The sequence below is a fragment of the Rhamphochromis sp. 'chilingali' genome (genome assembly GCF_963969265.1).
Source record: "Rhamphochromis sp. 'chilingali' genome assembly, chromosome: 16".
Taxonomy (NCBI): domain Eukaryota; kingdom Metazoa; phylum Chordata; class Actinopteri; order Cichliformes; family Cichlidae; genus Rhamphochromis; species Rhamphochromis sp. 'chilingali'.
This window is the reverse complement of record NC_137943.1, coordinates 22,902,166-23,025,878: the sequence shown is the minus strand read 5'-3', so window position 1 is coordinate 23,025,878 and position 123,713 is coordinate 22,902,166. Positions and strand designations below refer to the sequence as shown.

Genomic DNA, 123,713 nt, shown 5'->3' with positions numbered 1-123,713 from the left:
TGTTTAAAGGTAAGTAACAGTGTTTGGCCCATTTGTCACCATGGCTTGCGACCTGGACAGCTGGACAGGGGACATGAGCAGATGGGCGTGTGATCCCAAAATCTCCAGGGAGAGCTTATAAGGAGAAGAGGGACAAAGATGGGAGTGTTACATAAAACTGAGAATAGAAAAGAAAATGCAGACCTGTAGTCAGCTGATCCAGGTTGTGACTCTATGGAGAGATGATAATAAATCCTGGGTCAGATGTACATCTGGGCTCTATACACACATAAACACACACAGCTCTTGTCCTTGTCAATATCTATGCTGCTGATCAGAGGTCAGACAGCTGCAGTCACCTGAGCTCTAACAGACTTTGGCCTTTACTAAACTCTGATCTGTGACACCTTAAATCTCCTCAAGCAAGAGGAGGTTCCCCTGCAGAGCCAATGAAACACTCCAACAAAGTGAAAATTTTGGCTGAAATCATCATCAGTACAGAGGGGGTCAGGAAAGCGATATGACAGTGAGTGTCGACAGACATCTGCAAAACACTTTGGAGGCTCCATCCTGGTTTGGTGCTGCATTTAAGCCAGTAGTTTGGGGGATCTTGCCAAAATAGATGGAATTTTAAATTCAGAAAACAACAGATGGATTTTGAGCCACCATGCAATAACATCTCGAAAGCGTCCGAATGGCAACAGTTTCAATTTTCAGCATCACAATGATTCAAATGCGCTGTTAATGCAATAAATTAGATAGAAAAAGACAATGTGCAGCACTTTTAGACATGGATTTGCCTCCCCAAAGTCCAGACTGTACACTAGTAAAGCAGAGTGGGAACAAAAGGCAGCCAACATCCCCAAAAAAGTTTTGAATGTCCTTCAAGAAGCATGGAGAACGATTCCTGCAGACTACTTCAAGAAATGACAAGAAAGTTGCCTAAGAGACTTCAAGCTGTGATGAAGAATAAAGCTAGTCACACCAAACATTGCCGTTCAATCTGCACCGATTTCCCATTTTCCTAGTAAAATATAAAGAAATGAGCTCAAGACTTGTGTACCATACTGTAGCTCTATATAAACACTACTTTCTGTCTGCACATTAATCGGGACCATAATTTACAAAATGAAAATCATGTTGTATTAAGTAAGAACTGAAAATAGAAACTGAACCCACAGCGGTCAAAGATCAAGTGACACGAGCTATTTTTCCCAGAACTTTTTATACAACCAGATTTCTTCAAAAGAATTGGCCAGAATTTTGGCCATTAGACAGATAACAGTCTCTACAGCATACACTGGTTTCACTTATCAGACACAAAAGCTACGTGCAACATGTCTATACTCTCTATAATACCGCAATATTTTTTGGACTTACAGACAAGGATAACGTTAACCTTTTCTTGTTTTTTCCCTGAACTATCAAAGCCTTTAGAATAATGTTTGGCAGATTAAAAGAGATAAAAACTAGTTTATTCTGCTGCTGCCATATACCCAGTAAAAACATATGTAAAAACATATATTCAAACAAATGTACTTATCAAAATATTCACTATAGAAAAAGTAGTTGACAGAACTCACTACTCTAACTTAATCTGAGACATTGGACAGAAACAATTTTGTAGACTTCTTCACTCAGTTATCTCTCTCTCTCTCTCTCTCTCTCTCTCTCTCTCTCTCTCTCTCTCCATATATATATATATATATATATATATATATATATATATATATATATATATATATATATATATATATATATATATATATATATATATAGTCACAGATTTTTTTTTTTTAGTGTTAAAATGCAGAAATATAAAGCACACATCTTTCATCTCACTTGTCATCCACTCCTCCACACATAAGTTCATGTGCACATGTGCTTTTACACATACATAAACAGAGACCTGTCCATAAGCTTCTTTTAACCTTTGTGTGTGTGTGTTCTGTCAATCTGGGGCCGGTACTGTGGGACTGCTGAGCCAGAGATGGACAGCATGCATAATTTTCAGGCAAGACTAGACACTCCACCCTCCCCAATGTCCACAAACCCACACACCTCCCCTGAACTAAAATAATAAATAAATAGATAAGAAAAGACTGAAAATTTTATTTTTGGTAACAAGTGAACACAACCAAAATTTTTAATCATCAATACTGGAAGCCTGGTGAACACAAGTTAGCCCAGAGTGAACTTTACAGTTATTTCCATTCATCGATTTCAGCCCAGTCAGTGTCTTTTCATACGTTTTTGTCAGTTGATGCTCTGACGGTGTACGACTGACACGGCAGGATGGTGCAAAGCAAGCTGAAGAAGAGCTGAGCCTTTTATCACCACACAGCTGTTGCACAAACCAAAGCAGATGTGCAGAAGAAGCATCACCGACAGTGAGTTTGTCTTTTGAATATACAAACCAAACTCTGATATACTGAAACTTCTACACGCATCATTCCTTAGAAAATGCAACCGTAGACGACAAATTTCAAAGCAGATAAGCCTGACAGAATTGAGAAGCATTAAACATTGAGCTGAAATAATCTGCCTCCCCCCATCAGCCTACCAGACAGGCAGTACTCACCCAGGACACATTTTTGTTCTTGAGCAATTTTGACATGACTTGCAGGTGAAAAGGTCAAGAACCCGGCTCGTGATAAGCTTAGCATCCACAAAGACCCAGATCTCAGTCCACCTTCAAGTGCGATAGCCCGTTTGGAGATGGAGACAGGATTTTCATTTGACATCCTCTGTTTCCCCCTGTGCCAACAACCCTCACCAGATTTACATCTGCCTGGAGCGTTGCCCTCCAATCACACCCGGCAGAACATGCTCCAAAACTCAGTCAAGAAGGAGGAGGAGGCGTGGGAGTGAGACAGAAACAAAGATAGGATGACTCCAAAAGTGCCCTTCAGAGGCAGAAATAGCACATGGAGAACGTTCTTTCATTCGTCCACCTGAGTCTCACTGCTCCTTCTCTTTATCAGTGGCTTCATCTTCATGAAACCTGTATGAATAACTTAGGAGGGACTGATGCCCCCATCCTTGCGATGCTGGTGGTTGGATGCTGATGCCAATCCCACCCTTCTTACAACTGGGAAAGAAGAGACTGACAATGGAATACGAGGGATAGGGCAGTGAGTGTTTTAAGATGGAGGGAGAGTGAGTTAGGAAGGAGAAGGTTATGAAGTGGAGGAAGTAGTACAAAGAACTGCAAAGACACAGATGTGAGAGTCAGTTACTGATCCCTCGTGTGAGATTAAAGAGGAAACATTAAATTGGCTGCTGTGAAATATCTCATTTTTCTTCATAACCTGCTAAAGCAGGCAGCAGTGAGAGTACTATAAGAAAGTAAAGTTCATCGGGAGTCTTGAAATCTTGAGATGAAAATTCCACTGCTCACACTGCACTGAACACCTAATGCAGAGAGAGGACTACAGGCAGCGCGCACCGATGCTCACTGTCAGACCATTAACCTGCTGACTGCTGCTTATTTTGAGACTCTGCAGTTCATTCACACTGCTGTATTGAATCATGCATTGTGTGAATAATCTGGCTACATTTATTGGATACACACAGCACAATATGATCCACAGCACATGCTGAACTCAGTCAAGTGCATTAAAAATACATGTAATACATGTGCAGGTAAGCACTCAACTGTAGTCTAAGTAAAAGTCAGCAAACCTATTTGTTTAAGGCGAGCAGTTTGGATTTTAAACATTTGTTTTTCTGCTCCCTGGAATTACAACAACTTAAGAATGTTGAAAACATTCGTAATTCCGGGATACTATGGGGATAGTAGTGGATACTACTAAACATTCACAGGATTTTTAGTAGTATCCACAATTATTAGTGATAACAGTGATATGCAGCCTCCCCTTGTGTTTGCTTCTTCTGTCCTTCTTTCTTCTCTTCTGTTTCCCTCGCTCCTCCCTCGCTCATCTCCTCTGTCTTTCTTAGGGTGGTGGTGTAACCCCACATTTAAAGGAGGCTATCTCCAGCAACCTCAGATCCCTGCTCTTTCCCTTTTGGAATGCTGATCCTGGTGTTTTTGTTGCTTTATTTGTTAGTTCATCTTTGCCAGACCTCCAGACCTTTCATTTATTTTACTTTATATTTTAAAAAGAACTCTTTCTGGTCAACTGAAACTCAGTTTAAACTCTCTTTGTATGCTGGGGAATCTGTGATAAGTAGAAAACATTGTTTTTTTCTGACTGTGGCTGAAAAGATCATTTAAAAATCTCGCATACAAGGATACCGCGACCCAGTGACCCTCAGAGTACAGCTCAGATAATAGGCATGAAGAGGTTTAACAGGTAGTATCACTGAAAGCAATACAGCTGCTGCAGACAAAGCAGCAGTGTGAGTATGCATGTGAAAGGAAAAGCACTACACAGTAGTTTAATATTAAAAGTGGGCCCTTTAAGTGCTTCAGTCAGTAGAGCTGGAAAAGAGTTACTATATTAGTAAAGTTTATCCTATTTGAAGCCAGGGAAGAAAGAGGACAAATATGCTGACAGTGTAAGTTAATAGATTTATCAATATCACAGCTCTGTCAATTAAGACACAGGAGAACCTGATGGATAATATTTGAGTATTTCATTAAGTTAATGTGTAAAAAACAGTTGTAGTTTTTATGCTTTCAGCTGCAGACTTGTTTGAGAGAAAAGAAAGAAAGAATATAAAAGCTGAGGTCAAACTTCGGCCACTATGTGCAAATCTGAAACGAGATCAGCAAGTACAAATAGATGCCCAGAATTTGGGTCATATATTAATAGCTGAAAATACAACTGTGGTCAAATTTTAAAAAGAATTATATTTCTCATTGATAGTCCAACAATTGATGGTATTAAAAAGCTTAAGAACCTCCTACTCTAACCTGCTCTGGAGCAGGTCATGTTCACAGTATGGGTCCGTGTGTGACGCACCATCATGCTTGGCCACATTATGTGATTTAATTTTGTATATTGTGTAAGTTTTCATACGCAATTTTGTTAAAGAAAGGCTGTAATTTTATGATTTTTGTTGAAGAGCCAACATATAGCGCGATCCTACCACACTACCTGTCGTCACTATCATTTAACTGGTCTGTTCAGGACCAAATATAATCTGTCAGTCGACCTGCCACTAGGGGGCGTGTTACATAAATTACTGTGGTGATATTCCCTGTAACAACTGAACTAACTTCATGCTGCAGACAACTTCAGCGTTAAATCTGAAATTACCCAGGTAGCAGGAAGTCATAGTGGTATCCAAGGGCCTTTACTGAGGACACCACCTAACAACATCAAATAGCATTTTTTGCATTCTAGCCTGTGTACATCAGAGATGCATGTTTGGGAGAAAACTGCTTCCTTCTGTCTTTAGTAATTTATGGTCCACTAAGCTATTAGACTCTTGTGTAAGACTCTGTGTGTAACACCCATTCTTAAAAAAACAAACAATCGTCAAAAATAATTTCATATTTTTATTAAAAAAAATATTGTATTGATTTGACCAAATGACCTCGAATAATTTATTCATTATAACTCTCCTTCAGTGAACAGTGCATCTATGTTTAAATACATAAAAAAAAGAACTATATTTGAGCTGAAGGGTTTTTTTGGCCTGAAGAGATACTCGAGTATGAATCACAATGCCATCGCCTCCAGTGAAGGAGGATATAGCAGCATGAGTGAAGAAACAAGTCAATACCAACCACGGCTTGCAGCGTGTTCACCAAATCCAAAAGGTTTTGATTGAACGTTATAATCAATGCCCACCCTAGCACAGTATAGATCTGTGGTCCTTATAGAGTCACTTCTGCAATATAAAAAAGAAGCCAAGAGTTCATGTTTAATGTTGGATTCTGTGCAGAAAATAAACCTAAAGGTAAAAATATAATTTGAAATGTTCAGAAATGCTGTTGGACTAAAAAAGGGGAAACATGCTGTAACAAAACCATATCTTGGCATGTGTGAGAGCCGGTAAATATGCACTGTTATTGTGATCTGTTTTGATTATATTAGCATGAGGAAGAGTCCCACTTAAGAAGAAATAAAAACAGAAACTTCTGTGTCACAGATAAAAAAGTGACTTTATCTGTTTGTTCAAACAGATCTCATAAAGTGAAAAAAGCGAGCCCCAAACATGTGAGTGTTCAAGTTTACAGCAGGAGTATCCAGGCAAAAAGCACGGCTGCTACATCTATCATTTAAAGCTTTGATTCTCTGCCAGAGCTGGTTTTAAATTCCCCTTGTTTTGAATATCAAAACCCACACGAGTCAGCTCAAATGTAAAAATGACTTTAACATGCATTCGTTTTGCCTGTTCCACAACCCTCAGTTTAAAATTTCACCAATGTGATAATGAATGAATGATGATGTGTCCTTGCATTAAACAAGCCCTAGTGGAATTATTATTTAAATGTGTTTTTATTTACATTTACTTTCAAGGTTTCATTTGTTAATGGGTTCCTTTTTTTGGTAAATGACATTTGGTTGGTTAAAGCAGCCAAACAACAAAATATTATGCTCATGTCGTGCTAACATTCAGATAATGTACAGTAATGAAAAAAGTAATGTCAATGTAAGTGAATGGGCACGATACTGGGCTGTGAGCACAGGTCTCATTAAAGGACATCGGGAGTTGGTTTCTAACAGTTTGGGCAGGAACATGCATGAGTACCCTCCTGCAAGTAATTCTCTAGGTCTAGCAGTGTGCCTCCTGTGTAACAGCCAATTTCCTGGTATCTCCCCCACAGTTGCAGTGCTTTACTGATAGAAAGTGTGGTTGGTTTGTCTGAAAGAACTAACTGTGGAAACTGTTGTACCAAGTGTGAAATAAATAAATAAATGAAATGAAAGTTATAAGACTCTGCTGGGAGACACAGAAATCCTTGGAAATGGACGTGTGGTTCTGCCAACCTGGAGTAGCTACCATATCTGTGCAACCTGAATGGGATACAGCTACCGTCTCATGCTACCAGTGTTGACAAGAACCCGAGCAAAACACAAAACTAGAGAAAAATCAGTCAGGAGGGATGAGGAAATAAGGGAAAAAAACAGAAACCATTCCTTTGTGGGGGATTGTCTTTTTGTTGCCTCTTCTGTGCACCTGTTGTCACTTCCATTTGCACCAAAGCAGCTGTGGATTGAAGTGGTTCCTAGACAGAAATACCTGAAGTTTAACTGACGTTATGTTACACTGATGATCAAATGTTCCCTTCATTTCTTTGTATGTATCGTTGTTTTGATTATATATACTTTTAAATTAATGCTTTTATTTCTAAAAAAAACCAACTTTAAGTGGAGAGGGAAGAATAGGGAATTTTAGGTAACATACAAACCGATTCCTGAAATTTATTTTGTGTTTTTAAGGTTTTATCACATTTGCGTAATGGGGATAAGCATGCCTTGCCCTTCACCTATTGGCTAAGCTGTTGTGACTCTCAGTGTAAAAAATGGCAGCCACTACAGAGAGAATTGTTTGATATCTAAAGATGCCCATAACCTCCTTCTTAGAGCCAGATGAGCACTTAAAACAATCCAGCTTTATTCTACAACACAGTGAAAATAAGAATTTAAATTGACTAATGATTCAGTTTCTTTGCTATATATATTTATTTAAAACGGTGACTGCAAAGACAAAATATAAAAAATCGACCACTTAATATTTCCAAAGCCTTGTTAGTAGAATTTGGATGTTTCATCTTAACTTAGCTTTTAAAACAGTTTACAACAGTTCAAATTTCTTAAAAATAATGCAAGATATTGCATTATCTTGCTAAAATAAGTAAGGCCTTCCCTGAAACATGCATTTGGGGATAGCAACATATAACGCTCAGAATCCTTTGGGTCAGAATGTATATTCTGTGTTAAATCAGAAATCTATGCTACCGTATGTATACTATGACAAATGTAATAACAAAGAACATTCGATTATGGAAATTGTATATTAGAACATGTTTATTTGGTTATTTATCGATCTGATTATTGAGGTGGTGACTTCTGTGATTTATTCTCCAACCTTTATTGGCCCAGCAGCCTCCGGCCTGTTTATTTATTATAAAAGTATTTATATCTCACTCACTCAAGTGTAATTAGCACCCTGACACATAATGTATCATAGCAACATGAGTAAAGATAATGCATGAGTAATGTAGTTTCTGCACAGAAATTAGAAAGAGTGAGTGCATCTACAGACGAGATTTTGTAGAACTGTGTCTTAGTTCGTTATATTTGCACGCACTTATTTAACACTAGGTGCTAAACTAAGCCTGCAAACACACACACATGTCAATGAAACTACGCTGAATGTCGGGAGGATGTGTCACTGCTTTTACCCAGCCATGCCTTTCGAGTCTGTAAGCTCCTTTCCTGGCTCGTTGCTGAGGTGGGCACACATTACATGCAGCACTACAGTACGTGGTAATCTGCGCGGCTCTGCGCTGACAGCCTATTGAGTGCTGAGGGCTGACAGTAAGCCTGTTTCATGTAGGAATGTGGTTAGGGTGCTCTGCAGTCAGCGCCATCGCACAATGCACAACTCTCACTCCATCGACTACAACACAACTAAACAGAGGATACACAGAGACTGGATAGAAGGAGATAGGAGGGCAAGTGAAGAGAGAGTTAGATGACAGGCAAAAGCACGAGAAAGAAAAACAGGTGGATTAGAGCGCTGTAGAGGCTGGAAACTGTCCTCCCTTCTCATCTCTGTCATTGAGAGGACAGTAAAATTGACTTGCAATTAGATAACAGCACCTCTCTGTCCTCCTCCGCTTCTCAGCCAGGACATACGATGTGAGGAAGACGGGAACTGTCATGTTGTATCACTTAATCATCTTAATTTTGAAGACAATTTTCACACATTGTTTACTTTACTTGCTCAGTGACCAAACTGTTGCCTGGGTGGGAAAAAAAGGAAACTCTCCATTACCTGATATTCCATCTTTTGGTACGGTGCTATTAAGTCCTGTACTGGAGTCAATACGCTGAGCTGTTTGACATTTTCACCATCTGGTAAAATGCAGCCCAGGTGAAAACTTATTGTTACTGAGAAATGAACAGCTTAGCAAATAAAAGGTTGCAAGACTCATGCTCACAGCTGCTTGCAGGCAGTAATTCTGTCATGCTTATTCGTTGCATATGAATGACAACCCTGGATATAAATATGAATGCATCATCGGCATTTCTTTTTGCAAAAGTATACGATAAATCCACACACCACCAAACAACTCCAATGTTGCTATGAGATCAAAAAGATGGGATGGATGCTGTAATGGTCACTTACATAGGTGGACTGCACTCTCCGCCAGTGTCCCAGCCCACAGCAATACATCAAGACATCTAGTTGGGGGGAGAAAAGGGGACAGGCTGATGAAGCCTCCGGGATGGGTCGTTTCAGGACAGGATCTTCATGAGACAGGTGATCCACCTAATTGCAAGCTCATCAGGGAGTTTTTTTGTTTTGCTTCTTTTTTTTTTCTTAGGGGGAGGGATCCCACAAAAGAAAAAAAAAAGCCGAGCTTCTGTGTCCACAGGTTGTCGCAGGAGAGAGTCACCTGGGAGTTTAGTGGCTGGTTCTATTCACAAGTTCAGTCCTCAGATCAATCCAGGGGATCCCGACGGCAGACGTCTTAAAGCATTTTCAAAGTCACGCACTTTGCGAGGAGCAAGGATCCAATCTATCGTGAATCCTGCGAAACTGTCCTGAAGACTCGGTGTGATGTGCAGAGTGTGTGCGAGGTTTCTGTGTGTGCTTCTGTTAATGTGCGCTCACCTCATCTTAAGAAGGACAGGTGGTTCTTTTCCCATCCTGTGTGTGTTTACCAAACCTGACCCATTTTTTTGTCCCAGCTCACCCTGTCCAAAAAAATTAAAAACCTCCCATTCAGCCTCCCCCCGGCTTAAGCCCTCCGAATGGTCTTGCTATAAAAACTAAATATCATTTTCTGCTGTGTCCCTTAGTGCTTTGCAGCCTCACAAAATTGTCCAATAAGAGCACTTGCATCGCTCCACATCCATCTTTCTTTTTTTTCCTGTCTATCCTTCAATGTAAGCCCACCCTGGGAGTGCAGATTCAGAGATTTTTAGCTTCAGCGTGATTCCTCTTTTCTCCCTCCTCAAAGAAATGCCAGCTCTATGGCTCCTCCTTCAGTATCTCTCCCTCTCACTGCACACGCTGCTTTGCTCTCTCGAGGGTCGTCTTCCATCAGGGGCGTTCCTGCTTACCTGAGTCACTCTTCGCACTCCTGTTGTTGCTGTGCATGCACGTGTGTGTGTGTGTGTGTGTGTGTGCGTGTGTTTGTGTGTGTGCGTGTGTGTGTGGAGGCTGCAGCTGAAGCTCACCACTCTCCCTCTCTCTGTTGCCATGCTAGAGCAGGTAACATTCGGCTAGCGCAGGAGACACACAGCCTGAATTCAAATGCGCTTCCAGCCTCTCCGATTTACAAAACCTCACCCCTCCCTAAACACCACCCCCCAACTTTCCTCCTCCCCGCCATCTCTCTCTGTTATCTGTTTTTTTCCTCTCACTCTATCGTATTATCCTCTTTTCTTTCCACAATATCCTCTCTCTGTCTCTCTTTCTTTGCCATTGCTTCCTTTTGTGTCATTTTCCCTCCGATGTCAGGGTTTTTCCATGTTATCTTGAGACTGGGCTTAGAAGGTACAGGAAATTACTCTGTTTCCATTTGTGACAAAATATGAAGACTTTACAATTAAGTTTAAAAAAAACTCACTGAAATCAAGAGAGGAAAATCTGTGTATTTATCCGTACTATTACCATCCATTTCCACTTTAGACAAGATTTTAGCAAGTGTCAAGTGCTCAAGTGACATCAGCATGCAAAAACAAGTGTGGAAGATCCTTGATGGGAACTGCAACATTTGCATAAACTCATAAATAAAACTTACTGCTGATGGTACAGTCCAAATATAGACAAACCCCCCCCCAAACTTAAAAGATTTAAATCTTTTATGATTTACTAATGAATGTGAGTTAAGCCAGTAAAAATGCAAAACAGTGTACCATGCTAATATAAATACATCTTTATACAGGTATTTATCCATGTTTTCTAACAACCCATTGCATTGTGGGAGCAAAAAACCCAAAAGGCAGAAAAAAACACTGCACACTGACATGTTTCATTTTGATCTTGGACTCTACCTGATGAAATATCAAGACTTATATTTTTAATTAAAATCACAACGACAAAAAACAAAAACAGAATAATCATATTTAGAACATTTTGTTTTGAAAGAGTCGGTTTAGTCAGAAGTATTTTTGAGTCTGAGCTTTATATTTAACATGTGAACAGTCAGGCACAGTTTGATCAGTTTGTTCCTGCCAGTTTTTAACCTCAGGCAGTCTAACAGTGGGTGATATGACTAAATACTAAGGTTAGCTGCTTGCGTCTCTCAAGACTGTTGGTTTGTTGGTTGGTTATATACTGCAAATAATTTTGACTGCTTACAGATATAAGCAGGAATAGTTTGGGGTACTATCACAAGTTTTGTAATGTGTTAATTAAACTACAGCTAAGAATCACAAGATAACCCAGCCCTCATGACTGGGAATTACTCCATATGAGTAAGCAAGTGCAATTTTATTTGTATAGTACATTTCAAGAAAAAAATCACAAAGTGCTTCACAGAAGCTAAAACATTAAACAATAAAAACAAAAAAATAACCAAAAGCAAGTTTAAAAGGATGAGACCAGTCCAGAGATCTCAAACTCAAAGGGGAGTCTGGGGGCCTCTGTCACCTTTCGTTTTCAGCCTCATATGATGGACAGCCAGCAAGCCCTGATCACATGACCTCAGGGACCTGTTGGGGATTAACGGATGTAAAAGATCTCTGATGTATGGTGGTGCTTTACCATGCAGAGCACTGAATGTCAAAGTCATGATCTTAAAGTGGACTCTGAATTTAATAGGGAGCCAGTGCAGCTTGATCAGCAGAGGTGTGATATGCGAGTACTTGGAAGACTTGGTCAGAAGCCCAGCACCAGCATTCTGGACAACCTGCAGACATTCCAAGGAGGCCTTACATAAACAAGAAAACAAAGAATTACAATAGTCCAAATGAGATGAAACAAATGCATGTAACAATTTCCAGTTCAAAGCGTGACACAATGGGACTCAGCAATATTTCTCAATGAGCAAACCAGAGATTTAACGTGAGTGTCCAAAGTCAGAGCTTATTAGACATTTACCAGGCTTCACGCAAAAGCCAGGCTAAAGTCCAAAGTTTTCATTCATTCTTTGAGATTAAAATGCAAAGAGCAGATTCATCGCTCTTAGTTTACAGTCTTAATTGTTAACTTGAAAATGACAAACTGTGTTGATCCATTCTTTGAATTATTTTGGTTTAGCAGCAGTGGAAATTGATAAATAATCAACCTGACATTGTACGATACATGGGAGATACACCAAGATACACCAATTCAGGGCTGGTCTTACCTAAATTCAGGGCAGATGGGGGACACAAAACTAATCCATTTATTCCATATTTTGTAGAATTTGTCTTTCCGAATTTTTAAAAAGAATGTCAATTTTTCCATTTTAAATATTTCGAAAACCACATTAAACCAATCCTCAAGTGTTGGCGGAGTTGGATTTAACCACTTTATATGTACCTAATGTAGTTTTTGTAAATAAGTTAAACATGCTGCATTATGTAACACATTGTCAAGCCAATGAGTTAATTTTATTTTTTTGCTATCAGAATGTAAAACAAAAGGACTAAGAAAAAGGGTTTTGTTTTTTTTTTGTTTTTTTTTTTATTTTCCTTTTCTCTTTTTTTGACTAAATAATGTCAATGCACTCTATTGTAACAAGTCCCTTTTTTTTCTTCAATAAAAATATAATTTAAAAAAAAAAGGAAATTGATAAATACTCACTCATAGCACATTTAACAATGGTAAAATTAATGCAGTTTAACACAATCCACACAGTGTAATCGCCACGGGCTAAAGATGGAAAAGTGGTCAGCATCAGAAAGGGAGGAAATATAACTGGCTATGCAGCTAGCTTACGCCCTTGTTGTGTAGCTGCGCTGAGCAGGATTTTTCTTTCCACAGCTTCAACAAAGATTTAGGGTAAAATAGGAACTTCTTTATTTGCAGTTTGTGCATCAGAAACTAGTCAATAAAGGAAAGTCTTTGGATATAGTTTTGAGAGACATTTGCAGATAGTAAAGTAAGATATGAATGGAACTATTTGAAATTCCAGTTTTTCTTGATTGCTTCATTGCTTGGCTGTTTTGGCACAGCGAGGATTCTCTGAATCTTTGTGTCCATTTTCTTAGCGACTTATTCAGTTCAGGGTTTCAGAGGGATGGCACCTATACTAGCTGGAGCCTATATTACTGGGTAAGAGGCAGGGTACAAACTGGACACGTCACCAGTCTATCACACCCTCACATTAACATCTTTTGATACTTTAGGCTCACCAGTTAACCTGATATGTATGTTTCTGGACACTGGATTAAGAACCCACAGGCACAGAGAAACTGTATAGACCTGTGGCGTCAAAGTAACTGTGATTCATCCTCTAAATGCATCTATAAAATTAAATTAAACATAATTAAAAATCATAAATGAATATGTCTTTACATTGTACAACCAAAAAAATCACCATTTTAGAGGCAGTATGAAAAAAAACTTTCCATGTATACTATCTGGACCACATATTTCTTCGAGCAGAAGATTATTTCCTCCTGTTATAAGGAAATTGGACTTTCAAGCCAGACAAAACTACTTAACAAAAACTATTTTCACTGTGCTGAATATGAATTTTAAAATGCCAGAATTATTGCAAAGCCTCTCTCTCAGCAGACTTGATGGGTTAATTTGATGGCAGATAAATAAATAAATGAAAGCCTGCCTCAGAGAACTCTCCATCCATGAATGTGGATCTTAGGGCCTGTTCTTCGTACCTCGCTAAGTAAGTTAGCTGGATTAGATTGTTGACGATTTCGCGTGATCCTGGATCGTTCGGTTCCCCGAAGCTCATCCGGGACTTGCTGTCATAGCAACAGAGCCGTAAGCGTAAACCTGCTGGGGAGCAGGTTTACTTTATGTAAACAGGATTAGATCGCGGCCACGCAGGTATGTCCGCTTCATTTATACGAAAGCAACAGCGATATTCCACCACTGTTTCACCATAAATAAATAACATCAATGTAACTAAAGATAATGCAGCACTTGATCCTTTTATTGATGTCACACAGATACATACAGGTCATTTCCTAAAAAAGGGAAATGTACTATTAACATTCTATTACATGTATGTGATTATTACAGATGTAATTCATATTTCAGAGTAGTAATTGCAAATTACTTCGTGTAATCAAGATGAGAGACCACGGCTATAAAAGCGAAGGTGGATTTGGGAAGCCTGTCGCAGCCATGTCCTGTCCGTTTACGCGAGCCACCCATTGAGGAAGGTGCAAGATTGATAAGGAGAGTCCTCAGAATTCAGCGCATATTGCGGGACAGACAGGATCCTTTAGCTCAGCGCGACAGTGTGCTCATAGAGAGATATCGATATTCCCGTGAGGGTATTATTCACTTAACCAACTTGTTGACGAGGGGGTGCAGGACCACCACCTGTCTTTTTTTGCTCTGCCCTTTTCTTGGTTGCTGTTATGAACAAACAAACAGATTATTTCAGGGTCTCTTTCCAAGAGACGAAAAGCAATATAAGTGATAAATATTACCATTCTGTAGAATATTCTTATATTCCACTTTTACTTGTTCCCATGTTCTAGTGGGTCCTGTTGTGGCTCTAATGTGAAAGAGGATATAATATAACAATATAATATAATGTAATATAATATTGGATAATATAGTGTAATATAATAAATCTACCCTACCGCCTACTGGTGTTGGCCAGAGGGGCCGATGGCGCGATATGGCAGCCTGGCTTCTGTCAGTCTGCCCCAGGGCAGCTGTGGCTACAACCGTAGCTGCCTCCACCAGTGTGTGAATGTGAGAGTGACTGAATAGTGGCATTGTAAAGCGCTTTGGGTGCCTTGAAAAGCGCTATATCAATCCACTCCATTATTATTGTTATTATTAAATTACTTACGAGTTTGATTTGTCAGCAACTTTCTGCCAGCCCTCTCTCCTTGCTTTTGCAGCCTTTGCAGTGTTCCCTTGCGTTCTGATTTAACTCTGAAACTCCTGAAATCCCTCACTCAGGAGTTCTTGCTCTGCTGCCGAAAAATACCGAGCCGAGCGCGCTCCTTCGACATTTTCGCCGACCAATCAGAGGGTTGCCGATCACTGTTTCTGCTATCGATGCGTATCCCCTTTTACGGCACCCAGTGATCGCACATTACTTCATCCAGCTGTACTAATCGTCAACAGCAGGTGTGTTCGGGGAACCGGATTAGCGCGCTCACGGTTAGCGCGATGGTTTGGTCTTGGATGTTTCATTTGATCTTGGATGTAGTAAGCGACGTACGAAGCACAGGGCCTTAGTCTCTTATTGCAAGGCTGTTGTGTTTTTGCTTTGATCATTTCGAGCATTTAACCAATGTCACAAGGGAAAGAAAAAGTGCTCTCCATCCTGCCAACATGACGTATTGCAACATGGTCATAATCACTCGAGCTGCACTAATGCCTTCTTGCAGATTATAATATGAATCATTAAAGAGTAGGCTGATGGTGGCTATGGGGAAATTAAGGGAAGATAATTTTAGTTTCCATACCGGTAAATGAAAGCAGGCCAGCTATGGTCCCTCACTGTGAATCCAAGCTGCTTGTCTATTGCCCTGTCATTTGTACATCATTAATAACACCTTCAACAAATCTTCTCTCTTAGTGTGGCAACAGATTTACAGCTCAGATTTATCAGCAGCAATTCAGCTAAATCCATTCATTTCTTCCTTTCTTCACTCGAGAATAGTTGCTGGTTTGAAAATTCCCTTAAACAATTAGTCCTGCAGCCCCGGCTCATGCATCAGAGGAACAAAGACCAAATGCACCATGGGTATAATTCTGTCAGGTTTGTCCGGTTGGAGGACTGCCGATTACAGTAAACACCAACAACAGCTCTCTGTTGTGTCACAACAACAGATACACACAGAAACATGCACACATGCATATCAAGGTTCCAGTCCACTGAGTTATACAGCCATAGAACCATATAAACTACCGCTATGCCTTCATGCTATAAACAAAAGAAGAGGGGAAATGCTAATTTGTGACATCCAAGGACAGAAGAGGCAGCACATAAAATCCAAGACTTTTCGACTTCTTAGTTTTTTTGCATTTTTTTCCACACTTAATTGTTTCAGATCATCAAATACATTTATGTTATCCAAAGATAACTTGAGTAAATACAAAATGCATTTTTTAAAATCAGAATTTTATTTATTAATGGAAAAAGCTATCCCCACCTCCACTGTTAAATGTACTAGCCACACCCAGGCCTGATAGCTGCCAGATCACTTAAATAGGCCCAGAAGGACGGCCTTGCCTGCCTTGCCTCAGTTAAGGTCAGAGTTCATGATTCAATATATAAAAAGGCTGAACAAAAATGGGATCCATAGACAGAGGTGGGAAGTAACAAAGTGCAAATACTTCCTTACCGTACTTAAGCATAATTTCCAGGTATCTGTACTCAACTTGAGTACTTTTTTACTTTTACTTCCTACATTTTTAAACAAATATCTGTATTTTTAAAACAGGCTTGTTTCTTTTGCTTTAACGCATTTGGGTCGAGCCTCCAAACATCAAACCAAGCCTAAACAGAAACACATGAAAGGCAATCCTGTTCATTTCTTTATCACCAGAGGATGGTGCATAGTCGGAGGCTAAAAGAGGAATGGGGGGGGGGTTGTTGTTTTTGCCACAACACCCGAATTATTGCAGGTGTCTGTACGTTGCGGTAATTCAGCATCTAGCTAGTCCTGACTTTTTTAAAGGGAGTGACTTTTTTAAGTGGCCGGTAATTTCAAATGTAACGTTTCTATCAGCTCAACAACCATCAGCAAACACACAAACTGTTTGTGTGTATGTGTGTAGCTTGTTACACAGTGTGTTGCTAGCTAAAGGTCCAGCTGCTGTATTTCACAGGGAGAGAAAAGAAAGAGCTTCACTCAGAGATGGAGAAAGATAAGAAAGAGGACAGAAGAGGAAGAAGAAAGGCTAGATTTAAAGGTAAGGATGCTCAGTGAGATTTGATAAACTTGGAAATTTAAAGCTTATGTGTAAGTCCTCATGCTTTTAAATGTTTAAATGTCATTTTTTCATATTGTGAAACATGCTGCAAATCAAACTGAAGTAGACTAACTGCTACTTAAAGGTTGCATTAAAATCCTCTGTAGGTTAGTGCAGGATAAACACATTAGTTTGCTCAGCTGTGATAAATTTAAAGTAAAGAATAGTGTGTGAGTTGTGCACAGTGGCTGTGGTTTCATTGTCAGAGTTAGGTAAGTGTAGCAGAGATTCATTTGAATTTTAGCCCATGATGCTAAGATCCACTCCAATACAATTAGTATGGATGCTGATTAAACATCCACAGTATTGTTCTTCTACTTCTCATCTTCAGTACATTTCTTGTACGCTATCTCCTTTAACACTGTTCAACTTAGAAAAAACATTCAACCACCATTAGATTCCTCTTCTTTTAGACATGTGTGCTTGTATTTTTCTCATTTTTTACTTTTATATATTTTTTAAATTATTCAACTTTATTCAACAAAAATTTACAGTGTATTTTCAATGGGAGAATTCAAATTCTCATTCAACTTACTCCTCTTTCAACTCTAACTACTTCCACATACATTGACCGACAGACACCATTCAAACTGTAAAATGAAGCCACGACATTGAACTATTCAGGTTGTATTTATCTTTTTAATATCTTTTATACTTTTTCTTCAGTTCCAGTCACCGTTTCTGAGTTTATAATGGGTGTGTATGGGACGCAATGTTGGAGGTTAGAGTGAGACAGCTCAACTGCTTGAGTGGGAGCAGGGGAAAAATTGATCTTAAAAGTTTAAACTGCTGCTGCTGTGTCCACAGTGTTTGGTGTACAGCCATCATTTTACTCTCAAAAGGTAGCCATCGTTGTTCCCTTTCATCCAATGTTATTGTTATTGTAATGGATGTTATGGTTCTTTCATAAATGCCACCAATGCACAGCCTCCTCCATGGAACTCTTCCACAGAGTCCAGTGATATTATTTTCTCATTATGCTAATATAGCAACTAGGTTCACAGTTAGCTTTGCACAAAAATAGAAACATCCTCGAAAGAGCTCATTTTTACTTTCTTACTCTGAGTACATTTTAGTACTTTTTTACTTGAGTAAATAAGTTGAATCAGTACTTTAACTTTTACTGGAGTGTTTTTTAACAGCAGTATTTATACTTCTATTTAAGTACTTTGCCAACTCTCCAATAGGAGAGTTCCAAGGAGAAAACTGTTGCTGACTAAAAAGAACACAAAGGCTTGTGTAACATTTGCCAAGAACCATATTGATGATTCCCAAAACTTATGGTAAAATATTCTTTGGCCCTTTTTGAATTCAAAGCTGTTTTAGATAACGCTTCAAATAAGTGTGCAAATAATTACCCACAGGCATATTGAAATGGCTGCCAAGTGGCAAGACGTTCTTCAGGAGGAAGTTAATCTGTGTGGTCTGTGTGGATATTTCTGCCAGATGAGGATAATAGCTGTAGCCTAGAAGGACTCATCAAAGATTTTGTGGACCATGAAAATGATTATCACATGCTGTGATCTCCACGATTATTAAATCCCAACAAAATCAAACGCTCAAACAATGTTTAGAAGCACAGCATATCTTTTGGAAGAATGGTGTTTATCTTTTTGGAAGCTCTTGATAGCCCAGATACTTGTTAAGATGTTTTACTTTTTGCCTTTAACAAACTAACCATCTGTTTATGAGAATTCTTGATTGGATGCCCTGTGGCACTAATTATCTGACCATTACTGCCACACAATTTCTTGAGACAAATTCCCAAAGATTGAGCAGTAAGCCACTCCATCTGAACAAAGAAGATATTTTATAAAGGATGTCCAGGTGAGTATGCTGTATAATAAAACTGTACTTATCGAGCAAAGACAAAGCATCAGCTCTTAAATCACAAGTTTAATTACCTTGTCTGAAATCATCATGCTTATCACCTACTTGACACACCCAGAAAGTTTACCGAACAGTTATTTATTTCTAAGTTAACTTACCTTCATTTGTTTATTTGTTGCATTTTTGAGTGGGTTGTCCATCCATGTTCTTGCACTAATCTAATTCTGGGTTGTGAGGGAGGCTGAAGAATATCTCACTTGTAGCAGGGCCAAATACACCTGGACAAGTCACCAATCTGTCGCAGGGCTAACACCATACAGACAGTCAGTCATGCCCATGTTCACACCAGTAGTCACTTTAGGATCACCAATTAAGCAGCTATAAAACCAGCTCCTAGTTTAAATTTGGGAGATAAACACTCTCTTAAGCTTATGCTTAAAAATGTCATTATAGTTAGAGCTGGACTGAACCAATAGGCTTGGGCAGCTTGGGGGCTTCCCATGATGAACTTCTTTACTTGTCTATTTTAACTCTATTTTCACTTTTATATACCACTACTGTATTTAATGATTAGCAGTTATTACACTCTGGTGCTCTCTCCATAGTTTGCTTTTTGTCCTGTTTCACTTTGCTCTCTTCTCTTTCTCCTCACCTCCAACCAGGCAGATGGCCGCCCCGCCCTGAGCCTGGTTCTGCTGGAGGTTTCTTCCTGTTAAAAGGGAGTTTTATCTTCCCACTGTCGCCAAGTCCTTGTTCATAAGGGGTCATATATTTGTTGGGGTTTTTTCTATAATATTGGTCTTTACTTTACAATATAAAGTACCTTGGGTTGACTGTTTTGGGAATTGGGACTATATAAGTAAATTTGAATTGAAATGAATCTCTTTGGGCCTCACAATGAAAATTACACTTTGAATTCACTTCAGAATCATGTGTTCTTCATCTGATATAGCGCATCAAACCACTGTCAATCCACCTAACTTTGTCTCCTTTAACAAATAAATAAAATCAGATTAGCTTTGAAGTATTTACAGAATATACACCAGTGTCAACATAAAGGATTGTTTTTCAAGGTTTTATTCAAAAGAAATGTAAACAAATTTAGAGTTAAAATACAAAACTAAGCAGATAAACATTTGCACCAATAAATATATTTTAATCAAGATGAGAGTTGGCTTACTTTATACTTCCATCTGTACACCTGTTTTTTAAACAAAATTCGGAATGATTTTTGCACTTTGGTTTGAATGTCCTTTTAATGCATTAGAAGCCAGAAAAATTCAAACATGCTGCTCGCCATCATCAGCACCAGCATCTTGTTGATTTGATGCTGCTCTCCACACATGAAGACCAACTGTCGAAATACTCACAGTCCAAGTGGCTTTTTCATCAACAACAGAATGTGCCACTCCTCCTCAAAACAGGCTGTGATGTCTAAAAATTTTCAGCCTGGTCAGAAATGTGAAATAGATAAAAGCTAGGCTTACCAGGACATTTTTCAATGGGTATAAGAAGGGTGTTACAAAGCCAAACACAGCAATCAGAGCAACCCGCAAAACAAAGAAAGGGAAGTCCTGAAGAGCAAATCCAGCAGAAGACAACAAGGGGTTGTGAGGTGTGATAATCATACGAAGAGTAGAGAGGAAGGCGAGGATGTAGACTGGGAACACCCAGCCTGAGTAGAACACTGAGGGCAGTCCTGCCACTCTCACCATCTCCACAGTGTCAAACCAGAAAAGGAAACTATCCACAAATATTTCTGACCTTCCGTCCCTTTTCCACAGGATGCTCGGGCGACCCGAGTACGACAGAGGGCGTGAGGTTGAGGAGTACAAGTAGGCAGTGCTGGTGATTCGTGTTCTTGGTGGTGAGTTGGAAACATCGTGGAATCTGTTAGAGGGACTGCCATTTTTGGCCTCTGGTTGGCCTTGGGTCACACCGTTCTGGCCTTCTTCAGGATTCATCTGGCTTGATACGGTGGTCACTGGTTCCATGTGGGTGAGGACAGGGCCGGATATGTCAAAGTCTGAATCTAAGCTGTCTGCTATAAATGACAAAACCAAATTTTTCTGTATAAGTTAGGTTATCCGAAAGACTAGCTAATAACAAGAGAACTTGTCTTTTTTTTAAATCATTTTTTAAAAATAAGAGAAGAAAAATCATCTTTAGCATAGGTAACGACAATCATGTGACGGGGTAAGGTGGTTAGTGTTAGGGTTTACTGTAGACTGTAAGGTCCAGCTTCCATGAATCAGGCTTCTTACTGTACATTTAGCAGATACATGATTTGAATTTGGAGAATTTGTCATCTTGGTCAATGTTTTGTGCTCTTGTGTTCTCCAGCTGTTTAGGTGGGTTGTATTCACTGGTTAGAAAATGCACAGGAAGTCTATGACCAAAGTCCCAAAAACTTGACTCTGTTCATCTGGATGTAGAGTTTTCAGTGGTAGAAACATTTTCAAGTATCACTCATTCAAGTGTTTCTTCTGTCTCAGCTGACTGCAGGTTTCCCCAACCTTATAAATCGAGTCAAGTCACTTGGTGACGAAACATTTCTCCCACTGAAAATGCTATGTCTAGATAAACAGAATCAGGCACTGACGCAATGTAGCAGTGGTACAGGGATGTATTAGGGAGAGCTGGAAAATTTTGCAGCTGACTAAACAGCTAAATTAGGAAGGGTGTGTTTATTATCATCCTCTTTGGCTCTTGGCCAAGGCGGTTGGACTTTTTCTCCTCTCCTCTCCCCCTTATCTTCCCTGCTTAGCCTCTTGTATCCTTGTCTAGTCTTGTGTATTTTTGTATTACTTTTCCCTGGAACACTCTCTCACAGTCTGTTCTCAAAAACCTAAAGAGGAATTATGGATTTGATCATCTGGTCCCTGAATGCAATTGACACCCTTCTCTCAACGAGAAGTCTGGGCTCGGGTGAGCCTGAGTGCTGAAGATATCTACCTATTCGGAACCATGATAACAGGGTTCTTGCTGATCGGAGCTGGCTTGGCCCTGACTTATCGAAGATTAAAGAAAGTGGAATCGGCTGTTCAAAACCCCACAAGGCTGCCCGCTGGGATTGAATCAATGGGACTAATGGTGAGTTCTCAAAATTGGCTCATTGAGCGCAGCACGGATAAGATCTTGGAGAAGCTTACGGCTGCCGTGAACACTCAGAATAGACATCTGAGCGAAAATTGGATTACATCTTGGAGAAGTTCTCAGAATCTGCTCTTTGAGCACAAGAATGACAACATCACGGAGCGCAAGTTTGATAACATCATGGAGAAGCTCACGGCTCTCCAACAGGAGATTGAGAGACCAGTGTCGGACTGTTAGAACTGCTTTGAAATTCACATGAGTTGTTCGCACTAAAGTAAAAACCACCATCACTTCATGCGGCTACCACTTCGGCGCCAGCTGTGATCTCAAGGCTGGAGCTGAACAAAAACACCCTGATAACAGACTGTGCTTAGACTGTTCTTCCTATCCTACACAAGGCCACCTGGGTTGGCTGGAAGACTGTTTACTTAGCCTAGCAGGGCGAAGGACACTGTCTCAGCTGAACTCTGGACACACACACACACACACACCCATACACACTGATACACACTCATTCCCCCTCCCTTTCCAAACGCCTTCGATGCTTGTCCCCTCCCGGGGAAGATGGCGGTCGACTGGACCAGCGCAGACATGCTGCAGGACCGGATGCGCTGTCTACACTGGCTCTCTCTTACCCTTTACCCGCCCCTGTTGCTTGTCTTGTGTTTCTATGGTGTATTGATAGTCATGTGCTTTTGTGCTGAGGTGTTTTTTTCTGTTATCAAACTGTTCTCCCACTAGGAGCTCAGTCTGAGTGGAGTTTTTTTTCTCCTCCTCTCACCTCATGTTATGTATTTTTGTTGTTTTTTTTCCTATCAGCCTACCTCTCTGACATGTCTTCCCAATGTGATGTTTGTGTAAAGTTTGGTCAGAAGGTTCCTTTGTAAGTGCGCATGCGCCATTAGCGTGCTGCCTGCTGTAACCCTAATTTCCTTCGGGATTAATAAAGTATTCTGATTCTGATTCTGATTTGAAATCTGATGTGAGTGAAGTGACTGATATTTCTCTGAACTAGCTTGCAGTCTGTGCTGCTTTAATGAAATAACAAACCAATAAAATAAAGTGTTACAAATAAGCGCAAAAGGTCTATGGATTCAGTTAAATAACCACTCCCGCAGAAGATGAAATGTGACGCAAAAATATTCAATAATCATAAAAGATTTGGAAGAATTCAAGCCTTACATTTTCCCATGAGTTTGCAGGGTCGAATCCTCTCAATGATATCCACCCAGATGAGGAAGAAAAGCACCAGGGAAACTGGCAACTCAGAGAAACTGTCCAGTGTCTGTCCTCTGTCCACCTGCACCTGTGTTTTCACAATAATAGAAAATACTCATAAGTGGAACAATGAATGTATTCATTCATTGTTCCACTGGTAAAGGATGGTAAAGGATAAAGTGAGGGAAAAAAATGAAACTGAGAGTCTTTGTAACATTTGTCTCCAATGAGAAAGAAGCGCCTACATTCCAAGTTTTATGAACCCATTAGGATTTACTTCCCTATCCTTGCAGATTTACATCTTTACGCCCGTAAAATAAGAAACACTGGGTGAATAAATATGAGAAACATCTTTGTGTTTATTTATGTTCTTGTTGGAACAGCAATAAAATACTAAGTGACACAGTGTAATGTAGGAATAAAAATTCTTTTCTTTTTAGGGTCGGGGATAGCATCAAACCTTAAGTTAATGGACAACCTGTTGTTTTCACTATAGGTTACTGAATAGCTCAGAGGGAGGGCAGTCTTGTGACTGGGGACCTATTTTCCCTGCCAAAGTCCTTCTCACAAATTCTTTGACAATATGGCAAAAACAATAGGTGTACAAACATGTAGTATTTACTTCATTACTATATTATTACCTAATAAAGAATACAATACAACTGTACAAGAGTACAACTTCTTGCTACCTGTAGATTGACATTGAATAAGTAAACCTCAAGAGATCATGGTGAGTCCGTGAGAAGGGATGCTTTTCTTTCTCTGTGGTGCAGTGTAGCATGTCGCTGTTCACTCAGTGAATAATTATAGTGTCTTAATACTGTGGCCTCTAATGGACTGTTTACAACAAATTCTGTATGCCTCTTCAAGGACCCTGTCAGAGCATGACTGAACAAAACATCAACAAGTGCTCCTCAGTGACAAGATCAATCAGTCTTGGTGACATTACCTTGGAGCTGGCTATTAGGATAGCAAAGCACGGTAATGTGCACAGGATGAGATATGCCATTGCTGTTGGTCTCCTGAAAAAAACACAGCTTACATTTACATAATGATCATCCCATAATGAAGAGTAACTGTTCTTTTTTTAACAAGTGCATGAGTTTATATTTAGATTTTTAATTTGTGTTTGAAAAGACTTTGAAGCAGTCTTTCAGTTTTATGCAGCTTAATAATTCTAATCTATAACACAGCAGCTACACTCAATTACAGTTGTTATCTATGCTCACTTGGTTTATATTCCCTTTTGAGAGTAAGGGAAGACTTCATTTCTAAGGCATAAATATACTTACATGATCTAAAAGGTTGTATTATTAGGGGTAGCACTTAGTAGAGAAGAGTCATTAAACTAATAATTAATAGTTAAAATAGTTGATCTGTAATTTCAGTTGCAATAAATACTACCAAATGATGAGCTGTAATACCAGACAATTTAAGACTGTAGCAGCAAATCACAGAACTGAACTAAAGTTTACTCAGTAAACTCGACTTTTCACATTTAAGATGTGATTTATTCTTTTTTTTTTAAGGTTACACAGACTCGGTTTATGTTTATACACACAAAACGATAAGCTTGTCACTTATCACGTTCCAAAAGCCTCAACTCACCACTGCGTGACCTCTCTGATGAATCCCCGCTGCTTAATAGTCATATATCTGACAGGAGCCCACACCAGCAAGGTCACAGAGGTCACATAGGCGATAGAAGCCGCCACAACGAGCCAGTATGCTGTCTGATCCCGTCCTTTCACGTTGTATATGAGGCTGGCAAATCTCTCCATGATTACAAAGATGGGTACAATCAGTGCTGCAAACTGCAGCATCTCATACAGGATGAGCTTGACTTTCTTCCCCGAGGGCATGGTGCTGGATTACCAGTCGCTGATCTGAACTCAGAGCTTAAGACTTTAACAATCATCTCCTAAAAACGAGCCAGTGGAGACGCTGGACTCTGCACACTGACATTGCTTACACTGCACTGGAGGCTGTATTATTTTATTGCTGAGGTAATGAGGTGATCATGCTTGTCTTATTTTTTTTATGGGGGGTGACAAAGAAGAGATCTCCCATCCTATAATATCACAGGGGCAGATTACACCGAGCTATAATTGTACACACCTTCCAAAAAGGAATAGTGACATTTGTTTTTAAATGCCCATCGCAGGTGAATATGGAGGATTTTTAGGAATGTGTCATCCTGGATACTTGTGTAGTTTTGGAGAACCTCACTGCATTCCCTTATGCGAAGAGGAGATGTAGGTGGGATCCTAAAAGTGTTATCTTAAGATATTTGGTTGTTTGACCCATGTGTTGTTGTTTTTTTACAGTAATACACACATTGTTTGCAGATATAATTTTACAGTGAGTTGATGTTAAAATTTCAACCAGATAAACCTTTATAGTGAGCATAAACTATTCTTAATAGTTTCCTACTGCAGTTACAATCACAGTGACATGCTGAAAGGCTACATGCAGCAAGGCTACATGCAGCTTTGCTCAGACATGCTCAGATCTCCACCTGGTGGCAAGAAGAAGGATTTTCTAGGTTCTTGCTTTTCTCTAAAGAAAAATTACTTAGTTATGAAATACATTCTTGATATATAAAGCATTAACATTTGGAAAACCATGGATGGATTTGTGTGTGTGTGTGTGTGTGTGTGTGTGTGTGTGTGTGTGTGTGTGTGTGTAGCTGAAACGGAGGTATACCTTTCCATCGCTAAATTCCCAACCAGATAAAACTTAATTACTTCCTACTGCATTTAAAGAAGCCAGTTGTTGTGATTTGGCGCTGTATAAATAAAACTGAATTCAATTTAAAATCACAGTGACACGCTTACAGCCTTGCTTACACATACACCAAACTCCACCTAGTGGCAGGGAAGAGGACAATTTTCTAGTTTCTTACTGAAAGGAAATCAAACTATATAATCATTTAGTTTTTCCAAGTTTCTCAATCATGTAGGGATGATTGTAGGAGGGGTTTGGGGGGAGCTTAAGGAGTTTAAGTTTGGCTGGCCTGTCTTTGACTGGTGAGTATGATATGAATATAATATCCTGGGTGCTTGTGTAATTTTGGGAGAACTTCCTTGCATTGTGTTATGTTAAAGGCAGAGGGCATGTAGGACAGAGACTGTAAAATATTGTCTTACCTGTTGTAACAGATATGTCCATTATGTCTAATTTATATCAACCAAATAGGTATTTCTGCATGAGGAAAACTTAAGTCTCACAAACAGTAAACAATTAAACAAAATTGCTCAAAAACTTAACCATTAAAGCATCAATCATCACAGTATAAAAGTTAAACGTCAGTGACATCTTCTGTCCAGTTAGAAAGCATAACGTGTTGTTTCTTTTTCAGATCTGGCACATCTGCTTAGCATGAACCTGCTCTCATCTGTGAAGAGAACAGGGTGTCAGTGGTAAACACCAGTCAAGCTGCATGATGCTGAGCTGTGAGCATTGACCTATATGACACCCTGATGGAGTCTCTTTCATAAACCTGTTTGAGGTCATTTTCTAGAACTCTGGCAGCGCTCTTTTTCACACAAACAAATACCGGTCCTGCTGCTGGGTTTACACCCCCTCTCCTTCCCTGTTAAGCTCTCTTTGCAGTTGCAGGCCCATTTCCTGGTTTGTCCTCCACACTCTGGGAATTGCGCTGGGAGACACAGCAGTGCGCTGGGAGACTACCTGTGCAACCTGAACCAGCTGCAGCAAAACCAGAGAAAAATCAGTCAGCAGGGAGAGAGCAACAGTCTGCATCGACCACCTGCACAGTCTTTGCTGTTTTGGAGGGGTTATTTGGTCGTTGCCTAATCACTGCACCTGTTGTCACACTGAGTCACACCAAAGCAGGTGAAACTGATTCATGGTGGTTTATACTTCTTAACATGACGGACGGATCATCCTATAAATAACGCAGACTGTGTGTGTCATACTGTGATAATCAGGACTACTCTTACTTGCATAAATATATGAACACAATATCAAGCCAAGTGAAGTCATTAGTATTCTGTACATTTGGCCTGGTTTTATTGTGAATACCAATTAATAAGTATGGTTAAAAGAATACATACAAACAGCAGGGTACACCTTTAGACGGAACCTTTACAATAATGTTGCTTTAAAACTAAAAAAAAAAAAATGGCAGCATCTCAGTCCTGTACAAAACAAAAAAAAACACATCAGGTTACAGTCCAACTCTGGGGGTGCAACAAGATGTGACATTTGGATGATACGTGACAATAAACTGGCTCCTATGGTCCCAGAACAGCTGCTACTTTGATATTTTTAACCCTCTTTGAACAAACAGATTAATTTTCCATTTCGCTCCTGATTTTAGTTGAAGGCAACAAAACAAAGAAACAAAAAATATTCCTCATCTTTCTAGCGCTCAATTAAGGAACTGGAGGTACAGAGCTTAAAACAAGTCGGTTTGTAATCTCACAGTGGTGTCGAGAAGTAGGAAGTTTGAAACATAGTACCTCCTGAAAAACTTAAACGACACCAATTTGTTAGATCAACACACTAATTTCACCAGAAATTGAACAATTCTTAATAATTCCTTCATGTAACATCATTTGATGTCAAATACAACAGATAAATTAGTTTCCTTTTTTATAGTCCAGTCAGTTTTTGTAAACATGAACTCTTTCCCAAAGGCTTTGTCCGAGTAGAAGCAATATAAATTACATAAATATGAAGAATAAGGTGAATACGGTAGGATATGAGGAGCAGACCTGTACATTTGATCTTGAATGACTTACATAGCGCTAACTGTTTAGCTTAGGGAGACTTTGGTAAAGAGCCGTTTACAAATCCTGACTCTGAATATTCAGAATCAGAGACACCTTCAGGTAGAATCTGTATTAGTGTTAACGGACAGGTTTGAAAAGCATGGAGGGGTTCAGTCAGCTTTTACATTATCATTTGAGCCTACAGTACATCAAGCATGTATCAAACACAGAGAGAAATGTCCATGTTCTTGTGTAAGCAATTAAATATACAACTAAGTTAGACAGAATATTACATATCCTGATCTATTCTCTGAATACATACATCCTTCACTGCTTCTCCATTTAAAATATCTTAACAATAATCAAAACATGAATTAAAACGTACTACAAAAAGAAAAAAAATAAGCATTTATTTTTCCAACACTAACTAAAGAAATGCTTTAAAGACACTGGGGAGACACTGGGGCTCTCCCACTTAGTAGCCAAGTCTGTGGTGCGGGTTTGCTAACACAGCCCCTGATGGGTACAAAGCAAAGCCATCAAAAAAGATGCGTAACCGCCCGATTTAAAAGGAAAACTCTGCAGTATGAATTAAGCAGTCAGTCTTGTTTCTTTGAGAGGAAAAAAAACAATGCAAAAAGAATAGAAATAAAGAAATATACCATTTTGTTTTCAGACACTTTTTCCCTGCAACCACTTTGTGCTCTTTGGCTCGACACCTTTCAACACATCTGGAAAATCCCGACTGCAGAGTTCGCCTTTAAGGCTGAGAGAAACAGCCGGAGCTGTGCTAGCATACAGCTCCACCCATGAGGTCATCATGTGGCTTCACTACTAGTTCAGTACAGTATATACAAGAGTTATGTGCATGCTTCAGTTCCTCTACTTTCTTTTCTCTCCAAAAACAAAGTGGCTTCAGTTTTCAGTACTTCTAAAATTTGACAACATATACAGAATGTAAGAGTATCCTGATGTTTTCAGCAGACCAAAAGTCCTTTAATTAAAAAAAAAGAAGAAGAAGAAGAAAAAAAGTTGACACCCCTTTCTGAGACATGATTAGAACTATAGTTTGTTTAAGTGGGTGAGAAAGCTGTGGGACACTGTCATTTTATTTCTATGTCAGTGTGTGAATGAAGGAAAATGATCACACACTACTACAGGATACGTGAACCAAGTAGTGCAGCTGTGTCTGTATGTGCATTCGCTGCTGTATGACAGCCTGTAGTGTGCATCGTGTGTGTGCAGTCTCAGTGTGTGTACTGAGGGTGGTGTGAAGCTGTGTGTTTGTGTGTGTGTGCATATATTTCACACTTGATCAAATAGTAATTGCATTTTTTTAAATAGCTAGCTAGAAGTGGGAAACTGACATTTCTTCTTCTTATTTTTAAGTTGTTGTGTAAGAACTATTAAATTTAATAATACAGGAAAAAAAACAAAACTAATGGCATATTCTGAAGTCAAGCTTCAGCATTAAATATTGGAAGAGAGAATCTAATATTTAAAGAGTATTTGTTTTGCTGAAAAACAACCCTTTTATGCATGCAAATTTAACTCCATATGTACTAAAAAACAACTTCTTAGCACCAAAGTTTTAGTTTTTCTTCTAGGAACTAATTGGAAAAAAATGTTTTGTAACTCAGTGTTGCCATAATTGTTCAATAGTCTGAAATAAATACAAAGCAATTAATGCCATAATGGTTTTGCATGTGACAAGAAAAAATTTGAATGCATGTATTGCTATCAAATCTAGATTTGAAGTGATCGGGCTTGAGAGATGGAAACTGAAAGCCGCTCCATACTTTTATATCTGTGACTCAGTGTAGTGTGAGCTCTTTAAATAAATCCCCATGATCACTTCTTTACTGGTAAGAGAAGCAGAACTGTGTATTTAAAGCTGGAGTGTGGGACCTTTGCATAAAAATGAATGTCTGCTATAGTCAAGGCTATTAGCACCTGATAAAACTCTCTAAACTTTGCAGTTTATTGAAGTTTGAAATGTGAGATGTGTGGCGAAATAGCCAGAGCTAAACTTTGGGAGCTATGCAGTTGGAGTTGGGCTAGACGTATGGCAGATAGAAACTGAATCCTTAGTAGATTTACGCTTCTAATTTCTTTGAATACTCTGGATGAAAAAAAGAAAAGAGTTCACCAGTCAGATGAGAGACTAAGATCTAAAAAAGAAAGATGCGATCTTTCTGGCTATCTGAATAGTTGTTTAAAAAGAAAAGAAAGTTTATCCAACTATTTCTTTTCCTAAAATACATTGTTCCCTTATTTTACTAGCACCTGGTAGGATGTAGTGTCTACTACCACCAGAAGATGATGGGACTGCACCTAGAAACTGTTTGCAAGCCAAAAATCACATAACCAACAAAATCAAACAAAAACAGAAGAATAAAGACTCGCATCTAGTTGGCATCAGGCTTGTAGAGTGTTTCGTATTGTGAGATTTGATGCTTGTATAAACAAGAGAAACACGGAAAGCCAACAACAATGAACACTCTCCAACTCCTTCAAAAAATAAATGGAAGTCCAGTGTAAACTCCGCCATATAAAAGTAGCATGTCAAACGTCTGCTAGACATATGCGCAGTCATTTGACAGCAGCATGAATCTTCAAATAACAGGTTAATGCTTTCCAGTGAAAATCAAATAATATTTTTGTTTAATTACTCTGACTGCCAGAGGAAGGAAATTAAAGTTCTGCACTGCAGCTTTGACTGTATATCGGCTGAATACAACAGAAAACATGCCAATGTTAGTTTACTCTGTTTAAATTGTGTTTTAATTGATCTGGTGTCAACTTATGCAATAAAAACACATTTTCAACTATAACTATTTGATCAGGTCTGTTTTTTTGTGAGTGTGTGGTTGTGTCTGTATGTAAGAGTGCATATGTGCCTGTGAGGATATCAGTGAGCTCCGGTGGCCCTATAACAATGCTTTCTCTGAGAAGGGGGCCTGTGGGACATCTGTGGAGGGTGCTATGCTCACGCCAGAGGCAGCGCTGTAGTTTGCAGTCTGCGTCATGCCTGCGGGAGTTGTGCATGGTGCTGGGCCAGGGTTGCTGGCTGGATTCTGGTAGGACTGAACATCTGCTGGTGCCATGCCGCCTGGAGCTGCAGTGTACACAGGCGGCTGGCCCATGTACATATGAACGTCACTGTGAAAAGAATGATGGGGAAAAAGTGAATATTATACTACATCAAGTTATTTTAACACTAGTAAACCTCTGTCTGTTTAAGAGTAGAACTGTTGTGGTGTGTAAGGAATTGCTCAATGGTGAGAAATTACTGCTTTCAATTTCAAGTACAGCAAATACTTTGATTTAAAATGTGGAAACCAAGATTCAATTTCAATGAGGAAAAACCAGAAGTTGTTCAGGTATTTAAGAAGGCTTCGTCTATAACGCTGGAACAAGTGAAAGCCTGGTTCTGCAGCTGAGTAACAGCCTCTGATACCAGCGGAAAATTTACCATATGTAAAAATAACTTAAAGAATAAGTGAAACGTGAATTTAATTAAGCATTTAAATGTATTTGCCATTTTTCATCTCACATAAAAGAGAGGAGATAAACAGCGGAAACTGATAATCTTAGTATTTGTACTGTGTGCTGTAGCAGGACCGTGGGTAACCTCAAACTCACCTGGGAACTGGTTGACCAGGAATGGGAGTTCCAGGAGGAAGTTGCTCCATAGGAACGGTATAGCCTTGCACCCCAGCACTGCTCATGGCATATGAACCTGATGCAGGCTGACCAGGGTAGACCTGTGGTGACAAATATAAACATAAAGTAAATATTAATATTCAATCAGCTTTAAAGTCCTTGAAAAAATGACAACACCTAATGTTGTCTGTGTAGATTCTCAATCATTCAGGTTCATGGTAATCTATCTTTTCTTTCCAAGCGTCTTAGACTTCCCAGTGTTGGTATTTCCCTTTCAGAATGTAGCTGCTTCTCAAATTTAAAAAAAAAAAAAAAAAAAAGAAGTTTGTATTGACTTCACCTGTTGTGCGGCGCTGGCAGGCTGCTGCATGTAATACTGTTGGCTCTGCAGCTTGGCATACATGGCATAGACGGGATCTTCATTCATCAGCTTGGCATATAAAGACAGCGCTTCCATCACCTTCACGTTCAGCTCTGACAGTTCCGAGTGCTTCCTGGTGATACAAACAATCAGCAGTCCATATCTTGTCAAACACCTTCTGCATGTTATTCGCTTCTGCTGAGCTTACAATGTTCTGAATTTCTATGAATAAAGCACGCCACATCAACACAATGTACCTGTCAATATCCTCCAACTTCTGATCAATGAGGGGCCCCATTTGATTGCAGGCACCTGATGAAAAAATTGTTTAAATCTCTTTCTTTGGCTGACAGAAATCCACCTTTTCCAAAATGCAGCATGTGTACAATGTTATTAAATAGTTTTCTTTCACTTCCATATACTCATATTTTGCATAAGAAATTAATAAATAAGTGAATGAAAATTACCTTCAAGCTGTAATAATTCAACACTGTCAGACTGGTTGTCTGTTGGATCCGCACTTTGAATCATTTGCAGTAACTGGTCCATTTTGTCCTGAGAAGATGTGATAAGTATCGGATAGATGTGAGATCATTTCACAACTTAATCCAGAAGTAATAAAGTTTTTTATCTTATACTGGAAGAGATTTTTTTATTTACTGTAGAAACTTGTGACCTTAATAAATCTGAATGATCTGAGTAAGAAAGCGCACACAGCAAAGCACTCACCTCGTCTATGTACACTGGCTCCTGTTCGGGCTCTATGGTCTCTACCTGAATGTCCTCACTGAACTGTACTGTCTTTTTCTCCGTCTTCACTGTGGGTTTTCAAGTAGCCGTAGATGCAGCAGGAGAAAAACAACACAACAGTGGCAGTGGTCAGCAACGCAAACGTAAGAGATAAGAACAAACTAACTTGATCGCCTGTAATGCTCTGATAGAAGCATGCAGCACAGGAACAGATATCAGATAAAAATAGAAGTTACGAGCTGATAAAAGTTTTTCTTTAACTCGAATTACAAGAAACGGTGGCACACAGCATGAAGGCAGTAGAAGTGCAACAGCATGATGTACATACCCAGTATGCAAACCCACAGAATCAACAATATGACAAAGCCATACAATTAGCAAGCAATAACAACAAAGGTTATCTTAACCAACAAAAAGTGGATGTGATGAAAAAGCCAGAAAACTCCCAAGAATAAATTTTTAAGACTACACATTTCTGTGGAAACAATGAATTAGATAGAACAGAGCATCAAGATACCAACATATGAATATGAATGTTGCATTTCAGAGGGCTCTGTAATTATACCAGAAAAAGATTTGGTACATAAGAAAAGATTATCAGCAGGAGAAAGTGCTGATCACACACTGCTTGAACTCCTTCCCAGAAATTTAGGCAGTGTTATTTTTTCAGTACCTATTTTGTGTCTCTTACTGCACTCTGCTCTCTGGATATCACACTCCCAGATCTATAAAGCAATGCTGCTAATGGACTAAATGGGCTCCCAAAGAAACAGCAATGATTCAAGTGTGTGTACTCACTCATCTCAGGCTCTGCAGTGAGATCAGCAGTGACAAAGTTGGAGGGAAACAGCCCCACCCCCTGATATGTTTCCCCTTTCCACCAGTTTGGGTCACTGGGAGAAAGAAAACAAAAAGCCCATTCAATTATGAGAAAAATGTTGCCTTTAGTAATTGAATTTAATCAAGCACCAAATCCACACTTTAAGCTTAAATTTCAAAACTTACATTTAACTACTGATTTTATCTACTGTTCTGATTTTATCTGTTTTGATTTTATATACTGTTTTGTTTGTTTGTTTGTTTGTTTGTTTGTTTGTTTGTTTGTTAATTAGTTAGTTTATTTGCTTGTTTTAATCAATTTTAAATCATGCTTTTTATTTGTTCTTGTTTCTAATGTCTCTGTAAAGCACTTTGAATCACCTTGTTGTTGAATTGTGCTATACAAATAAACTTGCCTTGCCTTGCCTTAATAATTTCATTGGCATTTTACAAAGTCATTTCCAGACCTCTTTAAAGCATGAATACATAGATGTGATGTTTAAAACGTATTTTTCTTTTGAGTTCATGGATTCTGTGCTTTTCTAAAGAGCATTTCAAAAAGGCTTCAAAGAGAACAGCCATCCAAATTAGAACGCAACATAGGCCTGGGAAATCTGCTCACTATTATATACTGAAAGTCCTGGTTTGTTGTGTGCTCTTGATTATATTTGTGTAAATGTTCACCTATCGTCCAGGATAGTGATGATTTCTCCCGACTTAAAGGTGAGCTCATTGTCCTCTGCAGCCTCAAAATCGTAGATGGCACGGACTTTTCTGCCGTCAGACTTGTGTGAGGAGAGCAGGGTGGAGGTGTTTGGGTAAAGACTCGACATTGAGGTCTGCGGTTGCTGACGCTGCTCCTTCAGAGACAACTCGATAGCTGCACACAAGAGAGATAATAAGATAATCACAAGAGTGTGATTGTGTGTTTGCCCTTGAAAACCTTGTGGAACATCTGCAATTCATTAATCCACAATAACAGGGGGAGTTTTTCAAAGCCAATAAACAACAGTTAAAATGTGTTTAATGAACATGCTTCTAATGCACTTCTATGTGTGTCTGAATACTAAAAAGAGTCTTTATACAAGAGTCCTTTACAAAAACTGTGCACTGCTCTGATTATCTGATAGAGTCCTCTTTACCTTTGGCCAAATCCTCCTCTTCTTTTTTGTTTGTTGATGTGGAGGGATCCTTTGCCACTAAAGCTGGGCTTGCTTTTGCTTGCTCAGCAGCCTGTGAAGACAATAATCATGTGCTTCACATAAATAATGACTCAAAAGAATAAAAGAACGGGGATGGATTTTGAGCAAACCAAGAGAGATACTAGCATTACAAATAGAATGAGCCAGAACTTAAAATTCTGATCTTAACCACTAGCGCTGCAACGATTCGTCGGCATAATTGATGACATAGACTATAAAAACACGTCGACGTGGAATTTTAAAGGATTTCCCAGAAAACAAAGTTGAATGCAGACTGTCAAAGCAGAGCTTTTCCTTCCACAGCAGCACGACTGCAGTGCACCAGAATGTAAAACGTCAGCAATCTGGAGCTGTGACGTCAACTCTGAGTGGGTCAGTTTTAGAGAGTTAAGTTAGTGTGTCGCTTTGATACCTTGTTTATATTAATGTTTTTACAGGAATGTTTATGTTAGCTTACCTGTCGTAAGGTAAAGATGATGCTTGCTGAGCGAACATCATTTCAGTTTTGTTAGCTAATGAGTGAAATGCGATAGTAAAGCATTAAACAGGAGTCGCTACACTGTTTCCTAGTTTTTGTTTTTCTCACATTAATATTAGCGTTTATTCTGAACAGTAAACATTTTCCAACTTACGTCAGGTATGTATCCACTGCAATTGTGGGGGTGGGGTATAAACCACCATACTCATATACCAACCTGGGAGCCCACAGCAGGGAACGTGACACCCTGTTCCCGTAAATTCTTGATCATTGCTGAGATCAGGCTGAGCTGCGGATCATTGCGGAAGTCTTCCGCCCACTCCACCATCAGGGCCTTCAGCTTCTCGCAGACTTTGGGGTGGCCCTGGAGAACACGCATTAAAGCATTTTATGCCAACACGGATCAAAAGTGAACCTTTTTGAAGAAATCCCACATAGTTAATGTGGCTTATTTGGACAACACACAAGAAAGTGAAATTTACCACACACCTTGTTTAAGACATTACTGACTTCACTGGCAAACTCTCTGGAGCACACCTCCAAGTGGAAAATTTTCCCACAGTTTGAGACACAGGCACCGAGAAGCTGCGAAGACAAAGTGTACATCCTCTTCATGAACCTCATGAAGTAAGTAAACACCTGAAATACTTTTGACATACGTAATTTATCACTTATAAAAGAGTAAATGTGGTTACTTTATTAGCTTATAGCTTAGTGTCATTTAAGAAATAAGTTATCAAACATAAACAAAACATGGCTGTTTGTTAAGAGTCTGCTTACAGTCAGTGCCTGCATGGCTACGTGAGGGTCCTTGTGGTTCACTCTTCTCATTATAGAGCGGAGGCATTCTTTGGGCCTGGAACAGAACAGCACAACTCAAAGGTTTGAGAAGGTTAAGCTATATTAAGCTCTTCTTTTAAACTTCTTTAGACTTCCTTGAATATATATTCTAATGATCCAAAACTCAAAAATATAAAAGAAATGTGTTGGTATGCCTCAGAATGAGGAAAGTTAACTGACCCAGTGCGTGACTGCCCTATCTTGTCACATATGTCCAGAATGAGGCCCCAGTCCTCAGCAGTGTTCATCTCACTGGTTGCTTTCTCTGCAGGAAAGAAGAACACCAACCGGCGTGAGAAGAAGTCTTTACAGCAAAAGCATATTTTTTCTGCATGACTGTATTTAGAGATGGGAAAGAAGAGACATGGGAATTCTGTAGAGGAGTAATAAAGCTACTGTAATCCTACAAAAAAAAAAAAAAGAATCACTGTTGTAAACGGTCCGTGAGAATCCTCTTTTCATGATCATGTTTGGTATTGAGAAATCAAAACAACAAGATTACTATGTTCCTCTACACATAAGCATAAACATGATGAGATACAAAGGGCTGACAATATATGAGAAGTGCCCCATCAACACTACCGCACTACAGTGAACACAATCTAACAGCTCATGATCTGCGAAGACTTCACCTGAAGTTTATCTAAGGATCAGTGCATTTCAATCAGCAGTGGGTTCTATTTGCCACTTAAGAATTGTGTTTTTGGGGTTTTCCTTCCAAATGAAATGGTTAGTCTTGCATCTACTCTGTGTGTTTGACTCCTCTGGTCTTGGAAGCAGCTTCATGTTTTACCAAGTACCACTTGTGCAATTTTGAGCAGATAAGGTGTTTAACAAGAACATTTTAGATTTAGATTAAACAGATGTTAAAATGCTTTGTCTGACAACATTTTAACATCTTCTTGAATGTTGTGCCAATAATATTTAGCCAATAATAAACATCAGTCAGTGGCATCACATAGCAATCAACAGCGCTGATTTTTCAGGGTTGCAGTTGGGCTGGAGTCTATCCCAGCTGTCATAGAGCAAGAGTCTAAGTTAGCCCTGGACAGGGTCCCAGTCTATTACAGAGCTAAGTGTATTCCAAGTATAAACATAGGAATGGAAATAAGATGTGTAAATAGCTGACATTGCTTTCTAACATGAGTCATCAGTTGCTGTTACTGGGAAGTAGAAGAAATAATTGGGAAGTAATAAGTACATTAAAAAGTGTTTTGTTTTGTTTTTGCTTCTTTTGCTCTTGACAAAAGAAGCATTAGAAAAATATACCCTAAATATACCCTAAACAAGATTGGAAGTATTAGAGATGGACAGAAAGCCAAAATTCATTATCCTTGTTATGTGGCACCCAGTTTTATCTACCTGCCACACCTGACTGTGTTCAAACCATAAAGAACCTCTTTGAATGTTTGGAAGATCTGGAATCACAGATGTAAAAAACAAAAACAAACCCTTAAACTAAAGAAAGAAACTAAGAAAAACTGAAGTTATTTTATTCAGACCCCCAAGCTACACAACCATCCTCAGTGAGGCAGATAGTCCTTTAACCAGACAATCTTTGTGTTTTTATGAGACATTCCGTGAATTTTAGCAATCAAAGGAATGTTGTGAAGGAGAGCTTTTACCAAGTGAAAACCACTGCTAGAGCCAGTTCTGTTATCCAAGCCTTTACCAAATCTCACCTGGTCTAATGCAATTCTCTGTATATAGGATTGCCCAATTCCACGCTTTCCAGTTGGTTCAAAACGCAGCTGATTGACTCTTGTACAAAGAAAAGATAGCTCATCGCTCCTGTTTTAGTTGAACTGCATTGGCTGTCTGTGAAGTTTCCAATAAATGAGTTTCACAACAGATATTTTTTTTGTCTGTAGGTCACCAACTCATTATCCCAACAACTTCTCTCAGTGCCCCTTACTTGACTGAAAGCTAAAGGCAACCAGGCAAATGTGGTTACTGCCACTGGCTCTGGAATAATCTGCTTCCCCAAATAAGAATCTGATCAACAGCTGATGATTTAAATCAGCTCTAAAGATTTATTTACACTTGCTTTAATTAAGTCTGAGGTCCCTCATGGTTTGATCACACTCACTGCAAATGTCTTTTTTCCACCCGTTTTAGTTGACTAGTAATGTTTTTTATTCTTATTTCTGACGTTTTTTTCCACTTATTATTTTTCATTATGTTGACTGACTATGTGAGCCTGTAAAGCACTTTGGCTGCTGTCATGTCATACAAAACAGTATAGTGAAGTAACAGATGCTCACAACAGTAGTAAAAGCCAGGAACAGAAGAGCACGATCAGTTAAAGGCTGGTTTGTTTTATAAAAACAGCATTTACTGCTGGGTTTGGGCTTGAGGCTGTGTATGGGGCTGTGCAAGTGAACGGTGTTGTGTATTTTTCATCTATATGAAAACTACACGCTCTACATGAAAATTAGGTGGCTAACCACTCGACAAAGATCAAAGAGACGACAGGAAATACAGCGATACTCTGTGGTTTCCCATAGCTCCGCATCCTCTTTCACTTCCACTCACTGTGAGAGGTCAAGCACATAATTGTGGTTAGTTAACAGAAGATGGGATACATAAAGGTAGCCAGTGATATGGCTTGCTAACTCAATTCAGTGATCCGATGACAAGCCTGTGTCTCCGCCTTCATTAAGAGTTGGCCTGACTTAAATAATACACGTAATACATCTCGAGAATAACATCACCAGTTTAGGATGCTTTCGCCAAACGGTCACTTGCTGTTTGCTAGCTAAATATACACATAGGATAGGGGAGCAAGCTAGCCATCTATGCTCCTCAAAAACAAGCAAAACAGACATCAAAATTAATATCATGGGCTTCAGGTTGTCAGTTTACACAACCTACAGTATGTACCAAACGTTACCCATATACCAATAATATATATCCAGTGGCTAAGTGAAATGTTGCCCACAGCTGGAGAACACAAACAAAGCTGTTTGGTCACAGCTACTTAGCTAGCCTGCTAATAACAGCCTCCAGTTGTGATTACTCACCAACATCTTGGTCAAAGGGGTTAGTCGTGAAGAGAGGCATCGCTTGGTGTATAGACGACAACAGATTTCGCCTTTCCCAGATATTTTCTTTCCCTCTTTTTTCTTATTTCATACAATACAAATGCATAGTAACGACAACCTAATGGGTATCAAAGGCAGCTAACTGATTCTTTTCACACAGTCACTCCTTCGCCAGACGGCAACAAGCAGGGCATTCTGGGTAATCGAAGGAGCCCTCACTGTATTTAATAAACGGTTATAAGCTTCTACAGTTTAACACTCCCTGTCGGACTACTGTTCATCCCTGTGTGCTGTCTGCAAACTAGAGAGAATGAATCATAAGTCACCAATTGTCCTTGGCATAGAAAAAAATAACATGTCATCGTCAGGTGATGTCGATCACGTGACAAAATGTGACTGTGAGGCTGCAGCGCGTGAAAATGAGTAACACATAAAGACTTTAATCTTGTAGTTAAGAGGATTTGTGTGGCGTAAGTGAAGCAATAAATGAGTAATTACTAATTTAAGTAATTAACAGTGGTCTAAACTAAACTACATTAACCAATATGTAATTCTAGCACAGATGACATTAACTGCTTGATGTCTACAAACCTTTTAAAATTGAACAGAGACAAGAAAGAAATATTTGAGATATTTATCCAGTTATATTACTGGATATATTATCAGTTTAAAGCAGCGGCATCCAGAATCCCTACACAGAAACAGAAACTTTATCAAATTACCCCAATATTGAAGTCTTCACTGGGTCCTGGTTCCTCCCAGGATTACGTTTAAAATCTCTGTTAGTTCATAGAACTCTCAGTGGTTTGCTCTTCAAGTACATCTCTGACTTGCTCAGTAAGACCAAGTGGACCTCTCTAGAGAGGTGCAAATCTTTTAACTATTCCCTGAGTTGGACCTAAATGCGCTGAGGGTGCTTTGCATCACTGTTGTCTTGTCCTTTGGACCAAGATGCCTAAAGTCAAGACACAACTGTGTCTATGTTAAAGTTCTGTTTAGTTGATAATTAGTTGTTAATTGCTTTAGGACATTACCGAGATACAGTTTAAAAATGTTTTTATAATGTATGGAAAGCACACTGAGTTTAATTAAAAGTGTATATATGTGTATATATATATGTATATATATATAAATAAAACTGGCACCAATATTAGCATATATATAATTCAAGTATATTTTTGAAAAAATTATACATTTTAAGAATTTTGTTAGTGCTTAGAACAAGTATATAATCTTAAAAAAGGTATTATTGTCAGTATTTATTATTTTATGCATTTTTCACTTTTTAGACAAAGCATACATATCAAAAAACAAACAAACAAACAAACCCCAAAACATACAAATCTACTTTAGTACATCTGAAATTTTCTATCTGAATATAGACTGAATATTACATTATATAAATCCATTATTTAGTCAATGTGTTGTAATTGTCAATTTATAATATTAGCATGTTATTATTATATTATTAATACAATAGTATGTAGGTTTAGGCAGCATCAGTGATGTTCACACACTCTGTCTAGAGTGTGTGAAATATGTAAGTTTAGCTGTAGTTTAGATTTTTTGTAATATTTTGCTACTTTTTCTCAAAGTACTGATGCTATACTGTTATACACTCGTTTTATTGAAGACAAAATAAAAATGCAAATAAGACATAAATAGCAGATTAGCAGTAATATTTGAAATTTAAAGTCTCTATTTTCCTTCAGTTTTTATGTGTAAACACTTGGCATTTCATGCTAACCAGTCTGCACACATTTACTGAAATATTTTATGGACAACAGTCAGTGATTCCACACAAATTTTTTCCCAATTTTATTGTGTTAAGCATTCTGACCCGATCCATCGGAATGTGGTGATTGAATGAACTCACAGATGAACCTTAAACTGGATTAAACATTGCTATTCAGTCCATAAGATCAACAAAAAAAATTGATTATACAAATTATAATGTTTCGCATATTGCATTTGGCATAATGAAGAAATCATCTGATAATGGATACATTACAAACCATGTGCATATGGATCATGTATATATCAGATTAAGATAATACTGGCAGGTCAAAGTCCAAGAAATACAGTCCTTTGTAAGGCAGCAACACTGCTCACATCAGCAATCAATTCTCCCCCAACCTCCAAAAAAGCACTGAAAAAATTTACTCTACTTTTCTTTCTTTTTGTTAGGTTACAGGTATTTATTGGGCAATGATGACAAGTGGTTGCTCACCATGTTTGTGGGAACTTGCTTGTAAACAAATGATAATTCTATGATTCTGTGGAGTATTTTATCGGATACAAAGATTTGAAGTATACTCTGACAGTTTAAATGTGTAAAGACTGAGTAACTGAACAAATCAAACAATATCAAATTCAGTTCCAACCAACTAATTGTCATTTGTAAAATATTATTTACAGATACACATGTACAACTGTGGCTGCATCAGCCTAAATAAATGAAGATACTCATGTTTTTTCAGTACAAAATCGAAATGAATACAACAGTGGAATGGCTCTGTGTTTGCTCTGCCTTTTGCATGGTACTATGTTGTAAAGTGCCTTTAAAGACAAATAAAAGTCCAAGTGTCAGTGATGCTCCACTGGGCTGGCTTTATCAGAGTCTTCTAGTCACGTAGTGCTTCTCCGCATGGCCCTTGTTATAGTGACGTCTTCAACCTCTTCACCTTTCTCCTGAAAGGAGACTGATCACTACTTCTTAGATGGATGCTATAAAACTGGAACTTTCACTGTGAAGAGAACAAAAAAATACAACACATTTTGTATCTGTATCTCTGTGTGTGCGCCCAAGATGTTGCATTTACAGTTATAGCTCTCCCAGCGACATTTTGAGGTGTTATTGTATGAAAAAACAGCTATTAATGATGACTAAGCTCCACTTAGCAGGGGATGTTCACTGTTACAGTGCATCCAGAGAGTATTCACAGTGCTTTACTTGCTCCACATTTTGTTACAGCCTTATTACGGGGCGACCGTGGTTCAGGGGGTTGGGGAGCGTATCTGTAACCGGAAGGTCGCCGGTTCGATCCCCAGGCTCTCTGTCCTGGTTGTTGGTCCTTGGGCAAGACACTTTACCCTACTGGTGTTGGCCAGAGGGGCCGATGGCGCAATATGGCAGCCTCGCTTCTGTCAGTCTGCCCCAGGGCAGCTGTGGCTACAACCGTAGCTTGCCTCCACCAGTGTATGAATGCGAGAGTGAATGAATAGTGGCATTGTAAAGCGCTTTGGGTGCCTTGAAAAGCGCTATATAAATCCAATCCATTATTATTATTCTAAAATAGATTAAATTCTTTCTTTGTGTGTGTATATGTCTCTGTGTGTATATCTATATAACTATAAAATAAACTAGACTGTTTATTTTTCTTTTGAAAAACTTAATAAAATATATTAAGGTGATCTTGAATCAGTCCAATTTGAACAGGGGATCATAATTACTGGATCTGTTTAGATAAACAAAACTGCATCAGTCTACAAAAGAACAGCGTAAATGAATGTAGTATAATTTTTTAAGACATTACACATTTGTGACACATTTTAAAAATATACATTTGGAGTTGAATAAACAAACTTGGTCGTCATATGGGCTTTGTTTCCAAAAACACAAATTAAGCAACTATGGAAATACACACAAATAGGAAATTTAAAAGTCCAATATGAAGACGGTACTAACTGTCAAAGGCATGTTCACAGATGAAACCAATGCGGTCAGTGCAGTAAAAGTCATTCCAGTTGGCCTCATGGATAAGGCCAGCACAGTCCTCGCCGTCTTCGTGACCATGCTTCCAGTTATCAGGTTGGCCAGGCTTCCACTTCCTAAAAACAACCACAAAGACACTTGGTTACACTTTGTTAAAATTGTCCTGTACAGTTAAAATACATACACAAATTTGCAACTCACGTGAAAACTGGTATGGTTCCATCTACCCACTTCCAGACATTTTCCTCCTCTCTGTCACTCAGTCCAAGCCAGAAATATCCTTTTCCTGTGATGGCTTTTTTTACAAATTGCTAGAGGTAGAATAGAAAAGAAGATGTAACAAGAAAAAATGTTTATAATAATGTTTTATGTCAATTTGTGCAATTGTTTAAAATTAGCAATAGCTTTATATGGAATATATGGATGTAATTTAATTTACCTGTTCTTCACTGTTATTGATAATGAGCATATGAGCTGAACGATTAGTACAAAACCGGTTGGCCTCATCAAAGTTGAGCCTCTGTGAACCAGAAGAAAAGTAATAGCAGCTGTCTCCAAAGTTTCTGAATTCACGTGGACAACCTGGAAGAATGAATTACCACATACATGTTATCCAAGAAAACAAAATCACTAGAGATGCTGTTTAGATGGTACAAGGTATCAACATTTACAAAAATGTCCTGGTCTAATTTATCTAATCACTTGATTCTATCCATCCATCCATTCGCTTCCGCTTGTCCTTTTCAGGGTCGCGGGGGGTGCTGGAGCCTATCCCAGCTACCATAGGGTGAGAGGCGGGGTACACCCTGGACAGGTCGCCAGTCTGTCGCAGGGCCAACACACAGGGACAGACAACCATTCGCGCTCACATTCACACCAAAAAATCTAAATTGCCCTGAAGCAATTTAGATTTTTCAGTTAACCTATCCCCACAAAGTGCGTGTCTTTGGACTGGGGGAGGAAGCCGGAGTACCCGGGAGAACATGCAAACTCCACACAGAAAGGCTGGAGTGATGCTCAGGCTGGAGTGAACTCAGGACCTTCTTGCTGTGAGGCAACAGTGCTAACCACTGTGCCACCGTGCAAGATTCTATTTTATTTTATTTATTTAGCACCAAATCACAACAACAGTCACCTTAAGGCACTTTATATTGTAAGATAAAGGCCCTACAATACCCTAATACAGAGAAAACCACAACAAATAGACAACCTCCATCAATAAGCACTTGGTGACAGAGGGAAGGAAATACACCCTTCTAATAGGAAGAAACCTCAGAGCGCAGGCTCAGAGAGGGGCAGCCAACTGCCGTGAACGGTTGGGTTTGATGAGAGTGGGACAGGACAAAACTCACCAGGCTTTGGACTTGTGGCAACAGGAGGCTGGACCGACACAGAGCCCTGTGGTTCCTGTACTTGTTTAGAAGGTTGAGATGGTTTGGGAGGTTGAGTGACCGGACGGGGCTGAGTGGGCTGAGGTGGCTTTACAAATATGGGAGTTCCAGGAAGTCCTGGGAGACCGGGAGGACCTGGAGGGCCCATGGGTCCAACAGGCCCACGGGGTCCTTCCATACCTGAAGGTCCTGCTGCTCCTCTGGGCCCTTGTGGCCCGGGCGGTCCTGGCATTCCGGAAGGTCCATCCCTCCCAGGAGGCCCTGGAACCCCAGGGTCACCTTTCTCACCAGGGTTTCCAGGTCGACCACTAGGCCCTCTTGGTCCTTTAGGTCCTACAAGACCTTGAGCCCCAACTGAACCTTTTGGACCTGCTGCGCCTGGTGGTCCGGCTGCACCTTGCTGTCCTTTAAGTCCGACGAATCCTGGCATTCCTTTGTCTCCTTTATCACCCTTTTGTCCCGTTTGGCCCATTGGCCCCTGAGGACCCCTATCACCTCTGGGCCCTCTTGGACCTGGTGGGCCTGAAATACGAGCAGATAAGTGAACTATAACTGATAGAACAATGTGTAACAATTAATGTTTACATGCACTGTCACACAAAACATCACACAAATGATTTCTTGTAATCTTATATTTCTTTTCTGGTACAAATGCATACTACAAATCAGAAGAGGTACAATCCTAGTCACTGTCAGAAGTCACAAATAATTCATAAATATGATTCTTCTTAAGACCAGAAGGTTGTAGACGATGTAACTTACCCCAAGAAACTGAAAACTGTTGTACTTATTTATTTAACAAAATGGAAGTGGAAGAAATCTATCTATATATTCTTATACTTTTCTATATTAATTAAAAATGTACGAGTTCCATACCTAGAATAATTAAATATACTTGTCATAATTTTCACAAATAATTGGAAAAGGTGCTTTATTTACATATGATGATGAAAAGCTCTAAATCAGGCACGCCAGGTATTCCTCACCTTGTAGGATGGTAAAGTTGGTGATAAGCTGTGTGTGCTTGCTGTCCACTAGCTTCATCTCCTCCATCACCATGGACAAGTTGTTGACTTCTCTGTCCAACCGGGCTGTTAGTTCATCCTGCTGGGCGCGCAGCTCTCTGTTGTCTGCGTTGGCCTGTGTCACACTTCCATTCAGTCCCACTAACAGGTCAGAGTGCTGCATTACTGTCTCAGCACAGGACCTCAGGCCATTCAGCTCGGAACTGATGACACCAAGAATCTGTGCGGCAAAGCTAATGTTTCCAGTCACGCGGTTCATGTCATTCTCGTGTCTGTCTAATCGTGCTTCCATTTTGTCAAACTTAAGCGAGGTGGCATTATCATGGTCTCTCTGGTGGTCCATCATCTCATGCAAGCTCTGGTCATGTCCCTCTGTGAGAGCTGAGGTATTCTGGATTTGGCTGGCTAAAGTGCTGAGCTGAGCTCCCAAGTCATTTAGAGCTTCTTCATTGTTTCTGGCCAAGGCGGAGTTGTTGGCTGCCAAAACCTGAAGGTTCTGAACTTTTTCCTTCAGCCACTCTGTGTCAGCCCGTGTTTGTCTGGCTGTTTGCTGCAGAATCTGATAGTCATTTTTCAGTTTCTGAACTTCCTGTCCTGCATTTTCAATTGTCTTCTGTAGTGTGCTGAGGAGATTGCGCTGCTGGGCCTGCGTGATGTTCAGCGCACTGACATCAATCTGAGTCTGGCTCTGTACTTTGACCTGGCTCTGTATCTCAGACTGGAGCCGTGCAGTGTCCGCCTCAAGGCTGTCAATCATTCCACTGTAAGAGGTCAAGGTCTGCTTGATGCCACGCAGTGAAGCATCATTGTTTTCCATAAAACTCTGCAGTGAGACATGTGCACTTTCCGTATCACCTCCTGTTATCCTAAGTTCATCCAGCCTGTCGCTGTTACTTGTTGCCCTGTTTGCAATGCGCTGTAGTTGATTCTGTAACGCTTCCAGATCTGACTTGAAAGTCTTCATCTCACTAGTGGCATTAACTGACATCACTCCAGCCTGATCATCTGAAAAACAGTCACACACTGTTAATAGGACATACAAATATAGTATAGTGTCAAAGCCAAAACCTACTTTCTTGTACACGTCACTGAAATCTCTGCAGCTTTCGGCATCTATGATATAATCTTGTGTTACTGGAACTTACCTAGTTTCTTTAAGTCTGTCTCCACAGCAATGATCTTGCCTCCATAATTCTGCATGCCCTCTGTCATGTTGTCCATTTTCTCAACCACTAAGAAAAAATGAAAGCGACTGTCTTAAAGTTGAAGATAGATATAGTATATTCTGCAGAAGGGCTTCTTAACAGCAGAGGGCATTGTTACACTCATACTGCTGCAATGAAAAACTGGAAAAGTTAAACGCCACTGATGGGAACATGGGATTGAATGGAGTGAAAAACTTTCCTAACATTTTTCCTCACAAATTCCACTTCATCAGTGTAAATAATGTCAAACACATAATCAATACCACGCCAGCGCTTTACGACTCTGGTTCCACTTTCTCTCTCCTTACATCTGCAGGAAGAGTCTCCTCTCTTCCATGCTTTGTTTTTCTCTCAGCATGTGGGCGTCTAAATACTGAACTGGAAAACACCCTAAGCGTTCACTGTTATCATTCCAGGAGTGACAAAAACATGAAACAATAACATGCACTTGGGACAAACAAAAAGAGCTTCAAAGAGCTGTTGGGTAACTGCTGAGAACTGAAGTTTGAAGGTAATCTCCTTTAAATCTGTCTTAGTTTCTCTGAAATGGTCACATGCTTTTCTTTTGGGTGAATCAGAAACACTCTATAAATTTATTCCATTGATAACAGTGAGAAAAATCTAGAATAAACTAGAAACACCTGCAAAACTCCCCACTAATCTTGAACATACCTTCTCATTCACCCCTGTTAATCTTTCCATCCTTTTCACATCCTTATATTGGAAAGGCACTGCGAGTTATATAAGGCTGCTAATTTAAGTAAGTCTTTTAGTAAGTCTGGCTGTCTATTGGGACATGTTATGAGCAAAAGCTAGGCAGTTACCCAAACTGAGATTAACACTGATGAAAGCTGCTGGAGCAAACATTTAAATAAACAATTCTTTAACAGGAATTAAAGCATTAACTTGAAAAATAGCAGCATATCTATAACAAAGTGCATAGAAAAAAAAATCATAGAATGCAGAGCTCAGATTGGTTTCTTGCACACTCAAAGTATTTTGGACACTCGCAGCAATTTGTGAGTTAGTCTGTAGTTCACGAGATAACAAATTGCAACCAAGCCATAAAATCTGCTTTGGGCTGTTAAGCCTGGGTAGTCGCTGCACAGTCATCTGGTAGACATTAGAGCCAAGACATCAAACTCACTTGGGCTTGACGCTAACACAGATGCAAAGCTGGAAGCCTAAAACAAACCTGACAGCACCTAATTCTGATTTAAATCTAAACTTGTGCAGTAGTTTGGATTAAGTCTTTCCCCATTAGGCAAATATGCCATCCATTGCCTGTGGAGCAGGTAGGACTGTAGCAGTGTTTCACTCGAGGATACTTTCGGCATATTTTTCTGTGACTGCTTTGGACCACAAATGTGTAAGGCACAGAAAGCATTCCCCGATGATAACGCCTGAAATATGTGGAATTCCTGTCTGTTTCTATTTAATATTATTTCCATTGTTCAAACAGGGAGTAACAGCAGCATGCGTGCAGTAAGGACAGCGCCACACAATCTGTTTCCCATTTAGAGCTGTGGCTAAAGATGTCAAATATGGTGGACAGTAAACAACGGTTTCTGTCAACAGAGTGGTTAATCTTAGGCCAAAGCCTCTGGCTTGACTGTTAGTCAATTTAATTTTTTATCAAACATAAAAGAAAAAGACGAAGGCAGAGAGAAGCTGTGGGACCATGGGAGTCAGAAGGCAGGGCAGGAGTAAACAAAGGGAAAAAAAACTATAATTGTGCCAAAGTCAGACATCTTAATTCTCTGTCTGTCCAAAGTCTTTCCTGAAGTTGGCCTTATCATCCTTTCTGGACTTTCTAGCAAGATTTTGTGTACTGTATTTTCTGTTTGTTATCGTTCAATCTATTAGACAAAAAAAGGAAAAAAATCAACCAAGTTTGTGTGAAGAGAAAGAACTTCATAATAAAATTATACAGAATTTCATTCATACTGATCCCCTCTCACTTTCTGTGAATCACGTCATACTAAACCAGCAAACACACCTACAGGAGTACAATACAGGATTATACATCCAAGGGCAACAGGGCCAGTTGCTATGCCTTTTGACAGTCCAGGGGCTTGTACAAGTAATATCACCACAGCACAGAGGACAGGAACTTAATTCACATGTAAATATAAGGAAATGGCAAGAATATGTTTTTTACATTTACATAATTGGGTGATCTAATATGCCAGTCCGTGGAGGGGTAGTGAAGTAGTGAAGAATTAAATAAGTGTTCCATCATCTGTAGTTAAAGGAAAGTCTATGTATTTGGCTTAGAGCATCAATATTTCTTGGCTTGTAAGAAAGGGTCTAACTGAGCCACTCTGGAAAAACTGAGGTCACCATCTGCCATTCCACTTCAACCCGTTATGCACACATTGTGGGTTCAGTGTTGTCAGGTAAGTTGTTGTGGATGTCAGAAGCTGCAATCCAGCTGAAAACTAGAGTATTTGTTTAAGCAGGCATTTTAACTTCAGTTACGGCTTACCTTTGTATCCGAGGACAGCCACCGCTATAGCGAGCAGGGCACAGAGCACATAGAGGAGTGCGATGGCTGCCCTTAATGCCCAGTCATTTTTGCACTTGGTGCACTCTGTACCCTCCTGAATTCCTGTAACACACAACAGGGTCTGTGTCACAAACCAGTGAACAGTGTACAGCACTGTCTATTTATAGTTTATATATTTTATTCCGGGACAGTTGGCATGGGACACCCATAATGTCGTTGTACATTTACAATAATAATAAAGTGCTATTCTATTCTATTCTATTCTAGGTTGGCTGCAAGCAAGAAGAATAAAATTGCAGTAGTAACCCATACACGCTCCAGCTGAAGAAGGAAGTTCATAAAAACATCCCAAATGTTTTCATATAAAAAGTGAAACCACATGGATTCTTTCTTTTTTACGTCATCACTAAGTTTAGACCTGCGTGTCTGTGGTGGCACACGCTGTGCTTTTCTCAAGTTGAGTATCAATTGAAAACATTTGGCCCCATTAACTGGCAAGAAAACTCACTATGAAACTTTGAAAACACTGCACATGTGTTATCCATATGACTGAGGAACCAATACAAAACACTACTATTCCCCTTCTGTGTCATTGGCAACTAACCTAGAACACTGGGACAGTGAGATTTTTGGTCATTCATGTCGCAGACGTTTACTTCTGCTTCCTAAAAATCCCCAACACTAAGTGATTTAATGCTAAACATTGTAGGCAGGTTGGTTGCTTGACTTTACTCGAATTGACAAAGTAGCATTTAGTAAGCAGAGATACAAGACAGCTGCCGTGAATTCACAACAGGCCAAAAAGCTCTTAATGGAAGAGGTCAGGTTATCAGGTTATTTAGGAAAGGAGAATTTATGGAAAATTGTCACACATTCCCGATTTGGATGTTTGCAAACAAAATGTGAAAATCGTGCAATATCACCATCTGCCGTTACAAACAAATCACAGCAGCAGTGTGGATGCAGGGCTTACAGTTCAAACTTTAGTTATAACTAACATCAGGGTTTCTCTAGTATAATATCATACCATTATCATAACTCATCAATACAACTTAAGCTGCAACAAACTATTATTTAAAAGATGTTGTTAAAAGGTGTCCTGTACATAAGATTCATAAAATGTCATATTGCTATAGATAATCATAAAACAAAGTGGGTCTTCCATTTACTTTCAACATTGGTTCTATTATTTATAAAAACCGTGCACTCACTTAAGCAACTGCTGTGATCACTGAACACAGTGACACTGCTGAAAGATAAGACTGACTGGGGAAGAAAGTGCAGCTATCATACAGACTGTAAGCAAGCTAAATGTTTGGAGAGACTGGCTACCACTTCATTTGAAGGACAAAGGAAGCAGCGGTATGGATAAAGGTCTTAGAGTTCAAACTTCAGGTAGCCAACATCAGGGTTTGTTTACAACCACTCTAATGTCCTGGCTGCTCATCTTTCTTTAGTTATCATTATCGGAACTCATTACTAAAACGCAAACTGTAATAAATTGTTTTATTTTATTTAAATCTGAAATACATTGAAATGGGTCAAAGAACCTCACAGAGCACAACAGCAGTCTTCAAGGCTGTTGACCATGAATAATAACAATAATAAGGAGAGAATTGTTTATAGAAACATGTTATACCCACCATGGTCACAGAATACAGTCAGAAAATTTAATCCAAAAGATAACTTGTACAGTTGAGTATATCTATGCTTTAAAGTCAGGGGTAGGCCGGGACCACCAAAAGGGCAGCGAGGGTTTGTCCTTTCTGCTTTGGACCCAGACATCTGTACAAACATCATGTCTGACAAACTAAAGGGGGGGGGGGGGGGGGGGGGGACCACCATGGAGCTAGATATGGATATGCCGGCCACTGTTGTCCTTATGTGTACCGACAGCCCCATGTGAGTGAATGTGGAGAGCTCCATCAGAGAATCCCCCACTGTCCCTGAAAACACGCTGTTTAAAGTACAGCATCACACCATGTAAACATGCAGCTGTACATCTGCAGGTTCTGGGTTGAAAGCAAGGTAAGTGTAAGGTGATGAATTTCACATACGTTTTTGCATCAATAACTTTTCTCCTGGCTGGATTTCTCCCACAGAAATAGAAAAAAAATGTGTCTGTGACTTTAAAATCTTAAACAAAGACAACAAAAGAGTGTTTTAATTGTTGTGGCAGAAAAATAATTGTGGGGGTTTTTTTTGCAGACTTTTTAGTATCTACACTTAGCATAACAAGAATTTAGCACATACTGTGTATAACCTGGGTTAAAAACCATAACAGCCATGTTCTTCCCCACAGCGACGCTTAGACTGAACTAACATGGAAATTCATTCTGGGCAGAGCAGCTGATGACTTGTTCCAGGGCTGTAACATTTTCCCACTGCTTGTCACTGCCGGGGTTTTTTTTCTAACCTCCAAGAGATTTTGCATAAACAACAATTTTGTGTGATGTGGTCCACACTAACACTTCCAAGGTAGCTAAAAGATTCTTTTACAGAGAATCAAGAAGTAAAATAAACCTACGTTGTTTCTATAACCATTCATCAGACATTTTTGATTGTTTTGACACAGTTTTGTTTTGACCTTGAAATGTGCTAAGGTGAACAAGTGAAAGGTAGTCAGAATCTCTGACATTACACTTATACTGTTTGATGTCAATCAAAGTACATTACAACAAAGTTTGATAATTTAATTTACCATATGGAGTATTTTAAGAAAAAAAAAGCTCACTCAAGTCCTCTCTTTATGTACATGCAGACAGCAAATCTACTTCTGTACCTCATTAGTCAGCACATGCATTTTGTTTTATATTCATAGGACCACTGTGACTGAAACATAAATATGATGACATATGTCATGAGTTGACTTAAAAGGGACTGTTACACCAAAGGCCTGGTGCAGAATGCCGAGAACCGTTGAGGCATGGTGAGAGCTGAGAAGCAGGAGAGCAGCCAGATTCCTCATCAGCAACCTGGACTTGAGCCAAATAATCCCCACAAGGCAAATAAATGTCATAAAATGCTACAAAGAGCAGAGGTATAGTGGAGGATACTGCAACTTACATTTTATTGATGTCAAATGAAAACCTTGTGCTTCCAGTCTGTTTTTTTGTGGTTTGTCCTTTTGAATGAAGACAAAAAGAAATATATTTCTAGAAAAATGCAAGACTACTTGTGTCTTATCTGGAGAACCAGAGCTAGCAGTGTTGCTCTACAAGGATGGCACTCCTTTGTGTCTCTAGCTCAGGAAACAAGGACTAGCAGGGAACGTGCTGCAGATATTGAAAAATTCAGCATTTTAGAATTGCAGCTGCTGGTATAAACATTGCTAACATGAGTATTAAGCTCTACACTTCCCCATGGAGTATTTCTCTGCAGGATTGACTGCAGTTTTTTATATTGAATACTAAAATGAATGCTAAGCCATCAGATTATTTAGGCAGATCCTGTGGGTCCTGTAGTATGCAGGATGGCGTCTCTATGCATCGAGCTTTTTCTAGTGTATTTTGTTCCCTTTTGGAGATCTGGGATATGGAGAGTATGGAGCCTGGGTCATTGTTCCGAACTGTTGTCTCCCCTGTTGTGGGATACTGCTGCCATTTCAGAGTCCTATCGCTGTCAGCGTGGATGAGAGGCTTGGTCAAAGTAGCATCTGCATGGATGCCAGAATCCAAGGTTTCCCAGCATATCGTGTCATTGTAATGATAAGATCAGTGATGTTAAATTGACCTGTGAGTGCTTTTAAAGTTGCCGGTGATACTTAGGAGAAGTTATGCTCTGTTATGAGTCAGTTTTATCTTTGGCAAATCCTTTATTGTTGCCATCAAAGTAGAAGAAAGACAGAGGATGCGGATTAGGAGACAGAGGGAAAAACAGACTGAAAGATGAAGCATTCCACTGTGGTGTCTCTAAAACAGCTGTACTTCATCTGGACTCTAAGCCAGTCAAAGAAAAAAATTCCCCAGTTCCTTATACCTGACATTAGACTTGCTTGCAAGCCCTCCCTCCCTCCTGCGTAGCAGTGGAAATTTCCATAGCAACACAAAGAAAGCCTGTGCAGGTCAGAGCCTTTTATACAGTAGCTGTGGATGGCTATCACATTAATTCTTTGATTTTGCCTTGTGTTTTGTATATAAGTGGAAAATGATGATAAGCCAAAACCCAGATTAGTCACACAGAACTTTTCTTCCCCACCTGAATGGAGTCTGACACTTTCTAATCCTGTCAATACAGCATGTTCACATTTCCTAAGGAAACGCAAATATTATTCTTTTAAATGGTAAACCCCCGTGATATCTGTCTGTCTACAGCTGTAAACTGTAGATCTATAAACCGTCATAACTTTACTTAGATATATTTGTGGATCGAGTTCAAGTTTGTGATTTCCATAATCATTCTTGGACTTGTCTTTTTACAATCTGGTTTGGAAATTCAACAAACTGAGTAGATAAACAAAAAACACGCAGTTTATCAAACAAACATGTACCACAGTGGGCCAAGGAGGATGAAGCAATCCATTTAATAACTGCCGAGTTATTTCAGCACAGCGAGAAGAGGTGGATTGAATACATCAAAGCAAACGACACTTTTATCTTGCCGGTGGAGTTTGGGTTTAAAGAACTTGATTATGTTTCTCCTGATGCCATTTTTAGGACCATGTTAAACAGTTAAACCCTGAGCAGGTTTTGCAAGTTGAACCGATGTCCTTACATCTCACTCCGGCTCCTGCAGCTAACAGTCGCCAACAGGAATGTTAAAAAGTAAGCAGCACTACGCCACAGGGGAAGCTACCACTGAGACAAATTACCTAGACATTAGGCACCTTGAACTACCGAGCTAGCTTAGCCAGCCTGCTGGGCTCTCTCTCTCTCTCTCATGTTAGAGATGGCACGTTACCACTTTTTTATGTCCGATACCGATATCATAAATTTGTATATCTGCCGATACCGATATAAATCCGATATAGCGTATTTTATAATCAATAAAATGTTTTTTTTTAAATATCTTGCTACATTTTGTATAAGTTCATAATCAAGTTTAAAAAAACAAAACAAATCTAAAGCTATTCTGTTATACTTGTATGTAAAAATACACTGCACCCAAAATATTTCATAGTTCAGCAATACTTATCAATCTAATAAACTTAAACCTACACCATCCTTCCTATTCTGGTATTTTAAAGAGTACTTCGCGGAAATATTAAGCAACCTAACTAGTAGGGTTGCCAACTCCCAGCAAAAAAAAACCAAACAAAAAAACATAGGGAACCACCCTCCACCTCATAATGCTTAATTGACGTAATCAACTTTAATTTAATACACGTGTAAAAAAAAAATGCACAGAAATCAATAATTTTTCCACAATAATTAAATAGATTCAACATCTTCAACAGAATTGCAGACTGCACACATGGTATCTTCCCAAAGGAAAAAGTACTATAGCTTACTAGGTTATAAATTATAAAGTTCCTATACTGTATACAATAATGGATTTCTATACATTTTACATCAGATGAAAACTTGTTTAAAAATCAGATATTTATTTATTAAAAGCTAGACATGAGAATAAGAAAGGAAAGTATGTCTTTGTGCCCCCCTTTCCCTGTTAATGCCCTACCTGGCCCCCTGGCAAAACTTTGCTAGACCCGCCCCTGCACAGTTACCAGCTGTCAGCTACGCAGTGGCGTGTCCAGCAGGGTGGCCCTGCGGGGGCCCCAACCAGACTGGCCACCCCGGGTGCCACCCCGAAGCTAAAACAATAAAATTAAATCAAATATCAAATGTACGATTATGTTTTCACAGTGAAGCTCAGATATTCGAATGTAAGTGAATGCAGCCTCGGCTTCTGCACTATGAGCATCACGTTAGCAAAGGAAGGAGAAAGACAGAAAACAATTTTTCGATGAAAGAAAATGAGGAGAGAATAAATGTCCCGGTAAGTAATATTAAGTTTGTTGAGTTTTGTAAACTTCTGTGACATTAGAATACCAAGGAAAAAATAACACTTAGAGAATTATTGCAACCGTCTAATATTTCAGACAGTAGGCTACTGGGGGGAGCTAGCATAAGTCGTAGCCTATTTTAGCTAAATGTTTGCTAGCATAGCATGAGTCATAAGATATAATCCAAGTCTAACATTGCTTTATGGAGCTGCAGATTTGGTTGCAGGTTAACATAGCTGGACTGGCTATCGGGCATACCGGGCATTTGCCCAGTGGCTGATGACTTATTTATAAATTTTTTTTGTAACGGCATGAACAATGAGAGGTGGTGGAATGGCCAGATGCTGGCCGATGTGAAAAAATAACTCAGTTGTTTGGTGGTGGCTATGGCGGAGCTTCCACAGAGGCCAGCAGGTGGATGAGGGAAGGGGAGGCAGGAGGAGGAGAGACCCGAGGCGGCCGCCAGTCCGAGTGTCAGGTGAACTGAACTTCAGGTAAGAACTTATGACCTGCAGTCTATCTGGGTCAGATATAAAACAAATTTAGGTGGAGTTTATTTTCGTTGTGCTGACTTTTTACAGTCAGTTACAATAACTCGTACTGCGTACTGGCTAGCATGACGGAGTTTCTATACAGCTGAGTGGGTGCTATGATGTTACTGATAGTGAACTTTGTTTTATTCATAAGGTTAGTTAGTAGACTTGTCAACCACTCCTTAAAAAATGGAATGGTCCCTCCATTCAGAGAAAATATTACACGTTTCATATTGAGCTGTAAGGAACACAGTTTATTCCAGGCTTAAGCTAAAATGGAAAAAGACACAAAGCTGGATTTATTCTGCGTCTTCACGCTGTCAGCTGCCTCTTCTTCTCTCATTCTCTCTCCTCCCTTTCCTGTTGCTACTTCAATCATGAAACTGATCGATGATCAGCTGATCGGCTTTTCCCTCTTGTTTATTTATCGTCCACTTTGCGCCAGAAAAAGGAAACCAGCGGATGTCGTGCTAAACAACAGCAGCACATTTAAGCTTGATCAGCTGTTGTTAGAATTTATTTAATATTAATTTCTATCAGCTGATGTTTGCTGGAGCCACAGCTGTAAAGCTGCTGGTCATGATGTCGGTTTGGATATGTGGTGAGAGGGAAACATGAAGATGAAACCAGGAGATGTCCTTACTGAATCATCAGAGCTGAACAGGTGATGGAGAAACAGGTTTACCTTTTAGGTGACATGAATGAGTTGAAGGGAAGTTATGAACTGTTTCTGAGAGACAAACAACACCAGGATCCTTTTCTAAGTAGCTGACAACTGGTAACTGTGCAGGGGCGGGTCTAGGAAAGTTTTGTCAGGGGGCCAGGTAGGGCATTAACAGGGAGAGGGGGGCACAAATAAATACTTTCCTTTCTTATTCTCATTTAAAATATCTAGCTTTTGTTAAATAATTATCTGAATCTTGCGAACAAAGTTTTTATCTGACGTAAAATGTATAGAAATCATACATATACCAACAAGACAGTGTACATCACTGTCACAACAGCATTTGTTTTCATTCAAAGGCTTCATGGCTTTAATACCTGGTGGGCCGGTCTTTAATCAAAATGCCCGGGCCGATTTTTTGTCCCAGTCCAGCCCAGCAGGTTAATACTGGCAGTGTCACCATGCCAGCTGACTGTATTTCATCATCAGCCAGTGTTCTTTATACATCAGTATTACCAAAGTTTATCATAAGGCAGCATAGAAAGTATTTACTTGCTTCCAGGTTTTATTCAAATGTTAGTCTTTTCATTTGTTTCCCCACTTTTTTCCTGTTTCAAAATCAAACACCAGTTTGTGAGAAGATTATCTTCTTTTTTAATAGGCAGATAAAGTTTTGCATTGGCTAATTTGACAATTGTATGTTAAAAATGTTTGTATTTTAATATTAAAAAATGTTTTTGCCCATAACATATGTGCACTATATGTCAGTAAAAATACTATGCAAATATTGCTGTCCTTGAATGCTGAATAAACACTGACAAAGCACTGATTGTATCTCTTGTACTTTATCAACGCAGTACCTAAAAAGTTTGCACCGTAGTGGATAAAATCTCATTCTAATAAGAGTTAAAAGTGCATTCGGTTATTAGGTTTATAGGGTTATTGAATTATGGTTGGTAGATTTTTGTTTTTTTAACATTATCTGTGCCCCTACCTGGCCCCCCCAACAAAAACTTTCTAGACACGCCACTGCAGCTACGTAGAAAAGGATCCTGGTGTAGAAAGTAATATTAAATAAATTCTAACAACTGCTTATCAAGCTTAACCATTCTGCTGTTGTTTATCCGCTGCTTTCTTCTTTCTGGCGCAAAGTGAGTGATTTTATTTAACTTTACAGTGTCATAAATCCGCTGACAGGTTTATAACACTTTAAATTGAGCCCCAGGTTCTCTCTAGCACATCTGGGCCTTGTTACAGTGGAGCCAAATCAAAGGATGCATGCAAACATTTGATACATCATTCCTTCGTGCCAAGCAAGTAGCTAAGTTCTAAACTTTGCTTTCAGTGGACTATGTGGAGTGTTTTTATAAGAAACCTTCCCACTGGTATTCACTTCCTTTTCATGATGAGTAAGGAGTTAAGAGTGTTACAGTTAGGAGAGATCTGTATGTTGTTAAATAACATATAGAGCAGCGGTCCCCAACCCCCGGGCCTCGGACCGGTACCGGTCCGTGAGTCGTTTGGTACCGGGCCACGAGAGTTGAGGCTCAGGTGTGAAATGTATAGTTTTCAGGGTTTTTATCAGTTTTCAGCGTTATTTTGTTATCGTTTTTATCGTTTACTCGGTTTTCCTGGGTCTTTTCACGTGTGTTATGAATAAATTTTCTTTTTTTCGGTACCGGTACTAGTTTTATTTTGTTGTATTTATCCGCGACACATTAAAGGCCGGTCCGTGAAAATATTGTCGGGCATAAACCGGTCCGTGGCGCAAAAAAGGTTAGGGACCGCTGGGGTAGAGGACTGCATGTCTGAACAGGATAACATGCACATGTTTTACACACACACACACACACACACACACACACACACACACACACACACACACACACACACACACACTAGTTAAAGCTGAAAAAACTGTATATTGTACTCATAAGGCTTTGGCCAAAGACAATAATACAAACACTCCACTGGGATATACAATGTGGACGGGTGACTCAAACACATCCTCTCTTCAGAATGCCATCAACCTTTGTCTTACACAACAGAGGCCTCCTCATTCTAGTTTCAATTTTAGCTAGTGAGATTTAATGGTGAAAATATAACAAATCCAAGTATTACTTACAGATGTTTAATATCATGTTTTCATATCTTGAACGTGTAATCGGGGGTATTTCATTTGACAAAAAAGAATAAACAAAACATTAATGACCATCAATCCATCAATTACTATTATGACTAATTTTTCAGACTCTCTTGCTTGCTTGACTTATGCAACAACAACAAAAGAACAACACAATTTCATGCAAAATTATCTCCTTAATGAGTCTTTCCTAATGCCACCAGCTGCTTTATAAAAACAAACATTAATTTCTGCCTGCAACATTTGTTTACCTAAAAGCCCTTTGAGTACTTAGTTCCAGTAAGATTTCATAACAACACAGAGCGAGTAAAACAAAAAATTGGAGCTACTGCAGGAATTGTGCAAACTGTGAAAAGGAATAGAACTGAGCTTGTTTTTTAGGGGAAACTTTATGATGCATTTCTCATTTTGAGCACTCCTCTGTGTTTTTATTTCCAACTGGTAGAGGGGAAAAAAGAAAAAAAAACAAAAAACGGTTAGCTGGCCTATCAAAGACAATCGCAGATCCAAGATGGAGTTGATTAACCCCCAGTTTTGTCATTCCATCTGTGCTTGGTTAAAGAAAGACAGACTATGACAAATGGGTCATATATTGTAATCCTAAGACATACATTTAAGTGTGCATGTGTGCCTCGTAAACAAAGCTGGGCCACTGTATTGTTCATACTTTGTGTGGCTGTGACCAAAAAGCCTTTCTGTTCTAGTCAGCAGTTTCCATTTAAATCCAGGCCAATAGTGTATGATGGGATGAGGAGATATGTAGGTAGAGTCACATCTGCTGCCACAATATACAGTGGAAGAAATGCCAACTGCTGGCTGTGTTATAAAATACAGGGTATGAGGTAGGTCCACTACGAGCTGGCAAGCAGAGGCAGTGCTCACAGGCAGGGCTTTTTAACATAACTGGGAGTTAATATTACCGGGGACTGCTGTAAAGTGCAACTCAAACAGCACCTGCAACCACAGGCGCATGCAAGTATGTATTTTCATACACATTAAGTGCTTATAAACGTTTGATATCCCAGTTCCCCAGAACTGGCATAAAACCATTAATTACAATGAGAAAGATTTGCTGTTTTCTTGTGCAGAGGGGCACAAGAAAACATATATTTAGTACAGCCAGATAAAGTATTATTACACAAATAAACACAGACATTTTTGAAACTACATCACGAGTAAAGCTCTAAAGAGAGACACGTTAAATTCCAGGCAGTAGTCTATTAATGTATAAAACACAAACTTTTCATCCTTTTAAGCTTCTTCTTATTTTAAAACAGATATCCATCCATCCATTTTCTTACGTTTATCCAATTCAGAGTTACAGTTGGGTTGTCATAAGGGGAAAAAAAGGCAGGGTATACCTTCACAGGGATAACATAGGGAGAAAGACAACCATTCACACTCACATTCACACCTACAGCCACATTAGTGTCACCAATTCACCTAATGTGCGTATTTTTGGACTGTGGGAGGAAGCTGAAGTACAGAGAGAACATGAAACATGAAAATCCCACAAAGAAAGGCCCCAGCCAGCCGGTAAAACAGGCATGCATGAATTTGAAAAACAAAACAAAACAAAAAAACAGAACAAAAACCCAAAAAGCAAAACATAGAGAACCCATAAACAATTTTTATTGGCCTGTGAGCAGTACAACAGACCCCCTGGTCTCTCCTGATCATGTTCCAGTGTTGGCATGTTGGAATGAGTTAATGTCAAGTTAAACAGTACCCTGGAAAAGTTAGACCACTTAGTATCAGTTCTTGATGAAAGTCAATGGAATTCAACCAATTATAATGGTCAATAATTTTATTATAGTTGTTTTAAATTTAAACAGCAAATGATAGTGTATTAAACACACTAGTGGTGCATAAAGTCAAACCAACCTTTTAGCAGGTATAATTATCTCCAACAAATGAAGGTAAGTAGTGTGAAACACTTGTGGAAACATTTAGCTAAAATAGGCTACGACAAAAGCTTTGCATTTAACCTACATATATATAATTAAATCAAACAGGAACTTCTAGCGAATCATTTCAATCATCACACTCCATGTTTTTTCTGCAGCTTAATAATATACTAAAAATCTGAACAGTTTCAGGCAGGAACACAAAACTGAGCTAGGAAGCGATGTGTGAATTGGCAGGTTACCCATCTGCATCGTGTTGCCAGAACAGCAAATCAGTCAGAGTGAAATCGAAACACAAGGCTTTCATGTGTTTTTATAGAGTGGAGGCTTGCGCCTTAGCTTCTGCTTTTGCAACAGAGTCAAAACATATTTGAGCAGCAGATAAAAGCAAAACACCATTCAGACACATAGCTGTTTATATATAATGAGCCAAATTTTGTCTCTCTAAGAAGTATTTCCGCTTCTGACAGATTCCTTTGGCACTCTTGAGATAAAACAATGGTTTTTAGGTTGAAAAACAATTTCTTCAAGCATAATAAAAGGACCAATATTAGCTAATCACATCATACGTGGGGTTAATGCTATTTTCAAATTCTTGCCAATTATATTACTCTATCTGCCAGAAAAGAAATAACATAAACAGCCACTCACTTTCAGCATCCCTGATGCAAACAATACATTATGAAGGAACATTGAAAATTAGTTTTAATCACTTTGTCCCACAATAAAAATCCTTGCAAAAGCAAGAACAGCTTGTATGCATGAACATAAAGTAATGTAAGATTCAAGTGCATACATTTGGCCTGTAGTCAATGGTTTTGGTATAATTGAGCCCTCTAGCCCACAGAAATCAGTTAGTGTTGAGTTGTTCTGTGTACTTTGAGGTGACAGTCCTTCATATATTCTGCCAATACATGAAACAAACAAACAAAAAAAACAACAAGAATAAAAGAATTGACCATATCAGTGAGCCCCTCAACCTTTAATGTTCAAAGTGCTTCATTCACTAGATGCTACTAAAGAAAGCACCTTTTTTTAAACTTTGGAAACCTCCATGTACGAATGTGCCATATCTATAATCTCATTATGCCTCAAGAACCACGCAATTTTCCTATTACCAGGAAAGCATGCTGTGCTCGTTGGTAAAATGTGGATTGCATAAGTGTGATCAATATCAAACATTTCTTTAATTGTAACCATGTTATTCAGAGAAAATTGTTTTTATGATGGCTCCCATAGTGGAGCCTCACGGAGAACTGTCTGTGTCTTGGATGACATTCATGGAGTTCACTCACAAAGCCCCACGGATCTCAAATTCACCACAAGAACATGACCTCAATTAAACTGAGACATATTTTGTCAAGAAGGTTACGAATCTTTCATTGCGTTCTCGTTTCAGTCCAAACCTGCTATACTCGCATTTTGACTTGAGCGCTGGAGTTAACTCCACACACCATCTGTGCAGCTGGATTTTTGTGTGGTCATGCCAGCTGGGTGGCCCAGCGTGGAAGCACTTACTGAATCAGCTACAATCATCACCCAGCCTGATGGTCATAACCCTAAGTCTGTCTGAGGTGGTGCTACACTCTATCCCATCGCCACAAAGCACTTTCTTTCAAGCTTCATCGCCAAGTAGAGCCAATAAAACCACACAGCGTGGACTGAGCAGGCTGTCCAGCCAAGTCTGGCTTTACTTGTGGGGAAAGATGCTGACCACAGAGACGATGGTATCTAACTATTTGTTAAGCAGCTGCAGTTTTAATGTGATCCATATCAAAGTAGTTATTTAATGCAATATAGCTTTTAATCTGAAGATGCCAATACATTTCATTTCTCACTAGTCTGATCATTCAGACAGCTTTTACTGTATCTAATAAGATGTGGTATGTCACCACAAAGACACAGAATAAAGAGCTCTCAATCATTCACATATGTCGTGGACTCTTTGATGGCTGATTAGGCAATTTGAAACTACAAAAACTAAACATCAGATTTTTTGATGTTTTTGTCACTGATGCAAAATAGCGCCATGAATTAATGAAGAAAATGTAAGATCTGATTTCACTGCATTCCTTCCCAGAAACAGTGCACCTATTACTCTGGTCCACATTTCTCAGAAGTAAATTAGCAGCTGCTATTTGTTTTATGTCAAATGCATCGAATTAAAAAAATGCATGCAGTGTGTCACAGGGCCACAAAATTATTTCAGCTTTAATCACAAACATGACATGATTCCCACAATTAAATAAACATGATCTACTGATTTAAAAAACACTGCTCGAACGCAAAGCTAATCTAACGCTATTGCTCCCTAAGCCACTACCTGACCACATACCTGCATCTGCCAATCTAAGCTGTTCCCTGTGCTGCAAAGTTTCTTGGATAAAGTTTGAATCAGTATCATTATCTTAAAAGACAACAGATAACAGACCGTCAAAACAAAAATCAAATGTCTGGCACAGTTGAAGGCAAAGAGCTTGTTCCTAAAGGTTGCTTATCTATTGTTTGGAAATATTTCAAATTTAGGGAAAGTGATGTTAACCCAGAACGAATCATATGCAAAGATTGTTGTATAGTGGCGCCTGCATTGCAAAGCTGCACAATTAACTTATTCAAACGCCTGCAAAATCACCATTAGCTGCAGTAGAATATACTGTAGGTCAAGAAATGGTTGCTAATGTGAGTCACCCAACATTAAGTCAGTCTCAAAGGTGAGCCTGTACTGCACATTGGATACATCTATCCATTTTACAAAGACAAAATACTATCACATTCTATTTGGCCAAAAATATGTGTCCAATAAACATGGTGAGTAATGAAAGCTTTATTTTTCCACAGTGCCAACACCTACACTGTGTGCGAAACACACTGCAGTGGAGACAGAGAGGGATCTCACAGCAGTGAGGACCTGTTTTGTTTACATCAATCATGGAGGCAGAATAAATGGTCTGAAGTATATTCTGTTTCTTGGCGCTTGGGTAATGTGAACAAACACCTTGTTTTTACTTATAGTACTTACACTATTACTTAACATCTTACTACTTTTTCTTCAAGATGCACTGAATTTCGGTGTAAAGGGAAGACCAGTATTTTTTGGATGCAAAGATGTGTACATTAGGGGAAATATAGCACAGGCCAGATGTAAAAATTATGTTGAGTTGATGTGACAAAGCAATAAAAACATCTTTGTCACTGATATCAGTGAATAATCATGATAAAATATCCTGATCTCAGTCTTTTAAATCTTTCAAGTATTTGCATGCTTTGAAAGTTTCTTTTACACTTTAAGCCCCAGAAAGGAAATTAATTCAGTGAGTCAGTGTCTCCAAACTCCAAACTTGACTAATGCTAAACTATTCACTGACTCTGACTATTTGTAAGAAAATCTGATTTACAGGAGTGTGGGTGAAAAACACTGAAGTATTGTACTGAACTACGTGTATTCAGTCCTGCATAGTAATGCTCAGGGTGACTGGGCGGTTCTGATTTTCCTTTGCAGCAGATGCACCGATGTGAATACACAAATGCATACTTGACACAGTCATTTAAAAGACATGAGAGCTGAGTAACTGGAAAAATTACATAACCTACTTTTCTGGATAAAATGCAGACATTTTAAGCCATCAAAATGAAAGTATTAAGGCATAAACAAGAAAACACTTAGCTCTGTGCTGGACTGGGGCCAATGTAAGCATAGCCAGAGCAACAAGAGTCCCTGAGCCAGGTCTGCGAGTCAGACAGCGAGCAGCGAGGTGATTCACGGCAACGCAATGACAAACGCACAGTTTCAGTGAAGCTTTCTGCTGTTTTTCAAAGAGAGGAAGCAGATAAGTTTATGTTGGCCATCACTGGGGCCAGAAGACTTTCATTAAGTGTAACGCTGATGCTGAGACATATACACAAGTTCTTCATCCAGCCCGTCTGAGACTGTAGAGAGAAAATACAGTCAGATGCTTCCAATATTGTCCATGTTATTCTTAAGCCAGAACCTGCCATGAATGCAGAGCTTGACAAGCATCCATTATGTGAGAGAAGGTGACAGTCAGTTCCAGGGATCTCGTTAAAATTGACCAACATATCCCTTGGGGACGAAGGATGAGGTGGTTAGGCCAATTTCAGTCAAAAACAACTGTGGCTATATATAAAACTACTTACTGACAGAAACTCTGCTGCAACTCTAGAAGTATCATGTTTTAAATTGGAGATCCTTTTTCATTGACATTTTGAGTTATTGTGTTATTGAGTTTATATCTATGTGGCAATGTCTGTACTAAAGGAAGTCTGATATACTGTGAATAAGATGTAACTGGAGGCAGCTGGAATGTACTGTGATCTCTAAATTGCCTTAGTGGAATTCAGACAGAATCCCAACTCAATACAAATTCATATACACCATAAAACATCCAGCTGTGCATGGCTAAGACCTATTTTGGATACAAAGCAGTTTATATTAAGTTTGCACTCCTACTATCTGCGTACAAATGCTGGTTCTGGAAAATTCTATTCACTCTATTCTCCTATATTTATGTACAAGTGTATTCACAATCGTGCTCTGCATGAGGGTTCAACTGGGGACAGAAACAAAAGAATGGTTGAGATATGCTTAAGGTTTGGTTAGGCTAGTGGTTCAGGCTAGACAACTAAAATTATGGCAGGGCTAAAAAAAAAAAAAATCTGTTGGTCTGTAAGAAATGACTAACTCTGCTACTGCAAGAAAGCCAGACGCACTGCAGTTCCACCCCACCTGGCTTTCACATCTGAACACCCTTTTCCACAAATTTGGAGTCAAACATTGAAGATGGAACAATTTATGGTCAGCTGAAGCTACTACTGCTTATACACGCAAGAGGCCCTCAGTTGGAAGCAGGGTGAAGTCAAGAAAGGTTTATCTTTATGCAGAATGTGGAAAAAACAACGTGGCAACAACTTACGTGTACTATTCCTTAATGAATACAACATGCATGGGGACAGTGGCCTCTGACGCACATAATGACACACTAAAGTCACTCACAACCCAGAAAAAAGAATAAATAGATAAAGGTTTTTTTTAGAGGAACCCTGTAGATTGAGACAAATGATGTGTGAATAACTACTGCACTGATAATGTGAGCATCAAAGACCAACATTAGCGGATGTACCACAAACAACTTTGCATTTAATGTCTGGTTTACAGTAAATGATAACACAAATATCTAATCAGCCAATCACATGGCAGCCACTCAATGCATTTAGCCATGCAGACATGGTCAAGACGACCTGCTGAAGTTCAAACTGAGCATGGGGAACAAAGGTGAATTTACGTGACTCTGAACATGTCATGGCTGTTGGTGCCAGACGGGCTGTTTTGAGTATTTCAGAAACTGTTAATCTACTGCGAATTTTCCTCACAACAATCTTGAGGGTTTAGAAGGAATTGTTAAAAACAGGAGAAAATATCCAGTTCTTGAAGGAAATCAGCGTATAGGAATCTTACCGAAGTCAGTTATTTCCTGTTTTTGCTTTTAAATTGTGTTACTGCTCCAGCATGTACCCCTTTAAAACACAGCTGGATCCTTAACTTCCTGTCTGACAGACGCCAAGTGGTCAGACCAGGCAGCATCACCTCATCCCCCATCACACTGAACACTGGTGCTACACAGGGGTGTGTACTGAGCCCTCTCTTGTACTCACTCTACACCTATGACTGCACGGCCACTAGCAACTCCAACATCACTGTGAAGTTTGCGGATGACACTACAGTGGTGGGTCTTATCACCAAAGGTGATGAGACGGCCTACAGGGAGGAGGTCAGCGCCCTGACCCACTGGTGTCAAGACAACCATCTCACCCTCAACGTCGCAAAGACAAAGGAGTTGATAGTGGACTTCCGGAGGTGCAGAGAAGTACACACCCCCATCACCATCAATGGCGCTGCTGTGGAGAGAGTGAGCAGCTTCCGCTTCCTTGGTGTACATCTGGCTGAGGATCTTACGTGGTCAGTACACATAAACAAAACAGTGAACAGGAAACTGAGACTACAGTTCCCATTCCCAATTTGTGCTCACCAAAACTGCATAATTAACTGGTCTAAAGAGCCTAAATTTTTCTTGCAACATTTTAAATAAAGAACAAGAGAGCATGGATCCATCCTTCCTTGTATTTATGGTTTAACCCCCCCGGAGATAGTATAATCCTGGAGATGGTGTAATACTGTCACAGATTTTTTTGGCACACTTTGGGGCAATGCTTACATGCAACAGTCTAACTCTATCCCTTTATGACCACAGTGTACCCATCCTCTCTTGGCTGCTTCAAGCAGAATTACGTGCTATGTCAAAAAGCTCAAATCATCTCAAATTGGCTTCTTGAACATGTCAATGAGTTCATTGTACTCAAATGGCCTCCCTACTCACCACATCTGAATCCAATAGAGCATCTTTGAGATGTGGTGGAATGTGAGATTTGACTCATGTAAATCTGCAGCAACTGTGTGATGCTATCATATCATCGCGGATCAAAATCTCTGAGGAATGTTTCCAGCACCTTGTTAAATCTAATCTCCTTGGGTCTGTTCAGCTGCCCTGCGACTGTCCCTCTTTGATGCTCTGAACAGAAGCTCTTGTGGCATGCTTTACCATTTACCGTAAGTCCATTCCTGCCAGACTATCACTGGTCAATCCAGGATTAACTTATCTTCTCTGTGTGTGAGAAAGAGTTTTTTTTTTGTTTTTTGTTTTGTTTTGTTTTTGTTTTTTTTTTTGGGGGGGGGGGGGGGGGGTTGTCCTTCATTGTTTCTATTTTAGTTACCTAGTTTCTTAAGTTTGTTTTTTTCTGTTTGCAGTCATATTCATATTTTCACTCTGTTTCCTCCCAAGACTCCTGCTCTTTATTGAAAACACCAGAAAGTGTTTTTTCATTACGACAACGGAACATAAAGTGCATGCATGCGTGTTCTGGAAGTGGGGTGCAAGTAACAAGGAGGCATTTAGAAAGCATTCTTTTCTTGTAATAAACTCTGCATAAATTAAAACCACTTGTTCCCAAAAATAAGTCAAGCAAAGAACGTGACTCATCAGCTCCAAAAAGAAAAAAGAAAAAAAAAGAAACAAAAAACAAAAAAACCAATAACCCAAAAACAAAACAATGGAAAAATGTTTCCCTGTGGAATTAGTCAAAAATAAATGCAGATTACAAACTGCAAAAACAACCACTGGGCACTGAGTGATGCTAAGATAAAGGAAGCATTTTAAAATAAAATAAAAAATAGATTTTTCCACTTCCCTCTTCCCTCTCTCTCCTTTGGCATTTTGCTGACACAGCACAGGCCAGACCTGAAACCCACACTCCACCTCTGTCTCATTTTCTTTTTTGGAGTACGGGCCGGCAATGAATAAACCTCCAGTATGGACACAGGAAGCAGCTCAGCAACTTCTCAGGTTTGGACGTACTCTTAGTGGGAAAACAGACCACTTGTGAAAAGTAAATGTCAGAATGAGTCAACACCATCTTTCCTGTCATTAAAAGAAGACATAGGAGACGCAGGGCAACATACCATTTTTTGCTAATGTATAAGTGTAGGAGACAAGTTAAAGGTACAGTTTAACATTTTTTGTTGAAGAAAATCCCTGAAATGCAGGGTGGATGTATAAACTATGCAGGCTACATGTTTTTCTAAGCTTCCCGTCTTCATGGCTTCTAGCTCCCTGTTTTATGCAAAGACGTGAGCACAATATCAATCTGCTCATAGTATGTGACTGTTTATATCGAAACATCAAACTACATCTTGAGTGGACAAACAAGAAATGCTGATGCTTCCCTATAAGACTGAGGACCTAAATGACTAGTTTTAGTATGAAAAATATAGAAATGACGTGCCGAGTGAATATGTTTTGAAGGTCTGAGAGCAACATGAAACAAATTTCTCCCTGCCAATCAAAAACTAATATTGCTGGGGAGGGAGGGATTGTGTTTCTTGTACAGAATCTGTGCCAAAGAGCAGTTTTGATAGGTTTCAAGTCCAGCAACTACTTGAAAAAATACAATTTAGGTATACAACTTCCCTTATCGCTTATGTGATCTGTTTAGAAACCAGAGGTCAAACAGCTCAGTAAAAAGTGCAGATGGTCTGAATAAATAATAGGCAACATATATATTGTCTGAATGACACAAAAACACATTCATAGCAACAACGATGTTTGGTTTGGAAGCAAAGAAATGCAAACTGCCCTATTCTTGTAAGAAGAGTTGGATCAGCACATGCATTCATGTTTAACGCACATACAGTAATAGACAGCCTAGAAAATAAACAAAAGCTACTTGTAAAAATAAACAACATTTGGAACGTCTTGTACATGAGATACATTGTTATCCAAAATGCTGCAACAAGAGTACAAACAGGAACCAGGAAGAGAGAACATATTTCTCCTACATTAGCTTCTCTTCCTGATTAAAACCAGAACTAAATTTAAAATGATTCTTTCCATATAAAAAGTCCTGAATAATCAAGCTTCATCATATCTTAGAGACCTCATATTCTCCCAATACATCACTTCATTCTCAGACTGCAGGCTTACTTGTGGTTCTTAGAGCTTCCAAGAGAAGAACAGGAGGCAGAGCCTTCAGCTTTAAGGGCCCTTCCCCCATCGAACAAGCTCTCAGTTTGGATTCAGGACAAAGACACCCTCTCTAGTTTTAAGACTGGACTTAAGCCTTTCCTTTTTGATTAAACTTATAGTCGAGGCTGGATCAGGTGGTCCTGAACCATCACCTAACTATGCTGTTATAGGCTCAGGCTGCTGGGGGACTTCCTATAATTAACTGAGCTCTTCCTCTTCACTCACCTATTTTCACCAATAATGCAATTACAAGCTAATATTGTGTGTCACTGACTTGTCTTCTTTCTCCAAAAGTTCTCCCTATGCTGTCCTTTTTCTCTTCTCCTTCCAAACTGTCATGTTAGACAGCTTCCCCCACACAGAAGTCTAGCTGTGCTGTAGGTCTCTTCCTGTTAAAAGGGAGTTCTTTCTTCCCACTGTCACTAAATGCTTGCTTGTAGAGTTGTTTCTTTCTAATTGTAGGTTCTTTACCTAAAATTAGAAGACTGTTGCTGCAAATTGGATCTCTACACATAAAATTTAAACTGACTTTAACTTATTTAAGGTAGGTATTTCACCTACTGCATTTAGGCTGCATAAACACTAAGGACTCTGTAACACTCAAATATTAAAGGGATAAAATTTGATCTGTTTTTATTGGGCATTTATGGGAATTGCAGGAAGCTGCATTCCATTTAAGCACCACACATGGTGTCTGAAAATTAAAGCCAGTACAGAAATGTCTGAAATGTACATTTTTCATCCAACAATGGGTACCTCCTCTGTAAAAGAAAATCTTATGTAGTGTTTGTGGACTCTCAGATCCACTTTACATATCAGAAATCTTTCCTGTTGCCTACAGATTCTGCATATGTCACAAGCCAATGGCTGATATCAATATAGCCATACATCTAGGATGTTAACAACATCTGTTTTGAGGTATATATATATATATATATTACCTGATGAGTGGGTAAGTCAACAAACCTGTCTGCATAAGACCCAAATACATACCAAGAACAGATCCAGTGGGAGGCAGTTTTTATGTTTTATATAGCCCAGGGTTTAACAGAAGTACACATGTGCTGATAAAACTGCAAAGTTATCAGCTAGTCAGGAACACCCAGGATATTGTGGTTTCTCGTTCCACTGTAATCCTTTTCTGTTATAACAAAGAAATAAAATAAAAATGAAAGCTACAGCCAAAAATAAGTACCTTTCTCGGAAATGAGTTGCAGTCTGCATTTAACCTCAAGGATTATTGCAGATGGGCTACAGCCAAGACACACACAAAAAAGTGTGCAAAATCACTGATGTGTCATAAGAAATATGAACCAGTTAAGGTGGTCACAGCAGATGGTTCCAGAAGTCACTTTATACTTACCAAACCTTTTATAACCAAAGGACTGCACCTCCTCCTCATCAGCAAAGTCGTCTGGAAGGAGAACAGTAAAAGGGATAAAATTTAATGGAAAGTAAACAAAAAGAAACCAAAAACCAATAGAATGTTAAATTCAGTCAGACAGAAATAAAGAGATGTGAGCTTGAATATACTGTAAACTGTGCCTGTTGATGAAGAGATTGAAACATTACTGAAACCCTAAGATTAGCTTTTGTTTTCTACACAAATTACAGTTTAATAAAGAACAGACTTCTCCAGTCAATTTAAATCAAAATTTTCCTTTGTAGAGGATATTTAAAACCATGTCTCTCTCAATGAGTACTGTAAGAAAATCATATAGGAAATGTTATTTGTTGCCCACTGAATCTGCCTTAAACATTTTAAAAACATGTCCAAAATGTGTCCAACTGAGATCGTCTAAATCAGACTATCAACATGTCCAACCTTGACAGGATTGAACCCCAAAACCACTGTGTGGGATTATTCTCCCATGTCTGTGGGAACAACTCTAACCCATGAAAATAAAGAAACAAAACATGTCCCAATAATCTTATGACAAAAACCCCCTTTTTCATCTATATAACCTTAAAAGGGGCAATAAATGTCTGAAGACTAGAGCAGTGACTCTTTTCTATCAGTGCTTCTTCAGCTGGAAACGGGAGAAGTAAGAAATGTGTGATGGGAAGCTGCCTCTTTCCAAGGTCTAGTACTGAAATAAATGACTCTGACCTTTTAGCAGACCCCATGGACAGAGAGCAGATGGAGCTAAGAGGTGACCAGAACAATCTAAAGTGTTGTAAAACATACTAAACCAATCTTACAATTTGTGTTTCCCTATCCCTACACCCCCAACAACCTCTTTCCTGTTTATGTTTCCAAGTAACATGAAAACATCCCATTACAATAGTTGTATCAGTGTAAGTCTGGAGCTGCTGAAAAGTCATTTTTGGGAAATGGAATTTTACCCGAAGGGCTGACCTGAAAAAAGCGCAAGTCAAAGTGAGTGTTATTTGGATTTGGCGATGCGTACTGCTGCATGGGGCCAGGATACTTAAGAAAGATTGTTTAACATTCCAGAAGCAGATACTAGTGAGACTAATAGTTACATAATACTGAGAGGACACAATTTGTCCATTTTGGAAGGTTAGGCCATCTGTCTCTCTGATATAAACAAAGTCCTGCATGGAAAAGAAAGTTTAAAATATATAACAATGATAATAATAATAATAATATAAGATTTTTCACACCGTTACTGATATTTACTGATTTAAAACTCTGACATATATGTTGGCTGATATTTTTTTTCTACCAGACAGATGAAACATTGCCAGATTTCAATAACATTTGTTATATATAGATATTTATGAGTCCTTACTAAGATAATACAAAGAAAAATAATGTGCTTTATTGTCACAGCAAGTGGTGGATTACTTGTTTCTGCGCCGCCTGACTTTGCTTGGATCAGCTAGCATTCCAAAAGTGTTGACAACAGAGAAGTTGCATTAACAATCATAACACAATTGAAGGGTGTTTCTTCGATCTCTTCTTTAAATGCTGATACCAGTATATTGAAAAACAGCTAATATCGCCCAATATATTGGCCCCATCAACATCAGTATTTTAAAACTTGAATCCTACAGCAGTCCAGTGCCTCTTTGTGTTTGCCTTCTATAAGTATCTATTTGCCTTTAATTATCTTCTGTATTAAGACGTCCCTTCACATTTATATTCAAATTTTAAATGAAAGCAGTAACAATACATACAGATAAACAGTGTAAAAATACTGATATTTATCCTGTTAAAATCTCTGCTTGTATTAGCAATGTGCAGTATCTGTAAGATTAGAAAAAAAAATACACTTCCATGTCTCTATATCTATATAAAAATAAGCAGTAGGATTCAGTAGAGTGGAGTTCCTTAAGGCTCTGTGCTGGGGCCTATTCTGTTTTTGATGTACATTCTTCCTTTAGGCCAGATAACACAGCAGTTTCTTGATGTTTCTTATCATCTTTTGCTGGTGATATTCTGCTATACTGCTCATTTAAGCCTTCTGAAGGTCACAAACTCTCCAAGGTCTCCAAATTTAGGTTTTATTCTTGGTCAAGCTTTTTCCTTGGAGTGACACTTAAAATGGATAGTAAGAACCTGTTTTTGTGATTTGAGAAACATCTCAAAACTTAGATTAATTGAGTCAACAAGTGAACCTGAGATGATAATTCATGCTTTTCTTTCTACAAGACTGGACTACTGTAATCGTCTGTTTACTTGTCTAAACAAGAAAGGGCCAAGAATCAAAACCTTCTAGTGGTCCCCCACACCCGTTTCAGAACTCGAGAGGAGCCTTCCAAGCTGTTGCGCCCAGATTGCAGAATGCACTTCCTCTATTTCTACAGAGTATGGACTCTGTAGAGTCTGATCCTAGCAAGTATTTACCTGCCTTAATGGATTTTATATGATTTGCGGTTTTTTTTGTTTTTGCATTGAGGTTATGCAGTGCCATAATTTCTGAATTCTTTAATTTGATGGTCAGGCCATAAATCATTCCCTTTCATTATTATTATTATTATTATTATTATTATTATTATTATTATTATTATTATTATTATATTTGTTTTTCTAAAATCAGGAATATCAGAAATTGAAAGTATAAGGGCAATGTCTGTCATTCTGCTGGGCGGAAATAATGTGAAATCCCAGAGATGATCAAAAATGTGGTCAAAATGTGAAGCTCTCTAAGAGAGACCACAAGATGGCAGTAACCAGTGTTTTTTATTTGTAAGAGGGAAACAGCTTACTGACCTATAAAGCTTGGACCTCAGAGACTGACATGGAGGAGCTTAATTTAGTCCAAAACACCAGGGCAATACATGAGAATCGCATCTGGGAAATCTTTATCTAAACCTTGATTTAAAACAACACGTTCTCCCTCCCGAGGCAGTCACACACTGCACCATGATTCATTTTTTTCCTAAGTTTTGAAAAGTTCTCCTAACACGGGTTAGTGTTTGATGTGCAGCAGTGGACAGATGCAAAACAATCCCAAACAGAGTGCCTTAATTGATTCCAGATGTTAGACGCCAGTTGTAGCCTACGCATTCCTCATGCCCCAGACTGAGAGAGAGAGAGCGCGCGCAGAAAAGTGTGACAAAAAAGCGCGAGAGGAATGTGGGGTAAACAGAAAGTAGACCGAAGTTTGCTATTTAGATATTTTCCATCATTTTAAAACTTTTGTCCCCAGACTGAGCTTACCTTTCATTGTGGTTTACAGGACTCTACCGTTGTGAAGCTGCTGTTTGAAGTCACATCCACAGCATCGCAGTGGCATTTGCCCGAAACCTCCCGTTATGCGCCAAGGCACCTTGAATCCGTGGGCTTTCCCGGTTTCCTTAGCGTGTTGATAGGTTATTAAAAAGAATAATAACAACAATAATAAGATTTCAAAGCTCCATCCGCAGCTCTTTAAGCTAGACCTCCTTCAGCGCAGGTAACTTTAGTGCTGCATAAAAAGGACGCACTTTGCTAAAAATAAGAAATGGAAGAAGAAGTTCTAAAAAAGTAGGGAGGAAAAATGTAAAATAGTTATGTGGTTGTTGGAAGGGATGCTGAGTTTGAGGGTGTATCCGAGTCATGAGCGCTCCAGTCACACCCGCAAGAGTAACAGGAGAAACTCCAAAGTGAAGGAATCCATACGTGAGAGGAAGTGGCTGCTTGGAGAAACCACGTGTTCCTCACATCTGTGCGCACCGTCTGCAGAGGGTGTTTGCACATACACACACAGCGCACAGCTGCCATTGTGCGGTTCATTTTGATTTCCCCAGTCTTAATATGGGAGAATGATTCTGAATTATAGTGATTCCAAATGTTGTGTTCCCCGTTATTGGTTCAGTTTTTATGTCCGAAAACACAAAACCGAAGAAGAACTCAGAGTGGACTGAAATGTTTGTCTCATGGCAAACTAACTAACTAAATACATAAATAAATAAAATAAAAGGTAGAAGACTTCTATTTTATTTTCAGATTTTCCATATTATAGTTTTATTTTTACGTCATCATTCTTATTATTATTACTTTTTAAGAGGAGCTCCAGTTGTTTAAATATGCGCAGTTAAAAATGTGAAGAAATTGGAGAAGATTTTTTTTCTCTTTTGGTCGCTTGGGGAGCTAATTATCACGAGGTGTTAGGGCGTCCAGAATACATGAGGAGCTCTTGTATTCATTTGAGGATCTGAGTACAATAGTGCTCCACACTTCTTTTGATTCTCTTTTGGTCTGTATAAATAACTGCTCAATAAAATGGAAAAAGATGCAAATATTGAATAAAGGGGTTATCAGATGAATAAATACAGTCACACACATTTTATTAGGTGCATGCTGCTAATGCAGGTGTCATGCCAAAAAGTCACTTCCAATGTTTGTATCTGTTTTCATGTCTAATATCCCTGCTCCTCTTTGTAAACAGGCTGTAATCAAGAGAATTTATCAATGGGTTTTACCTGTTTTGCAAGGATCCTTATGAGTTCCTAGTGTGAATTGTAGCCTCAGTTTTCTGTTCTTAGCTGACAGGAGTGGCACAGTTTTTAACAGTTTTTAACAGTTTCATTCATTATAATTCAGTTCTCTGCTTATGTCTTCAACCCAGGACTTCAGACTTTGATCAGTGCCACAATATTAAACATGACACACACACCCAGCACTATTTGTGTAATTGATTATTACACTCTAAGAAATGACACACTGATGTTGGTAGCATTATGTAAATGCTTCATGTTAAAACTAATGCCACCAATTGATTTTTAACTTTAAACACAAGTATGTTGTTTTGAATTTAATTAACAACATAATATTTCAATACAACAAAATGCAGTAAATTAAATCCAATGTAAAAAGTTCATTTAAAATGAAGAGCACTTTAATTTAAAGAGGATTGTCCTAATAGGCTCTCCGTACTTCTGAGTTTGCACATGTGCAGTGTGGAAGTTTGATCATCCGCCATTTTCAACTGAGACTTGCATATGCTTAGCATCCTGGATAGAATCCATCGCCATCTGAGGATTATTTGGTAAGTTCAACAATTTAAGGATGACAAATTTGATTAATGTATACTAACTGATACACATCTGACACTTTCGGGAATACTTTTGCATTTTTTTTAAAACAAATGATGCCTGGCAAATTTTTTAACACTCTAGCTTGTATACCTCTCTCACATGTTAGAAGTATGAAAACATTTAACAAATATTGTTGAACCTGCTTCGGTGTAATTTTCCAAAATCTTTTGCGATTCTTGTTAAGATGAGACTTGCCTACTAAGACCGACAGTTTTAAAATTACTCCCAACATCTACCGCACCTGCTCCCTGACATCAGTAATGACCACTGGGAGCGCCAGCGATCCTGTAGTTTGAAGAATGAAATGAATGTGTAGTGTATTTTAGAAATGTGCATCAATTAAGTTGCTACATTGTTTGAAAGAATTCGACTCCATGTTGATTTCTGGTTTAGTGTCAGAAATCTTCACTGAAGAAGCTTCACTTTTCTTTCCAAGCTCCTTAGACTACGATGACCTGGGGATGACTGTGAACCTTCACAGACTTATTGTTATCCACAAAATGTCATGATAGGATTTTAAGTCCATATTGCCCAGTTCTAATCTTCTATTTAATTTTAATATTTTTAGGGGCACAATTATTAAATATATTGTTGAACAATCTAGAATTGATTAAAGCAAAAATGAAAGCTTTCACGTAATGTCAAAATTGAAAAGCTTCGATTTTTGGGTTCATATATTTGTTAATCTGACACAGAGGAGTCAGTGCCTTACCAATCATGAACCTCACTGCACATCACTGATGTGAGTTATGAAACATTGCTTAATCACATATCTGCTATGTGTTAATATTTTTGACTTTGTTTTGTAAAGAGGTTGAAAGGAACCAAAATAGGAAACTTCTCTCATATTGAGTTCTTATCTCCACCAGAATCCCAGCGTTGATGTTTGACAGGAATGCATTCTGAAAGCTGTCTGTGTCTACTTAAATGAAAAGCCAGATGACCTGTTCAAGGAATTCTTGGTAAGTTAAAAAAGGAAAATGATCAGTTATTTTCCTTTTTTAAATTTGGGATTGGAAATGGAAGGTGGACTTACTTGTCCATATGTATATGTACGCAATTAACTTATCTTTTTTTAATTTTTATTTAAAGGATGTGGATCTTGGTGCAAGCAGAGAAACAGAGCAGCTGACTTTGGGAGTCTATGTTGTCAGACATGAGAGCAAACTCTGCAGATACACCTGAGGACATTGGTGTCATCATAGAAGGATGCACTGTGCTGCAAGCTCTTAGTGATGTGGCAAAGGGTTGTGCCCTCCTGCTTGGACTAATCTATAGTCTAAATCTGAGCTACCCAAAGCACCTGAAATACACATTTGAATTTCTTCAGAAGGTGCTGATGGAGTTGGATGGGAACAACCTATCCATGAAGGTGCAGGTTCTGAAAAACAAACTGCTTGAGTGAAACAGCCTGCAGTGAACTATAGAGGACACTGAACTTTAAGGTTCTCGAACCCTTCTCCTTGCACTTCATAAACTGTTCAGTTTGAATTGCCACAAGAACTTCTGCAAGGCCTTTCACTTTTCTGCGTTCTTTGTTCTTGAACCTTTACCAACATCCAACTACACTGAAAAAGACTGCTCCTAACTTTGGACTTCAGTTTAAGTTTTGAAGCAAAGGTTATTTTTCTAAATATGGACAAAAATGACACAAAAGTAATTTCTACCTGCTGTTAGCAGGGCTGTATTGTGGGCTTTTCATTGTAGCCCAATCAAGTTTAAATTAAGTCATGTTAATGTTAAAAATGTTGGAATCACAACACTTTCCAGTTTTAATCATTTCAGTTTAACATGACATTCTGTATCTTGTCTTCCTGCACCTAAAATGCACTTGAATATATGTAAAGATTGTTTGGGGGAAAAGATCTAGAAGCATTTGAATTGCTCAAAGTGTGCTTCAACAAGTTTTACACAAAGTGTTATTAAAGTTAGGTTAACTGAATAAACTTGTGTTCGATTTATTTAATTTACAAACTTAAATAGACTAAGTTGCAATTCTGTTAAAGTGATTTAATCCTATAGTTTCAGTAGAGCGTGTTTTGGGTGAGTAGATTTATCAGATTTACTTAAAATTTGTTGTTCAAATTAAATATATCATACATTTTATATTTCACTAACCCAGTTGTGTGGAACCGGTTGACATAACTGGGTGGAGTAAATACAACATGTTATTTCTCAAAGTAAGTACAGCTTGTTTTGGTTGAGTAGGTTTTATTTAGTCTTCTCAATTTAAATCAACAAGGTTAGTTATATCAACATTATGATATTCAGCTAATACAACATGATTCTTTTGATTTGCATTTAATTATCCAAATCTTATCAGATGTACTTAAAATTTCTTGTTCAAATTAAATGTATCATACATTTTATATTTCACTAACCCAGTTGTGTGGAACCGGTTGACATAACTGGGTGGAGTAAATACAACATTTTATTTCTTAGAGTGTATCAGGATGTCCAAAAACCTCCCAGAAAAGCCTTCAGTTAATCCAAAATGCTGCAGCAAGAATACTGACAGGAACTAGAAAGAAAGAGCATATTTCTCCTGTTTTGGCTTCCCTGTTAAATCCAAAATTGAATTCAAAATCCTGCTCCTCACATACAAGGTCTTAAATAATCAGGTCCCATCTTACCTTAATGACCTTGTAGTACCATATTACCCTATTAAAGCACTTCACTTTCACACTACAGGCTTACTTGTTGTTCCTAGAGTATTTAAAAAATAGAGTGGGAAGCAGAGCCTTCAGTTTTCAGGCCTTCTTCTTCTGTGGAACCAGCTTCCAGTTTGGATTCGGGAGACAGACATTATCTCTACTTTTAAGATTAGGCTTAAAACTTTCCTTTTTGCTAAAGCATATAGTTAGGGCTGGACCAGGTGACCCTGAATCCTCCCTTAGTTATGCTGCAATAGGTGTAGGTTGCTACGTGATTCCCATGATGCATTAAGTATTTCTTCTTCAGCCACCTTTCTCACTCACTATGTGTTAATAGACCTCTCTGCATTGAATCATACCTGTTATTAATCTCTGTCTGTCTTCCACAGCATGTCTTCCTTCTCCCACCCCTCCCTGAGCCTGGTTCTGCCGGAGGTTTCTTCCTGTTAAAAGGGAGTTTTTCCTTCCCACTGTCGCCACAGTGCTTGCTCATAGGGGGTCATATGATTGTTGGGTTTTTATCTGTATGTATTATTGTAAAGTCTACCTTACAATATAAAGAGCCTTGAGGCAACTGTTGTTGTGATTTGGCGCTATATAAATAAAATTGACCTGAATTTCTCAATGAGTAATTGTGTGCTTGAAATCTTACACAGCCAAGTGCCATTTTATACATTCAACTGTTTTATGTTGAGCTGAGCCATGGAAGGACATGGGAGGAACGGGTTTGCCCTGCAGTGTTATAGGAACCAGGTGCAGAAGGTGTCAGTGAGGCTGAAGCACTGGCTGTTTTTGATTATTATCCATAAGGACTCTATTATCTGGGTCACACCATGCAAAGAGGGCACATTTTTGAGAATGATGGGAGCAGCAGTGAGAGAGTCCCTCGCATTTGACCAAGAATGAAAACTTTTAATGGAAACAGCTTTCTGCTGAGAGGAATGTGTCCCTTTACTAAAAAATAGGCTGGACTGGCTTCTATTCATATAATATATAACAGAGTGTACTATTCACCTTTTTCACCTGTGCCAGTATAGGTTATGAGATCAGTCCGGCTCAGGTTAAAAAAAACCCAAAACAAGCTTAACAACAGAAAGAATAACGTGTAAAGCTCAGCTCACTGTGTGTGTGTGTGTGTGTGTGTGTGTGTGTGTGTGTGTGTGTGTGTGTGTGTGTGTGTGTGTGTGTGTGTGAACAGGACTGAGACAACCATGTGTGCTTGGTTGACTGGTTAATGGTTAATTTAACATTAATATTTGTGTGTGCAGCAAACATTTCCAAAAGCCTTTACACAGATGTACAGCTGCTGGCAGATGTAATCAGAATTTGCTGTTGATTCTGAGACATTTTGACTCTTTTGTGGTTATTTAACTTGAATCCCTTCAGGGACATCTTCTCTACACCTCATATAAAAGCCAGCCACAGAGTAAACCTCGCTCAAACCTTTCAGCCTCTAATGTGCACGTACAAGACTTCTGGCCTCTGATGTCTTGTCTGACATGTGCCGATACCCCATTACAACATTTGAAATAAATACATTTTTCTGGTTGTCAACAGTACGTTTGATGTGACTAAGCAGTCTCTTGTCCAAAACAAACCACTCAGTCAGTGTGACGACTGCTGGATTAACGGGCATCAACCTCAAGCAAGGACAGTAATAGGATAAAGCTGAAGTGGAAAGATTACCAACAGATCTCGTCAGGTCAAGATATCCTGACGAGATCTGTCCACACCGAGCACTTTGTTTATTTCGGTCGACAGAGAAGCACCTTCAGTCTGCTGCTGGTGAGTTGTGCCTCATGTAATCGCTCTGTTGTTGTTATGTTTGTCTTTTAGTTAATCAACACTTCTTCAGCTAACTTTTATCATTAACGCTTTTTCTAAGTGAAGTCGGAAATTTTCCATGAGCTGTGATAGCACAGCAACAGTTGTAGATAGATAGATACTTTAATTATTGCCATAAATAAAATTCAAATATTCAGCAGCTGTATTTAAAAATTAACCTAAATTCATAACCATAACCATAAATAATGAAATCATGTTAAAAAAAATTACACCATTCTTCCCCCTTTTTTTACCCACTCATCCTGGATGTCAGCTGGCAAAGGGCAAAAAGTGAGATACGCCAAGGAAAAGACAGGAGTCTGTTATTGAGTTATAGTTGAATCAGTTTAAACATATTTTAATAAAAACTGGAGACAGTAAAATAGAATAGAGAAGCTATTTTTAGCACATCCCTAAAAAGTTCATCCCTGTTTACTGTAAATCCCTGCTGCATGCCAAATTGTAACTCACGAGGCTTATAATTGAGGCACAGGCTCTAGAAAATTCAGGCAGATGATTTAATTGTTACCAAACTGGCAACCCAACTCAAAACAATTCAAAAATGTATTTTTAAAGTTTCCTCTTTTGTGTATCCTTGTGATTTTATGGAGCTTAACCTCCTGACACAACAGATGTCCCTGTCGGAAACACAGCTTGCAAAATTTTTGAGCTGAATTTGACCCTACGGTGCCTTTTGCTTGGTGATCACCGCCTGCTGCTGACCTCACACTGGTGCTGCTTAAAGTAAAAACTAAACTCAGTCAGCCAAATGAATAAAAAGATAAGAAAAGAAAAAGGGCAAAGCCTCCTCATAGAGTCATAACAGGCTACACCATTGCTCTAAACAATATAAGTTAAATTTGTTTAAATGCAGTAAAGTATAGTGATCACTATTCTGTGCAGGAAACTATTGGTGAAATGTTAACAAATATGGTAACTGAGAAGTAAGTATGAGAGAGGTGGGATTTTTCGCACGATCTGACCCTGACCCTAACCCCAACCCTTTAATAAACGCTAAGCAGAATTGATATTGTCCTTGCAACACTGGAATTTCATAAATGCACGAATGGCTTGGTGCGCCAAAGAATAAAGTCAGAAGAATGTGATTGGTCACTTGCAATGTTGATCCTGGAACAACATTTACTATGTTGTTCCAGGATCAACACCAACACGACGATATAAGATCATCCGGATTTTTCAGCGCCTAGTGGCTGTGTAGCGCCACCAAGTGGGAGACTTCTATATGACCACGTTAAATCAGGCTCACGCTCACCCTTAAATCCTGTCGCCTTTGTGGCTGACTAGATAGCACTTATTGTTTTCTTGAAAATGGATAAAGATGGATTTGTGTATGCAAGCACAAATAAGTCAAATTGTTAGATTTGAAAGCAAAGAAAAGAAAGCCTAAGAAAAAAACTCCAGAGAGCACAAACCTCCGCCTCGGCAGCTCACTCTCTGGGGAGTAGTTACATTTAAAGGGAAATAAGTATATTCTTTATATATTCATGTTATTTTCATCGTCCTTTTTAGAAGTTTGTAGTGCAGTAAAGCCAAGTGCAAAGTGCAGGTGTTCACCATCTTAATATACTTGACATAATTTTGAGTATAATTGTTATTTTGAGTATTTTTTATTTTTGTGCATATAGTTCACATGTGGCATTCATTTCATTGACTATTAAAACAATGGAATGTTTAAATGTTTAGGGATAAATATCAAGTTAAAAAGGTTTTAAAATACTCATGAACATGCTATATGTATTAAAGTTGTTATCAATTTAAAGTATTATAACTTGTAATTGTAATGTACATAAAAAATAAGATTTAGCTGTACTCAAAAAGTTCTTGTCAGTCTCAAAACTGACATTTGAAGTAACTATGTGTAGCATTATTTGCATATTAATCTAGTGACCTTAAATGAGAGGTCACCATGATGCCATGATTTGCTTACTCATCTTTGCAAAACGATCTCTTTGATAACAATCTTAAAGTTTATGCACAGATAGGCTCTAATTGTGTTTAAATCTCAGTGTCTAAATGTGAGTCGGTTTCATACGTAACCCCTAAATCACACTTGGTATATCCTGTCAGACTTTTTATTAGTCGCTGTGACAGAGCTCCAAAATGAACTTCCTGCTGGGTTTAACACTTTTGTTGGTGACGCTGGGTCTCCTCGATTCTGTACCTACGGATCAAGGTGAAGGCATCTCAGAGGACACTTTAAAACGTGAGTTTGCAGAACAGACACTTCCAAGTAGATTTGGTTCATCTAATTATTCTTTTGTTCAGAAATATTTGTAAGTGACTTTGAAGGAAATGTGTTTCTTGTTCTTAATATTAAACTTTTAGGGTTTAATAGTGTGTTTATGTGTAGACTAAAATGCACTCAGTTTCCTTTTGTTTTCTCAGAGTTGTCACTGGGTGGTGAGAAGCTTGTGGATGAGGAGGTAAGGAGAGCTTTGTATGGGGTGAAGCAGATGAAGGAGGTGATGTGGAGGAATGAGCAGAAGCATGAACACCTGATGAGGTCTTTGAGAAACAGCAGCGAAAAGAAGAAGGTTGGATCCACGTTTGATTTCCTGCAAAAGAAAATAAAAGATTCAAGTCAATGATGAAAACATATTAAAGAATCCTATTTTGACCACCAGGGGGCAGCAGAACTAGCCAAGGAGGTGACTGAGAAGCTAAAAGAGGCAGAGGAGCAGTGCAAAGACTCCCTGCAGACTGAGTGGGAGGACTGCAGACCCTGTCTGGAGGATGCATGTAAAAACTTCTATACCTCCACCTGCCGCAGGGGCTTTGCTTCTTTCCATACTAAGGTATGCAGACTTTCATGCCCTTCAAATAATGCTGCTAGAAATAAAGTTACATGTTCTCAGTTGAAAAATGACAGTTGTACAGTTGGCGCAATCTTCTCCCACTGACAGACTGTTGTATTTTCATAACAATGCATTGAATAACTTTGTCTGAAGTCGCTTGAATAAATTAGTCAGTAATGGGAGTCATAAAAATTGAGTGCAAATCCATTTTAAAAATAGATACATACTGAGACAAAAACTGAAATATTATTTTATTATTTTATTATCATTAATTAATTTTTTTCATTGTGTATTTGTTATAATAGCGTTTTTGTTTTGTATATTAACAATAAAACAATACCTCAAAATAAATCCTGATGTTTGAGTAGTAGATGCTAAATTCAGCTAAAACGGGATGTTTTTGAATTATCTCCCAATCCTGAAATCACAGTTGTTCTATTCTATTCTGTGAAATGCATCAATTTCCATCACTTCTGTTTTGTAGGTAGAAAACTTTTTTAAAAGAGTTTCCCGGCGCTTTGGTCCCCGTGAGACCAACTTGGAAGCAGGGGACATTCTGGTAAACCAGGATAACAACACAGACACAGAGATCGTCCAGATGGAAGACTCCTTCAACCGACTGGTCAATAAAGTGGGAATGCTGGTGAACCGTAGCGTCACCCTGGTCTCTAAGCTGAGCAGCAGGCTTGACAAAGCTCTTCAGAGAGCCTTTCTGAACAACACCGATATCCTGATGGAAGAAACCACCTCTGATCCCTACGACCCTGGCCGGGACTCGGGCTTCCTGCAGGGTGTGGGACTAGAGGAAGTACTGGAATCCTTCTTTGACTTTGCTAAAAGTGTGGTGGATGAGTTTGGAGCTGTGGTGACCCAGGTGTTTGATGATATCCACAAGACAGTGGAGGAGGAGAAGAAGAAAGGTAATGATTAAGCCGAGCAGTTTGCCTCACGTGTGCCAGTGAGCGTGTGCCAAATATACAAAAAATGATAACAGCTGCAGATTTCTCTGGTTCCATCTGTAAATTTATAGAGCTGCTGCTGGAATTGGTTGGAATTAAAATATGCAGATTCCTTGCTCCCAGTGTCACATGGTTTGGAACTACTGAGTTGAAATCATTTTAAATGTAATTGAACAAATTTCAGTGCATTTTCTTATTTGTAAGTTAACTGTACAGACTGAGTTTTATTATTCTTAGCTGTTCCATAAAGTGTTAGCAAACTAAAAAATAAATAAAAAATTCTGTTGTAGAGAGGGAAAGTCTTCCTCGCTTCCTGCAGAACAGGAAGCTGTGCAGAGCCCTCCGCAGACAGACATCAGAGTGCTGGCAGCTACAGAGCGAGTGTGAGAACTGCCAGGGAGCTCTGCTCACAGGTGAGCAACCACCAGCCTCAACCTGGACGTTTATTCGAGCTGACATTTTGAAACTTAAAACTTTATCTTCTTCTTGGCTCCAGAGTGTCCCAGTGTTCGGGAACTGCACGTGGAGTTGGATGACGTTTCTCAGCTGCTGGAAATCTCCAAAGAGCAGTTTGATGAGATCTTGTCTATTGTCCAGCACCACACTGATGAAACAGTCAGTTGGCTCAGCAACATGTCGGCTGTATACAGCTGGGTGGCTCAGGCTGTGAGCAACAGCAGCGCTTCACAAAATATCTTCCACATCACCAAGGTGAGGAGGGATGGTGGAAGAGGTGGCAAAGCTATGATGAAATATGAAATAAAAACAGCAGATATGTTTTCTTAAAGAGAAATTTAAATGGAGGCATATCCACAGAGCTTTTGTCATGGAACTCTTAAATCTTCAATAAACTGAATTTAAATCGCAAACATTTATAAAATAGTAGAAATACTTGGTGACAATGGGGGAAAAAAAACCTCCCTTTCAACAGGAAGAGACCTTTGGCACAACCAGACTCAGGGAGGAGCGACCATCTGCTATGCCTGGTTGGGTGAGGGAAGGAAAATAGGACAAAAGATAAAATATAGAAGAGAGCCAGAGTTTAATTGCTAATGATTAAACACAGCAGTGGAGAATAAATGCACAGAGTGAAAAGAGACGAGTGAAGAAGAAATGCTCAGTGCATCACGGGAAGCCCCTCCCCAGCAGCACTCACCTATAGCAGTGTAACATAGGAATGGTTCAGTCATCTGATCCAGCCCGAACTTTAAGCTTTAGCAAAAAGGAAAATTTTAAATCTGATCGTAAAAGTGGAATATTTATTGTATATGCCACTGCAAAGGAGTGCTTGATGTAAAATGACTTCTTCCACTCTCCAGGTGGCGCCAGAGAGCCACAATGAACAGAATGAGGCTGTTCGTGAGACCAAGGTGGAGGTAAGCATCCTAAACTCTCCTCCGCTTACCCTCACCGTTCCCAGCGAGCTGGAGCTGCAGGACCCAGCCTTCATTCAGTATGTGGCTCGAGAGGCTCTGGAGAAGTACAAGGAGATGGTCAGGTGAGAGCCAGAATGACTGAACCCTTCACCCATGCTTTTGTCAGTATCACTTGTCCTTTTTTTTTTTTTTTTTTTTTTTTTTAAAGAAAAAGGCAGAAATGTCATTAGATAGCAAGGCTGAATCTTTCTGAAATATTGATGCAATATTCATCAGTTTTACAACGACGGTGGAGATCATTTAGGTATTGCTTTCTCTGCTTCTTTACAGGTTTGAAGAGGAGTAATACTGCAGTGTGCAACAGTGAATACAACTCGAGCATGTTTGTATTGTAGCCATCATCTTGTTGAAATCTACAAATGTCAAATCAAAGTCAGAAAGCATCAGTATTCAGTAAAGTAAAAAGAAGCATAAATTTAAATGAATTTTTAAAAATAGCCACGTTTAAGAAAACATCTGGACGTCTTGGGTCCGACTCTTCAAGAAGATCACTGCAACTCGTCAAGAACACAAGTAGTAAAAGTAACCTTTGAGTAAACCTTTTATTTTTTTTCCTGTACAAAAATCATTATTAGTAACTTTTCTCATTCATTTCATTATTCATGTCCCTACTAGTTCAAGTCCCCATGTCTTTATGTTTAAGAACAATCACACATGTTCTTTGAGTGATGAACAGAAAGAATTACAACAACAACAACAAAAAGTTCACATCTTTGTAGCTTTCATACTCCCAAATTTCCCCATCACACACACCTGGACAGAGAATGGAAGCATTTCTAAGAATTTCTTATTAGATTTTGATCTGTAAAAGCACTAAAGCCCTGTCTGGAACACAGTGTGTGCCAGGTGTCTGTTTTGTCTGTCTGTTTCTATTTAACTCGCACACGAAGTGATATATCATCTGTACCGCCGGGAACTGAACTATGAAAATCATAGGAGAGCGGAGCTGCTCACATGCAAATACCACTGGAGATGCTTCATTAAACATCACCACACGCACGGCTTTGCATAGTTGCATTTCAAACCTATGAGAATACTTGATTGAGGTTGTAGCTTTGGATAAAGCTTTTCCCTCCAGCAAAATCTGAAATGAGGACAGTGTCGATCTGCACACAGTCCCACGTATGGCGACTCCTGCACCGTCAGTCACAGCGCTGCAAAATTCGACTGTGTAGATGTGTGCAATAATGAAGAGAAATCTACAAGAATCTTCTGTAGCAATCAGAGCTGTACAACAGGGAAAGAAAGACAAGAAGCAAATCTTATAGAAAGATGAAGACAATCTTAATTAAATTTCACAGCTGAACTGTCTAATCTTTTCTTTTCTTATACAAAACGTTAATCAGGAAAAACTGTTTGCACTTGTAAATTAGCAAAATACCTCTTTATGATTTCAAGTCCCAGATTAAATGACAAAAAAAGAAGAAAATTTCATTTTGAGATTCAAACAACCCTGTTAAAAAAGAATCATATAAAACACTTGTTATTCCTGCTTCTTCCACCTCGTCACACCTGCTCAAATACACTTTTTATACATACTGTATGTACATCTGCGGTCATCTCTCAGTACATTCTTGCATCCATACGATACCACCGTTTTTCCTCCTCCATTTATTCCACCTCATAATGCTCCACACTTTACAGTCAGAGCACATACGTAACATCTCACACAGTAATTGGGCGCCCACTACATACATATGGCTGACAAATTAAAGGAAATACTCGAATCCTTTGCTCCTTTTGTGCCCACTGAGTCGCCGTTTGTTTTTCCTTTGATTTGTCAGCAGTCTGTTCTTATCAACCTACATATTCATACCAAACTCATATACATATAAAAGCTCTCACTCGAATATCAAAGACTTTTTGTTGTTAAATTTAATTTAAAAAAGATGGTGGATTGGAGGAAGGGTAGGGGAACTTCTCATTTAAAAAAACGTTCATTAAAAAAATGCATCCGCGAGTAACCATTCATTTGAAAATTTGGATCACAGTGTTGTGGCCAGCCTATATGGATTATTGTGATATGCACAGTTCTCAGAGTTCAACCCTCTTGGACATTTCCCCACATATTTGGCCCCCCAGGTACATAAGGGACAAACCTCTACTTCCTCTACATCGGGTATGTCAGTTTGGAAAAGTTTGTAAAAAAAAAAAAAAAAGTATTTTCTGCAGCTTCAGCAGAAACGTTGGTTTTCCTGGATTTTGATCTCTGCCGATGTACCGCGGTTTGCCAGAGTTAGTCCCAGATCCTCCCGACTAGAGGTTGTCTCCTGGCTGATACTGTGGCTCTGTGGCTGTGAAGTAGTCTTCTAAAAAGGACTGGATGTACTCGAAGGTCGGCCTTTCATCTGGCTCCTTCTTCCAGCACTGCTTCATCATCTCGTGCAGTGAATCGGGGCAGCCCTGTGGGCAGGGCATGCGGTAACCTCGCTCTACCTGCTCGAGTACCTCTCGATTCACCATGCCTTAAAGGAAAAAAAAGGACAAGAAATACAATATAAATGGACAGCCATTATATAGTCAGGTTATCCAAACATTCATTACAAAGGTACTTCATACATCTATTCATTTATTTGATCTAAGTAAGGCAGTGGGATTGTAATCGTGGAAATTTACACTATAGACACACAAAAAGGGAGATTATCGCACCATCTAACCTATGTGCCGAGTGAAGCTGTGCACTCTGATGGATGGGAATAAAATTTCATAAATTGGTGGTTTAATATAACTCTAGACGTTTTTTATATAATTTATTTTATTTATTATGGTCATGAGAAATACATCTTCAGAATTTCTGAAGATCTCTCAAAGTTTTTCTTTGGACATTAGCAGCTTTTCCACTAATTTTCACTCTAGTCCTTGTACGGATGTATTCATTTATTTTTGCCTTTGAAGCATTCAAGCACAAAAAGGCACCGAGCTCAAGGGATGAACCAATGTTGAGGCTACACATACTGGACCAATTGATTGCAGTTACATTTAAATTGTATGTTTAAGGCACTTTGTTACAAACAGACTGGCAGAAAATAAATTAATCTTCTCAATCTCTTTAGTTGAATGGCCAAAAACAGATTGCCAGGCATTAGAGCTATTAGCTACTAAATAAATAAATAAATAAAAATTCTATAGTATCTGAAAGTTGTGTCTTTTGGAAAATATCCAGCCAAGACTGGGTGCGCGCACACGCGCACACACACGCGCACACACACGCACACGCACACGCGCGCGCACGCACACACACACACACACACACACAATCAACTAATATAGTTTGACTTCCACATCAATATGACTTCTCTCTGTGGTTATTTGAAAAACCATATAACAGAAGGAGTCTTCCAAAGTTTTCTGGTCAAGAAAACTAGTACAACTTTTGATTAGGAAATAGCTCAGTGTGCAGCCTGACTGTAGAAAGCGCTGCTGTCATACAGCTGACAGCAGGATTAAATGATTAAATGCCCACGCAGACCACTGTGGTACGGGGGGAAAAAAACCTCAATGACCCAGTTGGAAGTTCACTCATTATTTCCTGTTAAGACTTTTAGTCAATTTTAAAACACATACAGGGAGATAAGACTGTTAGCAGAAATAAACCGATACAGGTGCTCCAGCGCTCTCACAGAGAAGTCTGCGTAGCTTCCTCCAGTTTACTGGTTTACTCGTAAAACTGAACAACAAGAAAACAAACAGAACTGCTCCAGCTCCGCGTCCCAGTGTCACAGATTTCTTCCCAAGACAGGAAGATCGTGATCATGAACTCTGTGACACAGCACAGAAACAGCTCCGTGGGGAGCTCAACTGCAGCTAAAAGAGGTTATGACACAGAGTCAGCGGCATGGTCACAGCATAGCCGCATCCTCCCCCCTCCATCTCTCTGTGGGAGAGTGGGGATCAGATTATCTCACAGTCGGAGAGGAGAGGAAAAGCCCCGAGCAGCTGCTGAGACCAGGATGTGGTGGCAGCAATGTGTCGGCTGCTGAGGTGGTAGAATGATTTACATCTCGCATGTTAAAACCTCAGCTCTAACATCATGTCTGCCTATTCGGGTAACAGTAGATACCTATACACACACACTTGATATAAAATGGAAAAGAAATGACACATCACGGTCCAGACACTTGGTCTAACTGCATCCAAATACATCTGCACTGTCTAGCATCGAATTCAAATAAGAAGAGCAGACCATACATGTACAGTTAGACACTTTATGGTTTAAAAAAATGCAAATAAGTGGGTTCAACCCCCTGAATCTGCAGCTCTGGGGTGAAATAATTAGAGGAATGATTTGCACTGAAACCAAGAAGGCCACTGGAGCCAGATGGACCTCTACAAGACATCGTTAAGTCGTCCATATGGCATGCTCTGTAATCACTGTCAGTTTAACACAGTTCAAGGCACACACTGCAGTACTGATCTCATACAGCAGGGGGCAGAAACGAGGTGGAAGAAAGGGATAAGAAGGGGGATCACACATGCAAGGGTACTTTGCCAGTGACTGACAAGTCACTAAACACCTGAGATGACTCATATCAGATCACATGTGTGGATTTCTATTCTAATTCACAGGGTGAAAAAGCCCCAGATGACTGAGGATGACAATAGCGTGCTGGAAAATAATCATGACGCAAAACTGTCTCCTGGGGCAAACCATCACGAGAACTCCATTCAGCTGAACAAAGGAGGAGGGGCCAAAAGCATCTACAGCAAAAATTAAAAGTGCATTACATGTATCTGCGTGTGCTGTCTTTACCTGGATATGGTACTCTGCCCTTGGTCACAAGTTCAGTCAGCAGGATACCGAACGACCAGACGTCTGATTTAATGGTAAAGCGTCCATACAAGGCAGCTTCAGGTGCCGTCCACTTGATGGGGAATTTAGCACCTGGCAAAAAAGAAAAGGAAACAGCGAGGCGAGTCAAGCATGGGCAAAGAAAACATCAATAAGACTGCTGAATATTCCTCAGTTGGTAAATCAATAATTTAAACTTTTCAAATGTTAGAAACTGTGAAAAAGCAGCACATCCTCACATCAGGATGCCAAATCGGTCAACTGATTAGAAACGTTAACTGATTTTTTGAACCACCCTTCAGCTCAAAAAAATGTAAGCATGTGTAGCCTAAATGAACAAAATCATGGTTCATGTAGCGGGCCTGCAAATTGCATTTTTAATTATAGCTAATATCAAAATCTGCTGTGACATTTTCAGGTTCAACTCAATTTATTTAAGCTCCAAGTCCTGTATTAAGCAGCAGTCATAACTAAATAGATCAGAGCAGGCACTGAGAGGCCCAGTATCAACATGTTCTCTATTTATAGTCAGTGCAGACAAACATGCATCCAACTGCATCCGCTCCCTGTCACACACCTTGTCTGGCGGTGTACTCGTTGTCCTCGATGAGCCGAGCCAGGCCGAAGTCAGCGATCTTACACACCAGGTTATCAGCGACCAGAATGTTGGCAGCTCTCAGGTCCCTGTGGATGTAGTTCATCCTCTCAATGAAGGCCATGCCGTCTGCAATCTGGGATTAAGTTGGATTGGACAGGACGTAATGGTGTTATTCTAACAGCTTCAGAAAGCAAAAGTGCGAGCATGAAAAAAGGACGTTTTATTTTCAATTATAGATCAAATAAACATAGCTGCATTTAGGTGTCAAGAATACACGAAGACAAAACTCAAACAAGGCACTCTACACCTGTAACAATGACACCAACAGCATCTGGATAAACATCCTGAACACAGCCATTCGACACCATTCTCACACTTGTTGTAAACTCCCTCTGAGGCGTCTCTGGGTTTCAGCCTGTTTCAGTTTTAATTCCCCCCCAAAAAAAGGAAAAGAAAAATTACTACTCTGCAGAGTGGAGAGGGAGCCTGTGAGCGTGAAGAGGCAAATTAAGAGCAGATCACAGTAGGTGACTGAACCAGCGAGCTTAAATGGCCTCTGGTGAGCAGCGTTTAAGTGCTACAGGCAGTTAAGTGGGGGACAACGAGGGGAGGCACACGCAGCGGTGAAGAGCTGTCGGAGGGGGAGAGGAGGCGCACATTGTTGCACAGGAAGCGGCAGAGAGGGGAAGGGTAGATTTTAAATAAATTATGCCAGCCAGATGGAGAACAAACCGAAACCAGTATTCACAGGGCGTGAATATTTGACTCATGCACACCTACACACACGGCTGGAAAGAAGCCCGCGTGGAGCTTTCTCCGCTGCATTGCTGATGTATGATAATCTTTCCCCTCAGTCAGAGTTAAAAGAGCAGCCGGGCAGGGAAGAGACACGGGGAGCTGCTGCACCTGTGTTAGCATTTAAACACTGAGTTTTTATCCTACCTGTGAAGCCATGTCCACTAGCTGGGGAAGCTTCAGATACTTTCCATCTCCCTCCTTCAGAAAGTCCAGTAAACTACCTGCCAGAGTTTAGAAGACTACTGTCAAGAGAATCAATACATCTGTCTGCAACGTGTATAAAGACAACACCAAAATAAACAGAAACAGAAATAACCTGGAGGCACCGCGACTGTTAAAAAGTGAATACAACCCTTCAAATGAACTGTGATGTGTTTTTAAAGGCTGCTGGACTGTGGGGGATCCAGTGGTGCAGGGGTGAGCAAGTTGTTGACTGGAAGGTTTGTGTGTGTTTAATGGGGTCAGATTAAGAATGAAATACTTATTAAATGTTGATGGAACTATCTGGCTGTTCTAATCACAGTTCTGTACCAGTTAATGAGTTCAAATTTTACCTTTTTGCTGCTCTTGTTTAACATCTGCTCAAAAAATAAATCAATCAATCAGAGTGAAAGGAGTGGCTATTGATCGCTTGGCTTAAGTATAATCTGTGTGACAGCTCTAAAAAGAGCTCTGAGGCCAGGGATAACATTATATAAGCTCTGAAATAATTTGCATTTACTTTTCTGAGGTTAAAAGATAAACAGAAGATCTTTTATAGAAACACTCTAATAGAAAAATTGACAGACACAAATTATTATTCCAAGAGGACGTCAGTTTTTTTTTTATTCTTTGAAAGGTCTGTCGATATTTTCACTTCTAAGGTTTACACAAGATATGTCAGACTTCCTGCCTCACTCTTGGAGTGGAAAAAAAATGTATTTATCTCAAAGCTGCACTCAAACAAGCTCTGCATAAACATACATTTTCTTGCCGCTCTGACTCTCTATGCCACCACAGTGGATTTAAATCCAAATAAACAAATCAATTTGTGCTTGAAGGGAAGATTTTTCAGCTTTAATTCAGAGGTTTTACAAAAATGAATGCATGAAGTGTTTGGGTATTATAGCCATTTTTTATACACAGTCTCCATTTTCAGACAACTGACTGAGGAGCAGTTTCGTGGCCAGGTGAGGCGAGCTCTCCTGTTATTTCATGCCAAATGAAGCACACATCTGAAGTTGATTCAAAGTGATTGTCTTTTGATTTTTAGTGTTATTTTAACTACAAGCCCCAAAGAGACGTCACTGCAAACAGTATGGGCACGTTTGGCTGGCTGTTCCTAAACAGTTTATGGATGAAAAAAAAAAATGAGTCACAGCACGACTCTTTTATAATATACTTGAATGTTTTAGATCATATTATATTATCACTAACAGAAAATTCATCATCATCTACGGAGATCAACCACTCATGACTTCTATGGCGTTCCACAGGGCAGTTGTCTTGATCCATTATTTTTCTCCTTATACATGCTGCCACTTGGAAACGTCACCAAACAGCAAAACATTTGTTAGCATAGTTGTGCAGTCGATACACAGCTATCTGTAGAGCCAGGCGACACTGATTTAATGAGCTTTTTAGCACTGTGTTTAACATATGAATGACTGCAAATGCTTTAAGACTAAATTTCATTTCTTCATTTCTTGGCTCTAAAACCAAACACGATTTGTGTGTTTATTTGTGTTTATTTCTGATGGACTGTTTGTTTATTTAAATGTCTGTTTTCATATGGGTTCATATGCTTTAGTTCCTGTGAATCTCTTTGGAACCTCTGTGTTATACTGGGCTATACAAATAAATTTAAGATATACATTCTTTGTGTGCATCGTCATAACTTCTGGTTTGGAAACTGAACAGTTCTTACCTTTGCCCATAAACTCAGTAACAATGTATATGGGCTCCTCAGACACCACGGCATAGAGAGGTACCAGTTTGTCATGCCTCAGTTTCTTCATGATCTGAGCCTCCTGCAGGAAAGCCTCTGGAGACATGGTGCCCGGCTTCAGGGTCTTGATCGCCACCTTAGTTGTACCGTTCCATGTGCCTGAATATATATGAAACAAAATGTGAATGATCACTTATTTACTTTGCAAAAGTAAATACTTTGCTTGAAAGATACAGAGGAAATACACTTCCAATTCATTAAAAGACTAAAAGGCCCATTTTCTAACCCTTTCACGTGATTAAAAAGTCAATCCTAAAATCACTTGGACCTCTGGCAGGGCTCCCATGTATGGAGAGAACATGGCAGCTGAAATAATCGGCCACTTCCTGATTGAGAGCCACTTACTCACACCCTGCTTACATACAATAAGCCAAGGCAGGAGATCTACTGCTTTCGTTAGAGGGCTGAGCTTCATGAATGAATCATAGCGAACAAACTCTGCGTGCACGCACGCAAGCTGAAGGACAAAGTAAGACAATGATAATATCTATAAGTAATAACGTGAGGTGGGGAGTGCATAGAGAACATCATCTAAAAAAACAAAAACACACGAGCAGCACGAACTGCAGCTGAGCAGAAAACCATCACGAAACCACGAAACAGTGAGTGACAGAGAGGGATTCCTGGGATTGCTCAGTGGAGGCTTGCAGGTCGAGGCTTGCTGCAGGGCAGGCTTAATTAAAGACTCAACGATGAAAGAAGAGAGTCGTGTTCACTCAGAGGCCCCCGTCTCACAAGCAGGCCAGTGAAAAGAAGCGTAGGAAGTGACCTGTGATTACTGGAGCTGTGTGTGTGTGTGTGTGTGTGTGTGTGTGTGTGTGTGTGTGTGTGTGTGTGTCTATGAAAACCCACAGGAATCTGTAATCAGCTCTGACATCAGTACGTGTGCCGGTGAGGCAGCAAAACAGGCCCACTCCTGACGTTAAAACACTAACATAAATCAGTGTCATTTGTTTTTCACATTAACTCTACATAAGTTTCATATTCATGCGCATATAAATCATGCACATTGGGCATGTTTGTAGGCCCTAATGACTGTGTGTGTTTACGTCCACAAAGTTGTTCCTGTTCTTCACTAATTCATAAGTGTTTGTGTCAAACACCTGGACTACAGCGGGGATTTATGTCTGCAAGTTGTTAACATCGGAAGTACTGCTCGAACGCACGGAGGCCACTGGTTTATCGCAATGTATCCCTTAACATCGCCATCTACAACCCTGTTAATAATTTCATTAATATGAAAGTGCAGAAAACAGAATGCAATGACCCACAAATCAAATCCCATATTTAATTGAAAAGGACACAAAGACAACATATCAAATTTTTAAGACTTTTTCGAAACGCCGCGGCTCATCGTGGTCATGTTTACAGCTCTGCTTCATCACCTCGTCCTCAAACAGCAAATTCTTTGGAAACATGGCTCTGAGTAAAGTTCCTGTTTCTGGCAGCCTTTCCAAGTATTTCTGACATATTTCACACAATAACTATTCAGCTACTAACACATTTACGTAGGCGTTTACTGTGTCGGGAGTACTTTTGCAGGGAAACATCCTCTTTTTCTGTCTCTTTGTGGTTTGAATAAACTGAGTAAATTTGAATCGACAAAAAGGGAGGGGAAAAAAACAGCATCTGTTTTATATTTTCAAATGTTATCTTGCTCTGTTAGAGCAGAAATGGATCCAGACAGATGCAAGACAGCAACTTGTTTATTCAATTTGTACACGCATAATAACAAAACAATAAAACCCCAAACAAACAAAAACAAAGTTGCTCCTCCTTGGCAAGAATTCCCCTTCACAGTCAGGATGCTTCTATACTACTACTTCCTGTATACAGGGAGTGCAGAATTATTAGGCAAGTTGTATTTTTGAGGAATAATTTTATTATTGAACAACAACCATGTTCTCAATGAACCCAAAAAACTCATTAATATCAAAGCTGAATGTTTTTGGAAGCAGTTTTTAGTTTGTTTTTAGTTTTAGCTATTTTAGGGGGATATCTGTGTGTGCAGGTGACTATTACTGTGCATAATTATTAGGCAACTTAACAAAAAACAAATATATACCCATTTCAATTATTTATTTTTACCAGTGAAACCAATATAACATCTCCACATTCACAAATATACATTTCTGACATTCAAAAACAAAACAAAAACAAATCAGCGACCAATATAGCCACCTTTCTTTGCAAGGACACTCAAAAGCCTGCCATCCATGGATTCTGTCAGTGTTTTGATCTGTTCACCATCAACATTGCGTGCAGCAGCAACCACAGCCTCCCAGACACTGTTCAGAGAGGTGTACTGTTTTCCCTCCTTGTAAATCTCACATTTGATGATGGACCACAGGTTCTCAATGGGGTTCAGATTAGGTGAACAAGGACGCCATGTCATTAGTTTTTCTTCTTTTATACCCTTTCTTGCCAGCCACGCTGTGGAGTACTTGGACGCGTGTGATGGAGCATTGTCCTGCATGAAAATCATGTTTTTCTTGAAGGATGCAGACTTCTTCCTGTACCACTGCTTGAAGAAGGTGTCTTCCAGAAACTGGCAGTAGGACTGGGAGTTGAGCTTGACTCCATCCTCAACCCGAAAAGGCCCCACAAGCTCATCTTTGATGATACCAGCCCAAACCAGTACTCCACCTCCACCTTGTTGAGTCGGACTGGATCTCTCTGCCCTTTACCAATCCAGCCACGGGCCCATCCATCTGGCCCATCAAGACTCACTCTCATTTCATCAGTCCATAAAACCTTAGAAAAATCAGTCTTGAGATATTTCTTGGCCCAGTCTTGACGTTTCAGCTTGTGTGTCTTGTTCAGTGGTGGTCGTCTTTCAGCCTTTCTTACCTTGGCCATGTCTCTGAGTATTGCACACCTTGTGCTTTTGGGCACTCCAGTGATGTTGCAGCTCTGAAATATGGCCAAACTGGTGGGAAGTGGCATCTTGGCAGCTGCACGCTTGACTTTTCTCAGTTCATGGGCAGTTATTTTGCGCCTTGGTTTTTCCACACGCTTCTTGCGACCCTGTTGACTATTTTGAATGAAACGCTTGATTGTTCGATGATCACGCTTCAGAAGCTTTGCAATTTTGAGACTGCTGCATCCCTCTGCAAGATATCTCACTATTTTTGACTTTTCTGAGCCTGTCAAGTCCTTCTTTTGACCCATTTTGCCAAAGGAAAGGACGTTGCCTAATAATTATGCACGCCTGATATAGGGTGTTGATGTCATTAGACCACACCCCTTCTCATTACAGAGATGCACATCACCTAATATGCTTAATTGGTAGTAGGCTTTCGAGCCTATACAGCTTGGAGTAAGACAACATGCATGAAGAGGATGATGTGGACAAAATACTCATTTGCCTAATAATTGGTTTAAAATGGAGCACTGTAACAAAAAATAATTTCCCCCAGGGATCAATAAAGTATTCTGATTCTGATTCTGAATTCTGCACTCCCTGTACTGTTTACTGTAGTCCTTCTAGAAGCAAGCGTTGCCACACAGCAGCCATCTTGAAATGCCTCCAGGCACTTATTCAAGCACTTGTGCATCAATAAGGATTATAATAAGGGTTTATACTCCTACCAACAGCTTCCATTCAGGATTCTTTCAGTAGCATGTCTCTTTATTATGAAGTCTCTGCTGTTTTCAATCCCCATCTCCATATTTAACAAAGACATAAAAGTAGCGTCCTTGCTGTCAACCAATTGTGCAGGAATCAAAAACTACAGCCATCATTGTCACATAACATCTGGAGGGCATATAGATGAATTTTGCTTTGTCACTCTTTAGTGTGAGTGAGCACAATGAAAGATTGAAGCATTGGTTTCTGTGCCTGCAGGGCTGATTTCAATAAATAATATCATTCATACTGTGTGCTTGAGTATGGCTCTAGTGGCCTCTTACCCATCCAAACTTCTCCAAAGCAGCCCTGTCCCAGTTTGACCTCCAGCCGGAGTGACTCTCGTGGGATTTCCCAGGCATCCTTAGCTAGTCCCTGAGTTTGCGGCTTTACTGTGGGACACACAGTCGTCAGCCTGTAGCACAGACCATCCGCATGTTCTACACAGGAAGAAGTACATAAAAAAAAAAAAAGAAGGGGAATGAGTGAGTGAGTGAGTGAATGAGCTTTGATGCGGAGTGCTTTATCCACATGCAGTCCTGGCCACCAGCAGGTAGCAAACTAGAATCAAATCACAACAGATTTGATCCCCGTCCCCACACCTCACAGAAAAACTTTATTTCCAACATGCACTCCAGAAATAATCTGATTTTCACCATAATAGTATCCCGTGTTTTATTTTGATTTCAACTACACTAAAAGGCAAGAAGATCAAGGTTCTGGGTTTTTGTTTTTTGTTTGGCAGCAGCAGCAATCGCTACATCATGTCCTGCTGGAATTCTGCACACAAAATAGGGGAAAACAGAGGAATGAGTGGAAATCCAGCCTGTATTCAAACACTGAGCAGTTAAGATCCAGTGAAGATTTTCTCACTTGTTCCTGACTTTCTGTCTCCAGATCAAAGGCTACACTGCTGCAGAGCTTTGAGCCGTAACAGTTCTTTAAAAAAAAAATAAAAAATAAAAAAAAACCCCACACAGCAGCGAGTGATTTCTATCAGTTATGTGGAAAAATGCGGTCAACACAACCAGAAACGCAGTCTCTTTTAACAAACACTCTCTTTTAAAATAGATTTTCTTACAAGTTTAACAGGATTTGTGCAGTTCGCAAAAACAGTTTGTACTGAATGTGTTTACACACCATGCGCTGCAGTCGCTTTCTTTTAAGATACCAAAGGAGACCTTTAGAATGACTGTTTATCAATACTGTGCAGATTTCAGCTACATGAGACAGTTTTTTTTAAAAAGTGAAACATTTTTTGTATTCATGGCCTCCTCTGGCTTAAGTCCCAGTGGGTTAAACTTTTTTTTTTTTAGAACCTCGTTACTGAGTTACTGAGCTGTGACCGCGTCGGTGAAAGCGCTGCTTGTGACTAGTTCAGAATCACCATAGCAAAAAAGCCTCTGTAACACGCATACATATTCAACACATAGATCTGCAGCTGAATAATACATTTCCCACTGTGAGCACTGAATCTGCTGGTCTACACACTGTATGGAGCCAGAGTAGGAGGCAGGGGACTACTTGCAATGCTAAAACCCTTCAAAAGAATAAGTCTCTATGGTCTCAGTGACTTTTACATCACATCTGCCCAAATAACACCACTAGGCTTCATAAAACATGCATCTGAAAAAAGGAAAGAACAAAAAAAATAAATAAATAAATAAATCTGTCCAGTTATAAACAGCACTTTGTCTAAATGCGTTCCACACGTAAATAAGACGCCCGAGTGTGCAGAAGATGGGCAGCGTACCTGTGTAGTGTTTCACCAGCTTCTGTAATGACTCAAACTGCGCTCGTGTCGTGATGTAATAACCGCCGTTGTCCAGCTTGCGGATCTTGTAGTGTTTGACGTTGTCTCCCTTTACATCGTCCCAGTCACGGATGGACAGAGAGTACGCACCTTAACAATCCACAGAAATGAACTTAGATGTGTTGCTCGGGAAAATAAACACTCTAAAATAACTAAACCGATAAGAAATAAAAAAAATATTTAGCCACAGTCACAGATGAGCCTACAAATCTCATGAAGTCGGAAGGTGAACAAAGACATACAGATAGATCTATGGTTCTATTTTACAGTAAACTACACAGTAAAGTGATAATGGTGGGTCAAGTGACAAAGCATTACAGCCATTGGTATAGCTACGCTGCTAGTGTGTCCAGTTAGAGAAGGAAAATGAAACACAAAAGTGCCAAAAATTTCAATCCACCAAATGAGAACTTGAAGCACCGGATCTCAATATCATCCAGTATTTAAAAATGCTACACTCATTCCACGAATCAGCAGGTATCTGTGTTCCTGTGATGCCCCCAGCACTCTATAGAAACATCTTTCTAAATAAATTGTTAGAAAATGTGACGGGGCAAGCTAACACTTTGCTCTTGTGTCCAAATAGAGTCACTTATTGGTCCAAAAGAAGAAAATCGTCATGATGCTAAAGTTCAAGTTTAAAGGGAAAGGGTGACGTCTCTATACCCACGCCCATCTTTATGTCTGTTATAAATCATCCTACCTTTAGTCGTCTCACTCTCTCGTGCCAAGAAAGTTCCCCGCTGGTTTCCTGGAACCAATAAATGGCGTTCTGCATCTTTGCGGCCCATTTTACCAAAGTACCATCTGCCAAAAGAAATAAAGTCAAACAATCAGTCACAAGAGGAGAGCCCACTGTGATGTACTGCACACAATTTACATTTTCTCCTTCATATAGTAGGGATATGTTTTGTAGTGATGTGACAATATATTTGACATCAACCAGTTGACAGGTATTTATATGTGGAGTTAACAGTATTGCATTGAAAATAAGACAGGGGAAAAAATATAAAATATAATTTAAGGTAAAATAATAATCACTTGTTTAAAACTTTGCTTCAACAAGCGTTTTGCATGTTTCAATTTATAGTCATGTGAAAATAAAGTTATAAAAGATTTTGCAATCCTTTTAAAAACATATACCATGCTTTAATAGGTCAAAAGGTACAACCACCTTTAGCAGCAATAACTCGAAGGACTCATTTTCTGTACGACTTTATCAGCCTCTCACCTCATTGTGGAGGAATTTTGCCCCACTCTTCTTTACAGCGTTCCTTCAGGTTTGCATCTCAATCAGCTTGAAGTCTGGACTTTGACTGGGCCATTACAAACCTGATTCTTTTTATTTTCAGACATTCAGTTGTAGATTTGTTACTGTGCTTGGGATCACTGTTCTGTTGCACGACCCAATTTCAGCCAAGCTTTAGCTGTCGGACAGATGGCTTCTGACTCTAGAATATTTAGGTATATAAAGACGAATTCATGGTTGACTCAGTGACCAAAAGATGAACTGAGGGGTCTACTACAGAGGAGGTTCAAGAAAGCGAGGCTTTTTTTTGAATTAGCTGGCTCGGCAAAATAAAAGGCTCCAGTCAGAGGACATGCACAGTGTGGTTAATCTTGTGTTATAATAAAACCCTTCAGGTCCTGTGACCGCAAAAAAAGCTCAAATCATCACGCCTCCACCACCGTGCTTGCAGCTGGTATGATGTGTGTTTGTTCTGATATGGTGTGTTTGGTTTTCACCAAACGTGACGCTTTAGCCAAATATCTCTACTTTAGCTCACCGCTCTAAAGAACATTGGTACAGAAGTCATGTGGTTTGTTCAGATGCAACTTTGCAAACCTAAACAGTGCCGCCATTTTTTTCCTTCACCTGGCATCCCTTCTAAACAAGCTATACTTGTTCTGTTTGTGTATACAGTGTCTGGGCTTTGTTTGCAATTTCTCTGAACATCGCACGGTCTGACCCTGGGATGAATTTGCTGGAACAGCCATTCCATGGTATATTTTCTATTTTCCACTTGTCTCCCAGATGTAAATAACAAAAATCTAAATTTTCTTGTTTGTAAGGCTTACTTTGCGAAGTTCAATCAAAGAAATGAGTTTTTTTTCTTTTTCTTTTTTTTGCTTCATATACTAAAATCCTGCAAACTCAGTCACAGTAAGTTATTTTTCATGCTAAAGGCAAAGTTGGGCAGGTTTACCCAGTTTTTTTTTTATTTAAATGAGCAGTTTAAACCTCAAACATAAGTGAAAATGTGAAAATGGCCAACAGCTAAAAGAGAAACTAGGCCACAACTGTGTAAAAGCAGCACAATGTTTCTGTCACACAAGAAGAACAGAAAAGAGAACGCCATCGGCTCCTGTGACAATACATGGCTTCATTGTTTAGACTCTCTGTTGGGTGAGGAACGGGAAAATAACAAGAAGGGACAAGAAAAAAAAAAAAAAGAGACGTGGAAATAAAAGTTGTTGGATGACAGAGAGAGGCAAAGATACTATGTTTGGAAAGGCAATTGTGTGAGTTCTTACTCTTCAGCCTGTATGGAGTCTGCTGGAGCCACATAGTTACTGGGGATATAACCTTTCTGCCCTGTGTTGATGGAGCGCGCCTCCCACCAGTCGCCTTCCCTGAAGAGAGAAGTAAATTAGAAATCAGAACCACATAATACAAACACAAAAGTGTGACTTAAAAAAAAAAACTATCCTATTCCAAAAGAAAGGGAGCTGGTATGAAAGCATACAAAGGGGGAAAAAAGACAGAGAGAGGTAGGATTATACATCATCCAAAGACGTCAGCAGTCTGAGTCATCAAAATGTGGGTGGAGTTCAGATGCTGAATGTTGTTGGTGTTTTTTTAGTTTTTTTTTTTTTTTTTTTAAATCAACTGAAACTAAATAACTGATATATTATATATAGTATTAAATGAACAGATCAAGAATACAAAATTATTTAATAAATGATGACTAAAATTAGCTTTTTTGTAAAAAAAGAAAAAAAATTACTTGTACAGATGATAAAAACATGTTTAAAATAAATTTCAAGGGTTTGAGTTTCTTTATTTTAATTGCAAACAACTGACAAAGACTTGTGATGTGACACAAAGACCACATATTAAGCATTTAGTCAAAACAGGAAGTCAAGCTCAGCTTGCGATCAGCTGATAACAGCTAACCTCAGCAGGAAGCAATATTTAAATAACTCAAGATCACCTACAGTTACTGCTGTTGATGCAAACCCATTTGGAACCCACCCTTAACCCAGCTCTTCCTTTGCATGCATTACTTAATTAAAACCCCAGTTACACAGACCAGATTGGTCGGCAACCAACTGCTAACCATAAGCTGCAAATGTATTCCTGACCGGTTGATGGCGGCTGGTAGTGTGAAAATGTTCGCAAAGAGATAATGTGGTGCTGCACCAAAAATTTTCTAGCAATTGCTCTGGTCGCTAGTAGTTTTCATGGAAGACTGCAACTTGTCTGCAAACACTCAAACTACTCGGCAAGTGATAGTGAAACTGAAACGTGAGGCATAAAGCAGGAACAGAGGCCGTTTGACTTCAAAGTTTCAGAAGGGAGGCACAGCTTTTACTTTGATGGTGAGCGTTTATCTTTTCCAGTTTGCATTGTTCTTTTTGAAATTGCACTATCACCACAAGTTTCCTTAGCAACCAGAGGTTGCCGTGGGAGGCGATGGACTGGTTTCCAGGTCTGTGTGACCTGTGAGTCCTAACAGAAGTGGTCCTGACTGAACTACTTTTTGAGGGAAGTCACTGGCAGAAAATGGGAAAGTAATTTGTTAAGGAAAAGTTAAATTATGCCTCAATAACATTATAAGGCTTTGGAGCATGACATTGTGGGAGGGGGCGTGGCCAGGATTTTTGGTTGAGGCGCCATATTTGCAGGCCAAACAAAAAGCTAACAATTGAGCGGAGCGAAAGCACACGGATAACATCAGCTATGGGTCGTACTTGCTGTGTGGTCGGTTGTAATGTTAGATTGCATGACCGGCAAGGGAATAAGCTTGAAAATGGTCTACCTTTTCATTCTTTCCCCTCCTGGAAGCAACATGTGGGATCTCAAGTATCAGATGTTACCAAACGAAGGCGTCAAGCCTGGATAGCAGCAGTGAGACAACCTGATATCCAGTTCTCTATTATCCCCAGATATCTGTTGGTGTGCTCCATCATTTCATTCCAGTAAGTTCATATAAGTTCATATTGCTCTTTATAGCCTATTAGTTTTATTTTCAATGTGCTCTGAGGTCATAGCGTAATAGAACAAACATCCTAATGAGTGATTTTGAGGATCTATGTTTTGCTAATTATTTGGCGTTATTGCAGGCAAACCAGCCTATGAAATGGATGAAACAAATCCTGACTTTAAGTGACAATAATTGCACACACACAATATGATATGGAGATTGTGCAGTTCATTAATAAATGTCTAATCTACGGAGGGAGGGGGGAAATCAATCGCGTTTTACTCGCAGTACTCAAGTTGACTTACCTTTGTTTGAATGACAACGTACTCACAACGCGGAGGCTTAAAAACAGCCAAATCTTGAACCCTGAAATCTTGTAAATTGGATGTGTGCCTCCAGAGATTTATAATTCCGAAACTGGTTCGCCATGTATGCACCGACTCCACATACAACAGGGGTGGGCAATTCCAGGCCCCGAGGACCAGTGTCCTGCAGGTTTTAGATCTCACCTTGGGTCAACACACCTGAATCACATGATTAGTTCGTTTCCAGGCCTCTGGAGAACTGCATGAGCTAATTTAGCCATTTAAATCAGCTGTGTTGGTTCAAGGACACATCCAAAGCCTGCAGGGACACCGGCCCTCGAGGCCTGGAGTTGCCCACCCCTGACATACAAGGTACGAGAAGGTATCAGGGTAGGGCAATGGCGGTAGGTCATCAGGGTTTCTACTCCACAGCCATATTTCATACGTGTCCACATTACCAACGCACTATTTTTTCCAAGTATCGTCTCTTCGCATCCGGACGCAATCAGTCTCTATCCCATCCCTTTTCTTTTGAGCTGCTTTTAAGCATGGTTCTAGCAATCGTCCACCACAGTGTGCTTGTTTTGATTCGTGACCTGCAAATATGGCGCCGCAGTCCCACAATACATTGGGCCGTTATATCAACTCCAAAGCCCTATATAATGTTATATATGCTTTTTCTATTATTTAAAAAAAAAAAAAAAAAAACAAGTAAAACTGATTGGAAAAGAATCAAAATTTTCTAGAACGCTAAAATAAGCAAGTAGCCACAATTACTAGTGTGTTTAACAGCAGATGTGGAGCTTAAATTAAAAGTGAAGGAAGAGAGAATCTGTCTGAAAACCTTTAGCCAATCTGTACTCGTCCCACCTCTTCTCTAGAAGCAGATGGCATTTTCATCACCGCAAAAGCAATGTGGACACACACAGTGGTAGGATGGGACGTGGAACGTGACAAACAAGAAAAGCAGAGCACTTGGCACGCCGCCTATTTTCACACCTGAGCACATGTGGGGTACAAGGTAAAGCTGCTGCGGCAGGTATTGAGTGACATATTTCTCCTTCCAAATCATGATATCCTTACAAAGCACTATGAGAACTAACATGACTGATACTGAATTGTCAAATTCAAGACTTGAGTAATCCACAAAATAAAATCAAAAGAAGTAAATGAGCATTGGTTTACAAAGCTAATTGGTTTGTCAATACTCTAATGAGCTTGACCTTCAGTGATCATCAAAGCGCCAATAATAAGCATCCTTTTTTTGGTATAATGTCATAAATTTAACTGCATGTTTTTCTTTGGCAAGAGAAAAATCAATGGACAGTAAACAGATGGCCCATTAAAGGAACCCATTAACCCAGACAGATCTCGGCCTTAATATCAGACCTGAATACACTGAAGGATTAAACACACACACACAAATCCGCCTAGCATTTTGTCAGTGTAAAAAGCAAATATACTCACGTGTTGTTGATAATCTGAAAGCGATCCCCTTTTTTGAAAGACAGATCGTCTGCCGTCCTCGCTTCGTAGTCGTACAACGCTACAAAAAACGTTACACCACCTGAAAGTGAGAGAAATTTAAACGCCTGATTCCTCTAAACACACACTCATTTTGATCGCTCTTTGTTACAGCCTTAAATTACAGATTAATACAAAGGTAAGATGGAAATATGGCAGAACACAGTGAAATATTGTTTCAGATATTTATTTTCCTTGCTATACCACCAGAGGTGGTCTGCATATACACCTGGCTCTCTCAGCTCTGATTTATTTTTAAGAATTCATCAGGGAAGCAGAATATTCCTCCTAGCGTTCTCAAACTGAGTGGCATCACCTCAAATTAAAGGGAGGTCATTTAATTTTTTATTCACAATAAAAAGAACTGACAAATGATGGAGTGCAGAGAGACAACGGGACTCAGATATGTTTATCTTGGAGAGAAAATTAAAAGGGCTGTATTAGATGCATAGGAGCCCCTCAGGCCACAGCATCGTGAAAGAGCCATGAAGGGAATGAGGGATGTGTGCGTGCTTTAGGAGGCAACATTATGCTTTGTTGCATACATTTCCTGCATAATTTAAATATAAATCCACTCAGAGTCATTCTATGACCGACACACCCTTAATTCTAAAGTCATTCTAAGTCTAACTAGTGTAGGAAATAAAAACGTTCAATATGCAATTTGCATTTACTAAAGCCACTCAATCCAGTCCATGTTATTGTTTTTCTTGGCTCAGGAGAGGCCATGCCTCTGCATTGCTTCCCATAATACAGACCTATTTTGGGTTTCTGTTCAGCAATGATGTTTTGGCTGACTCGTTTCAAATGTCTCATTTGCATAACATCTGCTGCTTATAACGTCCTCTGCATAACAAATGATCAACTGAGTTTATTCTAAAGTTGTACAACAGTTTGTGCATCACACAATAGAAAGGAAAGCTGTTCAAGTCATTCATTTATAGCTTCTCTAATACATAAATCTATGAATACAGAATATGTTGATTCACCACAAACTAACCTGAGATGACACTGGGAAAGGGACTGTTCACAGCCACTGAAGTAAAGGAGGTGGAGGCACCGCCAAAGGGTGTCATGACTGAAGACGTCCCGCCAAAGGGTGTGAGGCCAGCAGCATGACTGTTGTAGCTGTTGTTGTGAGCATTCATAGCAGGTGAATGACCCATCATTGTAGGCTCGGGCCCATAGTGGCCCAGGAGCGAGCTGGCCGGAGTGGCATTTGAGTTGTCTGGTCGGTACTTCAGAGCCGGGCCCTTGTCCTCTTTACTCCTGACACAACCCATCGTCAAGCCTGCGAGGAAGAGGAAGATTTGACGATCAAATACCAGGATACCAGTAGCCCAATAAAGATGCTTTGGGTTAAAGATGCTTTTGTCACCCTTGTGGTGTAAATGCAATGCTGTTAACTATAAAATATGAAACACAAATGATATAATTTCCAAAAAATGTGTCCAAATTAGGCAAATTTTAAAAAACAAAAACAAAGTACAAATCTGTGAAAAATATCTGTAACATGAGCCACCATCCTTCTCGCTGGATAAAAGAAATTTATGCTAAACACCATAAATGTTGACTTGATAATAAGCTTTGTCATGAGGGCTGAACTTGAATGACACAAATGAACAGAAACTACTATGTTGTTCATCATTAGCCTAAAGCATTTTGGAGGGTTTCAGCCTGACTCTAGCATACAGAAAACAAGGAGTGACCTCACGTGACTTTACAAGTCCCGACAAAACCTGTCAAGGCTGCACAGCAAGAAACGATTCCAGCCTACGGGCATCTCTCCCCTGTGTTCACACTACACTGACACAGATTTGAAAGGGAGAAAAAGCCCTTTGGCATTCAGAGCTGGTGCTCTTCCCTCCCAGGCTTACTGATACACATGACTCAGTGAGTTAGTAATGTGTGTGTGTGGTCCAGGGATTACTCAAATTGTGAGGACCTGTATCTGTTTATACAGTCACATTATGGGATATTTGAAAAAAGTAATATTTTGGCTCATATCTTCAGAATAAGTTCCCAATAAGCCCCAAAAAGGAACTTTTAAATGACTGTACTCAGTGCAAGCATACCAACCACACCTGCCCTGGAGCAGTAAACTGGATGCTCGCATTGTGCATGAAATGCATGCTGGGATAAAGATATATAAAAGCATGTACATGGCAGTTTAGCAGTCTAGTCTGCACAGCGTATGATCTGGGCTCAAATTAGGAGAGTGTGTGATCGCAAAGAAACGTATTCGGTGTCTGAGTATGAGAGCTCGTGTGCGTTGTCAAGGGTTGACAGCATCCTCTACAGTGCCTGCTCTGTTTACTCATTTTTCTCACCTTTGACCTCTATGTCAAACTACTTGTGTGTATGCAGGTCGAGTGCATGTGCGCGCGCACATGCGCGTGGCAGCAGAGTGAAACAAGCTGCCACTACACAGCAGATGGATGCTCAACTCCAAGATTGCTCCAGTTTCAGTGACTCATATCCTGGCATTTGTAAAATGTTACAACATAGTTTCAAGTGCCCATAAGTGAAGGGTCACATTGGTATTTGTAACAGAATAGCTGAAGTGTGCACTCATCCCTTATGATACCGTTAATGCTGAAAGGATTTGCATACAACTGTTACGGGTTTAATCAATCAGCACTTGGTGGAGATAAAATTACTTGGGGAAAAACTACATTTTCAATCAGTCAAATCTTCAATTCACACATAAATAATATGTGATAACACACAAAAAAAAATCATAAATCCATCATATTCACAAAAACATAATCTAATCACTACCCTCTCCAAGTTAATCAATTAATTCCAAATTAATTCCAAACACTATCCATCTCATTTTATATAACTGTTTTGATTATGCAACCTATAATATATTTATATGGTATAAATAAATATGCCAATCTAATACACAGATTCAGCTTCATAAAAAGATGTTATATTTATTTATACATCATTATAAGTTGTTCTAACCACATGTATCCAAAAGTACTGTTTTTTTATAATATGTCATTATAAATGGATAATCGTTTGTAGAATCTACTGTATAATCGCATATACTCTCTGATAATACTAACAATAATTATGTTAGGGATCAGTGGTAAACGGCAGAGCTGTGGCCAAAGTGAGTTGGCATGAATGAAGATATCAGATCATGGTTGTTTTTCCCGTCACACTTTGCGCTCATTACACTCGGTCAGAGAGACTGAGGGAGAAGGGAGGAGGACGCTGGTTCAGTGCACGTCCTAAAAGAATGAGTCACAGTCCCTTCCTCACAGTGAGAACTACAGTTCATCAATTTAAAACCATCACGTCACATTCTCAGATACTAAAAGCCAATGTAACTGGTACTGGGTGGGAAACTGAAAAAAAGCTGGATCGAAGCATCTTTAGCTTTAGTCGCTGATTTTACTTTTAACTTGTCATTCAAATGTCAAAGAAAAAAAGATAATGTGTGTTCAAATGCTGGATTATGGTTGAGTGTTTGCCTTGTTTTCTGTTTTGGTTGGCTTAAATCACATGGGTAAACTTTTTCATTGGTGTGTGACCTACGGCTGCACGGGCTGTAAATGTTTTAATAGTGTGTTTATCAGATCTGTAACATTAACATAATGGGTTCATTGTTTATACCGTATCTGAAGCCAAAAAAATTCACAAAAGTTTTCAGTGTCTCAGATATTAGGATTTCCAGTTGTTCTCTACCGCAACGCTATCTTTGTATTCCAGACCACATGACGCGGTTTGAAGACACTTGAAATCTGATAACTATGTGCAAATTGCTGTTCTTTCACTCAACTTCACAAAGTGTTCTTCAGTCATTAAAATGGAACAAAAGTGGTACTTCTGACTAAAGAAACTTTCGCAAGCTTGCAGCGTTTCAGTTAATTAGCTACAGTTGACTACATTTGCGAGGAACATGACTGGTTGACTAAACTTTAAGTGAACTTTTTTTCTCCTCCAGCTTGTTAAGACATTAGCTGTGCGAGTTATCATTAAAAGTGTGAATCTTGTAATTTGGAAATTGCAGACTTTCAAAAGCCTGAATAAACTTCAGTATTTCTGTAAGCGAAAATAATAATAATAACCCTAAACATACCACAATTTAAGCCTAATTAAGGGTTATATAAGTACATCAAATCTCTTTTAATGTTCCAATTTGAATTAGTATCTTTGTTCTGAAGCTAGTTAAGGATTATAGCACTTAATATGTGAGCGGCTGAGTCAGGTGAAGTTATTCTTCTGTGCTAAGAGGTTAGGCTGTAGCTTTGGTGGCTCTGAGCTTTGGCTCCAAGGTTAAGTGGCCTTGAAGCTAAAGAAACACTGTTCAGCAGTCACCTCCCATTAAGTAACAAAAAACCCGACAAAGAAACTGAAGCACAAATCCCCTGCTCGGCCCGTTTGTTGTTCTCTATGAATAAATGAGCCCTAACACAACGACTGCACATTTCTCTTTGTGTGTAGCTCAGTGCAGCTCTGCACCACAGAGTAAATAAAAGATTGAAAACATGCCGACTGTTGGGAATAGCGCCAAAGGAGCCCAACACAGCCTGATCGCAATCGCAATGTGCAAGCAGCAAGGCAGCGATTATATCAGCAACAAAATCAAAAGCTACACTGCACTGAGACCTAGAGCGTTACTGCTGTTAACCCTTTGAGCCTTTCTACTTAAAATCCAGCTAAAGGTCGACAGCGACAATAAACAACAAAGCAAGCAAAAGACATTAGACGCCCAATTTGTTTCATCAAACTGGGACCAACTGACTTTCTCGGAACAAATAAACAGGACTCACGGAAAGCTAATGCTGAGCCAGAAGAATCAGACCTGAAACAATCAATATTTATATTTATACTGTACTGTACAGTTAAATTCTATTTATGTGTCTGGAGCAACAATGTTAGAAGAAATCAAATGCAAATATGACAATTATAATGACATATATTACTAGAAATCACGAGGATGAGTCAGCTGCTTCTCAGAATCCAGACATCCACTGCAGAAGGAGGTCTAGCTAACAGAAGTTTTAGCACAGACGAGATAACCAGCTGGTGACAGCAGCATGTGAGCTGTGTGGGCACGGCAGCACTACGACTGGCAGTTAGTTAAAGTCGGTTATTATCAAATGCAAAAAATAAAAAATAAAAACTAGATTAGAAAACTGTTTTGGAAAACCAAATATGCTGGGATAGAAAATAATATTCTCCAGATTCATTTTTTAAAATTTGTCTACTAAATTACTAGTATAACAAAATACTTACGCAGATATTTCAATGCAGAAACTCTATACTGCTAGCAAGCTGACCAAAAAAAAAACAGGTCCAAGTGGATTTTATGGGAACAATGATTTTTATTTTGATGCCACCAAAATGTACATTTGCCGTTTAGGCCTCCCCTTTAATGCTCTTAATGTTTCTAATGTGTGATGGATCTGAGCTGTGTCCAGGTCAGTTCAGCACTCAGCCTGCTCCGCAATGGAGTTGTGTTTTTGTAATGAATGACATCATCTTCCTAGGCCTTTCCTGAAAAAGAAACCACACAATTGGCAGAATAAGCTGCTCGGAAAACCTATATTGTTGAAGTCCTTCAAGTGCAAGCCTCACAGTTTGGCAAATATCTCGAACCAGCTCTGGGCACTTCATTGGTTACCAAGACATATTCACCCAAAATAGACTATAAAAAACAAAACAAAACAAAAAAAACCAAACACTTGATACTTTTACTGACTTTCTACCAACAAAAACATAACTCACATTTAAAGTCACATGCCTCTCTTTTATGATGTCCATGATTTTGTTTAGCAATAATGGAGCCTCCACAGATGTATAAAGATGCCATGTGCACTAATGCACCTCCATAACTTATCAATACTGACTTTTGAACATTGATGACGCGCTTGCATATACTCCCCACTTCTGTGTTTTTTCTCTGGAAGCTCTGGGTTCCTTCTCATTCATAAAACAACACACAACATCAAACTGTTGCACAACTCTTAATCACAAGATCAAGTAAAGAAGTAAAAGTCAGATTTTTACCAGTCAGATTTGCTAAATACTAGGAATCTTATTTTCGTTGGCATTTTGTCACATTTTCATGAGAAACGGGAAGTGTTACTTCTGATTGGATCCATTCCAAACTCGTCCCGCCTTTCTACAACACTTAATTAGTTCTGTTTGGATCTCATCTCTCCAGAACACGTTGGCCTTGACAAGTCTTGATACATTACATTATATTTTTTGTCCTTGTGCATTAGTTTTTATTTAGTTATCCTCTTGTTTGAGTTAGGAAAAAAAATGGTTGTTGACAGAAACTATGACTAACATATCATTATCTAATTTGTTATACTTTTTTCCCCATTGCACAACCTTTTTGGTCTATTGTTTCACTTCCCCACCTTTTTTCAAAACGTGCTGCTTCATCTGTCCAATACACAAAGTGCAGAACCTTAGAGCTGACCTGGAACAAATTTGTGAAAACATTTCTGAAAAAACATCCAAAATTCTGTTTGTTTTGGAAGCAGCACTTTAGCCTGCCGCTAACAGCATAAAAACTGATGAAGAAGAATGCAAGTGGCATGTCTACTTTAAGATGAAGGGTCAATAACTGGAAAGATGAAGACCAAATCAATTTAAATCAGTATGGATCACTGTATCAACATAAAAACAGATTTAAAAAAAATCTAGACAAAAACATGGCTTTCTCTTGTGAAGACTACCGTTTTGTTCCCAAAGTCACAGATATGTTTAAACAACCTTTGCTGTTTATACCATTATGATTTCATATTATTTGCTCTCTAAGACAGTAATGGATGGATAACAAGCCTGAGCAAGCCCGAATGTCAAACTGGCTCAACAGCCACAAGTTTCACTTTAGATCTCAAGAATTGGCTTGAAGCAGAATCTAGACATAACACAGCAGCAACTTATCAAATACAAATCTTCAACGATGCCTTAAAAACATGTGGAATGTGATTCCTTTAGAACTGGAACTGGCTTTTCTACTGTCCGTGTCAAAATATGCCCCAACATCATTGGAGTTGTCCATCATATTCTGGTTCAGTTCTTTCTTGGGGGGGTGTCACATAACAAATGAACCACCCAGTTTTTCTTTAAAACTTAAAACTGGGAAATGTGCGCTGAGAAAAGGCAGAAACTTCACCTCTCCCTCTGGCTTTCTCTTTTGTCTGCCCCCACCTTTTGTTATGGACAAAGAGAAAGGATTTTGTGGTGCTCCCCCACAGATCACATCAGAATCCCCCGAACTATACGATCCCATGCATATTCCTACAACACCAACAGCACAAAAGCTTATAAGGGCCCGGAACTGTTCTTACAGTGGCACCCAACAGCCAACTATCAATCAAATGCTCCAATTAAATATTCAAAACAACCAGATGGCCTCATAGACAAACATTTACAAGTACAGCTGGCATGAATAGAAAATGGTATCATTACAACAGCTTAGCCAAATCATTGTACTATACATCAATTGCAGTTTTGTAAAAGGAAAAAAAAAGCCCGATAATGCATGTCACAAAGATAAATATTACTACCAGTGTTTTCTCTAGTGTGACAAATCTGCCAACAGCAATGACAGCTTAAATCGCCTTCACAGCAAATCAAATTACAGGCAGATTACTGTATCTTCTCTCAGATGGCTTCCTAAATGAGGCTGTTACACACACAATGAGTTTAGCTGAAAGAAATGTGCCATTTTTCTGGTGGTTCCAAGGGGCACGGTAAATGGTGCCTCAAGCCCATACAGTGATTTGGGTCATGATCTGATTTAAGATGGATAATGTATAGTGCATGCTACCATTGTGTTATTGCCCTGTGCAAACTATACATTCTAAAAAACTCAATTTTTCGTGAAGCTGAGCTATAATTTTTTTTTTTTTATTTAAGAAATGGGAGTATTTTGTCAGCTCACAAAGGACGTCTTAGTCCCATAGTTTCTCAAAAACATAACATAACAGCGATTTTGACAAAACTGGGCATGCTGATCTGGCATCGGCCTGATCCTGTCTCAAAAAGTTTTACTAGATAATCAGCAACACTGCAGTGCTTTACAGGCAGAACTATTTGTTCTACAGTTTAACAACAGGAGCAGCTAGCAAAAGAGCTATGCTCAAGTTTTGCTACAGCGTGAAACCTACATTGTGACCTATGACATAACCACAAAACCCTCTGAACTCTATGCTGTAACCTGACGCGCTCCTATAGAGAACCGTGATTACACGTCAGGTCAGCACAGCCCTCAACTATTGTGATTAGCCTGTTCAGCACCGTCGATTCTTCCTATTCAATTCTGGCTAGTTTTTTGCCAGTTTTTTTTTAATTATCAGTAAGAGAATAACAATCATCACCTCAGTATAAAGAACAATAATCGTAGTATCAATATAAGGGCTTACAAATGTTAGCAGATTCCTGCAGGCAGATTACTAAAACTATCGGAATAGAAGAGATCGTAAAAAAAATAAGTACAACAGGAATAGACAAATACAAATAGACACAGGAATGAAAAAACATATTAATCTTGGCATTAAAAAAAAAGTCTATCGACTGGCACCACTTGGAACATCCACAGTAATTAAACAAGCTGTGCACTACACATCAGCATAGGTGTGGGCAACATCATATCATGTAACGAGCCTATGATCTATGGCATTATGAGTTAGAATATTCAACTGGAACAATCCCCAAAAACTTCCAACTTGAAAATTCAAAGACACCCTACCAACACGGACATCACCATCCAAGATGGAAGCAGTGCTTGCAAACAGCAGTAATACTGCTAAACCTGTAATCTGAACTATATTTTTATTGTGTACTGATTAGTCGTTAAAGAGAATGCAATCATAGTACAATTAGAATTAAGCATGTCCTATTGAGAAATGTTACAATTACATTAGATTATTTTTAAATTTTCAAATTCAAATGTTCGTGAGTCATTATTTTAATTTGCTGTGGGACGAGACAACAGGGTGACATTCACAGGTGAGCAGACTTGAGGAGGTGAGGTAGTGGAGCCTGGTGCAAGAGGTTTGCCCACAAGAAGTGGAGATAAGAGTTATTGAAACAATCGTTGGCACACTAGTCGACTACCAAAATAATCATTAGTTGCAGTCCTAGTTTGCATTAGCAAAAGCTGTTGTGATTACTTGCCAAACTTCCTGTAGATTTGTAACCTATAAATTCCTTTTAGGTAAGAACTGGAAATAATTCCAGTTGGACCAGGAAGGGCATCAAGCGTAAAGAAAAAAAAAAAAATTGCCAAATCAAACATACAGAGTTGCCTGCTGCGGTGATCCTTTGTGAATAAGCGAGCAGTTAAAAGTAGCTTCTTTTATAGACTATATCCAGACAAGTTATTTTGACAAGTGTCACTTGTTGGCAGATGATAGCTGTGGTGGTCTCGCCTATCATTAAATGTTGTCTGAAATAAACTACCCACTAATGTTGCCAAACAGCGCCACAAAGGGTGGCCCCACATCCGCTGGTGCGTGCCAGGCTTTGTTGTTGTTCCAGCTGGTCGTGTTGTTTTTAAACCACCACCTCAGCGATAGCGCAGAACCTCTGATTTCCAGAGAAGATCAGACTTTCCGGAGAATTCTTTAAAGGAAAAAAAAAAACAAATTCTGATTTTCTTTGCTTGTCTTTTTTGACATTTTCTTCTCCTAGACCAGCACTTATGCTGTATAGAAGTCTGAGTGGCGACACCCATCACTCAGAAGAACACTACAGTGAGTATGGCACACCCTCAGCGGCTGTATACGTGGTGACTGAGCTGTGGTGTCATCACAGCTTGCGTCAAACATGATCAATAAAGTGACCTTAATAATGTTGATGCATTATAAATCATGTTCGAGGATTTTTTGTGAGTTCTTTTGTGGTCTCTTTGATTTCTTTAGTAAAGTACATATATTAAAAAAAACCAAAAAAAAATTGAAGCACTGATTTGGACATTGATTACCATGGCAGTGCTTGAAGTTTTGATGCACTTAGGTCAACAACATTAATTGAATGGTATTTTTTTTTTATATTTACCATAACCCTTCACGTTCATTCAATTTTATTGATCTTCCTTCAGATCAAACGGACCATTTACAGGAATGAAAAATATGTTAATTTAGAAAACAAATGGTGCAATAATAAAGAACGACAATACTGATTAGTTGCATTGCACTTCAAACAACCACCACTGTGTGGAATAACAGAAGAAAGGGAAATATACTTATCCAGATACTCCCACGCATATTTATGAATAACTTTACTCCCAGCGACTGGTATGTGTTCAAACAAATGCTGGCAATAGACTGTATCCAGGGACATGCGACATGCAATGCTATGTGCCAGACTACCAGTGATGCTGATACAGATTAAGGAGACACAGGCTGCTGCTTCCCAGAGGGGAAAATACAACAATGAAGCTGCACTACAGGCGGGAAGCTATTTGCTGCGGCTGGCATGCATCAACATTCAAATTAAGAAAAATTCCAGCATTACAAACTGTTAGCCTTATACTTGTTATAATGGCACGAGTCAGCGAGCTACCACACAAGAGATAACCAGTTATACAGTCAGTACAGCAATTTGATGCAAATATCAGGCAGAAACTGTAAGCAGAGTAACTAAGCAAAAACAGGGAAAAGAAAACGTCATGCTAAATCTCAGATCTGTCAAACGAAAAGAAAAACTCAATCCTAATGGACAAACTGGTTTTAATTATTTGAGGGCTTTTTTTTTTTTTTAAAAGAAACAAAACAAATTCCAGCATGTCTGCTCTCAGAAAAATGGTTCAGTACAGCTCTGTATAAATGCGATATTCATGCATTATGTCCTGTGAGGTGAAGCTCCTTACTCTGGCTACTGAGGTGACAGATCGCGAATGACGCAACTTTGGAGAAGACTTTGACCCTTACACAACTGCCTTTCGCAAACTTTGCAGTCACTTGGGACATTTCTGTGACGCAGACTGGGCTTGTAGGGTGTATACCAGAGACCGGAGCTCAACAGAGGATGTATTTTTTCAGAGTGTAAGACTTTGTATATTAAGTCAGAATATGTAAGCCAGAATAGAGTGTAAGTCTATATAAAAAAAAACACTCAAGTACGGAAAGCTATCAGCAAAGGTTTTCATCATTCAGTCTCTGTTTCTGACAGCTTTTAAGGCAAAGTATTCTGGTAGCTTACAGGCTTATCAACATTGTATAAACCAGGTTTCTTCTAACTGGTTCCAATCTGGTTGGACCACAACTGTTTGCATTGGTAGTGATTGAGATTGCTATAATGGGTAACTATAAAATGACTGCAGTGTAATCCCACTAGACAACTGTCCATGTCAGACTAAAAGTGCTGTGTTTGTCACTGAAAGGCTCAGATGGTAGCTGTAAATGCCTGAATAATACTTGATGTTATCTTGCAGTGATAACATATGTACTGCTTCCAGGTCAGCACACTCATTTCAGCTATAACATAACTTTTGTCTGTGAAATTGTAGGCAGATTATTTAATTTAATGGTCCGTCAAAGACAAGACATGTAATGTGTGGAGTAACCAAGGTAGCTGTTTGGGACCATTATTATTTTGTCTTTTTATTAATGATCTTATTAAAATAGGCTCAGATTGCTATATATGCTGATGACTCAAGAGTTATTTATAGCGTCAACCGATAAGTTAAAGGAAACACGTAATGAGGAGTTGAAGGCTGTAGAAGATTGTGTGACAGATAATAAACTGGTGTTAAATGTTACCACCTGAGTGTTAAGAATGTTCCTATCAAAGAAAACTAAACTATTTGATATAATGGTGGATTGTAAATTAACATAGTCTGATAATAATGTAAGTAAAACAGTTGGAGGTTTGTCAGTCATTAGAAGAGCTTTAAAATGAATGACACGAGGTTATAAAATGCATTAGTGTGATCTGTTCCAGTGCTTCAACAAAAGGAATAAATAAGTTACAAATAGCTCAAAATGAATCTGCATGATGTGCACGGCAATGTTCTCACAAGTTAAATCAGTTTAAATATCTGTTAAAGCAGTATTAACAAATGGATAATGAAGACAGCTGATGGACACAGGATGTAAATATACTGTGTGAATATGAACGCAAACTTAAAGCCCTGATCTTGGAACCAAAGCAATAGATATAAGTTAGTTGTTTAAATTAAAATGTTCTTTTTATACAAAGAACCTGCTTGTTTTGTTTGCATGTTGCGATTGTTGGATTATGTGTGTAGGGACCCCAGGATAAATAGCTAAGCTAAAAATAGCTAACCTGAGGCTGATCTAATGGATCTAATGCTGCTAATGGAGATCGTGGTTAAACAAACTGGTCATAACTCAGGAAGGACACTTATTTATTCATTTTAAATAAAAGAAAGGCATTAATGTTTGCAAATGTCATCTGACAACAATAACATGGAAGTGACCAGAGAGTGAAACTTGGCACAGAGCAGTACTGACCACTATTTCACAACTTATAGAGACAAATATAGACTGAAGCCCTATTTGGAACATTGCATAAAGAAAAACCTTTGTATTGAAATACTCAAATACCTGGAGGGCCAGATTATTAGAGCAGGTACAATTACAGAGAGAAGCATGTTTATACTCTATATCCAAGAATAGATGAAAACGTGCACCAATTTCCTTATGGTTATGTGATCCAGGTAGTGGATTAACCCGATCAGCTGGAAATCCTTAAACATGAGTTGTTTTTGAACTTTTTGGACACTGAAAACAAAAATCGAAAAAACTGAGTCATAGTGGTGTAAATGAGACAAATACAGAAAAAAACCTCACATCTGAAAAGTTTGAAAACCAGCAATCGTTCAGTATTTTTTTATAGATTCTTCAGATGAATTCATCAATCACTCCAGCCTTGCTTATTTGTTTTTCATTGATCTTTTCAGCACCGTAAAAAAGTTATTAATGAGCATGTGCAATATGCATAAGTAAACATTATTTCTACAGCCAAACTGCTCATTCTGATAAAGATAAAGCCATTGCATAATATTAAAGTTAATCGCCTTGGTTTTTAACGCCAGCCACAAGCACTGAGCAATGAAAATATACAAGGGCCTGAAAACCCATTACTAAAGCATAACGCAGTAATTGCCCTGGCACACTCTCTGAGGCCCAGCTCGGTCTTATCTTCAGGGCAGCCTGCCATCTCTGCCAATCACAGCGAGAGGAGGGGACTGTCGGGGAGCTAGGAGATGAACTTCCTTCCGAATCCATTCATGCCGTCGAGGCCACCTGCTGTGCCCGTCAAAGGCTAGAGTGAGGCTGGGAAAGAGAAAGAGCCATCTTCAAGCTATTAAAAAGAAGAGCTCTTCTTGTTCCCTCTGCCCACGGTGAATTCTCCTCTTTTATTTTTTTATTTTTCACCAAAAATCCAAACATTTGTTCAGATTGCCAACATGTGTGGAGCTGCCTTACGACTTCAGCCTTTCCACTTGTGGCACAAAAGACTGGAGGCTTCTAATCAGCAAACTTTAATGACAGTGTAGAGTCTCATTCGTGCCATGAGGACACTCAAAGAGTATGCAAGGATCCTTCAACCCAGTTAAAATTCAAGCTCCTGGACCGCAGCCAACACCACCTGTTAGTGCTCCTCACTCCTCTACCAACTGCCCTCTCCATTCCAGCTGTGTGTATATGTGTGTGTTTGTGTCTGTGTGAGAAGGAGACACAACTGTCCAGCCAACTGGGGCTGTATTAACAGAGGGATTACCGTGGCACCAGAGTATATAAGCACACCGACAGACACATGCAGAGTCAGGGGCAGTAAATGTTAGGATACATACACAATCCAACACAGCAGCATGCCTGAAAATCTTACACACGTGTGTATAAGTCTGAGGAACAGAGCTGCACTATCACAATAAAAGCACGCAAGAGCAAAGTTGGCATCAAAACACTGGCCATTTAGAAAAATCTGATGAGTGCCTTGCATTAAAAGGCCTATCACAGCTGAGGCCTAAAACAGCTGATGCATGTGTGGAGAGGGAGACTGGGTGAGGCACAGAGATAGGGACAGGGTGGTAAACTTTTATTGTATGAAAAGAACCAAAATATGTAGTTGAAATAAAGATTTCCAAGATGTAAATGAATAAATAATACCTCTCATCATAGCTACAACTCTGCTCTCATCTTGTCCCAGGACGGTTTTGGAGCCTTTCCAAACAGCTGTCCTCTCCAACACAGGACCGACCCCCCACCCCACCGGGGTCTTAAACGCGGATTAATAATGAAACATGCTTTTACGACAATGTAACACAGCGAGGAAACTCCTCTGGTCCCTTCCCAACTTTCTCCAAGTGTCACAAACACAACGAGGCCCTGCTGAATCGACTTCCAACGTAAAATGTCAGTTGTTGGCGAGCGTTTCTTACCTCAAAAGCGACCGTAGCAGTGTGGTGGGTCGGCTACATGCGTCCTGTGAGCCTTTTTTCCCCCCAGCGTTTTCAATTTCACGTCGACAACCTTAAATGGAAACGGGCGACACGAGCAGACTCTACTAACGTGGAATCTCAGTCTTCCGTCTGTCCCATACCGATTAACTACTTCACGAGCACTGAGCCCTTCACTGGGATCCTTTTTTTAAATTAAAATTCCCTCAAAGCGAGGACACGCCGCCAGCTGACAAAGACTACTTAATATGGCGGTGGAGGCGCTGAGCAAAGCAGTTTAAAATATCAGAAATCACCGCCTGCCGATAGGTCAGGGTTGCCACGAAAGACACACAACAATAGCCGGACTAGGACCGAGGAACAGACGAGGCCAAAGAAGGAATCATGCTGCCTTCACTTGCTCAGATTAGACTCGAACATCGGCAAATCCCAACTTCAAACGCCAATCCGACCTCCAGTTTGAGAGGCAGCATAATATAAATATCCATTCTTATCCAGTGTTACTATATATATATAATAGCGCGGTTTGTTTGTGTGTGTATACTATAATGAGGATTGAAGACGCTTATGTTATAATAATAATAATTATTATTATTATTATTAATCTGACCATTATTTTTCTGAATGTTTGGCCTTTGTTTCTTTAAAAATGCGATATCACCAAATTGCTTCTTCTAATTGTCAAACTGTACGAAACCCAAAGAATTTTAGCTTGCTCACAGAAGTACAGCAAATAACCACACCGAGGATAACTTCAAAGTAATTACTTTTGTCTGTCAGTGAACTACTCATGTGTAACGGATATCTTACTCCGTGGTATATTTTGTACTGCAACAAGATAAAGAGTCTTTTAATCTGAATAATTCAATTATTTGGTCATTAAAAAAGACAAATCAAACTTTTATCTAGCCCACGCCTGGTCATGTCGACGTTTTGTTATTTCCGATAGAACTTGAAGGTATCATTGTGTCCTATTGAACGGTTTTCCCGTGTGCCCAATATGGCCGACATCCCTGTAAAGGAGAAAGCCCACCATCTGCCCGGACAGCTAAAGCGTTTTCAGTTATGCTCTCCAACAATCTCCATTCATTCTTTTTCTTTTTTTTAAGATGTATTATTTGGCCATAAAAATAAAGCGCAGTCGCGTCGTGGTGTTCACCTCTGAACTTTGTTCATATTGCGCAGGCATTTAAAAGAGGTGTGTTCACGCAGATACTTGAGTTAACAATAGGTGTAAAAGACTGCGTGTTTCAGCGAGGCTGTCTGCGAAGCACAGACTGGAAAATCATAGTGTGTAAAACACTTATTAAAATATTCATTGTTTCCATAAGATTTCTAAACTTACACAGAGGCGGTAGTTTAAAAAAAGTCATATTTAAAATAATTTCAAAATATTTAATGAGAAAAGGAAGGAGAGCGGGAGGCTAATGTTGGGCTTTCATCTTGAACACCTAACCAAAAGCTGACTACAGACACAGCGGGAGTGTGTCTGTAAAGGGATGAAACAATTTTCAAGTGATTTGCTGACCCCTACTGACTCTAACTACACAGTGCGCAGGCGCCACAGCATGTCCCCCAGATGCTTTTTTCCTAGAAAGTGGCTCCCTCTGCAAAACACTTCGGATGCATACGAGCAAGGATTCTCAGAGTTTGCACGGTCACTGTTTGTCATCATGCAATGATTTCCACTGCTCGATATCTACATTTTGTTTTTTTCATCGGTTAGATTTAATATTATATTTTATTATCGGTTAGCCTTTAAAGTTAAATAATTCAATTCCATTTAATTCAATTTGATCTATATAGCATCAAATCACGACAACGGTCATTTCAAAGCACGTTATATTTTAAGGTAAAGACCTTACAGCAATACAGAGAAAACTCCACTACCCACCAATCAGACCCCCCCCCCCCCCCCCCCCCCCCCCCGCCCAAATGGAGCAAGCGCTTAGCGACAGTGGGAGGGAAAAACTCCCTTTTAACAGGGAGAAAGCTCGGGCAGAACCAGGTTCCGAAAGGGGCAGCCATCTGTCGTCACCAGCTGTGGGTGAGGGGACAGACAGGACAAAAAAGAACAATATTTACAGTAAACATCCATGCTCAGATTAAATATCATGCGAACCAGTTATTGGGGTGGAAATAAACACAACTGTTGCTCAAACACGTTGGTTAAATTCCATTCAGGGCAGCGGATGTGCAATTAATTTTCCCTAAGGGTCACATAAGAAACTGGGACTGTGGAGGAGGGCTGCAGCAATAAGCTACACTCAGTTCTGCTCAGTCTTAATTTGATCTCTTTATGAGCTTATTGGTGGTGCCCTCCATTAATTGCTGACCTCCTGATTCAGGGGTATCAGCCAATGGGCCGTGCATGGCTTGCAAGGAGATGCAAGATTAATAGCATTTCAAAATGTCCTTAAGAAAGCCTTCCTCTTATTTTTGTAATAAGGTCATTATGTGGGGGAGTAGCATTTGCACTAGTGGCAGCTATAGTCCAAATAACCTGATTAGGAAGTTTGAAGCTGTTGTGGAGAGGCCACTGAGCAATATACCATTATCCATCATAGATAATCCTGACCACCCCACCTCACCCTTCTTCTTCTTCTTCTTCTTCTTTTGATTATTATTATTATTATTATTATTATTATTATTATTATTATAGCAGTAGTATTGTAGTAGTAGTTCAGTACTGCCCCAATTCCAAAAAAGGTGGATATTGTGAATAAAACGAGAATGCAATCATTTGCAAATCATTTGCAAATCTCATATACCTATATTTTATTGACCATAGAAAACTGAGCTGAGATGTTTTACTACTTCATGATAAATATTAGCTCATTTTTATTTCATGGCAGAAACACTATTTAAAACAGTTGGGACAGGGCAACAAAAAGTGGAACTAAAAAGAAACACGTGGAGCAACATTTTGCTACTAATTAGGTTGATTTACAAGAGGTTGGCAGTATGATCGGATATGAGCCGTGATTGGACAGGAAACGTGACCGGGTATAAAAAGAACCTCTTAGAAACAGAGTTTCTCAGAAGAAAGGACAGATGGAAGATTACCAGTTTTCAACAAAACTGTGTCTACAAATTGTGGAGCAATTTCAAGATAATGTTCTTCAATGTAAAAATTTGAAGATTGTGAATATCTATATATCTACAACAAATAACATAATCAAAACATGAGAATTTGAAGAAATCTCTGTGTGCAAGGGGTTGAGAATCAATACTAAATACCTGTTATTTTCAGAGAGACATAAAACCTTTTGGGATTGGGTTAGGAAGGTAATCTAGTGCAAGAATCTATGAAATCAAACAAGCAAAGCTACCTGTGACCCCTTGTGAGTGAGGGAGCAGTCGAAAGTAGCATTTCTATGCAAAAAAAGAAGCCGTATGCCGATGAAAATTAGCCTAAATCTGGCATATTTACATGATGAATTTAAGTTCTCATGTTAATTAATAGACATGATCTCTTTAAATAAACATAAACATAAGCTTGTGCTACCGTCTTGTCCTTTGGACCAAAGCTAATTTAAAATGGACTGAGGCCAAAGTGGAAATCTGTTCTGTGTTCAGATGAACTGAAATGTAAAATTTGAACCTGTGTCTCTGATAGTATGGGGGTCCATTGTAATTGGCAGCTTTCACAGCTGGAAAGACCAGATGTGTGCTGCACATCAATGCTGAAAGGTATATGCAACTTTTAGAGCAACATGTGCATCCAGATTACATGTTTTCCAGGGAAAGCCTTCAGTAAGAGAATGCTAAACCTGGCTCTATTAGAAAAGAATCCCGTGGAGACCCTTTCACCAACCGAAGAAATTAATGAAACAAATATGACAAAGACTGTTGAGTAACTAGAATCCTATAGCAGACAAGAATGGAACATTTCTCTCCCCAAAGACCAGCAACTGGTCTCCTCAGTTCACACTTGTCTACAGACTTTAAAAAAAAAAGAAAAAAAAAGAAGACGTGTTGCCATAGGGTGGTCTGTTTTCTATGGTCTTTTGCAAAATATGGCTTTTGAGATCACTGAATCATTGAATTCGGTTTTATTTACATTTGATAAAGCACATAAACTGTTATTATTACTGCATTGTATTATGTAATAGATAAACATGGACTGAAGGGAAATCTGAATTTGGGCACTTTAAATCTTCCACGGATAACAAATCGGACAGAAATCTGTAGAAAAGCTGTTGAACACATATCCCTTTTCCTTATCTATGATCTCTCTGTGGTGTTGTGTGTTTCTGATTCTGATGGCCGATGTTTAGCAACTCACAGAGGTTCCAGCTCGAAAAAAAGAGTACTTCAATTATGGGTCAGCCATATAGGGAAACTGGCCTTTATGAGCCTTCACTAAACTGTAGGTGCAGTGACATTCAAAGCCACGCTGGAGTAGCTCCATTTTACGCGTCTGTGTTTTAAATGTAAAATAACCCTCTCAGTTGTAATGTCATGCCGAAATCACACGAATTTTAAATGAAGCTCTCAGTTAAGCTGTTTCACTAACAAGGTGACACTTTATGAAGAGGAATTACTGGTGTGAGGATTTGCTCCACTTCTCCCTTCTTTCTTTCCTTCTGTGTGCTTCTGTGATGAT

At 39.3% G+C, this 123,713-nt stretch overlaps 5 protein-coding genes and 1 long non-coding RNA gene across 6 annotated transcripts; 2 read left to right on the top strand and 4 right to left on the bottom strand.

Moving 5' to 3' along the window:
- Nucleotides 1–19,809: 19,809 nt before the first annotated feature.
- tmem236 (transmembrane protein 236) lies at nt 19,810–25,592 on the bottom strand. The gene is made up of 4 exons (XM_080907006.1): nt 24,946–25,592; nt 24,287–24,359; nt 23,302–23,425; nt 19,810–21,067 (listed from the first exon to the last, which is right to left on the bottom strand). The coding sequence occupies exons 1-4, from the start codon at nt 25,197–25,199 to the stop codon at nt 20,439–20,441; spliced, it is 1,080 nt and encodes a 359-aa protein (XP_080763132.1). The 5' UTR covers nt 25,200–25,592; the 3' UTR covers nt 19,810–20,438.
- Nucleotides 25,593–27,350: 1,758 nt separating this feature from the next.
- On the bottom strand, nt 27,351–39,587 carry stam (signal transducing adaptor molecule (SH3 domain and ITAM motif) 1). Its single transcript, XM_080907283.1, has 14 exons — nt 39,216–39,587; nt 36,373–36,457; nt 36,133–36,208; nt 35,842–35,937; nt 35,570–35,716; nt 34,815–34,905; nt 34,357–34,552; nt 33,652–33,746; nt 32,833–32,921; nt 32,571–32,658; nt 32,361–32,415; nt 32,083–32,236; nt 31,722–31,843; nt 27,351–31,238 (listed from the first exon to the last, which is right to left on the bottom strand). The coding sequence occupies exons 1-14, from the start codon at nt 39,253–39,255 to the stop codon at nt 31,007–31,009; spliced, it is 1,566 nt and encodes a 521-aa protein (XP_080763409.1). The 5' UTR covers nt 39,256–39,587; the 3' UTR covers nt 27,351–31,006.
- A 1,196-nt stretch (nt 39,588–40,783) lies between these two features.
- Nucleotides 40,784–73,938, bottom strand: colec12 (collectin sub-family member 12). Its single transcript, XM_080906859.1, has 10 exons — nt 73,497–73,938; nt 70,230–70,280; nt 49,061–49,183; nt 46,513–46,599; nt 45,329–46,372; nt 44,304–44,864; nt 43,391–43,533; nt 43,153–43,262; nt 42,925–43,067; nt 40,784–41,983 (listed from the first exon to the last, which is right to left on the bottom strand). The coding sequence occupies exons 1-10, from the start codon at nt 73,501–73,503 to the stop codon at nt 41,964–41,966; spliced, it is 2,289 nt and encodes a 762-aa protein (XP_080762985.1). The 5' UTR covers nt 73,504–73,938; the 3' UTR covers nt 40,784–41,963.
- Nucleotides 73,939–75,166: 1,228 nt separating this feature from the next.
- On the top strand, nt 75,167–77,783 carry LOC308383277. Its single transcript, XR_013969113.1, has 3 exons — nt 75,167–75,306; nt 76,225–76,317; nt 76,448–77,783. It is a non-coding gene; the product is annotated as an uncharacterized lncRNA (long non-coding RNA).
- Nucleotides 77,784–79,764: 1,981 nt separating this feature from the next.
- clul1 (clusterin-like 1 (retinal)) lies at nt 79,765–86,849 on the top strand. The gene is made up of 9 exons (XM_080861865.1): nt 79,765–79,794; nt 81,922–82,057; nt 82,240–82,388; nt 82,479–82,649; nt 83,134–83,569; nt 83,899–84,021; nt 84,105–84,319; nt 84,928–85,106; nt 85,315–86,849. The coding sequence occupies exons 2-9, from the start codon at nt 81,955–81,957 to the stop codon at nt 85,328–85,330; spliced, it is 1,392 nt and encodes a 463-aa protein (XP_080717991.1). The 5' UTR covers nt 79,765–79,794; nt 81,922–81,954; the 3' UTR covers nt 85,331–86,849.
- A 330-nt stretch (nt 86,850–87,179) lies between these two features.
- yes1 (YES proto-oncogene 1, Src family tyrosine kinase) lies at nt 87,180–119,464 on the bottom strand. Its single transcript, XM_080861864.1, has 12 exons — nt 119,087–119,464; nt 105,695–105,985; nt 104,638–104,737; nt 101,193–101,291; nt 99,361–99,464; nt 98,598–98,747; nt 97,129–97,284; nt 93,136–93,315; nt 91,374–91,450; nt 90,411–90,564; nt 89,795–89,926; nt 87,180–87,509 (listed from the first exon to the last, which is right to left on the bottom strand). Exons 2-12 carry the CDS (start codon nt 105,975–105,977, stop codon nt 87,301–87,303), a joined length of 1,644 nt encoding a protein of 547 aa, XP_080717990.1. The 5' UTR covers nt 105,978–105,985; nt 119,087–119,464; the 3' UTR covers nt 87,180–87,300.
- Between the last annotated feature and the right edge of the window lie 4,249 nt (nt 119,465–123,713).

Coding starts and splice junctions, on each gene's coding strand:
- tmem236 (XM_080907006.1), bottom strand. CDS start 25,199: ATGCCCTCGGGGAAGAAAGTCAAGCTCATCCTGTATGAGATGCTGCAG. Junction 23,426..24,286: donor TCCTAATAGCCAGCTCCAAG/GTAATGTCACCA, acceptor GTGAAAACACAG/GTGCAGGTGGACAGAGGACA. Junction 21,068..23,301: donor CTGCAAACTCATGGGAAAAT/GTAAGGCTTGAA, acceptor TGTCATTTATAG/CAGACAGCTTAGATTCAGAC.
- yes1 (XM_080861864.1), bottom strand. CDS start 105,977: ATGGGTTGTGTCAGGAGTAAAGAGGACAAGGGCCCGGCTCTGAAGTAC. Junction 101,292..104,637: donor TTTCAGATTATCAACAACAC/GTGAGTATATTT, acceptor TTCTCTCTTCAG/GGAAGGCGACTGGTGGGAGG. Junction 87,510..89,794: donor GGGCAGAGTACCATATCCAG/GTAAAGACAGCA, acceptor TTTTCCTTTAAG/GCATGGTGAATCGAGAGGTA.
- stam (XM_080907283.1), bottom strand. CDS start 39,255: ATGCCTCTCTTCACGACTAACCCCTTTGACCAAGATGTTG. Junction 35,938..36,132: donor TAGCCATGCAGGCACTGACT/GTAAGCAGACTC, acceptor TTGTCTTCGCAG/CTTCTCGGTGCCTGTGTCTC. Junction 32,416..32,570: donor TGAATTATTACAGCTTGAAG/GTAATTTTCATT, acceptor TTTTTTCATCAG/GTGCCTGCAATCAAATGGGG.
- clul1 (XM_080861865.1), top strand. CDS start 81,955: ATGAACTTCCTGCTGGGTTTAACACTTTTGTTGGTGACGCTGGGTCTC. Junction 82,650..83,133: donor TTGCTTCTTTCCATACTAAG/GTATGCAGACTT, acceptor TCTGTTTTGTAG/GTAGAAAACTTTTTTAAAAG. Junction 84,022..84,104: donor CCAGGGAGCTCTGCTCACAG/GTGAGCAACCAC, acceptor TCTTGGCTCCAG/AGTGTCCCAGTGTTCGGGAA.
- colec12 (XM_080906859.1), bottom strand. Junction 43,263..43,390: donor TCAATAACAGTGAAGAACAG/GTAAATTAAATT, acceptor TTCTACCTCTAG/CAATTTGTAAAAAAAGCCAT. Junction 41,984..42,924: donor CTGTGAACATGCCTTTGACA/GTTAGTACCGTC, acceptor TTCTCTTCACAG/TGAAAGTTCCAGTTTTATAG.